This window comes from Mobula hypostoma, chromosome 5 (genome assembly GCF_963921235.1).
Source record: "Mobula hypostoma chromosome 5, sMobHyp1.1, whole genome shotgun sequence".
NCBI lineage: Eukaryota > Metazoa > Chordata > Chondrichthyes > Myliobatiformes > Myliobatidae > Mobula > Mobula hypostoma.
Window position 1 is genome coordinate 21,138,507 of NC_086101.1, and position 116,635 is coordinate 21,255,141.

Genomic DNA, 116,635 nt, shown 5'->3' on the forward strand with positions numbered 1-116,635 from the left:
CCTGACTGACTCTAGCCACACAGGAAGTGTGTCTGCCGAAACCAGCACCGTCTTCCAGCACAGTGAGATAACCGTAAGAGATTGTTACCAGGGTGTATGCATCTGCTGGGAGATGCACTGAAGCTCGGTGCAGCCAAAGCTAAGACTGTGGGAGGAATGCCACTGCCTAGGCTCCATCTGCTGCTGGACACCAAAAGGCTGAGTCTGGTTGGGAGGCATCTCTCGAAATGAAAGCATGCATAACCCTGGGTTGGTAGGGGAAGGGCACTTGAGTGTACTTGCTCGATATTAATAGCATTGAACAAATAACAATAAGTATGTAAAGAGCTCTGCACAGATTAATATATTTGTATATATTATTATGAACAAAAGGATATTATAAAAATAAAATCTGAAGAAAGTATGTTCCAAATGCCAAGCAGCCTCTGGGTGAAGAAGTTGATCAGTCTCATTGCCAATTCATTCTGTCCTTGGGTTGGCTGCGATAAGGCCAAGACAATCACCCACCTCTTTGTGGATTGTATATTTGCAAAGGAGGTCTGAAAATGATGTAATGGTCCTTGTTGCGATTCATCCGGAGCAGCAAGGTAACAGAAGTCTCTTTGAGCTATGGGTTGTTCTCAGGCAAACATCTGTACTTTAACCTCTCAGTTTATATTTTATATGGTTCGTTATTCTTATATTTGTTAATGCTGTTCTTTATGGTGCATGTCACACGAACATGTCACAGCAAATGCCTAATACATGCAAATAAAATTGATCCCTGATCCTTAGAATATAGAACATAGATTAGTACAGCACATTACAGGCCCTTTGACCCACAATGTTGTGCCGACCCTTAAACCCTGTCTCCCTTATAACACCCCCAACTTAAATTCCTCCATATACCTGTCTAGTAGTCTCTTAAATTTCACTGGTGTATCTGCCTCCACCACTGGCTCAGGCAGTGCATTCCACGCACCAACCACTCTCTGAGTGAAAACCTTCTTCTAATATCCCCCTTGAACTTCCCACCCCTTATCTTAAAGCCATGTCCTCTTGTATTGAGTAGTGGTGCCCTGGGAAAGAGGCGTTGGCTGTCCACTCTATCTGTTCCTCTAAATATCTTGTATACCGCTATCAAGTCTCCTCTCATCATCCTTCTCTCCAAAGAGTAAAGCCCTAGCTCCCTTAATCTCTGATTATAATGCATACTCTCTAAACCAGGCAGCATCCTGATAAATCTCCTCTGTACCCTTTCTGATGGTTCCACATCCTTCCTACAGAGAGGTGACAAGAAATGGACACAGTACTTCAAGTGTGGCCTAACCAGAATTTTATACAGCTGTATCATTACCCCGCGACTCTTAAACTCTATCCCTCAACTTATGAAATGTAACACTCCATAAGCTTTCTTAACTACCTTGTCTACCTGTGAGGCAACTTTCAGGGATCTGTGGACATGTACCCCCAGATCCCTCTGCTCTTCCACTCTCCCAAGTATCCTGCCATTTACTTTGTCCTCACCATCAACAAGTTCCCTCTCATTGGTGAATACCGAAGAGAAGTATTCATTGAGGACCTCGCTCACTTCCACAGCCTCCAGGCACATCTTCCCACCTTTATCTCTAATCGGTCCTACCTTCACTCCTGCCATCCCTTTGTTCTTCACATAATTGAAAAATGCCTTGGGGTTTTCCTTTATCCTACTCGCCAAGGCCTTCTCATGCCCCCTTCTTGCTCTCCTCAGCCCCTTCTTAAGCTCCTTTCTTGCTTCCCTATATTCCTCAATAGACCCATCTGATCCTTGCTTCCTAAACCTCATGTATGCTGCCTTCTTCCACCTGACTAGATTCTCCACCTTACTTGTCATCCATGGTTCCTTCACCCTACCATTCTTTATCTTCCTCACCGGGACAAATTCATCCCTAACATCCTGTAAGAGATCTCTAAACATCGACTACATGTCCATAGTACATTTCCTTGCAAAAACATCATCCCAATTCACACCCGCAAGTTCTAGCCTTATAGCCTCATAATTTGCCCTTCCCCAATTAAAAATTTTCCTATCCTCTCTGATTCTATCCTTTTCCATGATAATGTTAAAGGCCAGGGAGCAGTGGTCACTGTCCCCCAGATGCTCACCCGCTGAGAGGTCTGTGACATGATCTGGTTCATTACCGAGTACTAGATCTAGTATGGCATTCCCCCTAGTCGGCCTGTCAACATACTGTGACAGGAATCCGTCCTGGACACACTTAACAAACTCTGCCCCATCTAAACCATTGGAACTAATCAGGTGCCAATCAATATTAGGGAAGTTGTAAGACATTAACCCTCCTACTGTACTTCATTGGTTTTCACAAACTATGGTGTGTTTGAATTTGGAGAAAATTAGAAGTGCGGTTTATGACTCTTCCATTAAATTTGAAAAAACTTGGAGGCCATTCATTCAGCATTTTCATTTGATGTAATTTGATCATTTCCACTCTTGCTTTATCTCTCTGTACTGCTGGTTGAGAGGAATGAAGTCGTCGACACTAAGGTTTTCTTCTTTCCCATTTTTAAGTTGTTAGTACTGTCCAAGTCTTTTAGTTTAGTTGATTAATTCTGTTTTTTTGGGGGGGATGGGGTTTGCTTTTTTTTATTTTTTATTTTTTTCTTTTTCATGTTTTTTTTTCCCAGTTTTTTTTTTGCTTTGTATTATCCATTGTTAGTTTTATACGATTGGGAGCTTTGTTAATTTACACTGTTTGGTCTTGCAATTACCTTTTTAAGTGTAACAATATATCTCCTACTATTTGTATTATTGCTATGTTTTGTTTCTATGTTTTGAAATTAATAAAAAGATTGAAAAGGGAAGTTGAAGTTACCCATGATAACAAACCTGTTATTTTTGCACAATTCCAAAATCTGCCTCCCTGTCTGCTCCTCTGTATCTCTGCTGCTACCAGGGGGCCGATAGAATACTCCTAATAGAGTAACTGCTCCCTTCCTGTTCCTGACTTCCACCCATACTGACTCAATAGAGGATCCTGCTACATTACCCACTCTTTCTGTAGCTGTAATAGTATCCCTGACCAGTAGTGCCTCCCCTCCTCCCCTTTCTCCCCCCTCTATATCCATTTTAAAACACTGAAATCCAGGAATATTGAGAATCCATTCCTGCCCTGGTGCCAGCCAAGTCTCTGTAATGGCCACTACATCCTAATTCCATGTATGTATCCAAGCTCTCAGTTCATCACCTTTGTTCCTGATGCTTCTTGCATTGACGTACATGCACTTTAGCCCTTCTACCTTATGACCTTTACACCCTTTATTCTGCTTCTCTTTCCTAAAAGCCTCTTTATATGTTAGATCTGGCCTTACTCCATGCACTATACTTACAATTCTCGCATGACCTTTATCCTCCTCCACCTCACTATCTGCACTAACACTCTGGTTCCCCTCCCCCTGCAAATCTAGTTCAAACCCCTTGAATCCTTATGAATCCTTGATTTATAAAGACAGATATCAAATGATGCTGGAAGATCATCAGCTCGACACTTTGGTCTGCCTGAGGTTTGTTAGTCTTCCAACGCAGTGAGACGTCTGTACAGGAAGACTGCTGACTGTACATTGCAGGCTGCAGGAATACGTGCTCAAGGATTCATTGAAGGTTGCTACAGCCAGTGCAAAGGTCTCCTCGGGTCCAGGATACTGAGGGGAAGGGCTTCTCACACACCTGGGTGCAGTGTTCAAACAGGCCACACGAGTGGCATTAGAGTTTGAAAAAGTTTGTACTGACAATGACAATTCAAATATAAATAAAGCCCTGCACTAATCAATTTGTATTTTGTGTATATACCTGCATTTTCATGAAAATACTCCATCCTAGTCATCTCAGTGAATGTTTGCTGGACTGCACCCTTTCCTTGCATTCATGAACCGCGCAGAGTACTTCAGCGGTGGCCTAACCAGTGTTGTGATACTGTCACCTGGGTTCAGTTCCGCTGCTGTCTGTAAGGAATGTGTATGATCTCCCGGTGGCCATGTGGGTTTCTAAAGACATAAGTGTTGATAGTTTAATCAATCACACGGGTGTAATGGGTGCCGTGGGTCATTGGGTTGAAAGGAGTTTTGCTCTGCTATGTCTCTAAATAAATAAAATCCTCCTTGCCCTTATACTCTGCTAATGAATGGGAGTAGAGCAGGAATGGCCAACCTATGGCGCATGCGCCAAAAGTAGCACATTGAATGATTAGAAGTGGCGCATTGCACCCCAGTGATTATAATAAAAAAGTAAGCCTACTGATGCAAAAAAGTATTAACCAAAAACCGATTTGTAGAAAAAAAATCTATAACAGGAATTCAAGTAGCTTAGAGCTAGAAATAGTTTTACTGAGAATAAATCTAAAACTTCGCAATTATTTTTGGCGATTTTATTATTTCGTGCACATCTTTTGGTGATTGTTATCTTCTTTCACATTAAGCTGTTTTCAATTTTTAAAAAATGTTCAATGAGTCAAACTAGGAAAGAAGAGAAGGAGATGTTCAGACAAGGGAAAGCATTTTAACAAGTAATGCTGATATCAAAATACCCTACAGAGCACAAAAAGAGTGTTTCTTTTTGTGAGTGATAAGAGAAATTGAAGACAGCATTAACTTAGCAGACGCTTATCATGTTGCCACAAGAAGGTGTAGACTACAGAATTCAACAAATTCAAGAACATTCATCAAAAATGGTAAAGAAGGCAAAGTAGAACTGAGACCAGAGCGACAAGAAACTTTTCCGATGAATATGTTTGATTGAAACAATGCCTCTGTTTTCCTTGTATGATCTGCATTTATTTTTTTTCAGCTTCTGCAATTTTTCTTTTAATTTTCATTTGCTTATCAGTAAATGATTAGGTTTCCAGCAAATTTACAATGTCACTTAAGAAATCTGAATCAGTTTTAATAAAAATGGCATATGTCATGAAATTTGTCCTTTTGTGGCAGCAGTACAAAATAAAGAAATCTATGAATTACTGTAAGAAACATATATTAAACAAGTAGTGCAAAAAGAGAGCAAAAATACAGTGAAATAGTGTACATGGGTTCATTGTCCATTCAGAAATCTGATGGTGTAGAGAAGCAAGCTATTTTTAAACATTGAGTGTGTGCCTCCCTGATGATAAAAATTAGAAGAGGGCATGTCCTGGGTGATTGGGAGTCCTTAATGTTGGAAACCCCTTTTTAAGGCTTTGTCTTTCACAGATATCCTCAGTGCTGGGGTGGCAAGTGCCCATGATGCAGCTTACTGAGTTTCCAACCTTCTTCAGCTCCTGTGAAATGGCCCCTCCAAACCAGATGGTGACACAACCAGTTAGAATACTCTCCACTCTACATCTGTAGAAATTTGCTGGAGTCATCAGTGCCATACTAAATATCCTCAAATTCCCAATGAAAGATAGCTGTTGTTGTACCTTCTTTGCCAGTTAATTTGTTGTGATAGATCTTCAGAGATGTTAACACCCTTTCTACGCTGATGTCTGGATGAGGACTAGTGTGTGTTCCCTTGACTGCCCTTGCTGGAAGTCCACAATCAGTTCCTTGGTCTTACTGATGTTGAGTGGAAGGTTGTTGTTGCAACGCCACTTAACCAGCTAATCTATCTCACTCCTGCATGCCCCTTCATCGCTATCCAAATTTTGCCAACAATAGCTGCGTAATCGCCAAATTTATAGGTGGCTTTTTAGCTGTCTAGCTACACAGTCATGGGTGTGGACACAGCAGAGCAATGGGTTAAGCACACATCCTTGAGCTGTCCCAGTGTTGATTGTCAGTAAGGGGGAGATGTCATTTCTGATCCGTACAGACTGTGATCTGCCGATCCGTACTGACTGTGGTCGACCTAAGCGGATGATGCTTCTGGCTTCCTGCTGTTCTCAGACAAGCCACGAGATGGAGCAGCAGGCTGCTCTGGATGGAGTAGCTGTGGGCTGTGGGCTGCGGGCTGCGGGCTGCGGGCTGCGGGCTCCGTAGGGAACGTTCGAGTTGAGCGAGAAATGACCAGGAATCATCAACCCCTCATTCGGGCGAATAATCCAAAGAATCTAATCAAATAATCTGATTTCATTTTAACTCACACAGAGTTCATCTTTCAAAGTAAATTTGATACCACTCTGGAACTGCGACAGCTCAGCTCTCTCGCTCTCTCTCTCTCTCTCTCTCTCTCTCTCTGTCATTCGATCGGTGGACAGATGACAGTTTGCTTTCTCTCTCTCTCCACTCTCTCTCTCTCTCTATCTCTCTCTCTCTCTATCTATCTATCTATCTATCGCTATCTCTCTCTTGCACTCCTTCTCGTTCGATCAGGGAGGGGGGCTGATACTTTGCTGATCTTGTATATTATCTCAATACGGTAACATCCATATACCTATCCAAACTTTTCGTAATGTTGAAATCGAGTTCGGATGCACCACTTGTGCTGGCAGCTCACTTCACACTGTCACGACACTATGAATGAAGTTCCCCTTCATGTTCCCCTTAAACTTTTCATCTTCCCACTTAACCCATGACCTGAAGTTGCAGTCCTACACACTAGTTGAAAACGTCTGCTTGCATTAACCCTATCTATACCCCTCAAAATTTTAAGACCATAAGACCATAAGATATAGGAGCAGAAGTAGGCCATTCGGCACATCGAGTCTGCTCCGCCATTCAATCATCGGCTGATCCAATTGTAACCTCTCTAACTCCACCAGACTCCCGTTGTCTAAGGTGAATAGCCGTCGACCCCCGCCAAATAGTGTAAACGCTTGGTGCCGATACCGTGGGAGACCACCAAGTATCAGCAGCGAAAGCAATATCAAACAATAGACAAAGTGCGAGTAACGAAATATACTTCATAGCAATTCGTAAGGATGGGTTAGTAGAAACAACTAAAGGAAAAAGCGCCAAATAAGTAAATTTATCAGTCTTGTGCACATAATATTTTAACACGTTGGAGCTCACGCCTCCGATTCCATCCACAACGTCCTTCCGGGACTTCGGCCACCCTCCGAACCACCGAGGTGCGGTATTTGCCGCCCTGAAACCGCGGTCCGTTCCCACACGTCCGTCCTCTCCGCTCGCCTCCCGAAAAAAAGCCCGCGATCCTCAGCTCAGCACACACATACAAGATACAGAACATGACTTCCATTGGCTAGCAAACAAATACAATTTCCATTATCACTAACTATAACCCAAACATGCTGTCACAGAGAACCCCTTATTGGGGGATCAGAGGAAGAGAGTTTGAGAGCAACTTCAAATTCCTCAGTGTTCTCATTTCAGAGGATCTGCCCTGGGTGCAGCATGTTTGTGCAATTATCAAGAAAGCACAGTAATTCCTCTTCTTCCTTAGATGTTTGTGAAAATTTGGCAGGACGTTTAAATTTTGACCAACTTCTATAGATATGTGCATCACAGCCAGGTATGGAAACACCAATGCTCATGAATTGAATGGAAATGGAAAATCCTACAGAAAGTAGTGGTTCCAGCCCAGTCCATCATGGGCAAAGCCCTCAGCACCGTTGAAGTAAAGCAGCATCCATCATCAGTCCTGACGAAGGGTCTCGGCCTGAAACGTCGACTGCGCCTCTTCCTATAGATGCTGTTTAGCCTGCTGCGTTCACCAGCAACTTTGATGTATGTTGGTCCATCATCAGGGATTCCCACCACCCAGGACATGCTCCCTCCTCACAAGTTTCATCAGGAAGAAGGTATAAGAGTCTCAGGACTCACACCAACAGATTCAGGAAGTTATTCCTCCTCAACAATTACGCTCTTGAACCAGAGGAGATAACTTCATTCAACTTCACTAGTTCCATCAGTGAACTGTTCCCACGACCACTTTCAAGGACTCTTCAACTCATGTCCTCAGTAATTACATGCTTTTTTCATAATAAATTCACTTTGATCTTTGGAGAGGAAATTATACAATTTAGTCCTGTTCATATTGGGTGACATTGAGTAACTACATCCTCTTTATCAAAAGTATCCAACACCTGTTCATTGCTTAGTTTATTGACTGTTGTGGTAACGCAGCGATTGCTTATTTGAGCTGTTGAGATCCTTGTGGTGGTGGTACTTCTGGTGGCGTTAAGTAGAGAATGACAGAACATTGTCCCAGGATCAATGCAGATGTATGACTTGGTCAAAAAATTGTGCTGGTGACATTTCCACAACTTAGCTACTCTATCTTTCTAAGAAGCAGCTCAAGTTCAATTTTAATTATCATTCAATCATACATGAATACAGCCAAACACAACAACATTCCTCCGGGGCCAATGTACAAGTACAGTACCAACAGTCACACACAGCACGAGGTTCCGACTTCTCTGAGGCCTACGTACCCCCTCGTCTAACCTTTCCGCTTCGGACACTACAGGAAACTACGAGGCGAACCCTCCCCCGAGCGGTCGCACAAACCCCGCTGCACCTCAGAACCCTCTATCTCTGGTTCAGGCCCTACATCCTCTCCTTCAGCACCCTGCGGCACCATGGACGGCCCTTCACTAGCCCCTCTTACCCCATCTAACCCAGTGGGGGAAAGGCCAGGAGACTCTTCCTCCATCGCGGCAGTATCAGCGAACAGCAGAATGTACCAACCATCCCAGTCATCATTCTCTGAGTCAGTATCCCTCACAGGGGCTGGGCCCGGGCCCGTCTCTCCTGGGGTAGGCATGTCCTCCACCCTGCGGGCACGCAGAGTCCTGCTACTGGGTGCAGCCGCCTCGTCAGGCTCCCGCTCTACCTGCACATCTTACCCCAGGGGCAACTGGTGATTCTGATGGAGAATCTTGACAGGCCCCTTTCCATCCTTGGGCCACACCTGGAAAACCGGTAGGTTTGGCATCTGACTCTCCACCACATACTGCCCAGCGATCAGCCAATTTGTGCTTTCCCGGTAATCCCAGATTCTTGTTGAGGACTCGGTCTCCTGGCAGGAGTTGAGAGAACTTTACTTTCTGGTCATACCTCCTCTTATTTCCCCAATTCTGCCGGGCGGCCGCCTCCCCAGCCAACTCGTAAGTTCTTTTCAGTTCTTTCCTTATATCAGACACATACTTCAGGTAAGGTTTCGGTGACACCTCACCCGCATCAGTCCCGAAACAGAGGTCAATGGGCAACCTTGCCTCACGCCCAAACATAAGATAATAGGGCGAGTAACCTGTAACTTCGTTGCGTGTACAGTTGTAACAGTGAACCAGATGCCCGATATGTCAACTCCTACGATTCTTTTTGCTGATCTCCAGAGTCGCGACCATGTCTAGTAGCGTCCAATTAAACCTTTCCGGCTGGGGATCGCCCTGCGGATGATAGGGTGTGGTGCTCGGTTTCTCAACCCCCAGCATGCCCAGTAACTCATTGATGAGCTCACTCTCAAAGTCCTGTCCCTGGTCACTATGTCTCCGCTGAAGAAGGCCATGATGCACTTCTCCTATAGCACTTTTGCCACTGTAGTCACCTTCTGATCCTTGGTAGGAAAAGCTTGAGCATACCTGGTGTAGTGGTCTGTGATGACCAAGACATTCGCCATGTTGCTGGCATCAGGTTATATGGTCAGGAAATCCATACGCACCAGGTCCAAAGGCCCCGCACTCTGCAAGTGGGACAAAGGGGCAGCCTGCCGGGGCAGCGTCTTCCGTCGTATGCAACAAATGCAGGACTTGGAGTACTGCACTCTTCAACCTTCGTCCACATCTGGGGCCAGTAAAACTGATCCTTGAACAATCCATAGGACTTTTCCACCCCCAAATGTCCAGAGTCATCATGAAGGGACTTCAACACAACCTTCTGATACTTCTCCGGCAGGACTAACTGCCAACACCGAGGTCGGTCCGGGGGTGACGTTACTCGGTATAACATTCGGTTCTTCAACCTCAACCGAAGCCATTCTTTCAGTAACAGAGACACTGAACCCTGCTTAGCCTTCTCCGCCCGTGTCACATCCCCCTCTTACACAGCGTGCCAGACCAGGCCTATGTCTGGGTCATCTCACTGAGCAGCGGCCACTTCCCCAGGGCTTAGCCCCGGCAGTTTGGTGGTTTTCAGAGCAGTCATGTCACAGTTAAACTAGGGGGCACGGCATCATCGGATGCTTCCAATGAGCCCACTGCTCGATCAGGCCTCTCCTTCTCCTCAGCCTGCACGGTGATAGCAAACTGGCACATCGCCTTCACCCCAGATGCAGGAACACTCTCCCACTCCTCGTCCTTCCCCGGCTCCTCATGGCCCCGTCGGGACAGCACATCCGCGTCGACATTCCGGCTCCCCGGCCGGTACTTCAGGCTGAAATCATATACAGACAAGGCTGCCAGCCACCGATGGCCTGTGGCATCCAGTTTCACCGAGGTCAGGATGTAGGTGAGCGGGTTGTTGTCTGTCCTCACCTCAAACTTGGCCCCGTAGAGATAGTCACTCAGCTTATCCACCACCTCCCATTTAAACACCAGGAACTCCAACTTGTGAGTGGGATAGTTTCTCTCCGAAGGTGGCAAACTCCGGCTGACGAACGCTACAGCCCTCAGCCCAGCGCCCTGATCCTGATACAGAACGCCCCCTAGCCTCTCATGGCTGGCGTCAGTATGTAGCACATAGGGCAATTGGGGGGCCGCAAAAGCCAGCACTGGCGCCTGAGTCAGCATCTCCTTCAATGACTGAAAAGCCGCTTCACATTGGTCATCCCATCTCTGTCCGAAGGACTCTGACAGGTTCAAATATTCTCCAACCTCTCGTCCTTTCCTCCCTTTCCCACTCTGTCCCAGGGGAGGGTAGCCACGCAGAAACTGGTTCAAAGGATGATTCACCTTGGCAATGCCCTTCATGAACCTCCGATAGTACCCACAGAGCCCTAGGAACGAGGGCAGAGCACTCACGGTCTGGGGCCTCGGCCAGGTGGTCACCGCCTCGATCTTAGCCGGGTCTGTAACTACTCCATTCTGCGAGACAATGTGTTCAACATAGCTAACAGATATCTGGTAGAACTGACACTTGTCCAGGGAAAGTTTTAACCTTTCCTGCTTCGGCTGGTTGAGCACCTTCAGTAGCCTCACTTCGTGTTCTTCCAAGGTGGATCCAAATACTATGAGGTCATCCAAATATACTAGCACTTCGAGTAGGTTCCTATCCCCCACTGTCTTCTACATGACCCTCTGGAAGTTGGCAGGGCCCCCCGATATGCCCTGGGGCATCCTTTTGAACTGGTAAAATCCCAAAGGGCATATGAAGGTCGTCTTCTCCTTATCAGCCTCATTCATCAGAATCTGGTAATACCCACTCCTCAAATCCAACACGCTAAACCGCTTCGTCCTACTCAGACAGGGCAGCGCGTCGTCAACCCGGGGGACCGTGTACTGATCAGGGACCGTGCGCCTGTTCAGTGTTCTATAGTCCACACACATACGAACTTCTCAACCTTCTTCCGGGCCACTACGATAGGAGACGCATAAGGGTTTCGGGAGTCCGTAATGATCCAGCCTCCTTCAATTTACACAAATGCTGCCGCACGTCTTCCACATCTGCAGAAGCCAGTCGCCATGATCGTTCTCTAAACGGCGAATCATTAGCCACCCGTATGGTGTGGCGAGTGCTTCTGGAACAACCCACATCAAACTCGTCAAGGGAAAAAAAACATTTGTCATCGTCAACATCTTCTCCACCAGTCTCCGCTTCCAACCCTCTGGTACAGGTGATGCCCCAAAGTTAAAAGCTTCAGCGGTCAACTTGGACAAACAACAGGAATTCTGCAGATGCTGGAAATTCAAGCAACATACATCAAAGTTGCTGGTGAACGCAGCAGGCCAGGCAGCATCTATAGGAAGAGGCGCAGTCGACGTTTCAGGCCGAGACCCTTCGTCAGGACTAACTGAAGGAAGAGTGAGTAAGGGATTTGAAAGCTGGAGGGGGAGGGGGAGATGCAAAATGATAGGAGAAGACAGGAGGGGGAGGGATGGAGCCGAGAGCTGGACAGGTGATAGGCAGAAGGGGATACGAGAGGACCATGGGACAGGAGGTCCGGGAAGAAAGACGGGGGGGGGGTGACCCAGAGGATGGGCAAGAGGCATATTCAGAGGGACAGAGGGAGAAAAAGGAGAGCGAGAGAAAGAATGCGTGCATCAAAAAGAGTAACAGATGGGGTACGAGGGGGAGGTGGGGCCCAGCGGAAGCCAGAGAAGTCAATGTTCATGCCATCAGGTTGGAGGCTACCCAGACGGAATATAAGGTGTTGTTCCTCCAACCTGAGTGTGGCTTCATCTTTACAGCAGAGGAGGCCGTGGACAGACACGCCAGAATGGGAATGGGATGTGGAACCAAAACGTGTGGCCACTGGGAGATCCTGCTTTCTCTGGCGGACAGAGCGTAGATGTTCAGCAAAGCGGTCTCCCAGTCTGCGTCGGGTCTCACCAATATATAAAAGGCCACATCGGGAGCACCGGACGCAGTACATCACCCCAGTCGACTCACAGGTGAAGTGATGCCTCACCTGGAAGGACTGTTTGGGGCCCTGAATGGTGGTAAGGGAGGAAGTGTAAGGGCATGTGTAGCACTTGTTCCGCTTACACGGATAAGTGCCAGGAGGGAGATCAGTGGGGAGGGATGGGGGGGACGAATGGACAAGGGAGTTGTGTAGGGAGCGATCCCTGCGGAATGCAGAGAGAGGCGGGGAGGGAAAGATATGCTTAGTGGTGGGATCCCGTTGGAGGTGGCGGAAGTTACGGAGTTTTCCCACCACTAAGCATATCTTTCCCTCCCCGCCTCTCTCTGCATTCCGCAGGGATCGCTCCCTACACAACTCCCTTGTCCATTCGTCCCCCCCATCCCTCCCCACTGATCTCCCTCCTGGCACTTATCCGTGTAAGCGGAACAAGTGCTACACATGCCCTTACACTTCCTCCCTTACCACCATTCAGGGCCCCAAACAGTCCTTCCAGGTGAGGCATCACTTCACCTGTGAGTCGACTGGGGTGATGTACTGCGTCCGGTGCTCCCGATGTGGCCTTTTATATATTGGTGAGACCCGACGCAGACTGGGAGACCGCTTTGCTGAACATCTACGCTCTGTCCGCCAGAGAAAGCAGGATCTCCCAGTGGCCACACGTTTTGGTTCCACATCCCATTCCCATTCTGGCGTGTCTGTCCACGGCCTCCTCTGCTGTAAAGATGAAGCCACACTCAGGTTGGAGGAACAACACCTTATATTCCGTCTGGGTAGCCTCCAACCTGATGGCATGAACATTGACTTCTCTGGCTTCCGCTGGGCCCCACCTCCCCCTCGTACCCCATCTGTTACTCTTTTTGATGCACGCATTCTTTCTCTCGCTCTCCTTTTTCTCCCTCTGTCCCTCTGAATATGCCTCTTGCCCATCCTCTGGGTCACCCCCCCCCCCGTCTTTCTTCCCGGACCTCCTGTCCCATGGTCCTCTCGTATCCCCTTCTGCCTATCACCTGTCCAGCTCTCGGCTCCATCCCTCCCCCTCCTGTCTTCTCCTATCATTTTGCATCTCCCCCTCCCCCTCCAGCTTTCAAATCCCTTACTCACTCTTCCTTCAGTTAGTCCTGACGAAGGGTCTCGGCCTGAAACGTCGACTGCGCCTCTTCCTATAGATGCTGCCTGGCCTGCTGCGTTCACCAGCAACTTTGATGTATGTTGCGGTCAACTTGGGCCTTTTTCCCGGCAGCTCTCCCCCAACTGGCCTCACGGGGGCGCTAGGCATCACCGTCACCGGGAACAAATGCGCCAGAGGCATTCCTCGCTTAAAGGTGACCCCCCGTGCAGTAGTCTTCCTGACGATCACCACTCGCCTGTGTGCCTGTACCACCGAGGGCTTCTGCAACTCGGGTCTCACCAGCACCCCAGCAGGGAATCTCGACTCCCGCTCGAGATCTTCCGGGGTGTCCACTAAAAGGGCTTCACCATCAGGCACCCCCGGGAATGTAGGGATCCCCACCACTCTCGCTACTTCACCCGGCCGTAACACCCTGGGCTTCGACTGGGCACACCACACAGTGCCTCGTTCACATGCCGCGTCCAGTCCAGGGTGACCCCACACTTCCTCAAAAGCAGCTCGGAACACAGGGTGCACTGACAGGGTCTCCAAAAAGTCTTCACCCGCCTTTTCCTTACAGGCTCCTAGGAGTCTCCGCACAATAGGGGTGTTGGTCCCCAACAGAATTGACGCACCCCCAGTCTCACCGGGGTCTGGACAAAGCAGTACCAGAGCGTCATTAGCCTCAGACACCCCGCTTCATGAGCCACTTCAGCTTCCAGGAACTCCAGCTTCACGGACAAATAGCCATCGTACAGGTAATCACCATCACTGATACCCCAAATTTCCAGTGCACTGAAAGGTGTCAGGGGTAAATGCGCCAGATACTGATCGTAGAACGACAAGTACAGTAATGTGACTGCGACCCAGTGTCGAGTATGGCCTTTGCACCTATCCCCTCTATCCGTATCGACACGCTGGATTGGGGTCCCACCAATCCTTCTGGGTTAGGGTCTTTTCATCTCGAGGGTCCCGCAGCCCATTGTTGGGAACGTATTTTCGCAGAGACTCCAGTCCGTTCCCTCACTGAGGCTCTTCTAAGCTTCCCGACCCCCCTTCCTGCTGGGACACCCGTGGACTCTCCCTCCGAGGGGCTCCCTGCCGTTCACATTGCCGCCTGAACTGCCCCTCTTCCCCGCGGTTATAGCACACGCCTCACCTCGCGGGATCCCGGACTCCGCCTGGCCTCATTGCCGTCCGTCCCTTCAGGGAGGGGCCTTTTCCACGAGTCCCCTCCCGCGGAGGGACCCCACCTGCCGTGACGCCCTTATGTGTCTCCCACGTGGAAATGTCTCCCCCAGTCATTTCACCACAAGGAGCTACTACCGATGACTGTACCTTGTTAACGGAGCCCTCTTCTGCTTCCAATTCGTCCTCCTCCTCCCTTACCTCTCTGAGCAACTGAACAAAAGACGGGAGGGATGTGCTCTACGGGACTGCCGGAGGCTCGTAGCGATCACATCATGTTTCTGCGCTCCCCTGGCTACCTGGTCGATCCTTATCAGAATCCATCTCATTCCCCGAAATAACCCCCCGGCACCTCAAGCAATTTAGCCTATGCTCTAGCCGGAAAAGATATTCAGAAAGCTTTTCCCCTTTCTCCTGACGCAAATTCTGAATTCCTCCTAAAAGCTCCACCGCGTCCCCCATCAGCCCAAAAGCCTCCTCTAATGCTTCCAGGCACTCCTTCCAAGAAGCCAATGGCTGGTTAGCTTTCACCCCTTTTACCACCTCAGCTGCCACCCCTCTCAAACCTTCTCCCAATCTTTGCCGCTTCTCCTCCTCAGAACACTGCCACTCACCGAGCAACTGAGAGGCATGTTCTATCCAGGTCTCATAATCATCCTCCCCTTCGGGGATGGGGGTCTTCCCTGAGAAAATACTTAACATCTGACGTGGACCCACCGCCCTGTACACCAGGGAGATAATGGATGAGGCCAACTCAGAGCCCTCCCCCTTCCGTCCGTGGGGAATGAGAACTAATTACATTCTCCAAATCCGACCACTCCCTTCTTTCATTCTTCAAAAACGATTTGACCCGCTCTCTAAAATCTCCGCCCCCAGCGTTGGGCACTGCTCTGGTGTCTCTTTAGACCCTTCCTCCGTCGACGATACACGGCGGCAGTCCCAACTCCTTGACGTCAGCACCCGTCTGTATAAGCACAAAGGCTGAGTCCCCCGTTTTGCCAACCTTTCTGCTTACAATTTCAACCTTACCGATAGCTCTGACCGTACTCAAACATTGAATTAACACATCTTCTGAGGTACGCATATCTACCCCATTTAATACACAGGCATGATTAACCGGTACTTACTTGATGTCACACCACAGTTCAATCCTATCCGAGTCCATCTCTTCTAATTTAAACGGGCGACTTACACCGTATCCTACAGAATTTAGATCGTGCACAAGCAACCCACAATTGTAACCTCTCCAACCCCACCTGACTCCCGTTGTCTAGGGTGAATAGCCGTCGACCCCCACCAAACAGTCTAAACGCTTGGTGCAGAAACGGTGTGAGACCCCCCAAATATCAGCAGCAACACCAATATCAAACAATAGACAAAGTGCGATTAACAAAATACACTTCATAGCAATTCGTAATGATGGGTTAATAGAAACAACTAAAAGAAAAGGCGCCAAATAAGTAAATTTATCCATCTTGTGCACATAATATTTTAATACGTTGGAGCTCACGCCTCCGATTCCATCCACAGCGTCCTTCCGAGACTTCAGCCACCCTCCGAACCACCAAGGTCCGGTATTTGCTGCCCTGGAACCGCGGTCCGTTCCCACACGTCCGTCCTCCCCACTCTCCTCCCGAAAAAGCCCGCGATCCTCAGCTCAGCACACACATACGAGATAGCAGAACATGACTTCCATTGGCTAGAAAACGAATACAATTTCCATTATCACTAATTATAACCCAAATATGCTGCCACAGAGAACCCCTTACTCAGCTGTTAACAGTACGAGAAGCCATTTTATTATAACACTTCAGAGAAGCCGTTTTGTAATAAGCAATTAACAGTTAACAGTCCAGTTACTATTACTGAGAACCCTACACAATTCTTCCAGTCATCCCCACTCCTCTGCCTTCACCCCGTACCCTTTGATGCCCCGGCTAATCAAGAACCTATCTATCTCTGCCTTGAAAACACACAATGACTTGGCCTCCACAGCTGCTCATGGCAACAAATTCCACAGATTTACCACCCTCTGGCTAAAGTAATTTCTCTGCATCTCTGTTCTAAATGAATGTCCTTCAATTCTGACGTCGTGCCCTCTTGACCTAGACTCCCCTACCATGGGAAATAACTTTGCCATATCTAATCTGCTCAGGCCTTTAAACATTCAGAATGTTTCTATGAGATCCCCCACCCCCCTCATTCTCCTGAACTCCGGGGAATACAGCCCAAGACCTACCAGATGCTCCCCATACGGTAACCCTTTCATTCCTGGAATCATTCTCATGAATCTTCTCTGAACCCTCTCCAATGTCAGCATATCCTTTCTAAAATAAGGAGCCCACAACTGCACACAATACTTCAAGTGTGGTCTCACGAGTGCTTTATAGAGCCTCAACATCACATCCCTGCTCTTATATTCTATACCTCTAGCAATGAATGCCAACATTTCATTCACCTTCTGCACCACCAACTCAACCTGGAGGTTAACCTTTAGGATATCCTGCACAAAGACTCCCAAGTCCTTTTGCATCTCTGCATTTTTAATTCTCTCCCCATCTAAATAATAGTCTGTCCATTCATTTGCCACTTCCTTGCTCATTCCCCTAAACTATCTAAGTCTCTCTGCAGACTCTCTGTTTCCTCAACACTATCTGATCCTCCACCTATCTTTTTATCATTGGCAAATTTAGCCACAAATCCATTAATCTCATAGTCTAAATCAGTGACATTTTGTGTAACTATCAAATCTCCTCTCAATCTTCTAGATTCTATGGAATACCATCCTAACCTATTCAATCTTTCCTTGTAACTCAGGTCCTCCAGACCCAGCAACATTCTTGTAAATTTTGTCTGTACCCTTTCAACCTTGTTTACATGTTTCCTGAAGGTGCAAGACCAAAACGGCACATAATATTCCAAACTGGCTTCACCAATGTTTTATACGACTTCAACATAACATCCCATCTCCAGAGCACAATACTTTGATTTATGTTGATATCACTTTCAATGAATTATGGGCCTGTATTCCCAGATTCTTTTGTTCTATCGCACCCCTCAGTGCCTTACGAGCTACCCTCGTTGGTCCTACCAAAGTGCAAACCTCGCACTTGTCTGCATTAAATCCATCTGCCATTTTTCAACCCATTTTTCCAGCTGATGCAGACCCCTCTGCAAGCTATGATAGACCTCCTTGCAGTCCACTGCACCCCAAATCTGGGTGTCCTCCGCAAACTTGCATTTAACCACATTATCGTCCAGATCATTGATTTAAGTGCAAAACGACAGAAGACCCAACAACGATCCCTGTGGCACTCACTAGTCACAGGCTCCCAAGCAAAGAGCCGACTATCTACTACCCTCTCTGTCTTCTCCCACAGAGCCAATGTTTAATCCAATTTACCATCTCATCTTGAATTCCAAGCGACAGAACCTTCTTGACTAACCTTCCATGCGGGACATTGTCAATTGCCTGCAGGTGTTAAATTTAATAGATTTGTTTTTTCGATGGTACTCTGATGCCTTTGTACATTTATCATTTAGTCTGGGGCTTGTTAGCCTGGCATTGGGCCCTCATTACCTTGTACTCTTCTTTGACTTTTTGGGTTGACTAGTGCCTTATAAAGGCTCAGCATTATCTCCATGCTTATATATTCTATTCCCCTTAAAATTAGATTATTAGATTATGAGAACACTCAGTCCTCTTTTATTGTCATTTAGAAATGCATACATGCGTTAAGAAATGATACAATGTTTCTCCAGAGTGATATCACAGAAAACAGGACAGACCAAAGACTAACACTGAGAGAACCACATAATTATAACATATAGTTACAGCAGTGGAAAACAATACCATAATTTGATGAAGAACAGACCATGGGCACAGTAAAAAAAAGTCTCAAAGTCCCGAGTCGATCGACTCCCGAGTCCGCGGTAGCAGGCGGCAAAAGGGAGAAACTCCCTGCCATAAACCTCCAGGCACCGTCAGCTTGCCGATACCTTGGAGGCAGCCGACTACAGCTGACACTGAGTCCATCTGTCTGAAAACTCCGAGCTTCCAAGCAGCCTCTCTGATACAGCCTCCCAAGTGCCTTCGACCTCTCCCCGGCCGCTGAAACACGCAAAGCCGAGGATTTCGAGGCCTTCAGCTCCGGAGATTCCGGTAACCACACAGTAGCAGCGGCAGCAAAGCAGGCATTTCAGAAATTTTCTAGATGTTCCTCCGTGCTCTCACGTCTGTTTCCATCATATCAGAATTGCGCATGGTCCCCTACTTGACAGATAACAGATGTCATCACCGAAGTGGCCGCGCGCGCTTCCGCCGCGCCGCCATCTTCTCCCCTCTCCCAGGAGGTTATATTGTATTTGCATTCTTTACCACAGATTCAACCTGTAAACCTGTTAGCATTTTCTCTACAAAGCGTTTGGAATTAGTGTGGCTTTCGACAAAAGGTGCCTTGGTGATCCACCACAGAAAAAGTCCAGATACAACGCTAAGCTAGAAATTGTGATGTGTCTTAAGGTAGTATGGAAGTGGAACGGAATTGGTTTATGATTGTCATATGTACCAAGATACAGTAAAAAATTGTCTTGCATACTGTTCATACAGATCAGATCATTATACAATGCACAGAATAAGGTAAAACAATAACAGAGTGCAGAATAAAGTGAAATAGCTACAGAGGAAACACAGTGCAGGTAAATGATAAGGTGTGACAAGTTAAATTGTGAAGGCATGTGTCTGTCTTATTATACTGAGGATCCATTTAGTAGTCTTATAACAGCGAGATAGAAACTGTCCTCGAGCCTGGTGTATGAGCTTTTAGGTTTTCATGTCTCTTGCACAATGAGAGAGAGGAGAAGAGGGAACATCTGGGATGTGTGGCGTATCATTGATTCTGCTGACTGCTCTACAGAGGCAGTGAGAAGTGTAGACAGAGACCGTGGAGGGGAGGCTGGTTTGGTGAAAATGTGGAGAAACGACTACCAGTTGGTCATGTCATCCAAATGGCAAGTGTTAGGGATCTCAGGAATCACAGAATTCTATCAATGTATCAGAAAGCAATTCAAAGGAAAACTAGTCTTCAGTTTTTAATGATAATTGCAAACAGTAATCAGTGTGAAGTTAAAAGGATACCTTTGCGGGTAAAGAGTACTGTACTCTCTACAGAGCAGAGCCTGCTGGCTGGCCCACAGCTGGAGGTTGGCTGATCTACAGAAATGATTTACTTAGTTCAAATTAAATTTATTCTGTTCATATATGCCACCATATACAAACCAGATATTCATTTTCTTGCGGGCATACTCAGTAAATCCATAATAGAATAATAGAATAAAGTGGTGACCATACGGTGTTCTCATCTACGTCTACCAAACTTAAGGCGATGGTGTATGTTAATTCGCCTGGGTCAAACCCAGTAGCATGGGTTAAATTGTTTTGCACCATTCTGACCAAGTTACAACAAACATGGCCACAGGCGCAGCTATACCAACAGTTGGGATACTTTTGTACTCTGAGAGTTGGCATAACAGTTCTGGGTGCCAGTGGGATCTCTCTCCCCAGAAGGTTTGAGATTATCGGTGTGAATTGCTTTGTCCCACAAAGGTGTTTGAACATGCAGATATGTAACTTAGTGGAGGCATTGTCAGACTGAAAATATTGAAATAAATTATATCATTGTAAATCCTGAATTATATTCAATCAGCTAGAGTTACCTCTGATCTTATACCCTAAACGTGACATTAGGAGCCTTCCAGTTCTGTTGTCTCATACTTGCGTCTGCACTGACACCTCGTGGTCAATTTCAGAAAAGGAACAATGGCTGTACAGCGAATAGTGGCGTTCCTTCCAAATATGGTAAATATGCAGATGAGCACTTCCACTAAATTATCGCAAAGAAATTACAGCTGCTGTTCAATAAGAACTGAAAGAAAGAATCAAGTTCTCAGTTTTCTTCTTCGTAAAAATATAATGCAGAATTACAGGAAATGCATCAGGTTGTGCGTGGATCCCAGATACGTGGGCACAAAGTACTACTATGTGCCTAGGTTTTACCTGTCGCCCTGGCTACAAAGGATGGGTCTGGCCCCTTTCCCGCGCAACACCCCTGTCAGCTGGTCGTTGCCCCCTTACCTGTCCTTCGTAGAAAAATTCTTCAAGACCAACGCATTTGACCACAGGGCCATTAGACAGTGGTCGGCACGTAATGTACTGCAGGCACTGCAGGAGAAGGACGTGATGGACGCAGTGCGGTGGTTCCCTGAGCAGACTGTCCAGTTCATCTGGCAAAATGTCTCATCGCCAGATCTCACCAACAGGCACAAAGACCTAGCCTGGCTGGCGGTGAGAGGGGCCCTCCCAGTCAGATCCCTCCTGTATGCCCGGAACGGTTCCTCCACACCCCGTTGCCCAAGGGAGGACTGTAATGGGGTGGAGTCGGGGGCTCACCTCTTTGCACACTGTGGGTTCACGAAGAAGGTGTGGAAGAGAATGGAAGGGACAGTACTAAGATTCATGCCCAGCAGCTGCGTTACCGAGGACTCCGTGATCTACGGGCTGTTCCCGGGGCCGCACACGGAGACAAACATCCGGTGCTGCTGGCAGATCATCAGTTCGGTGAAAGATGCTCTTTGGTCGGCCCGCAACTTGATGGTCTGCCAGCAGATGGAGATGTCCGTGATTCAATGCTGCCGACTAGCACACTCTCGTCTGCAGGAGTACGTTCTGAGGGATGCACTCAAACTTGGTGCGGCCACGGCGAAGGCCCGGTGGGGAAGGACCACAGTTTAACGTTCATCACCCGTAGGAGGGGGAGAGGCTGGGTGGGGAGGAGACCTACCCTCATCAGCGGTGTGGACAGATAATCAACATGGTGCCCAAGGAGTGGGTGGAATTGTTAATTTGGGTAAGTATTAGAGCCATTGTCTGCCTTTATTGTTGAAAATTTTGATTGTTAATAAGTCTTAACTCTTGACCAAGGGTTGAGAGTAAACGCATGATTTACTGTAAACATCTTTCATTTGTAAATGAACAGAGAGTCAACGCAAATTTTTTATTGTTAATAACTGTATTGAATAAGGACATACAGTCAACGAATGGTTTTCTTTTCTTGTATGTAATTATTTTTATTTTGTAATATTTCTGAATAAAGTATTTTTGGAAAGAAAAAAAAAGACCGAGGTTCCAGGTCGGGGAGACGGTGATCGCGAAGGCTGTTCTCCCAGGACGAGGCCATCTCATCGTTCTTCTAAGAACATAGCGGTCTTTACAGTTCTCGGAGCGGAGAGATCCTTCGCTGAGAGAGGATCGGGCGGTGACGGCACTGCCGAACGCTCGGTGCCTGAGCAAGAAGAAGGATGGCTGGTAAGACCAGTACATCAGGAAGACCAGCGATTTAAAGGAGAGGGCTGAGGGCGGCATTGGATCGGAGATGAGAGCTGTAGCGTCCAAAGCATCAATGGTGCAGACTGAAGAATCCGGAGTAGTAGCGAAGAAGGCGGCTGGAAAGTCCAGCCAATCGGTGCAGAGTTGCGGAGACCAGTGAATCGGGGAAGAGAGCTGAAAAGAACCCCGATTCGGGGAAAAGAGCGGAAAAGAACCCCGATTCGGGGAAAAGAGCTGAACAGAACCCCGATACGGGGAAAAGAGCTGAACAGAACCCCGATTCCGGGAAAAGAGCGGAAAAGAACCCCGAGTCCGGGGAAAAGAGCGGAAAAGAACCCCGATACGGGGAAAAGAGCGGAAAAGAACCCCGATACGGGGAAAGAGCGGAAAAGAACCCCGATACGGGGAAAAGAGCTGAACAGAACCCCGATTCGGGGAAAAGAGCGGAAAAGAACCCCGATACGGGGAAAAGAGCCGAACAGAACCCCGATTCCGGGAAAAGAGCGGAAAAGAACCCCGAGTCCGGGGAAAAGAGCGGAAAAGAACCCCGATACGGGGAAAAGAGCGGAAAAGAACCCCGATACGGGGAAAAGAGCTGAACAGAACCCCGATTCCGGGAAAAGAGCGGAAAAGAACCCCGATTCCGGGGAAAAGAGCGGAAAAGAACCCCGATTCGGGGAAAAGAGCGGAAAAGAACCCCGATACGGGGAAAAGAGCTGAACAGAACCCAGATTCCGGGAAAAGAGCGGAAAAGAACCCCGATTCCGGGGAAAGAGCTGAGGAGATCCCCGATTCGGGGAAGAGAGCTGGGGAGACCAGTGGTATGAGGAAGAGCAGCGATTCGGGGAAGAGAGCTGCGGAGACCATCGAATCGGAGAAGAGAGCTGGGGAGTCCAGCGCACCGAGAAGGAAGTCGGGGGAGACAAGCCCTTCCGCTCGTGGAGCTGGTATCAAGAACACTGTGCGAATGACTGTCTAGGATCTGAAGGATGGCAACGGCTTCAATCGGATTACCTTCATTTATAAGGTGCTTTTCGACTGCTGCGGCGTTAAGGTAGATGATCTGTACTGTGTGCAGGATTTCCCGAGTTACTATGATGTCACCTTCCGGCGTGCCGAGGGGTGGCGGAAAATGCGCCAGTGCTTCCCCGAGAATGGGAGCGAGGCGCCGCTGTCGCTATTTAAAGTGCAACCTCTCTTTGCCGAGGGGTCGCAGGAGAGAACAGTTACGGTACACATGTTTAATCCCTATGTACCTGTCGTCGACGTTCTCACTTTCCTAGCACGTTATGTAGAGAGAGTGTGGGGGTGTGAGGACGTTGACGACATTCGGGGGGTTTGGACATCTAAACGGCAGGTCAGGGTTAAGTTAAGGACGGACACCAATGGCTGTGTCATCCACCCACCCTCAGTCTTTGCGATCGGAGGGAACCGGGGCTACCTGGTTTACGCCGGACAACAGAAACTGTGCCGAAACTGCGGCAAGGCAGGGCACATCGCGGCCCAGTGTAAGGCTGTGGTGTGCAGAAACTGTAAGGTGGAGGGTCACCTTACCAAAGACTGTACGGAGGCCAAATCCTGCAACCTCTGTGGGCAGGCGGGCCACCCTTATAGGACCTGTCCGACAAGGGTGGGCTCCTATGCACAGGTGGCCAGGGGTAGTGATGACATCGGGATAGCCCCAGCTGGAGTGGAGGTGCCCGCCGTCTCTGTAGAGGAGACGCAGGTTGCGATGGAGGGACAAGAGCCCACCCTGAGCTCCCCCTCCACCTTGCAGGACACCCAAGACCCCCCGCTTGATGAGGAGGAGTCAATGGAAGAGGGGAGGGCCGAGGGGGAAGAGGAAAAGTGGAGGGTGGTCACGAAACGAAAAAAGACCCTAAAGATGCCGCCAAAAAGACAAAGGGCGTAGAAATTGGAGAGCTCTAAAAAGAGAGAGGTTGAGCATCACTCGTCCTCTGAGCACCTGTCTTCCTCGGAGGAGGAGGGCGGTGGGGGTGGCCAGAAACCCCGATAGAGGAAGAGGCGGGTTAATCGGGCAGAGGAGAGTCAGGGGAAGAGTGAAGGTCTGCTAGCCACCCCCCAGTCGCAGGATGGGGGGATCAGCAGAGTCTCTCAGCTCCGGGAATCCGGGAGCAGTAATACTTCTGGTGGTCTGCAGCCAGATGGAGGGGCGCCCCCGGAGGTTCCATTTGGTGCCGAACCGGTGGCGCCCCTCCCTGGCGGGGAGTACCAGCAGTACCTGAACCCTCAGCAGGTGGAAGACTTCACCAAGACTGTGGGTATGAGGCCTCCAGACGGGGAAGAAGAGAAAGAGGATTTATAAAAAGGGGGTGATGGACCTTAAACTGGCGTCCTTAAACGTTGGCAGTGTGAAGAGTACTGGGTGTTGCGTCAGCGCGCTTCGGTACTTGAACACCGTGAACGCCGACGTGACCTTCCTGCAGGAGTGCGGTCTGCCGCACCTCAGGAGTTATCGACGGTGGTCACGGTGGTGGTCCCAGGGTTTGTCGGTGTGGTCGGGGGGCAACGATGGTCGCGCTTCAACGTGTACGCCTCCCCCGTGCGGAGCGAGCGGCTGGCCGTCTTAGAGCAGCTCCCAAAGCTGCTGGTGACGCCCCAGCCGGTCGTTCTGGCCGGAGACTTCAACTGCACCATTGATGCGGCTGGACAGTACCTCCAGACTCCTGAGGGAAACGGTGAAGACAGCCAAGCTGCGCGACGCCTGTGGCACCCCCACAGGTGGAGCACAGCCGCAAGCCACCTGGACACGATCGGACGGCTCAGCCCGCTCCCGGATCGACTTCCTCTTCCTGTCTGAGTCCCTCACGGTCAGGTCCACCGACGTCACGCCGGTGTTCTTCTCTGACCACTGCCTTCTGAGAGCCACCTGTCTCGTACGGGAGGACCAGAAGGCAGGCAGGGGGACGTGGAAGCTGAATGTTAAGCTGCTAACCCCAGAGAACATCGAGGAACTAGAGAAGGAGTACACAGGTGTCCGGAACCATCAATAGATGTATGTACACAGCTCTTTCCCGCCGTCTCCGTCTCCGAGAAAGCGTTCACCAGCAATTTTGGTGTGTGTTGCTATCTACACAGCTTGCTCTGTTACTTTCTTTTCCAATTCTTCTCGTTCCTTCCGGCTCAGTCGCAGACTTCCCTTACTACACCAGACCCTGATAGTTTCCCTCAAAACTCTTCATTTCACTTTAGCTACGGGCTCTTTATCGCCAGTGATTCTGTGGGGGCAGTTCCACAGTAGCAGCTGCAACTCTCAGTTGCACGGCTCTGGAAAAGTCTGTTGCACGAACTTCCTCCCTACCCTAGTGGATGAGGGTAGCGACTGCAACGACGATGAGGAATCTGAGTACAGCGCCATGGTAAAGCAATGTAAGAGTGATCGGGGACAGCGGGTAAGGGAGAATGAACGGCAGCCTCTGCGTTTGGCAGTGTGGGTCCTGAAGGCTGTCTTGCCCACCCAGTGCGAGTGTTACAGACACCTGCTCGGGATCATGCAGCTGGAGAGGAGGCTGTTAAATCCTTGTGGGAACCCAAAGTTTGAAGACAAACGAGGAGGAAGTTCCTCTGAAGGAACGGGAGCAGCCAGTGACGAGACGAAAAAAAAGCAGAGTGGGAATGGGAGGGGTTAAGAGGGGACCAGGAGGTTGGACTGAGTGACAACAGGGAGGGTGCTGGAGAGCAGTGGGGATCCTGTGAGTTTCCACTGGGATTCGAGCTGGATTCTTCCCTGGTGTGTGAATTAATCAGCAAAGAACTCTGCTGTGGCCATACCTACGTTTGGAGTGAGAAATGTCCCCAGTAGACATTACAAGAAGCTGAGAATAAATGAGTCTCTCCATTGATCTGAGACCGTGACCCTTGGTTCCAGATATCTCAGACAGGCAAAATGTCCTCCTTACCCAGCTTGTTGAACTCTCTAAGGATTTTATATGTTGCCATGTCATCTCCTCTCGATCCCCTGAGCTGCTAAATGGCTCAGCTTTAACGGTTAGCACAATGCTTTGCAGTCCCCTCTGTGAGATCGCGTTTCAATTCACGCTGCTGTCTGTAACGAGTTTGTACGTTCTCCTTGTGACCTCGTAGGTTTCCTCCGCGTGTTCCGGTTTCTTCGCAAGTCGCAATGACGCACGGGTTAGGGTTTGGATGTTGCGGACATGCTCTTTTAGAAACGGAACGCAGCGACATTTGCCGGCTGCCTTGAGAACAGTCCTCTCTGATGTGATTTAACAGAACGACGCATTTCACTGTAGGTGCCCATGTACCTGTGATAAATAAATCTCATCCTTAATCTTTATCTCTATAGTCTGCAATTCCTGTCTATACAATCTCATTTAGCAAGCCCACCATCCCTGGATCCCGTCTGTTCGTTGAGTTTCCTATGGAGATGAGATCTCCAAGACTGTGGGTAATTCCAGTTAGGCACCGTGATCCCACACTCCAATCTCCTTGCCAGATCGTCTCATAAACGATTTCCCTTCTGAAAATATTGTTATATGACTTCCAGTTTCTCTGGACAAGCCAGTCTGATCCCTTGCAGCATCGCCACCATTTAAAAAATATTCTACGTCGTTGCCAATGTGGTTGACCTCAGTATTTTCCAGACTATGCTCCTTTTGTCACTCACTCAAATGGCCCTTTTCCTCCCTGAAGTTTCTTTACATCCGCTGTCCCATTCATAATCCGTATCGGCTGAACCTACCTCCCCCACGCCCGCCTAAACCTGTTGTGCCAACTGGTTTTGCAAATGCATTCCAGAGAAAGGTTATTCCGCGGGATAGTAACCCTCTCCCACGCCCTACCCGGTCTAGAGAATCATTATTCATCGGGAGGGCAGCTCACCACCTTTCCCCCAATCTCACAGCCGCAGGTGGAAAAGCCGGAGCACCGCCGTCTCCGCCGTTTCTAGGCTGGCGAGAGGGTAGAGCGTCTCTCAGAAGTGTTCAAAGAAGCTACAGAGGTGCGACATGTCGCCGGCGTCGTAGAAGGCGAGCTGCCCCCTTTCGTATCCAGGAAGATCCAATCCGCTTGGGCTTGGTGTCGGCGCACAAGTAGGCGATGCCAGCCCATCCCGGGGATAATGCACCCCGTTGTTCCACAGCCTGACCGTCCAGAAGCCGTTATCGGGTGTCAACGCACGTCCTCCGTGCGCATGGCCGTCTCTTTGGGAGCGCCGACGATCCAGGCGGCCAAAAATTTCACGCCCCAGTAGTGGGTTCCGGAGGCGAAGTCATCCGTGGTCAGCGCGGCCGCGCAACAAGGTGAACCTCCGGCCGCTCTCGGGCATTTGCCGCAGCTTGATCCGCCTCTTCACCATAGTGAGGTCCTTGGACAGGATGAGGTAGGGGCTCGCCGTCTCCGGGTGCAGAGTCAGAGGCGCCGGAACTGTGTGGGGGAGAAAGGGAGGGTCAACGGAGGAGCGGCAGGGGGTGGAGCAAAGGGCGGAGGGCGAGGGGGCAAGGAGGGTGATGCAAGGGGAAGGAGAGGGCAAGAGGAGGAAGCGGGAGGTGAAGTAAGGGAGTGAGAGACGGGACAGGGAAAGGCCGGCAGGCCAGGGGGAGAATGGTGTGAATAAGATTGGGGTCTCCGTGCAGAAGCCGTGATGGGGTTACGATACGAGCATAACTGCGCACGTGAAGGATTCACGTGGAAGAGTGTGAGTGTGTGCTAGTAAAGGAGAGGACGCGTTTGACCGTATCTCAGTTGGACAGACGATATGGTTGAACAAATCGATTATTTATTATTATTAAAGGCTGTCACGAGCCTTGAGGGTTAAATAAAGACCATGTATACGCGGCAGTGTAGCTGCACACGTATGTGATCGTGTTTGTGTTTGTGTGGGGTGGGTGGAAGAGTGACACCATGTGACTAAATGGTGCACGTGTGTTTGGAAGTGAGAGATTGGCATGTATGTATATGTATTTGAGAAACTGTACCAACATAAGTGTCTGCACATGTAATATTAGTTAGTAGCCGGATACGTTTCTGGGTAATATTTTGTTAATGTTATAGTATGTGCATAAGTGTGAGTATCAATGTACGTAATGACGACCGCACACATTCAGACATAAAACTGCACTCACACAATCATTCAGTGAGCTACATCCGCTCCCGAACTTCAGCACGCTGCCGTCTGTACATGCACTCTGCTCCCGCTCACACCGTCACACTTTCATCTGTTCACACACACACACACACACACACACACACACGCACACTCACGCTTCCTGCTCGTCACATTCGCCTCACTGATTGAGCCAAACTGTTTCACTTCGATTTGGAAACACAGCTATGGCGAGCAATCTCACCTATTTGAACGATGTTGTTGATTTCCCACTTAAATCAAAATCGAGCACGATTAATGCTCCAAGTATTCACCTTTAGTGCGAGTAACTCCCCCCCCCCCACCCCAACCCTCCTGCCGCCCTTCCTCACATACACAAACCAATACATCAACGTTACAGCACCGAATCTCGCTCAAGGATTCCCTCTGCCTCCCACAGCACCCCCTCCCCTCTGTCCTCTGCCCCCGCAGGCCCCAGAGGTATTGACATTCTTCCTGAAGCTGGCATCTGTGCTCAATGACTGCACGGTGACCCCCCGTTCTGACCTCCAGACTGGGATCTGGTGTCTGCTGTCGGATTCTCCCAACCACCAACACACTAAACAAAGCTGGTCTGTGCCCAACACCCTGAGCGTCTCCTGCGACACTGGGCACTGGGCACGGTTACAATTACCTCAGAAGTCATAACAACGGACCTCGGGGATATGGCAGGGGATTGAGGTTGAGAGGGATAATAAATCAGTCATGACCGAATGTCGGGTTAGTCTCGATTGGTCGAATAGCCTAATTTTGCTCCTACGTCTTACTGTCCACAGTAAAACAACAACCTGGCATCGGATTGTCCGGATCTCCCGACAGTCCAGTTTCTGCATCACTCATTAGACTGAAATGTGAACCACGCTGCAGCGAACAGCTGGGATCTGGGTTGGGAGCCGGAACACCAGGGTCTAGAGAGCTTGGAAATTTCCTGTTCCCTTTAAACCGCTCAGGTTCACCGGGAGATATGTGAAGTTACATGAACAAAGCCGTGTTTTGGTATCAATGAGGGAGTTACATTCATTGGTCTGCAAAATTCGACTGTAAACTAGAGGGGAAAGCGGAAACTTCTCTGAATGAGGACTCACAAATCAAGAGGGACGCACGACCAGGGTTTAAATAGCACCGGACTAGAGGGGCTCGGGGAACATCCCTGATGACTATGGCAGAGTATGTCAACGAAACATCGGTTACAATTGATACCTGTACCCGGCTTGAAACCCAACAAGAGTTTCATCTGTCTCAGACAAACCTAATGCTTCAGCTAACCGGTCTGGATCAAACCCAGTAGCTATTGTTTAGAGTTGAATTGCTTAGCATCATTCTGACCACGTTCAAGGATGCTTTCAGACCAGACTGATATTGTCATTTAGTCCAGCGCATTCAACATGGTCACATGCATAGCTGACCTATTGACTGTTGGGATATTTATGCACTCAAAGAGTTGGCCTATCAATTTTTGGGTGCAAGTGGGATCTATTGTCTCCAGAAGATTTGAGATCATCCTTCCGCATTTTTTGTTCCAGAAAAGGTGCTTGAACATTCAAAGACGCCGAAGCTTAACTTAGTGGAGACATTGTCAGATTCACCATATTGAAATAAATTATGTCATTGTAAATCCTGAGTTGTATTCAATCAGCTACTGTTACCTCTGATCTTAAGGGTTATACCCGAAACGTGGCTATATGAGCCTTCCAGACTTTCTGCGTCTTCACTGACACCTTGTGGTCACTTTCAGAATAGCAACATACAACGATTCCATGTATGGCAAATATACAAATAAGCACATCCCACAAATCATCCCAAGGAAATTACAGTTGCTGCTGAAGAAGAACTGAAAGTAAGAATAAACGTCTACGTTTTCTTCTTAAAAAGATAACGCAGAATTACAGGAAATGGATCTCTTCAATTATGGTGTGTCACCTTAATTGAAAGGGGATTGTTTAAGATTGGATTGTCACGTGGAGGGTTGATTAGACATACTTACCTGGCAGGGAACCGTCGGTGATCAAGACGGCCGAGGTTCCAGGACGAGGCTATCCCATTGCACTTCGGGTGTGCTGACGCCTGCGATATCCCCAAATGCGGGATACTCGACTGCATAATTTGTGGTAGTGGGGGACTGCGTTCGCGCTCTCCCCTGAAAATGTCATCAAAGAAAGAATTAAAGCTCTGCTTCCGCTTCTAATAACTCAGTAGTCTGTAAACCTGCGAACTGATCATGTTGAATACCGAGACGGTTGGGGTGATATACTGCGTCCGGTGCTCCCGATGTGGTCTTCTATATATTGGCGAGCCCCGACGCAGACTGGGAGACCGCTTTGCTGAACACCTACGCTCTGTCCGCCAGAGAAAGCAGGATCTCCCAGTGGCCACACAGTTTAATTCCACATCCCATTCCCATTCTGACATGTCTATCCATGGCCTAAGCTGGTAGGGAATCGTCAGTGTTCTGTAGGGGGAACTTTCCAGGACTCGGCGATCCCGGCGCTTCTCGGCCTTTTGGCTGAGATGAGACCAGGCGTTCTTATTAGAGCGCGGCTATACCAAATGTTCTTATCGGAACACAGGACGAGGGCGGAGACGGATTCGCGCTGATGCAGTGCTGGAGCGCTGATTGGGTTTTGATGCGATTCCCAGCGCTCGGGCTACTGTCAAGATGAAGCCACACTCAGGTTGGAGGAACAACACCTAATATTCCGACTGGGTAGCCTCCAACCTGATGGCATGAACATCGGCTTCTCTAACCTCCGCTAATGACCCCCCCCCCCCCCGGTACCCCATCCGTTATTTATTTTTATACACACATTCTTTCTCTCACTCTCCTTTTTCTCCCTCTGTCCCTCTGACTATACCCCTTGCCCATTCTCTGGGTTCCCCCCCCCCCTTGTCTTTCTCCCTGGGCCTCCTGTCCCATGATCCTCTCATATCCCCTTTGCCAATCACCTGTCCAGCTCTTGGCTCCATCCCTCCCCCTCCTGTCTTCTCCTATCATTTTGGATCTCCCCCTCCTCCTCCAACTTTCAAATCTCTTACTAACTCTTCCTTCAGTTAGTCCTGACGAAGGGTCTCGGCCTGAAACGTCGACTGTACCTCTTCCTAGAGATGCTGCCTGGCCTGCTGCGTTCACCAGCAACTTTCATGTGTGTTGCTTGAATGTCCAGCATCTGCAGAATTCCTGCTGTCTACTTTTGCTGTGTTACTTTCTTTCTCCAGTTCTTCTCCTTCCTTCTGGCTCCTCGTTTCTCTCCGTGTTACTGCATAGTCGCAGACTTCCCTTACGACACACGACACCTGATAGTTTCCCTGAAAATTCTTCATTTCACTTTAGCTACGGGCTCTTTATCGCCAGTGATTCTGTGGGGGCAGTTCCACAGTAGCAGCTGCCACTCTCAGTTGCACGTTTCTGGAAAAGTGCTGTTGCACGAACTTCCGCCCTACCCTCGTGGATGAGGGTAGTGACTACAAGGACGATGAGGAATCTGCGCATAGCGCCATGGTAAAGCAATGTAAGAATGATCGGGGACAGTGGGTAAGGGAGAATGAACGGCAGCCTCTGCGTTTGGCAGTGTGGGTCCTGAAGGCTGTCTTGCCCACCCAGTGCGAGTGTTACAGACACCTGCTCGGGATCATGCAGCTGGAGAGGAGGCTGTTAAATCCTTCTGGGAACCCAAGGTTTGAAGACAATCGAGGAGGAAGTTCCTCTGAAGGAACGGGAGCAGCCAGTGACGAGATGGAAAAAAAAGCAGAGTGGGAATGGTAGGGGTTAAGAAGGGACCAGGAGGTTGGACTGAGTGACAACAGGGAGGGTGCTGGAGAGCAGTGGGGATCTTGTGAGTTTCCACTGGGATTCGAACTGGATTCTTCCATGGTGTGTGAATTAATCGGCAAAGAACTTTGCTGTGGCCATGCCTATGTTTGGAGGGAGAAATGTCACCAGTACACGTTACAAGAAGCTGAGAATAAATGAGTCCAACAGTGATGGAGAGGAATAGTCTCTCCATTGATCTGAGACCGTGACCCTTGGTTCCAGACTTCTCCGACAGGAGAAATGTCCTCCTTACCCAGCTTGTTGAACTCTGTAAGAATTTTAAACGTTTCCGTGTGATCTCCTTAGCTGCTAAATGGCTCAGCTTTGACGGTTAGCACAAAGCTTTGCAGTCCCCTCTGTGAGATCTCGTTTCAATTCCCTCTGCTGTCTGTAAGGAGTTTGTATGTTCTCCTTGAGACCTCGTAGGTTTACTCCGCGTGTTCCGGTTCCTTCTCACGTCGCAATGACGCACGGGTCAGTGTTGGGATGTTGTGGACATGCTCTTTTAGAAACGGAACGCAGCGACATTTGCCGGATGCCTTGAGAACAATCCTCTGTGGTGTGATTTAACAGAACGACGCATTTCACTGTAGGTGCCCATGTACCTGTGATAAATAAATCTCATCTTTAATCTTTATCTCTATAGAGTCTGCAATTCCTATCTATACAATCTCATTTAGCAAGCCCACCATCCCTGGATCCGGTCTCTTCGTTGAGTTCCCTATGGAGATGAGATCTCCAAGACTGTGGGTAATTCCAGTTAGGCACCGTGATCCCACACTCCAATCTCCTTGCCAGCTCGTCTAATGAACGATTTCCCCTCTGAAAATATTGTTATGTCACCTTCAGTTTCTCTGGACAAGCCAGTCTGATCCCTTTCAAAATCGCCACCATTTAAAAAATATTCTACGTCGTTGCCAATGAAGTTGACTTCAGTATTTTCCACACTATGCTCCTTTTGTCACTCACTTAAATGGCCCTTTTCCTCCCAGAAGTTTCTTTACATCCGCTGTCCCATTCATAATCCGTACCGGCTGAACCTCCCTCCCCCACGCCCGCCTAAACCTGTTGTACCAACTGGTTTTGCAAATGCATCCCAGAGAAAGGTTATTCCGCGGGATAGTAATCCTCTCCCATCCCCTATCCGGTCTAGAGAATCATTACTCATCGGGAGGGCAGCTCACCACCTTTCCCCCAATCTCACAGCCGCAGGTGGAAAAGCCGGAGGGCAGAGCGGACACTTGTTTGAATGAGGACACACGAATCAGGAGAGACGCACGACCCCGGGGTTTAAATAGCACCGGACTAGAGAGTCTCGGGGAACATCCCTGATGACTATGGCAGAGTGTGTCAACGAAACGTCGGTGATAATCGATACCCGTACTCGGCTGGAAGCCCAACAAGAGTTTAATTGTATTGTACGCAGGGAAGGCACTCGATCCTTTTTGACCATACGGTGCTTTCATCTGTCTCAGACAAACCTAATGCTTCAGCTAATTGGTCTGGATCTAATCCAGTAACTATTGCTTAGCATCATTCTGACCAAGTTCAAGGACGCTTGCAGTCCAGACTGATATTGTCACTGAGCGTAGCGCATCCAACATGGTCAGAGGCATAGTTGACATGTTGACTGTTGGGATATCTATGCACTCAGACAGTTGGTATCTATTGCTCCAGAAGGTTTGAGATCATCCCTCTGCTTTGCTTTGTCCCAGAAAAGGTGTTTGAACATTCAGAAATGCAGAAATGTAAATTAGTGGAGACATTGTCAGGCTCACCATATCGAAATAAATTATGTCATTGAAAATCCTGAGTTGTAATCTATCATCTGCTGTTACCTCTGATCTTAAGGTTTATACCTCTCTGACGGTGGTGTCTGAAAAGAGGATGCTGTCTAAGTTGCATGCCATCTTGGTCAATGTCTCCCATCCACTACATAATGTACTGGGTGGGCACAGGAGTACATTCGGCCAGAGACTCATTCCACCGAGATGCAGCACAGAGCGTCATAGGAAGTCATTCCTGCCTGTGGCCATCAAACTTTACAACTCCTCCCTTGGAGGGTCAGACACCCTGAGCCAATTGGCTGGTCCTGGATTTATTTCATAATTTAATGGCATAATTTACATATTACTATTTAACTATTTATGGTTCTATTACTATTTATTATTTATGATGCAACTGTAACGAAAAACAATTTCCTCCGGGATCAATAAAGTATGACTATGACTATGACTAAACGTGAATTTTTGAGCCTTCAGCCTCCGTCTCCTTTTTGCATCTGCAGTGACACCTCGTGGTCAATTTCAGAATAGCAACATACCCCGAATAGTGGCGCTTCCTCCATGTATGGCAAATATGCAAATGAGCATTTCCAGAAAATTATCGCACAAAAAATACAGCAGCTGCTCAGGAAGAACAGAAAGTAAGAATGAACCTACATTTTTGTCTTATTGAAAGGATAATGCAAAATTATCGAAAATGGATCTCCAAAACGTAGCGTTGCCTTTAAGTTAAAGAGGAACGTTTAAGATTGAATTGTCACGTGGAGGGCTGATCGGGCATACTTACCTGGCAGGGAACCGTCAGTGATCAAGACGGCCGAGGTTCCAGGACGAGGCTATCCCATTGCACTCCGGGTGTGCTGACGCCTGCGATATCCCCAAATGCGGGATACTCGACTGCATAGTTTGTGGTAGTGGGGGACTGCGTTCGCGCTCTCCCCTGAAAATGTCTTCAACAACAGAAATCGACTTCGCTTAGGCTGTAGTTAACTCAGCAATTCTGGAGCCGATTTTCCTGCTGCTTTTTACTGAATCATTTTCCTTCTCCAATTGTCCTCTTTCCTTCTGGCTTCTCAATCTATTCTGCAATCAGCTTCTCTGCTACTCAGAGCAATTTTGCTCTGACTCACCTTCTTCTGTCACTTCAAAGTTAAAACTAACATGTAAACACTAGGAAATCTGCAGATGCTGGAAATTCAGGCAACGCACTCAAAATACTGGTCAACGCAGCAGGCCAGGCAGCATCTATAGGAAGAGGTACAGGCGACGTTTCGGGCCGAGATCCTTCGTCAGGACTAACTGAAAGAAGAGCTAGTAAGATATTTGAAAGTAGGATGGGGAGGGGGAGATCCGAAATGATAGGAGAAGGCAGGAAGGGGACGGATAGAGTTAAGAGCTGGAAAGTTGATTGGCAAAAGGGATACCAGGCTGGAGAAGGGACAGGATCATGGGACGGGAGGCCGAGCGAGAAAGAAAGGGGGAGGGGAGCATTCGAGGAAGATATAGTGAGAGGGACGGGGGGAGAAAAAAGAGAGAGAAAGAAAGGGGATCTAATAAATAAATAAGGGATGGGGTACGAGGGGGAAGTGGGGCATTAGCGGAAGTTGGAGAAGTCAATGTTCATGCCATTAGGTTGGAGGCTACCCAGACGGAATATAAGGTGTTGTTCCTCCAACCTGAGTGTAGCTTCATCTTGACAGTAGAGGAGGCCGTGGATAGACATGTCAGAATGGGAATGGGATGTGGAATTAAAATGTGTGGCCACTGGGAGACCCTGCTTTCTCTGACGGACAGAGCGTATGTACACAGCACTGGGACTATTTCATTTAATTGAATTGTTCTTGCTTTCCATTCAATTCCTTGACAACTTTCATTCTTTGCTTTCCCGTTAACACAGTCGGTAGATGCGCAATCCCTGCTCTTTACCTTTGCAGAGTTTCATCGAGTGACGAATGCATGCTGACAATCCCGTTGCTGCTCAAAATGGAAAGTGGGATCCTGTTCACAACATGCGGATAGGGGTGGGGGGGTGGTGAGAGAGAAAATTGGGCGGCTTTAAGGCGTTTGGGGAACAAAGGAGAGGGGAAATAATAAAGTTCATCTTTGCAGCATCGCATTTTAATGCCGAGAGAGAACGGAGCCCGGCCTGTTTGAAGGGAGGGCAACGAACAATATCCCAGCTTGCTTTAACAATCCAGAAATCCAGCTTCAATTTCACCACAACAGCTGTGGAGTTTAACATGTCACCAATACTATGCTCAAAGGTGAAACATTAGTTGCGCTGACACCTTGTAGGAGAGTGTATGAATCGGCGGTTCAATATAGAGAAAGGCTTGCAGGCGATTCCATTTACCGTAAATATCATGAATAAAATATGGCTGCAAAAAAATCTCAGTTAATAATCTGGAAATTACAAACGTACATTCAGTTGATAAGCGTCTGTCACGATAGGTTTGTTCAGTCAATGAAGACAATAACCCCTAGATAGTTTAACTATGTCTTGGGAATGAAGTCTAATTTCGAAAAGTAATTACATTAACATCAAAAGGTGAAATTTGAAAATAGTTTTATTACAATAATGCCTGTAACATTATGCTGCCTTACACGAACATGCACCTTGCGCTTCGTATCAACCTGTTCATCGCCAGGCCAAGCAATTCGGGGGCCTGAGCGAATATTATTTTGTGACTGTATGTACTTGACGGTACTATATGTGCTGCGTGTGATTCTATTGACTGCGTTTTGCACCTTAAGGAGCAGCCAGGCTCCAAATGAAAAAAAGAAGCACGGAAAATGGTGGGGGTTAAGAGCGGGCCAGGAGGTTGGACTGAGTGACTACAGGGAGGGTGCTGGAGAGCAGTGGGGATCCTGTGACTTTCCACTGGGATTTGAACTGGATTCTTCCCTGGTGTGTGAATTAATGGGCAAAGAACTCTGCTGTGGCCATACCTACGTTTGGAGGGAGGAATGTCCCCACTACACGTTACAAGAAGCTGAGAATAAATGAGTCCAACGGTGATGGAGAGGAATAATCTCTCCATTGATCTGAGACCGTGACCTTTGGGGTTCTAGACTTCTCAGACAGGGAAAATGTCCTCCCTACCCAGCCTGTTGAACTCTGTAAGGATTTTATACGTTTCCATGCGATCTGCTGTCGTTGACCCGAGCTGTGAAAGGACGCACCTTTAACGGTCAGCACAATGCTTTACAGCCCCCTCTGTGAGATCGGGTTTCAATTCCCGCCGCTGCGTGTATGTTCTCCTTCTGACCGCGTAGGTTTCCTCCGAGTACTCCGGTTTACTCGCACGTCGCAAAGACTTACGGGTTAGGGTTAGGGTTAATATGTTGCGGTCACGCTCTGTTAGCGACATTTGCCGGCTGGCCAGAGAACAATTCTCCCTGATCTGATTTGACGCAAACGACGCATTTCACTGCATGTGTCGATGTACTTGTGACAAGTAAACCTCATCTTTAATCTTTATCTCTGTAGAGTCTGCAGTCCCTGTCTATACAATCTTCACTTAGCAAACCCACCATCCCTGGATCCGGTCTCTTCGCTGCGTTCCCTCTCTGGAGATGAGATCCCCAAGAATCTAGGTAACTCCAGTAAGGCACCGTGATCACACACTCAAATCTCCTTGCTATCTCGACGAATAGTCGATTTCCCCTTTGAAATTCCAATAGACAATAGACAATAGACAATAGGTGCAGGAGTAGGCCATTCGGCCCTTCAACCCAGCACCGCCATTCACTGTGATCATGGCTGATCATCCACAATCAATATCCAGTTCCTGCCTTATCCCCATAACCTTTGATTCCGCTATCTTTAAGAGCTCTATCCATCTCTGTTTTTGAAAGCATCCGGAGACTTGGCCTCCACAGCCTTTTGGGGCAGAGCATTCCATATATCAACAACTCTCTGGGTGAAAATGTTTTTCCTCAACTCCGTTCCAAATGGCCTACTCCTTATTCTTAAACTGTGGCCCCTGGTTCTGGACTCACCCAACAGCGGGAACATGCTTCCTGCCTCCAGTGTGTCCAATCCCTTAATAATCTTATATGTTTCAATAAGATCCCCTCTCAGCCTTCTAAATTCCAGAGTTATACAAGCCCAGTCGCTCCAATCTTTCGACATATGACAGTCCCGCCATCCCGGGAATTAACCTTGTGCACTCCCTCAATAGCAAGAATGCCCTTCCTCAAATTTGGAGACCAAAACTGCACACAATACTCCAGGTGTGGTCTCACCAGGGCCCTGTACAGCTGCAGAAGGACCTCTTTGCTCTTAATCTCCATTCCCCTTGTTATGAAGGCCAGCATGCCATTAGCTTTCTTCACTGCCTGCTGTACTTGCATGATTGCTTTCAGCGACTGATGTACAAGAACTCCTAGATTCCTCTGCACAAACGCATTTTCGTCCGTTAAAACATGTTCTGCTTCTATGCCAATGTGGTTGACTATAGTACATTCCACCCTAAGTTTCTTTTGTCATTCACTCAGCTGACCCTCTTCTCCCTGAAGTTTCTATACATCCGCTTCCCCATTCATAACCCCTCCGGCTGAACCTCCCTCCCCCACCCCCAACGCCAAGCCTGTTGTGCCAATCGGTTTTGCATACTCATCCCAGAGAAAGGTTACTCCGCGGGACAGCAATCCCTCCCCTTCCCATCCTCACTAGCCGGGCCGAAGAATCATTATTCCTCGGGATGGCAGCTCACCGCCTTTCCCCCAATCTCACAGCCGCAGGTGGAAAAGCCGGAGCACCTCAGTCTCCGCCGTTTCCAAGCTGGAGAGAGGGAAGACAAAGGGGTAGAGCCTCTCTGAGAAGCGTTCGAAGAAGGTACAGAGATGCGACATGTCGCCGGCGTCGTAGAAGGAGAGCTGCCCCCTTTCGTAGTCCAGGAAGATCCCGATCCGCTCGGGCTTGGCGTTGGCGCACGAGTGGGCCGATGCCAGCCCATGCCGGGGACAATGCACCTTGTCATTCCACAGTCTGACGGTCCAGAAGCCGTTATCGGGTGTCAACAGCACGTCTTCGGTGCGCTCCGCTGTCTCTTTGGCGGCGCCGACGATCCAGGCGGCCGAAGCCTCCACGTCCACTTCCCAGTAGTGGGTCCCCGAGGCGAAACCCTCCGTGGTCAGCGCGGCCGCGCAGAAGGTGAACCTCCGGCCGCTCTCGGGCACCTGCCGCAGCTTGATCCGCCTCTTCACCATAGTGTGGTCCTTGGACAGGATGAGAGAGGGGCTCGCCGTCTCCGGGTCCAGAGTCAGAGGCGCCGGAACTGGGTGGGGGAGAAGGGGAGGGTCAACGAGGGAGCAACAGGGGGTAGAGCAAAGGGCAGAGGTGTGGGGGCAAGGAGAATGATGCAAGGGGAAGGAGGGACAAGAGGAGGAAGGGAGAGGTGAATTAAGAGAGAGGGACGTGACAGGGGAACTCCAGCAAGGGGAGGGGAGGGATGGGAATGGTGGGAGTAAGACTGGGGTTCCTGAGCTTTAACAGTGAGGGAGTTCCGAGGAGAGACGGGAAGGCGATCTGAAATCTACCGGGGAGAATAGAGGCGGACAGCTGAGAGGTGATACAGGCCGTCGGAGGAAGACGGTCATGGGAGAGTGGTTGGGTCGGTAATGGGTAATTCTCAGCGGAGTGCGAGAGGGGAATATGTGGGATTTTCGGACGGGGTGGTGTCAGGGGAGGGTAGGATTGGTAGGAATGGGGCGTTGGCGAAGTAGTGGGCCGGGGAAGGGGCGGTAGGTGTGGTGATGGGTGGTATCGGAGTGAACGGGGGAAGTGTCTCCTGAGGGTTTGCTGTGGTAGGGAAGTTGGTGGCGGTAAGGGTAGGGTTAGGTAGGAAAGGGGGCGAGGTATTCATCGGGTGAGGCAGCGGGGTGCCGGAGGACAGGGTTTGAATGTTGGAGGCAGAACAAGTGAGGGGTGCCGATGAACAGGATTTCGGAGTGAGGAGGCGAGAGAATTTTAGAATACTGATCGGCCGGCAGATCCGGTGGAATCAGAGATCCCAATGGCGAGAATAGGATTCCGGGGAGTTGTGGGTCTCCAAAGAGGTGCCACGGGAAGGGGAGCTGGAGGATGCGGCGTAAAATAGGAGGGGAGGTTATCTTGGGGTAGTGCTGATGTATGGGGGTATCCGGGATCGGCCCAGGTGAGCGGATGATGAGTGTCGGTCTCAGGGAACGGGAGGGGTGTCAGGACCACGGCCTCGGGACCTCACCTGGGCTGACGACGTTAAACATCTGTTTCCACGCCGCGTACTGCAACGGGCCACGGAACTCACCGATGCTCATCTCGGGCGGCTGGAGCACCGGCTCCCGGTGCAGGTCGCTCCTGAAACGGCAGTGGTCGTCGTCAGAAGCACGGTCGCGCGCGCGGAGCTCGTTGTGATCGTGCACGCGCGGGTGGCCACGTGTGCAACAAAGGTTCTGCATTTGAGAGTGCGAGCGTGAAGCATTATGTGTGTGTGAGTGTGATTGAGATTATGTGTGTTACATGTGGGCGGCTGTGCACGTGCTATTGTTTCCCCTAAGTGTCAGTAAAAACATGCGTGAAGGTGCAAGATTGTGTTCACGTGGAAGAGCACCACTGTGAGTGTGTGTTAGTATAGGAGAGGGCGCGTTTGACCGTATATGTGTTTGGGAGGGGACATGGTTGAACAAGTCGACAGAAGAGGGTTAAATAAATGTCATGTTTTCGAGATAGTGTTGGTGCACACGTGTGTGATCGTATTTGTGTGTGCGGTGGGAGAGTGACAAAATGTGAATGTACATGATGCACATGTGTGTGAAAACGAGTGAATGGCATGTACCTGAGAAACTGTGCCAAAATATGCGTCTGCCGATGTTATATTAGTTTGTGGCTTGATACGTTTCTGGGTAATATTTTGTTATAGTATGTGTATAAGTGTGAGTGTCTATGTGCGTGATGACGAGAGCACGCACTCAGATTTAAAACTGCACTCACACAATCATTCAGTGAGTTAACTCCCCTCTCAAACTTCAGCACGCTACCATCTGTACATATAGACTTGCCCCCACCCCGTATGCTCCCGTGCACACGCTATCATTCTCTCATATGTTCACACACGTATACATGTATACACACGCACACACACACAGACCCACGCACACACACGCACACACACACACACACACGCACACACACACACGCACGCACACACGCGCGCGCACACACGCGCACACACACACACACGCGCGCACACACGCGCGCACACACACGCACACACGCACACACACACACACACACACACACACACACACACACACCCACACACACACACACGCACGCACACACACACACGCACACACACACACGCGCGCGCGCGCGCGCGTACGCTTCCTGCTTGTCACATTCGCCTCGCTGATTGAGCCAAACTGCTCCGCTTTGATTTGGAAACACAGCTACGGCGAGGAAACTCACCTTTGAATGATGCTCTTGATTTCCTAAAGAAATCAAAACCAAGCACAATTAATGATCCAAGTGTTCAGCTTTAGTGCGAAGTCACGCCCACCCCCTCCTGCCGCCCTTCCCCGCACACCCATACAAACACACCGTAGCCCGGGAGGAGTGCGGAGGCGATTCTCTTATTCTTCTGCAAACACTTACTCTCTCTGACATGAACATCATCTTTCATTCATTTAGCACCTACCTACACTTGGGGGTGGGGGTTGTGGGGAGTTTAACAGCAGCCGATGAGCCTACCGTCATGTCCCTGAGGAAGCTTTTCACTCAAACAACAGGAATTCTGCAGATGCTGGAAATTCAAGCAACATACATCAAAGTTGCTGGTGAACGCAGCAGGCCAGGCAGCATCTATAGGAAGAGGCGCAGTCGACGTTTCAGGCCGAGACCCTTCGTCAGGACTAACTGAAGGAAGAGTGAGTAAGGGATTTGAAAGCTGGAGGGGGAGGGGGAGATGCAAAATGATAGGAGAAGACAGGAGGGGGAGGGATGGAGCCGAGAGCTGGACAGGTGATAGGCAGAAGGGGATACGAGAGGATCATGGGACAGGAGGTCCGGGAAGAAAGACGGGGGGGGGAGTGACCCAGAGGATGGGCAAGAGGTATATTCAGAGGGACAGAGGGAGAAAAAGGAGAGTGAGAGAAAGAATGTGTGCATAAAAAAGAGTAACAGATGGGGTACGAGGGGGAGGTGGGGCCTAGCGGAAGTTAGAGAAGTCAATGTTCATGCCATCAGGTTGGAGGCTACCCATACGGAATATAAGGTGTTGTTCCTCCAACCTGAGTGTGGCTTCATCTTTACAGTAGAGGAGGCCGTGGATAGACATGTCAGAATGGGAATGGGATGTGGAATTAAAATGTGTGGCCACTGGGAGATCCTGCTTTCTCTGGCGGACAGAGCGTAGATGTTCAGCAAAGCGGTCTCCCAGTCTGCGTCGGGTCTCACCAATATATAAAAGGCCACATCGGGAGCACCGGACGCAGTATATCACCCCAGTCGACTCACAGGTGAAGTGATGCCTCACCTGGAAGGACTGTTTGGGGCCCTGAATGGTGGTAAGGGAGGAAGTGTAAGGGCATGTGTAGCACTTGTTCCGCTTACACGGATAAGTGCCAGGAGGGAGATCAGTGGGGAGGGATGGGGGGGACGAATGGACAAGGGAGTTGTGTAGGGAGCGATCCCTGCGGAATGCAGAGAGAGGGAGGGAGGGAAAGATATGCTTAGTGGTGGGATCCCGTTGGAGGTGGCGGAAGTTACGGAGAATAATATGTTGGACCCGGAGGCTGGTGGGGTGGTAGGTGAGGACCAGGGGAACCCTATTCCTAATGGGGTGGTGGGAGGATGGAGTGAGAGCAGATGTACGTGAAATGGGGGAGATGCGTTTAAGAGCAGAGTTGATAGTGGAGGAAGGGAAGCCCCTTTCTTTAAAAAATGAAGACATCTCCCTCATCCTAGAATGAAAAGCCTCATCCTGAGAGCAGATGCGGCGGAGACGGAGGAATTTCGAGAAGGGGATGGCGTTTTTGCAAGAGACAGGGTGAGAAGAGGAATAGTCCAGATAGCTGTGAGAGTCAGTAGGCTTATAGTAGACATCAGTGGATAAACTGTCTCCAGAGATAGAGACAGAAAGATCTAGAAAGGGGAGGGAGGTGTCGGAAATGGACCAGGTAAACTTGAGGGCAGGGTGAAAGTTGGAGGCAAAGTTAATAAAGTCAACGAGCTCAGCATGTGTGCAGGAAGCAGCGCCAATGCAGTCGTCGATGTAGCGAAGGAAAAGTGGGGGACAGATACCAGAATAGGCACGGAACATAGATTGTTCCACAAACCCAACAAAAAGGCAGGCATAGCTAGGACCCATACGGGTGCCCATAGCTACACCTTTAGTTTGGAGGAAATGGGAGGAGCAAAAGGAGAAATTATTAAGAGTAAGGACTAATTCTGCTAGACGGAGCAGAGTGGTGGTAGAGGGGAACTGATTAGGTCTGGAATCCAAAAAGAAGCGTAGAGCTTTGAGACCTTCCTGATGGGGGATGGAAGTATATAGGGACTGGACATCCATGGTGAAAATAAAGCGGTGGGGGCCAGGGAACTTAAAATCATCGAAAAGTTTAAGAGCGTGAGAAGTGTCGCGAAGCTTTTCACTCTTTAGCACCACCCACCCCTTTCTAACAGCCTTGAAAGCAAGAGTAGAGACTCCTTGGTCAAACTAGACAGGGTGCTGGTGAGACCGTACCCTGAGTGTCCAGTGAGGATGGCTCTGGGCCCGCACTCGCTTTGAAACCTACCGAATATCGAAAGGCCTAGATAGAGTGGACGTGGACAGGATGTTCCCAATAGTGCGAAAGGGGACACAACCTCAGAATTTAAGGACGTCCCATCAGAACAGAAATGAACAAGAATTTCTTTAGCCAAGAGTGGTAAATCCGTTGACTCAGACAGCTGTGGAAGACAAGTCAGTGGATATATTTAAAGCAGAGTTGGATAGGTACTTAATTAGTAAGGACATCAAAGGTTATGGGTAGAAGGCAGGAGAATGGCATTGAGAAGGAAAATAAATCAACCTTGATTAAATGGAGCAGCAGATTAGATGGGACAAATAGCATAATTCTGCTCCAATGTCTTATGGTCTGACCTCCACAGGAGAGGAAGGATTTACCTCTGATGAGTAGAATGGTGGCAAAAGTTCAGCAGGTTGATGACTGGGGCAGGGAATGGTCCTCTGAGAGAAATTAAAGCAGACTAGGACCATACTCACTCGAAAAGTTTGCAGTAAACTCTTTCCCCCGTACTTTCTTCCTGCTCTCTACAATCTACCCTGCTCCAATCAGGAAGAAGGTAAAGCCGCCTCAGGACTCACGCCAACAGGTTCCGGAGCAGTTACTACCCCTCAACCATCAGGTTCCTGAACCAAAGAGATTTCACTCAACTTCAATTGACCCATCATTGAAATGTTCCCACAGGCAATGGATTCACTTACAGGGTCTCTTCGTCTCATGTTCTCGATACTTACTGCTTATTTATTTATGATTAAAATGTTTCTTTCTTTTTGTATTTGCACAGTTTGTTAATTTTTACACACTGGTTGAATGCCTGTGTTGGTGCAGACTTTCATTGTTAATATTGTTATTATTCTATTATGGATTTATTGAGTAAGCCCACAAGAAAATGAATCTCAGGGCTGTATATGGAGGCATATATGTACTTTGAAAATAAATTTACTTCAAGCTTTTAAATCTACAAAGCCCTTGCAGGGCTTTTCAGGTAGATGCAGGGAGAACGTTTCTGCTAGTTGGGGTATTTAAAGCCAGAGTTCACAATCTCAAAGTAATGCCGTGGATGGGGTGTCAGACATTCAGGACAGCCAAGAAGAAATGTCTTGACATTGTGACTGGAGATTATTTGGAAATTTCTACCAAGAGTTTCAGTCACTGAATACATTCAGTAAACATCTTGATAGATTTCCAGATATTATGAGGTTTGTGCAGGGAAATAGCACTGCCGTAGGTAAGTGGTGGACTTATTAGATCACAAACAAGAGAAAACCTGCAGATGCCAGAAATCAAAGCAACAACACACAGAAAACGCTGCAGGAATTCAGCAAGCCAAGCCTATAGCGTAGATGGAAAAAAGTACAGTCGATGCTTCAGACTGAGGCCCTTCAGCAGGACTGGAGAAGAAAAAGATGAGGAGTAGAGTTAAAAGTTGTGGGGAGGGGAGGGAAAAACACAAGGTGATAGATTGGGAGGGGGAGGGGAGGGGTGAAGCAAAGAGCTGGGATAGTTGATTGGTGAAAGAGATTCGGGGCTGGAGAAGGGGGAGTGCTATAGGAGAGGAAAGAAGGAGATGGAGCTGATTTTATGGACAGATCGGCCATGATCTTATTGAATGGTGTGGCAGGTTCGATGGGCCGGATGGCCTACTCCTGCTCCTATTTCTTATATTCTTATATTCTTATTAAGGCATTGGACAAAAGAAAGGGGGGAAGGAGCACCAGAGGGAGATGATGGGCAGGCAAGGAGATAAGGAGAAAGAGGGAACAGGGGATGGGGACTGATGGGGGGGGGGCCATTACCAGAAGTTTGATAAATCGATGTTCATTTCATCAGGTTGGAGGCTAACCAGATGGTATTGCTGTTCCAACCTGGGTGTGGCCTCATCGCACCACTATAGGAGGCTACGGATAGACATATTGGAATGGGAATGGATTTTAAATGGGTGACCAGTGCGAGATCCTGCTTTTTCTGGCACACGGAACGTAGGTGCGCGGTGAAGCTGTCTCCCAATCTACGTCGGGTCTCACTGATATACAGGAGGCCACATCAGGAACACTGGACACAGTATATGACCCCATCAGACTCCCAGGTGAAGTCTTGCCTCACCTGGAAGGACTGCTGGGGCTCTGAATGGAGGAGGTGTAGGAACAGCTGTAGTACTTGTTCTGCGTGCAAGAGGAAGATCAGTGGGGAGGAGGAAATGGACAAGGCAGTCGCTTAGGGAGTGATCCCGGCAGAAAGCAGAGAGTTGTGGGGAGGAGGGAAAGATGTGCTTGGTGGTGGGATCCCATTGGAGATCCGCTGGACGTGGAGGCTGGTGGGGTGGCAGGTGAGGACAAGACAACCCTATCCCTGATAGGGTCACAGGAGGAAGGAGTGAGAGCAGGTGTGTGTGAAATGGAAGAGGGCAGTTGAAGGCAGTGCTGATGGTGGAGGAAGGGAAGTCCCTTTCTTTGAAGAAGGAGGAATCTCCTTCATTATAGAAGGAAAAGCCTCATCCTGAGAGCAGATACAGCAGAGGTGGAGGAATTAAGAAAAGGGGATGATGATTGAGAGAAGTGGGCCTCACCTTTGTTCCCTGCACCCACACCTCTGAGAGTTCTGCGCCTGCCATGATGCTGAGCTCTTCTTCCGCCACCGAGCCTGTCTCTTTGGCAAGGACTCTCCATCCCGCACCGATGACCCCTTCGCCCATCTTCAAACCTCCTTCTGTTCCTGGACACCCCGCCCTGGTCTCTGCCTCTCCTGGACCTTTTCATTGCCAACTACCAATGGGACATCAACTGTCTCAACCTCAGCACTCCTCTCACCCAAACTCACCCCTTCCGAATGTTCTGCTCTCCACTCCCTCCGCACTAATCCTAACCTCACCATCAAGCCGCAGATAAGGCGGGGGAGGGGTGCTGTAGTAGTCTGGTGTTCTGACCTCTACCTCGCTGAGGCCCAATGCCTACTCTCAATCACCCCCTATTAATTACACCTCTGTTAGAAGGCCGTGGAAGAAAGAAAAGGGTACAGTGGGCACAGCTTCTGCCTAACAGCTCCAGTGACCTGGGTTCAGTATGGATCTTGGCGGCTGTCTGTGTGGAGTTTGCCTGTTTCTCCATGTGACCGTATGGTCCTAGAACAGGAACACGTCCTTCAGCCCACGATGTCTGGCCTGAACACGCTGCTCAATTTCCTCTGCATGCCAGTGCATATTCTTCCAGCTTCTGCATGCTGGGGGGCGTATGATCGTAATCCATTCCCTTCACTAAAGTGCATTAAACATCTCTTTTGCATCTGCTCCCACCATGGCTACTGGCAGCTCATTCCAGACACCCACACTCTCGTGTTGAAAATTTGCCTTACTTATCCCTCATAAACGTTCCTCCTCTCATTTTTAATTATGCCCTTTGCCCTGGAGAAAAATAATATACTCTGACTATCTGCCCTATCTACATCACGCACAATTTTATAAACTTCCAACCATTTTCCCTGGGTGCTCTGGTTTCTTCCCACTTCCGAAACATATATGGCATCCATCACAAAGGACCCTCACCCTCTTGGACATGCCTCTTCTCATTATTATCATGGAGGAGGAAGCACAGGAGCCTGAAGACTCATATTCAATGATTCAGGAACAGCTTCTTCCTCTCCATCATTCTGGCTCCTTCTCTTCTGCACTATTTACTTACCTAGTTTCGTAACTTACAGTAATTTCTATGTCTTGAACTACACTGCTGCCACAAAAGACATGTCAGTTATAATTAGCCAGATTTCGATGTTGATTCTGGTTTGGGTCAGCAGCTTAAGTGGTTGCTGTAAATTGTTGGCTCTTTGTCAGTGAGGATCAGAATCTGAAGGAAAAGTGTAATTGGCATGAATGGGTGCTTGATGGTTAACACATATTAGATGGGCACGTGGCCAAGTGGTTAAGGCATTGGACTAGCGACCGGAAGGTCATGAGTTCAAGCCCCAGCCGGGGGAATGTGTTGTGTCCTTGAGCAAGGCACTTAATCACACATTGCTCTGCGACGACACTGGTGCCAAGCCCTTGGACAATATTGGTCTCATGGAGAGGGGAGACTTGCAGCATGGGCAGCTGCTGGTCTTCCATACAACCTTGCCCAGGCCTGCTGCCTGGAGAGTGAAGACTTTCCAGGCGCAGATCCGTGGTCTCGCAAGACTAACGGATGCCTTTACTAGATGGGCCAAATGGCCAGTTCCCAAGTGGTGTAATCTATGAAGACCCTAATTAACTTCATTCAATCTCCTCCCCTCTAAATATACATGCTAGCCATTCCCTCTGGATCAGGGAATCCCAATCTTTCTATGCCATGGACCAATACCATTAAGCAAGGGGTTCATGGAAACCACTGCTCGGGATCTCCCTGCATGAATTGTGTCTCACCGTCAGGAGCCTATCTCGGTCCTCGGTGTTGATCAGCGAACGTATCTCTGCAATGAGCTTCTCGATGGAGGTGGTCCTCTTGGAGACCAGTGTGAGGTTCCCCTCCAGAGACTGAACCAGTTCCTGGGACTCCTTGGTCAGCCGCTCACTCAGCTTCGTCTCCTGCTCCCACAGGAATTGGTGCATCTTGGAGAATTGTGCTTCGATGTTCTCTTGGAGGTTCTTTGCCAATTCCTGAGTGGGAAAGAGGCAGGACGAATTAATAAACGCAACACACACAAAAGGCTGGAGGAACTCAGCAGGCCAGGCATCATCTATGAACAAGAGATGTTTTCATAGATGAAAAGTAGACATTTCAGGCCAAAACCCTTCAACAGAACTGGAGAAAAAAAGATGAGGAGACAGAGTTAAAAGGTCGGGGGGGGGGGCTGGGCGAGGAAGAAACACAAGGTGATGGGTGGAACTGGGAGGGGGAGGAGTGAAGTAAAGGACAGGGAAGTTGAGCGATGAAAGATATACAGGGCTGGAGAAGGGGGAGGGAATCTAATAGGAATCTCTCTCTCTCTTATCTCTCAGAGACTGTCTGACTAAACGTTGTCAAATATTGCTCCACCGCCAGGTGGCAGCAGGACCATCTTTGCCTGAGAAGCAGGGAGTTGATTGTCGAGATAACAGACCCGGACTTAATCCTCAAACCCCAAGCAGAGTGCAAAGGTCCCGGTCCCAGAAAAGACTCCCAAACCCCGGCTGAGAGCAGGGTCCCAGTCTAGGTACTGGTCCATAACCTCGAGCTGAGTCTAAGACTCCCCGCCCGGGAACTGATTCTCGAATCCTGTCTGAACGCACCGGTCCCAGTCCTCGGGCTGGAGTAACTACCCACGTTTCAGCGGAAAGGTCTCAGTGCCACAAATGACCTTCCATAACTCCTCCTCCCCTCTCGCACGGCTCTCAGAGGAGACATTGTCCCGCTCCAACTCCCCCCATGAACCCATGCACCAGCGGCCGGCGGAGAACTGGAGACGAAACTTCAACCATTGATCGACGCCATCACTCGTTGGCGCGCCGTGGGATCGTGTTGTGCACTAAAATAAGAAAGGCTGCCCGGCCTCCCACAGAACCACGGTGCGGAAAAACTCTGCGGCTTAAAGGGCCGGCGATCCTACAGAAGTGAAACCTTTACCCAATATCTTGCAGATGTTTTCCCGCTGAATGCGCTCCTCCTTCGCTCGGAGTCTCCGGTAGCCTGCTGACCACATCCCACCCATCCACCCTCACCCTTCCCTCTCCAGCTTCCCGCGGTCCATCACTAGTGATATACTCCACAGGGATCCCAAGCCAATCCCCCAGTGACGTCCCCTTCCCGCGGCATAGCAGCCAAACACTTCCCTCAGTTCCAGGCCGTTAAACTCGGGGATGTGCGGCCACGAGAGGAGGCACGGCGGGCGTCCCGTCACAGCTAACCTGTGGGAGAAGGTGGATGCGAAGGGGGAGGAGAGGCTGACAACAGCATCCAGTGCTCGCTGCTTCTGGGGCAGGAATCTGCCAGCACTGCCAAAACGTCCTTTCGGTGGAGGCGGTCCGCGGGAGACCCGGCAGGGCTCATATGAAGGGGAGATCAGCCAGGGGCCCGCGAGAGTTAGGTCGGGGAGGTGGGGGGGCGAGTGGAGATTGTGGGTGTACTATTATAGTGTAGGGCGGTGAGCAGGAGTCTGGGTGGGGGAGCTCCAGTGTGGGATAGAGATTGGGGAGGGGAGATGATAGGATTGAGATAGATATATGGGATCCAATGCGAGACTGTGAGCAGTGGTGCGGGGGTGGAAATGGGGCGATCCGGTTCAAGGATCACGGGGCAGGCAGGGTGAGTGGCTGGGATCCAGTGCAGGGCAGTAATCACGGGTTACTTGGGGGAGGGATGGGATCCAATGCACTGATTGGTGGGGACCAGTGGTGTCCCTGATGGGATATCCTGAGCTCCACTCCCCCATGACAGGTAATGTTCTCACCTGCGTCTCAGAGATCCGGGAGCCCTGGCTGCACTCCACCATCCGGTACTCCAACAGTCTCTTCTCCAGGAAAGCAGCCGAGTTCTCCAGCTTTGCCTTTGAGAAAGCACATTGTCGGGTCAGTACGTGGGCATGGCAGGATTCCATCTGAAGGCAAGGGCTGGCCAAGGACCTGGGTTCCCACGATCTCACAGGGAGAGAGAGAAGGTCATACAGTCCTTGGGCAAGCTCCTCGAACCAGCTAGAGCAGATCTGGCCAGGACCCTGGTTTCACCAACCTGTCTTTGCTTCACATCGACCCTATGCCCTAGAATGTGATGGAGGAGTTCTGCCTGGGCCCATTGGAACCTCTTCAACATTTAAAACTATTTGATCTGTTTACACCTCAATATTGTGCAAAAGAACGTAAAGAACAGGACCAGGAGTAGGCCTTTCGGCCCCTCAAACATTGCTATGCCATTCAGCGAGATCATGGCTGACAATGTGCATCATTCCCCATGTCCCCTGATTACCTTAATCTCCAGAAAATGTCTGTCTTGAACATGCTTGGTGACTGAACAGTGAATTCCTAAAGTCGCTCTGCCCTCTGTATGAAGGTATTTATGTTACCTCTATACTGAATGCTCAGCCATTTATATTCAGTGTGCTTTGGTCCTTGACTGCTCAGCTAGGGAAGCCAGCTTCCTTGTTTCATCCTGAGAATTTTCTATGTTTCAATGTTATTTCCTCTCCTGCAGAATGCAAGCAAGTGTAGCACGAAGACAAAGAAATCTGCAGATACTGGAAGTCCAAAGTAACACACACAAAATTTTGGAGGAACTCAGCAGGTCAGGAAACGTCTATGGAAAAGAGTAAACAGTTGACTTTTCAGGCCGAGACCGTTCATAAGGACTGAAACGTCACCCGTTTACTTTTTTCTGTAGATGCTGCCTCACCTGCTGAGTTCCTCCAGCATTTTGTGTGTGTTGCAAGAAAGTGTAGGCTCAGTTTCCTCAAAGAGCAACCCCACCCCCTTCATCCCAGAACCAACCTTCCTCTATCCATCCTTCGATAGGGATCTGAGCCCTTTTCACAACACATCTGGTGCACTCTCATTAGTCTCTGGGCATTGCAATAGGACATTTTTATGTTCAAATCCTCTCGTAATTAAGCCTGATTTACTTAATTCCTTTAAAAAGTATAATTACTCTTTGTAACTGAATATTGACCTTGAACAGTTGAATGGGAACACCCCTGGTTCTCTGAACGCCCAACACATCACCAGTTAAAAAATATTCCACTTTGCTTTTAGCAAAATGCATGCATTCACACTTCTTCACGTTGCCTTCCGTATGTCAGGTCCTTGCCCATTCATTGAACCTGTCCATATCCCACTGAAACACTTCTGCATCCCTCTGATGGGCTCTCACTGCCACCTAGCTTCGAATTATCAGCAAACTTGGAGATAGTACACTTGGCCCTCCAATCCTGTTCATTGATGTTGATTATGAACCAAATCCACTGCCCACCACTCCCTACTTTCCCCTGTCCAATGTATCTGACTCCTCTGTTTTCTCTCCATTAACCGATCCTCAATACATACCAGTATTTAACTCCATCTCTCAGGCTGCTCAATAATATCTTGTGTGGTACTTGACTGAAAACTTTCTGATACTCCAAAAATCCATGCCAACTTGTTCCCCCTTACCTATTCTGCCAGTCACTACCCCAAAACACTGAAACAGGTTTGTCAAGCTTAATGTCCCATTCATAACTGCGTGTTGACCATGTTCAAACCTGTAATTTTCCACTATTCCCAGCATGATTTTTATTTCTTCTTCTATGAAGGCAGAAGCTAAATATTTGTTTTGACCCCTCACATTTCCTTATTTGAGTCTGTAATTTCTCCAGCATGTGCAAGGGACTCAATTCCATTTTGCTGTGCATTCCCCTTTTTGCACATTATACATTCTCTGTGACTTTAACACAGTATTCTGCATACCTTGGTACAAGTAACAATAGCAAACCAATTCACTAATTTACCATAGAAATAGTTGCAGTCTGTATCTATGCTTCTTCCTACTTGTTCTTAGATTCTGCCTTCCATTTCCTTACCAATGTCTCCATTCTCTTTTCACAAAATTCTACATCTTGGGCTTCTTTTGTAGTATTATAAACCTTTTTGTTTGTTCTAATCCCATCTTCTCTTCTTAGCCAAGGTTGGACCATGTTATTATTCAACCCCTATTTTCATTGTCGAATTACTGGGTGAATGAGTAGTCTTTGGGGTACTGTAAGTCTTTGTCTTTATTGATGCTTTGCTGAACGCTTGAGTGCTCTGTGGAGGGTGTAGATGCTTTTTTTGCTGGTGGGGGGGTTGTCACTTTATTGCTGCTTATGAGTTGGAGGGGGCAGCTGGGGGGTGGCCTTGGGGTTCTAACATTTAACTGTCATTCATTCTTTGGGACACTCCTCTGTTTTCGTGGATGCTTACAAAGAAAAAGAATTTCAGGGTGTACATTGTGTACATTTCTCCACCTATTGATAAACTACAGAATCAGAGTCTTTGCCAGCCATCAGGTACCCACCTATACCAGCCCCATTTTCCAGCACTTGATACAAACCTTCAATGCTGTGGTGATTCAAATGCCAATCACGATGATTCTTCAGTGTTGCGAGATCCAATGCATCCACCATCCAGAGGGGCAATCTGTTCCATTCAGTGAAAACAACTCTTCTTCAGACCCCCTCCCCTACCCTAACCTAGTCTACTTTTAGACCCTTCACCTAGGAAGAAAATCTTCTGATTATCTTATTTATATATTTATTGAGGTACAGCACGGAATGCACCCCCCCCCCTTGCCTAGTCATGAGACAATTTACAATGACTTATTAACCTACCAACCAGTACATCTCTGGACTGTAGGACTGTGGGGAGAACCCACTTCAACACAGGGAGAAGGTACAAACCCCTTACAGGCAGCAGCAGGAATTGAACCTGGGTCACTGGTACTGTAAAGCATTGTGCTAACCATGACTCTATCCTCCAGTCACAAATTCCCATTGCATCCTCAGCCCCGATAAAATTAAACTCAGCCTGTCTTGTTAAACAGCCATTAAAAAAAAAGACTGCAGATGTTGGCATTCTGACACAAAAACAAAAACAGAAAAGGCGGGAAGCTCTCAGCAGATCAGGCAGCATCCCTGGAAGAGGAAACAGAGTTACCATTCCAGGTCAAGGGCCCTTTGCCAGAACTTTCCATTGACTTGAAATGTTAACTCTGTTTCTCCTTCCACAGATGCTCTCTCCTGTTTGTAGCATTTTCTATTTTAGTTCAACCCTGGACAGGGTTGAGTAAAACACTGGAAATAACTCTGTCACTGTTAGAGACTATGTTGAGGTTTATTGGCATTGAAATGGGCTAGCATAGAAGCTGTAGGCTTAGAATCATTCAGTCAGAGTCCAACAACACAGAAAGAGGCCCTTCAGCATATCATGGCTGTGCTGACCATCAGGTTAGTCATTAGCATAACACTTTACAGCACAGCTGTAAGATCGGGGTTCAATTCCCACCACTGTCTGTAAGGAGTTTATTTATGTTCTTCCCCTGACCGCGTGGGTTGCGAGCATGCTATCCTGTCACCAGAAGCTCACCCTCGAAGCAAACAATCTATTTCACTTTATGTTTTGATGTACGACTGAAGCTAATCTTTAAAGATCTCTTAGGGCCCATGTAGACTAATCCTGCATACCAGCAGTTGGTTTGTAGCCTTCTACACCTTGGCTATTCAAGTACATGCAGAGACATTTCTCAAATGCTGTGAGAGTTTCTGTATCCACCAGCCCCTCAGATTCCAACCCCTTTTGGGTGCAAGAATTCCTTTAGGATCCTTTCTTTACCTTACTATCTGCTATAGTTTTGACACCTCTGTAATGGGAAGAAGTTTCTTACCACCTACCCCCTCACAATATTGTGTCTGTCAATCAGGCCCACCCCCATCAATCTGAGGAAAACTAATGCAGTCTATCTAATCCTTCATTGCAGATGAAACCATCCATCCCATGAGCACCATCGTGAATCTCCACCATCTCTCTCCTGTACGGTCACACCTTCAGCCTAGGGAGGGTAAGTACCTGCGCTCAGAGCCACGACTGAACCATAGCAGTCACTACCAAGCATCTGGGTGGAATTTAGTCTGATCTGTGAGCCGCACCTGAGAACACACACCGAGACAGACATCAGGAGCTGCTGGAAGCCATCACCTCAGTGAAGGGTGTCTTTTGGCCTGCCCGACACCTATTGGTCTCCCAGCACAGTGAGATGTCCATGAGGGAGTGCTGCTAACTAGCACATTCCAGACTATCGGCTACACACTGAGGGATACACTGTAGCTCAGAGCAGCTCATGCAAAGCAAAGCAAAGGCACAGTTGGGGGGTGGGGGGAGGTGAAGGACCACAGTCTAGAGTACTTCTGCCTCTGATCACTGATGGGCTGGACCTGGAGTAGAAACCTCTCAAACATTTGGTTTGTATGATCCCAGGAGGCTGTGCGAGCAGCAATGGTGCCTTATATGGTTCATGGAATGTACTCATCCAGTACACTGTTAGTGTATAGACTGTGCTATGAATATACTGTGTTCTTTGTACTTGCACATACTTGTTTTTAAAGAATGAGGTTCATTTTTGAATTAGAATAGAGATTGGCGGGGTGGGGGAGGGGTGGTGAGTGAGCTGGACTCTGGTCCACTTTTGCTCTCGGTGGGAGGCACCGGAACCTGCAGGAGTTTGCTCAGACAGAACAATGTCACTCAGAATGCTTCTAGCAGTGACTGTTTATCAGTAACAAAGGCACTTAACCAAGGAGTAACTCGCTCTGAGATGTCTCGAGATACCAAGAGATACGTACCTTTGTTCTCACAGTCCAGCACGCAGAGAGGAAGTGGCTTACTCTTATCATATGTTTTAGTAAAGCTCCCCACAGTCTGACCATTTCCGCCATTCCTCTGCCTCAGTCTGGTTCTCACCCGCTCAGCTGGGGGATGGGAGGGAGTCCAAGTCGATCAGCTCACAGACAAGGAGCCTGAGATATCCTACTGAGCTGCCCGTGCTTGCTGGGACCTACCCATGCACTCCAACCCAATCCATCCCCCCATGTACACCGAACAGTTCAGTGAAACCAGCCCATTAGGACCATCAGGACTGGGAACAGGAGGCCAGTTAGCCGTCTCGAATATGCGCTACCTTCCAGTGTGACTGTGGTGGACCTGATGTTCTGCAAGTCCACTCCTCTGCTCTCTCACCACCACCCTCAGTTCCTCTGGACAAGAAACCACTCTATCTCTGCCTGAAGTACAGCCAGGGAAACAGGGGTCTCTGCTCCCAAATCTCTCCATGCCAAGGAGTTCCAAAGACTCAGAACACCCAGAGACAAGGAATTCACCCACCCTTTATCCTCTGTTATTCTGGGACTGTGCCCTCTGGCTCGGGACTCTCCCAGAGAGGAAATATCCTCCGGGCATCTACCCTGTCCAGTTCCCAACAATCTTCCATGTTGCCGTCACCTCTCCAGTGAGCAGATTCTCAACTGTTTAGTTCTCTTCATTGGGAAATCCCTTGGGTCACAGGACCATCCCAGTGAACCTCCTCTGAATCACCTCTCACAAAATAGTTATTTGTTAAAAAGAGAACTCAGAAGCATTTTTGGTCCAGTAAAACAAAAACAATTGATCACCCTCAGATTCCGTGATGCTGGACTAGTAGATCTTCCAGACTATTGGATATCAATATCCTATTATGCTATAAATTCACTCCATTTTTAATATGTAATGCTACAGTATAAAATATTTTCCAGTGAAACTGGTCAATTCAAATGAAATTTGGGAAATGGTGATGGCAAACCATCAGCATTTCTGAACGCTGGGATACCAAACAATTTGATATCATTAAAGTCATTGACAGCGGCCCCAAAAATTTAGCTGGCTGTCAAAATCATGAAACAACCAGAGTGACTGAATATCATTGACCATAAGCCCATAAGACATAGGAGCAGAATTTCAGCCAATTGAGTTTGCTCCACCATTCCATCATGGCTGATTTACTATCCTTCACAGCCCATTCTCCTGCCTTCTCCCCAATAACTTTTGACGCCCTTACTAATCAAGAAGTATCAACCTCCACTTTAAATATACCCAATGACTGAGCCTCTAGAGCCATCTGAGGCAATGAATTCCACAGATACACCAGCCTCTGGTTAAAGAAATTCCTCCTCACCTCTGTTCTAAAAGGACATCCTTTGATTCAGATCCTAGACTGTAATCTTTCAAATAATCGATGCCCTGGTGATTTTATGAACCTCCGTAAGGTTATCCTTCAGAATCCCTTGCTCCATGATAAGTAGTCTCAGCCCATCCAATCCATCCATAAGACCCTAAGATACAGGAGCAGAATTTGGCCCATCGAGTCTGCTCCTCCATTTCACCATGGCTGATGCTTTTCCCTCTCAGCCCCAGTCTCCTGCCTTCACCCCATATCTCTTCATTCCCTGACTAATCAAGAATCTATTAACCTCTGGCTTAAATATATTCAATGACTTGGCCTCCACAGCCGCCTGTGGCAATGAATTCCACACATTCACTACTCTCTGGCTAAAAGAAATTCCTCATAATCTCCATTCTAAATGGACATCCCTCTATTCTGAGGATGTGTCTGGTCAGTCTCTCCCACCATAGGAAACATCCTCTTCACATCCACTCTTTTGAAGGCTTTCAAAATTCGATAGGTTTCGATGAGGTCACCCCTCACTCTTCTGAATTCCAGTGAGTACGGGCCCAGAGCTATCAAGCACTTCATATGATAAGCCTTTCAATCGTGGAATCATTTTCATAAACCTCCTTTGAACCTTCTCCAATGTCAGCACTTCCTTTCTTAGATAAGGAGTCCCATGCTGCTCACAATACTCCAAGTGTGTTTTAAAGCCTCAACATTACATCCTTGCATTTATATTCTAGTCCTCTTGAAATGAATGCTAACATTGCATTTGCCTTCCTCACCATAGATTCAATGTGCAAATTAACCTTTAAGGAAACCTGCACAAGGACTCCCAAGTACCTCAGATTTTGAATTTTCTCTCCATTTAGAAAATTGTCTATTTTTTTATTTCTTCTACTGGTGCATTTCCTGACACTGTATTCCACCTGCCATTTCTTTGCCTATTCTCCTAATCGTCAAAGTTCTTCTGTAGCCTCTCTACTTCCTCAAAACCACCTGCTCTTCCACCTATCTTCATATTGTCTGCAACCTTTGCTAAAAAGCCACCAATTCCGTCAACTGTCATCGACATATAACACAAAAAGAAGTGGTCCCAACACAGTACCCTGTGGAAGTCACCAGCAGCCAACCAGAAAAGGAGCCCTTCATTTCTACTCGTTTCCTCCTGCCAACCAGACACTGCTTTATCCAGGCTGGTATCTTTCCTGTAATACCATTGGACACTTAACTTGTTAAGCAGCCTCATGTGTGGCAACTTGTGAAAGGCCTTCTGAATATCCAAGTACAAATCAACGAATTCTCCTTTCTCTATCCTGCCTGTTATTTCTTCAAAAAATTCCAGTGGATTTGTCAGGTAAGATTTTACCTAGAGGAACCCATGCTGACCACAGCCTATCTTATCATGTGCCTCCAAGTACCCTGAGATCTCCTCCTTAATAATTGACTCCAACATCTTCCCAACCACTGAGGTCAGACTAACTGTAGTTTCCTTTCTTCTGCCTTTCTCCCTTCTTGAAGCGTGGAGTGGCATTTACAGTTTTCCATTCCTCTGGAACCATTCCAGAGCCGAGTGATTCATGAAAGATCATTACTAATGCTCCACAGTCTCTTTAGCCACCTCCTTCAAAAACTCTGGGGTGTACACCATCTGGACCAGGTGATTTATCAACCTTCAGAAATTTCAGTTTCCCCAAGAACCCTCTCCCTAGTAATGGCAATGTTAGGCACTTCAGCCCCCCTGACAATCTCAAACTTCTGGCATACTGCTAGTGTCTTTCACAGTGAAGACAGATGCAAATTACTTCCTCAGTTCGTCCACCATTTCCTTGTCCCCCGTTACTAACTTTCTAGTGGTTTGATATACACTCTTGGCTCTCTTTTACACTTTATGTATCTGAAGAAACTTTTGGTATCCTCTTTAAGATTATTGGTTAGCTTACCTTCATATTCCATCTTTCCTTCCTTAATAACCTTTTTAGTTGGTTTATAAAAGTTTCCCAATCCTCTAACTGCCCATTAATTTTTTGCTCTATTATATGCCCTCTCTTTGGCTTTTATGTCCTCGTATCTCAATCCCTTGAGTCCCAGAAATATCCTTGTGAATCTTTCTGGCACTCTCTCTAACTTATTGCTTGATTTTTATATATTTTTCTTTATCCTCTTTTGTATTTGCACATTTGTTGTCTGTCCCTACTGTGCAGTCTTTCAATGATCCTATTGTGTTTCTTGAATTTACTGTGTATGCCCACAAGGAAACAAAGCTCGGAGTTGTATATGGTGACATATATGTACTTTGATAATGGATTTACTTTGAACTTTGAAGTTAATCACATCCTTTTTGTTATGGTGACCTGGTGCCCTCTCTAACTTAAGTATATCCTTCTTATATCATGGTAACCAGAACTGCAAGCAATATTCCAGATGTGGTTTTACCAAACCTCCTACACAGCTGTAACATGATACCCGACTCTTGTGCTCAGTGCCCTGTCCAATCAAGGCAACCATCCACCCCTTTTTCTACCTGTGCTGACGCTTTCAGTGTTGTACCCCAAAGTCTCTCTGTTCTACAGTCCTCACCTGGGCCCTGCATTTCTTTCAGTGGAGGATGGTGAATCAGTGGAAATCATTGCCATTGACGGCTGTGGAGGTCAAGTCATTAGGCACATATAAAGCGGAGCTTGATAGATTTCTGGTAAATTAGGGCATCAAGGGCAGGGAAATGCCATTGAGAGGGATAATAAATGGCCCATGATGGAATGGGGGGAGCAGACCCGAAGGGCCGAATGGCCTAATTCTGTTCCTATATCTTATGGTCTATTTAACGTCCCAAAGTGCATCACTTGGTACTTTTGCTCACATTCTGATGTTTGCAAGCGATCAAAACATTTCAGATTAATCAAGTTGTTAAAAAGTTTTTAAAGTAAGCGAATTAGAACACATCCTTCAAAGACATTTAAATAATCTCAAACTCTCGCAGGCCTCTTGGGGTTTGTTTCGTTCCGTCTTGGTCGTTCCTCGCCCCTGTGTCAAATACAATCACTGAACGTGGATCAGTCCAGCCAGCAGGATCAGCAAGTGCCTTCCCGGAGTAACCATCAGGGACACAGGAAGCTGTTCCATCGGTCCTGGATGTCCGAGTCGGAAAATCGGGAACTGCCTGCGGGGATACCGCCAGAGGTGTGAAATTGTTGCTCCGGTGCAGGCTTTTACTGGAGTCCTCAGCAGTTCTGATTCGAACTGCCATCACGTCCCCGGAAAATCCAGTCATACCGGATCCTACCGGACAGGAGGAGGCCATTCGGTCTCTGTGCTGGCCCTTCGAAAGAAATTAGCCCCGCTCTCTTTAGGTGAGCACATTAATAATCGCCTGAAAAATTCAAGTAATCTGAAGTCCTTTACAGAAGAAAACAAAACTTGAAATTGTTTTGTTTCACTGACTGACCCGGTGGGTGGGGGATTATGGATTAATTTAGTCTGAGTCTGGGAAATTACAAACCACTCCAGAACAAATGTGGGAAAGGAGAATAATAAAGTGGAAAGTTAATTTTCGGTAGCAAATTATACCTTGTGTGTCGGTAAAGGGTAGAACATAGAGCTAAACCACAGTACTGGACCTTCGGCCCACAATGTTGTGCTACCATTTTAACCTACTCCAACTCTTAGAAACATAGAAAATAGGTGCAGGAGTAGGCCATTCGGCCCTTCGAGCCTGCACCGCCATTCAGTACGATCATGGCTGATCATCCAACTCAGAACCCTGTACCTGCCTTCTCTCCATACCCCCTGATCCCTTTAGCCACAAGGGCCATATCTAACTCCCTCTTAAATATAGCCAATGAACTGGCCTCAACTGTTTCCTGTGGCAGAGAATTCCACAGATTCACCACTCTCTGTGTGAAGAAGTTTTTCCTCATCTCGGTCCTAAAAGACTTCCCCTTTATCCTCAAACTGTGACCCCTCGTTCTGGACTTCCCCAACATTAGGAACAATCTTCCTGCATCTAGCCTGTCCACTCCCTTTAGAATTTTATATGTTTCAATCAGATCTCCCCTCTATCTTCTAAATTCCAGAGAGTATAAGCCTAGTCGATCCAGTCTTTCATCATATGAAAGTCCTGCCATCCCAGGAATCAATCTGGTGAACCTTCTTTGTACTCCCTCTATGGCAAGGATGTCTTTCCTCAGATTAGGGGACCAAAACTGCACACAATACTCCAGGTGTGGTCTCACCAAGGCCTTGTACAACTGCAGTAGTACCTCCCTGCTCCTGTACTCAAATCCTCTTGCTATGAATGCCAGCATACCATTCGCCTTTTTCACCGCCTGCTGTACCTGCATGCCCACTTTCAATGACTGGTGTACAATGACACCCAGGTCTCATTGCACCTCCCCTTTTCCTAATCGGCCACCATTCAGATAATAATCTGTTTTCCTGTTCTTGCCACCAAAGTGGGTAACCTCACATTTATCCACATTAAATTGCATCTGCCATGAATTTACCCACTCACCTAACATATCCAAGTCACCCTGCATCCTCTTAGCATCCTCCTCACAGCTAACACTGCCGCCAGCTTTGTGTCATCCGCAAACTTGGAGATGCTGCATTTAATTCACTCGTCGAAGTCATTAATATATATTTTAAACAAGTGGGGTCCAAGCACTGAGCCTTGCGGTACCCCACTAACCACTGCCTACCATTATGAAAAGGTCCCGTTTATTCCCACTCTTTGCTTCCTGTCTGCCAACCAATTCCCTATCCACATCAATAACATTCCCCCAATACCGTATGCTTCAAGTTTGCACACTAATCTGCTGTGTGGGACATTGTCAAAAGCCTTTTGAAAATCCAAATATACCACATCCACTGGTTCTCCCCTCTCCACTCTACTAGTTACATCCTCAAAAAATTCTATGAGGTTTGTCAGACATGATTTTCCTTTCACAAATCCATGCTGACTTTGTCCAGTGATTTCACCGCTTTCCAAATGTGCTGTTATCACATCTTTGATAACTGACTCTAGCATTTTCCACACCACTGATGTCAGGCTAACCAGTCTGTAATTCCCCGGTTTCTCTCTCCCTCCTTTTTTAAAAAGCAGGGTTACATTAGCCACCCTCCAATCCTCAGGAACTAATCCAAGATCTAAAGAGTTTTGAAAAATTATCACTAATGCATCCACTATTTCTTGGGCTACTTCCTTAAGCACTCTGGGATGCAGACCATCTGGCCCTGGGGATTTATCTGCCTTTAATCCCTTCAATTTACCTAACACCACTTCCCTACTAACATGTATTTCCCTCAGTTCCTCCATCTCACTAGACCCTTGGTCCCCTACTATTTCTGGAAGATTATTTATGTCCTCCTTAGTGAAGACAGAACCAAAGTAGTTATTCAATTGGTCTGTCATGTCCTTGTTCCCCATGATCAATTCACCTGTTTCTGACTGTAAGGGACCTACATTTCCTCCCACATAGCCCTCCATTTTTCTATCATCCATGTACCTATCTACAAATCTCTTAAATGTCTTTGACGTAGCTACAGCGAACACCTCCTCTGGCAGGGCAATCCACACACCCAGAGCTCAGTGTATAGAAAACTTACCTTTGACATCTGCCTTATACTTTCCTCCAGTCACCTTCAAATGATGGCCCCTCATATTAACAATTTCTGCCCATTGACTGTCAGTCTACACGTGTATAATCCTGTACCTCTACTTCTTTTACACCAGTACGGGGAGATTCAAATGGACCATGCTCAGGTAAATGGGTCAGTATCGACTGGGTGGGCCGAAGGGCCGGTTTTGGTGCTCTCTGATACAGAAGCCAGAGAGCAAACAGAGGAACATATAGAACGGTCAGTCAGAGTTGGAACTCACTGGGGTGGGATGGGATAGGCGTTGGCGGTGGGCAGAGTGTGAGATCCGTTTAAAACAGAGTAGGTGACCGAACTGCAGGGGAGTGGGGCCAATTGGACTTGAGCTGGAGCATCCGCAGTGGGCCAAATGGCCTCCCACGGAGACTTAGAGAGGCCCTTCAGCCCAACGCATCTGCTCTGATCACCGAGCACCCTCCTGCCCTTATTGTGGGGTCACCCAGCAGGAAGCAGGCTCTTCAGCCCCAATGAATGTGCACTGACCTCGAGCTCTGCACTTGGTTCTCCCCCACACTGCCCCCCATTCTAGGATTAAAATGGCCCCTTCCAGCAAGGAAAGTTACAGCTACTGTGTGCACATCTTCCCCTTTGTGTGATTTCTCTTTTCAGATATATTTGTCACATCCTCTGCTTATCGCTAAGCTCTTGGATGTTGCTGTATTTCCTCCCTCCCCTGCAGTGGGGCAGTACGGTCACATAGTATTTTTTTTTAATTAAGTGCAATCGTGAACAATAGCCAGATCAGAAATGCTGATCAAGTCGACTAGTTCCCAAAGAGAACTCTGACAGGCCAATCAGATGGTTCACTGCTGCTCAGCGACAGAACACAAAACAGGCACAAGGGCAGCTGGCCCCTGTACCCCAGGAACACACCTGACCGGTGCGGCGGAGGTATGTGCTATGAGTGACCTGATCTGAAAGCATTTAACGTAACGCTATTACAGTCCCAGCAACTCAGGTTCAATGCCAGCGCTGTCTATAAGGAATTTTGTACACTTGACCACATGAGTTTCCTCCGGGTGCTCCGGTTTCCTCCCACACCTTAAACACCTGCAGATAACTTGGTGACATGGGTGTAATTGGGTGGCCCAGGCTCATTGGGCCAGAGGGCCCATTACACTGCCATATCTCTAAATAAAATATAAAGAAAATAATCTGATGCGAAAGATCGACTGTTTATTCCCCTCCATAAATGCTGCCTGACTTGCTGATTTTGTGTGTGTTGCTCTAGGTTTCCAGCATCTACAGAATTTCTTGTGTTGATACCTGAATCACTCAGGAGGTCAGTCAGCATCTGCAGAGAGAGAAGTAATGAATGTGAACGTTCATCAGAAGCCCGTTTTTAATCTCCCATCCACGGTTTTCTGTGAATTTTGTTCTTAAAACTTCGCCGCTGCCCTAATTTATCCCATAACAGTGTGGTCGGTGGTGCTGTAGGAAACCTGGCCAAGACACAGTGAGATTCCTGAGGACCCTGCTGGATCTCCAGACCAAAAAATGGCAAGTGCTGGATAGAGGTCAGCACCTCCTGTGTTAGGGAGGAGTGAGGGTTTACTCTTCTTTCCGGGAAGGTTGATTTGATAAGAACCTAGAGTAGGTTAGAACAGGAATAAGCCCTTTGGCCCATGATATTGTGGCAATCTAAAAATTAACTACCTAACTGAACTAATCCCTTCCTCCTACACAATGTCCATACCCCTCCATCTTCTGGACGTTCATGTGCCCCTTGCTTATATACATACCTCTACCATTACCCTGGAGGTACATTCCAGGCAACCACCACTACCTGTGTAAACAAAATACTTGTCCCACACATCTCCTTTGAACTTGCCCCCTCCCCCGACCTTAAATGAATGCCCTCTAGTATTAGATATTTGGATGCTGGCTGTCTATCTATGCTTCTCATAATCTTACAAACCTCTGTCAGGATTCCCCTCAGTGTCCACCACACCAGAGAAAACAACCCAAGCTTGTTCCACCTCTCCTTATAACTTATTCTATCCAATCCAGGCTGCATACCGCTAAACCTCTTTGACACCCTCTCCAGAGCCTCCACATGCGTCCGATAATAGGGCAACCAGAATTAAATGTAATACTGCAGGTGCAGCCTAACCTGTTGCTGGAATGAGTGTCCAGGGAGATCCCTGCTCTGAAAGTCAGGAGATCCTTTCATGTCCAAACACAGGGAAAGGGGTGTTCACCAGATATTTTCCCTTATGATAGAAAACAGGGCCATTCAGCCCATTGACTTGCTGCTGACTCTGATCAATCCTATCAGTTGCATTCTCCCCTTAGCTTCCTGTATGTGTTGCTGATCCTCTCAACCCCTTGGAACAACTTACACAACCCATACTTCCTTGTAACTGATAAGGAAACTATTCGGCCCACTGAGTCTATGCTGGCTCTCGGTAAAAGCCCAATCCCCTACTTACATCCTGCCAAGCTATTTCCCCATCAAGTGTTCCCTGATTTCTCTTCCACCCACCCACATGCTAGGGGAAATTTGCAGTGGCCAATTAACCCAGCAACCAGAAGGTCAAGCAGCATCTGTAGAGGGGAATAAGCAGTCGATGGAGTCGCCTTGATGAGTTGCTCCAGCATTTTGTGTGCATTGCACAAGATTTCCAGCATCTGCAGGATCTCTTGTGCCCTCAATTCACCACCCAGCATGCCTTTAGGATGTGGGTGGAAACGAGCACCCAGGGGAAACCTCTGGTATGTCGAATGCCGGGTGAACAAGTAGTCTTTGGGATATCTGCAAGTCTGTGTCTTTGCTGTTGCTTTGCTCACGTTAGAGTGCTCTGTAGCGCAGTGGCATATCTAAGGTACGGCAGGTATGGCACGTGCCCTGGGTGCCACTTGAAGGGGGAGCCACTGAGCAGTTTCTATTAAAGTAAGACAGGCCATCCTCGGATAGTGAAAAAAGAATTTTCTTCAGATGAATGATCTGTCTTTGATTATCATGGTGAGAAGCGCTAGGATGGCCTTATTTCAGAGCACTGTGTAAGAAGACCATGAACCCTTTCTTCATGAAGAAGAAGGAAAGTGGAGCTGAAGGACGGAAGAGACGAAAGTTGGAGGCGGAGGAAGCCAAGAAGTCAAGCAAGTTCTTCATGCCCTTCTTTGAAAAGCCCGGAGCAAGTAGTTCAACACATTCCATGGAGTTGCCTGCACCTGCTACGTTTGTTAGAATCTGAAGGTGGATCAAGTACAAATGTGTCACAAGTCGAGGAGGGAGTCAAGTCAGATAAATCTGAGTATGACGAGATTAAGAGTGAGGCAGCCACAGAGAATGTGGACATGACAGGAGGGGAAGACGATGGTGGTGATGATAATGTTCAGTTTATTGACGAGATTTTACCTGATGAGATTGAACCTGACGACACTGAACCTAGTGAACTGGACGGTGTCAAAGAGCCTCGAACTGTCATACCAGAAGTGATTGGACAGCATGATATTGGACTTCTGAAGTCGACAAGGATACTGGAAAAGCAATTCTGCCTGACACGTTGAGAACAGAAATAATAAAGCTGGGTTCGAAGTATTTCCAGAACAGGGAGGGGCCTTTTCTACCAACAAATAACCACTCAATGAACAAAACTGGGTTCAAGAGGAAATTAGGACATGGTCGTGGTGAGGAAGTGACTCACTCATGGCTGGTCTATTCCCCTTCTAAAAAGTCTGCATTTTGTACCTGTTGTCTTCTTTATTTCTGGTCAGACCATCAATCCTCATTGGAGCAGAAAAGTGGATTCAACCAGTGGAAAGCACCTGAAAGGATTAGTGTTCATGAAAATGCCAAGAATCATCGGGAATGCTTCACGCAGTGGAAAGAAATGGAAAGAAATTTAGCTGGAAACAGAGGAGTTATTGACGTGGTATTTCAGTCACAGATTGAGAAGGAAAAGCAGAAGTGGTGTGATATCTTGACGAGAATCCTTCACTGCATAAAATTCCTTGTGACTCAGAACCTGGCTTTGCGAGGACACAGGGACTCATTTCAGCTAGACGATGACTCCAATCTGGGAAACTTCCTTGGCTTACTGAAACTAATGGCCATCTTTGACCCTGTCATAAAAGGACACCTCATGCAAAAATGCTATTCCCTATTCCTAGTTCCTCCGTCTCTGCCGTATCTGCTCCCAGGATGAGGCTTTCCATTCCAGGACATCTCAAATGTTCTCTTCCTTTAAGGATCGTTGGTTCCCTTCTGCTATCATCAAAGATACCCTCACCCGCATCTCCTCCATTTCCCGCACTTCGTCCCTCACCCCATCCTCCCGTCACCACAACAGGGACAGAGTTCCCCTTGTCCTCACCTACCACCCCACCAGCCTCTGGATCCAGCACATTATCCTCTGCAACTTCCGCCTCCTTCAACAGGACCCCACCACTAAGCACATCTTTCCCTCTCCACCCTTCTCCGCCTTCCGCAGGGATCGTTCCCTCCGTGATACCCTGGTCCACACATCCCTCCCCATGGATCTCCCACCCGGCACTTAACCCTGTAAGCGCAAGTGCTACACCTGTCCCTACACCTCCTCTCTTGCCACCATTCAGGGCCCCAAACAGTTCTTCCAGGTGAGGCAACACTGCACTTGTGAGACTGTTGGCGTCATCTATTGCATCCGGTGCTCCCGGTGCGGCCTACCCTACATCGGTGAAACCCAACACAGATTGGGGGACCACTTCGTCGAGCACCTCCGCTCCGTCCGCCACAACAAACAGGATCTCCCGGTAGCCACCCACTTCACCTCTGCTTCACATTCCCATTCGGATATGTCCGTACATGGCCTCCTCTATTGCCATGATGAGGCCAAACTCAGGTTGGAGGAGCAACACCTCATATACCGTCTGGGTAGTCTCCAGCCCCTTGGCATGAACATTGAATTCTCCAACTTCCGGTAATTCCCTCCCCCTCCCTTCCCCCATCCCAGTTTCACTCTGCCCTCTCCCCCAGCTGCCTATCACCTCCCTCATGGTCCCGCCTCCTTCTACTACCCATTGTGTTTTCCCCTATTCCTTCTTCACCTTTCCTGCCTATCACCTCCCTGCCTCCCCTCCCCCACCCCTTGATCTTTCCCCTTACTGGTTTTTCACCTGGAACCTACCAGCCTTCTCCTTCCGACCCTCCCCTCATCTTCTTTACAGGGCCCCTGCCCCCTCCCTCTTCAGTCCTGCCAAAGGGTCTCGGCCCGAAACGTTGACTTATCGTTTCCACGGATACTGCCCAACCTGCTGAGTTCCTCCAGCGTGTTGTGCGTGATGCTTTGACCCCAGCATCTGCAGAGTATTTTGTGTTTAGAACACCTCACTCATTTGAAAAGTCATCCTGGATCCACATCTGATCTTCCACCAGGTGTCCAGAACGAATTCATCCACATGACGGCATCCACTGTTCGCCAGAGTTTACTGAGAAGCATTCGTAAAGCCAAGTACTATGGTCTCATGTTCGACTCAACTCCTGATCAGGCACACCATGAGCAGATGTCAGAAGTAGTGAAGTATGTGGAAGTTGATTTTGAGAGGAAAACAGTCCGTGTTAGAGTCCTTCCTTGGTTTTATCCAGATAAGCCAGAAGGATGCTGAGAGCTTGGTTGAAGACATCTTGAAACAGCTAGAGAAGGACGAAATGGAGCTACAAGTTTGTTGGTCATAGTGCTATGACAATGCTGCTGTGATGGCTGGACACAGAAGTGGTGTTCATCAAAGAATAAGTGAGAAAAACAACCTGGCAGTATTTGTGAATTGCGACAGTCACTCACTGAACTTGATGGGTGTACTTGCAGCCAAGCAGGATACAATGATGATCATGTTTTTTGGAACCATGAAGCTCTCTATGTGTTTTTCTCTCGTTCAAAATAACACTGGGAAAAACTCAAAAACGCCGTGCCTGTGGTTGTTAAGTCAGAGTCGGAAACCAGGTGGAGTGCAAGGACAGAAGCAGTGAAGCTCATCAACAAGTACCTTGAGGAGATGCTTCAAGTTCTCCAGGACATTATAGACAATGAAAACGAGACCAGTGAAACAAGAAGTGATGCAAGTCAGCTGGACAACCGCATGTTGAGTTACTATTTTCTGATTTTGCTAGGATTTTGGAACAAAGTACTCATTCGCATCGACCGTATTCAAAAGAGGCTGCAGGATCCGAGAATGAACCTCCACGATGTGCCCTGGATTTGAAAGCCCTCCGAGATCATTTTTATGATGAAAGAGAAGTGTTGGACAGTAAGTCACTCGAAGAAGGAGTTGGTCTCTGTGAAGAATAGAATATTGAAGTTGAAAGACATCAGAGATGAAAGAAACGAATGGCTGATGAGAACTCGAGAGATGCTGGGTTAACAGCTAAGGAGGAAATGGAAAGAGCCATGAAGGGAACACTCGACAGTCTTCACAGAGAAATGGAAGAAAGATTTGCTCCTTTTCATGACACTGATCCCAAGTTTGGGTTCCTTCTTGATGTCGAGGGACTGTGTTACGGCACCAACAGTAACGACCTAAAGAAGAAGTGCGAAAATTTGGGTGAATTGTGCAGCTCTGATGTCGATGGACAGCAGCAATATGAAGAAATTTTGGATTGCAGAATGTTTGTATCAAGGCAGGTCAACATGAAAATATCAAGACCTGAAGAACTTCTTGAATTTATTGTTCAGTATGGAGATGAGAGCATCTTCCCCAATCTTCGCATTGCTGTTCAGATAATGCTAACCATCGCAGTTTCCATCGCCAGCTGTGAGGGATCATTCAGCAAGTTAAATCTAATACTTTCATATTTGAGAGCCTCCATGGGTCAAGGCAGACTCTGTGATTTTGCTCTGCTAAGTGTAGAAAGAGAAGAAACCGAAAAAACTGACTTTGGTCACATCATAGAGCAATTTGCATCAGTGAAAGCAAGGAAGGTGCAGTAATAATTTTCATGTAGTGCCACAATTTGTTAATTAAAAGATTAACAAGCTTGACTTGTATTTTTGAGCTAATATTATGGTAAAGTTATCTAAAAGATGGGTGTCAGATGTTTGGACAGGGGCGCAAATTCAGTGCTTGCCATAGGCGCTATTTTCCGTAGATACGCCTCTGCAGTGGCAGATGCTTGTTTTTTTGGCAGCGGAGGGAGGGGGGGATTGTTGCTCGCTGCCACTTACGCACGAGAGGAAGGGGTGCTGGGGGTCTTTGGGGTTTTAACATTTAACTGTCATTCATTCTTTAGGGACACGCCTCTGTTTTCGTGGACGGTTGCGAAGAAAAAGCATTTTAGGATGTATATTGTATACATTTCTCTGACATTAAAATGTACCTACTGAATCCTTTGCAATTCAGCCTGTGGTGCACTGCTCAACTTAAAGTGTCTATCTGGAGTGGGATGAGAACGAACAGCCATCTGAACCGTCCCTGGCAACCACGACTGAGGCACAGCTGTCAGGAAAGGAACTGAGAACCGGAAATGCTACCCAAAAACTTCCTCCAACTGAGATTCCTTTTGCTCTGACATCAGCAAATGTCTGATACGCCCAGCAGGATGCACAACAGCTGTCGACTTTTTCTGGATTGGGGAAGAGTTGAGAGTGGAATTAACGTTCTGTTGCAATGGCGGAGAGAAGGAGAGGGATGGTGCCAACATGGTCACCAGCAGGATCAAGAACAGAGAGTTCCCTTCAGCAATTCGGTTCTTGAACCAGCTGAGAAAACCATAATCACTACAGTTTAGCAGCACGCTGACTTTGATCACTTTGCACTAACATGGGGATTTTTAGAATTCTAATTATGTCCTTTCTCATAAAAATTGTGGTTAATTCATTTTTTTTTGTGAATGATAATTATACAATGTCTGTAATGCCGATGCAGACAAGTTTATCAATGTCATGCATGTACTTGTACATATTCCACTTTGAATTTGAATGAGAGAAGGGCAGGAGAGGATAAAGGATGCAGGAGGAATTAACTTCATCTCATGCTCTCCATATTTATTGTTTAATTATTTATTATTATTATTTTCTCTCTTTTGTACTTGCACAGTTTTTGCACATTGGTTGTTCGTCTGCCCTGTTGGGTGTGGTCTTTCATTGACTCTTTTATTGTTCTTGGACTTACAGAGTGTTACCGCAAGAAAACAAATCGCAGGCTGACAGATGTGGACTTTGATAATAAATTTACTTTGGACTTTGAACTTCTCCCAAGAGAAAAGTCAAGCAATCAGTGTAATGGGAGACCATGTTCTCGTCACCCCTTTTGGATGTGGTCAAAAACGCCCTGTACGTTCATCGTCAGTCCTGTCAGAGCTCTGGGCTCTGGAATCTGTGGGTCTGGACACAGGCAAGAATGAGCTACAGCTACTATTTGGAGAAGAAGATCAAAGAGATTAAATGTTCAAAGGTGAGCTTTACATGTTAGATGTACATTGAGACATTCTGTAAAATGCATTGCTCTATGTCAATGACCAATGTTCTCTGAGGATTGTACTGGGGAGAGACTGCAGGCTTCACCGTGATTCTGGCACCAGTGTAGCATGCGCACAGCTCACGAACATTAACCATACGTTAGGGAGACTGGAGAATGAGGAGGAAACCCCTGCAGCCATGGGGAGAACATACAAACTCCCCGTGACTGCGGCAGGAATCAAACTCTGATTAAAGATTGCTAGCATTGTGATGGCATTACAGTCTCCATGAGGCTACGAAACCTAGATCCATTTTTGCTCACCGTAGACACCCCTGACCTGCTGAGTGCTTCCAGCATTCTGCATAGGTCTTCTGCAATTCCCTAATTTATGGAAGGTACATCTTCCTGGAAAATGTTACATTAAATAGTCTTTCATAAATCAGAATGGCGCAGTGCAAGGGTGCACAATATACCTACTGTGTCACAGGGTGACTACACAAAAAAAATCACTAGCTTTGAGATCCTGAGCTCATGAAAAGTGCTACGCAATAATCCTTGCCGTATACTGCATCGATTTCATTGCAAGTATTTATTTCTCTGCTGCTATATTTTTTCTCATCTCATTGATTCCACTCGCAATGGCAAACAAATATGCAAGGTGCAAGAAAAGGCTATTCAGCCCCTCAAGCTTGCCCCACTGCCCTGTCTGATAATGGCTGATCTGCCCCAGGCCTCGGCTCCTCTTCACCGCCTGTTCCTGGTTAATTCGGAAACCAGCCAGAACTGGTAACTGGAGTTACTGTCAGTGGTCTCATAACTTACGTCTACTCTTCTTTCAGAAGTTTGCAAGGAGCCAGAAGATAACAGGTGAGATGCTGTGCTAAAGGAGCCAGCCAGCACTAAATGGGTACTATGGTCTTCCGTGTTGTAGCCACTCCACAATTCCACAGTCCTACCTGGGACTGTAAGCTAAAGCACAACAGCTTCTGCAGATCAGGAGATCCAGAATAACACGCAGAAAATGCCGGAGGAACTTAGCAGGTCAGGCAGCATCTGTGAACAGTCGATGTCTCAGGCCGAGACCTTTCATAAGGACTGGAGGAGGGGAAGAAGCCAGAATCAGAATGTTGCTGGGGGGGGGTGTGAAAATACATGCTGGAAGGTGATTGGTGAAGGAGCACATGACTGAACGTTCAGAGAGCAGCAGAGATCTCAGAGGGTCTTCCAGTCCTGATGCAGAGCCTCAGCCTGAAGCGTTGACTATCCCTCTCCATAGAAGCTACCTAACCTGCTGAGTTCCTCAGCACTGTGTGTGTGTTCCTGTGGGAATGTAATCTGAAGTTTCAGCAGAGCCTCTTCTACCACACACTTGAGTGTCTACAGTATATGGACTGCGAGAAAGGCAATTTGCAGAAGCAAAAGCAAGAGCGTTAGTATGGCTTAACGTTCAACTGAAATACCACAGGAATAAATATACTCGTTTATTTTTGACTTGATGAAAGGTCTGAGACGATGTGTTTGGAGAGGTCGTGCTCTTCTCCATTCAAAGGGTTTTGCTCTAAATTTGTAAGCTATCACAGACACTCAGCTGAAGCAGATATCCTGAAGCTCGATTCGTAACAAAAGAACATTATAGTTATTGAGTTTAAATAACTTGTTAACAGAACAGGTGGTACTTTTTGTAACTTGAGTATGTGGGGAGCTGATGGAAAGCATTGTACTGCATGGTGGTCCTATCTAGAACATAGAACAGTACAGCACAGGAAAGGCTCTGTAGTGAGTGGTGATAAGCTGAACTAATTAAATTAGTAATTAGACGTCGAACTAAGCCAATCCCTTGTGGCTACACACTGTCCGTACTCCTTCATTTTTGCACATTCATGCGTCTTTGTAAGACCCCTTAAATATCTCTGTAGCATCTGCCTCCACCACCATCCCTGGCAGCACGTTCAAGGCACCACTCGGCCTACACAAAAATCCTTGCCCCATCTACCACACTCGCCTTAAATGCATGCCCTGTCGTGTTAGACATGTTGACCTTGGATACCAGCTGCCCACTCTATCTATGCCTCTGATGATCTTATAAATCTCTGTCTCTATCCCCTTAGCCACTGGCATACCAGAGAAAGCGACGCAAGTTTGTCCAACTTCTTCTTACAGCTCATCACCTCTAATCCAAGCTTCCTCATTGAGCTTTAATAGGGCATCCAGGTTGGAATGCAATACTCCACGTCTTCCTGAACCTGATCGATATAAAGCTTGATGATACAAAGAAAACTTGATCTGCATGTCTTCTTTAATTATTCCCCCCCCCCCTTACCTTAAGGCTGTGCCCTCTAGAATTTGACATTTGTCTCCATAAATGCCTCTCATAATCTGACAGGTTCTCCCCTCGGGCTTCAAAGCTGCAGAGAGTTGTAGAGTGAGCCAGCTCCATTGTGGGTGCGATGGACTTCTTCTATCAAGGACATCTTCAAAAGGTGATGTCTCAAAAAAGCGACGTCCATCATTAAGGTCGCTCACCACCTGGGAAATGCCTTCTTCTCATTTTACTATCAGGAAGGTGGTACAGGAGCCTGAAAGGACATTGTAGGAACTGCTTCTTCTCCTCTGCCATCAGATTTATGAACAGCTCATGAACCCGTGAACAGCACCTCACAATTTTGCTGTCTTTACATTATATTTATGTATATCTTAATGTAACTTACAGTATTTCATATATTGCATTGTATTGCTGCTGCAAAACAACAAATCTCATGACATATCAGTGTTGAGAAACCTGCTTCTCATTTCAGAGAAAAATGTCAATAATTTGTCCAACCTCTAATCCAGGAAACATCCTGGTAAGTCTCTTCTGCCCCCTCTCCAAAGCCCACAATTCATTTCATAGTCATAGTCATACTTTATTGATCCCGGGGGAAACTGGTTTTCATTACAGTTGCACCATAAATAATAAATGGTAATAAAACCATAAATAATTAAATAGTAATATGTAAATTATACCAGGAAATAAGTCCAGGACCAGCCTATTGGCCACAAAAATAATAAAGTTTGATGGCCACAGGCAGGAATGACTCCCTATGACGCTCTGTGCTGCATCTTGGTGGAAATGGCGTAAGCAGAACTCAGTGCAATACTCTTGTGTGATATCAACCAAAAGTGTCCGCAGCCTGAGGTGGTGAGTTGGAGTCTGAGTTTTGGACACTGGAACACAACTGGGAAACTTCCCCCACCTGCTGGGCACTGGTTAGTCGTATTGGGTTATTATTGTCACACATACCAAGATACAGAGAAAAGGTTGTCATGCATTCTGTTCATACAGATCAAATCATTACACAGTGCATTGAGGTAGAACAAGCCTTGGGAGAGGGCAGAAGGGAGAATGTCCATGGTGGATGGGGTCTTTGATTATGCTGGATTCTTCACTGAGGCAGCAAGAAGCATTGAGACAGCACCCATAAAGGGAATACTGGTTTATGTGGTGTGATGGGTGAGCCACAGTTGGCAGGACGAACCCTCGTTCCACTCGCAGACTGAGTTCAAGGGGCAGTTAGCCCAGATGTAGGCACAGTGCTGGTACATGACCCAGTCTGTGAATTGAGGAATGGGGCCCATGACTCAATGAGGGAGCTACATACCAGGCTGCAGTGTCACAGGGAGCAGTGCCTCTTGCTCGGCAAGCAGGGTGGCAGAAGAGGAGGAGCCAATGCCTCACGGTCCTGGCAACGCTGGTTCGATCCCAGCCTCTGGGTGTGGAGTCTGCACATTCTCCCTGTGACCACTGGGACTTCCCTCCAGTTGCTCCAGTTCCCTCTGAGATGTTAGTCAGTCGGTTGATTGGCTGCTGTAAATTGTCCCTTAGCATCTAGATTGTTTGGGGGTCAGTTAATGGGAATATGGGGAGAATGAAATGGGATTAACATAAAAACAGATACTTGATGCTCAACAAGGACTCAATAAGCTGAAGGGCTCACTTTCATGTTCAACACCCCTATGGAGCTTTGACTAAATGTGGTACAGATCAGAATCGGGTAGACAATATATTGTGAAAATTTACAGCAGCAGTACAGTGCGAGACATAAAAAGACTGCTATAAACACAAGATTCTGCAGATGCTGGAACTACAGGATAACACACATAAAATGCTGGAAGAACTCTGCAGGTCAGGCAGCATCAATGGAAAGGAATAAAGAGTCGACGTTTTGGTCTGAAACCCTTGAGACAGGAGTCCTGATGAAGGGTCTCAGCCCAAAACATCGACTCTTTATTCCTTTGCATTGATACTGCCTGACCTGCTGAGTTCTTCCAGCACTTTGAGTGTCTAAAGAGTTACTGTAAGTTACAATAAGAAATTTTTTAAAAAAGTGTGATTTCCAGCAACTGCAGAATCTCGTGCGTTTGTGATCTGCAAAATAGTAAAGCAGTGTTCGTGGGTTAACGGGCATTCCAGAATCCGATAGCAGAGGGGAAGAAGCTGTTACTAAAAAGTTAAGTGTGTGTCCTCAGGCTCCTGTATTTCCTCCCTGATGGTAGCAGTGAGAGAAAGGCACGCCCTGTATGGTGGGGTCCTTAATCACGGGTGCTCCTTATTGATGCATCGCCTTTTCAATAACTCCTCAATGGTAAAATATAGTCATCAGTTAAAGGATTTCCTGTGCTGGGCATTGCTTGTCATGTATTTCCTGTTGGTCTTCCAGTTCCACCACAGCAGACCAGTCCTGGTTTCTCGCCTTCCCTCCAGCTGCATCAAACCTTGCACGTTGTCCAGTCCCACTGATCCCTCCTCCCACTCCTCACTGTCTCTTGCACCTGCTCTGAAGCGAAAGGCCATTCAACCCATCCTGTCTGTGCCAGCTCCCGGAAGGGCAATTCCAACCACCCCAATCACTGACCAATACCCCTGCAACTTATTTCCCCTAAAGGCTCCCACTCAACTCCCACCCTGATTCTCCTCCCTCCCATGATTAGCAGTGGCTGATTAACCTACGCCCTGGTCACTGCTGATGTCACACAGTGGTCAGGGCTGATCCTGTACTGATAGGATATCTCTTCTAAAATTCAGCCTCATTGTTCAGAAGCATAGACATAGAAAACCTACAGCACAATACAGGCCCTTCGACCCACAAAGTTGTGCCAAACATGTCCTTACCTTAGAAATCACCAGGCTTACCCATAGCCCTCTATTTTTCTAAGCTCCATGTACCTATCCAAAAGTCTCCGAAAAGACACTGTCGTATCCGCCTCCACCACCATTGCTGGCAGCCCATTCCATTCCCTCACCACTCTCCGAGTAAAAAACTTACCTGACATCTCCTCTGTACCTACTCCCTAGCATCTTAAACCTGTGTCCTCTTGTGGAAACTGTTTCACACCTGGGAAAAAGCCTCTGACTATCCACACGATCAATGCCTCTCATCATCTTATACACCTCTATCAGGTCACCTCTCATCCTCTTTTCTAAGAGGCAGTGGCTCTCACATTCCCACCTGTCCTCGTGCTGAGCAGAGAGTTGTAGACACAGCTCTAAACAAAAATCAGCCTCAGAAACCAGCCTCCCCTCCATGGACTCTTGTCTACACTTCTCACTGCCTTGGTAAGGCAGCCAGCATAGTCAAGGTCCCCACCCACCCTGTGACATTTTCACTTCTCTCCTCTTCCATTGGGCAGAAAATACAAAAGCCTGAAAGCACATACCACTATGCTCAAGGACAACTCCTTCCCACTCTTAAAAGACTATTAAATATTTCCCTAGTATGATAGGTTGGAGTCTTGACCTCACAATCTACCTTGCACCTTATTGTCCACCTGGATTGCATTTTCTCTGTCCTTGTTACACTTCATCCTGCATTCTGCTATTGTTTTAGCTTTGTGCTACCTCAATACACCGTGTAATGATCTGATCGGCGTGAGCCCGTGTGCAAGGCAAGTTTTTCACCGTACCTCTGTGCATGCGTACCCTCACAATCGATTCAATTCGCCACCCAGGACATGGCCTCCTCTCATTGTACTGTCAGGAAGGAGGTACAGAAGCCTGAAGGCTCGCATACAGTGATTCAGGAACAGCTCCTTCCCCTCCGCCATCTGTTCTCTAAATGAACACTACCTCACTACTTACTATTTCCACTTTCGCACGACTTACTTAATTTAACTATTCAATATACATAAACTTACCGTAATTACACTTTTTTTCTTGTTTGTATTGCATGGTATTGTTGCCACAAAGTTAACAAATTTCACCAACATATGCCAGTGATATTAAACCTGATGCCCATGTCACAATGATAAACCAACATCAAGTCCATGTAGCAAAATTATCTTTGTTGGCCTGTCCCTTCCTCACCTCCTTCTTTGTGCCATTTCTCCATAGCTCACAATTCCCCGATCTTTCCAATACTCATCCCTTTTCTTTTTGAACTTTCACAAAGGTTTACCTTCCACACCGCACTGGGGCAGACAGTTCCAGAGATTCACTACCTTCACCTCAGCTTTAAATGAAAATCTACGAACCTTGTCCCCCCACCCCCCAACCCGCCCCCGTTTGAACCACTTTCACTGTGGACACATCTTGCTTTCTTCCTTCTCAAGCCCCATTTGGATCTTATGCAACTGAATAAGTTCGCTCCTCATCTGATAAAACTCCAAAAAATACAGGTCTGATTTTGTTGGCCACTTGTGACAATACCTGCCCTCTAACCTCTTCCAGTGTGTGCACACGATCACCTGGATCCCTCTGCACTTCATGTATTTGCAATAATCTCTCCTTTTAGAAATAAGCTGCCTTTAGATATCCGTGTGTCCATGAGCCTAACAGGCAGGAGGCCCACAGGTGGCCTGTCTTGGGGTTAAAGGACAGGGGCTGGGTGGGAGGGAGGAAAGGGGTTTCTTTTGTTGCTGCTGTTCTGCTGAACATTGTGGGTCTGCTATGTTGGCGCCCAAACCTGTGGCGACACTTGTGAGCTTTCCCCCAGCGCAGCATTAGATTGTGTTGGTTCTTCGTGCAAGCGGTTTCATTTCTGTTGGTTTCTATGATAAATAAAATCCCAATATGAATACGGATTCCTCTTGTCAAAGGGCAGGGCCCCGGGATTTCAGAGTCCAAATGTCCTCAGCTCTGCATGCCCTCTCATCTAGTTTCGTGTCGTTCGGCAAACGTGGGCACTTTACAGCTGGTCACTGTTAACAGACAGGAAATCCCCACACCTCTGTCTCCATGGCAACAGCCACAGGGGGTACACCACTGTCTCCATACGCATACCACACCGCTTCGGGAAAAGATCACCAACACTGAGTTCTCAGTCTGGAGCTCCCTCCCGAACAATACCATGAAGGCCACTTGGCCCCTTTCTTTCCCCCTCACTACCTCCACCTTCTTAGGCACAGTCAGGGACGTGGATCAAATACGAGCCTTGCCAGTGACCCCCATGTCCCTGACAACAAACAAAAGCACAAGCTCCTTCTGGTTCCGGAGTAACCCCGAAGCTTTGGCAAGCTACCTCTGAGATCCAAGTCTCCCTACCTGGCAGAAGGTGTAGGCTTCCTCCGGAGGCATTAGGGATTTCCTTCCATCCGGATCCTGTGCCAGGCAGCTGGGACACACCAGTGCAAGATCCTTGCGGCAGAAGAGCATTGGCTGTGCCCAGTGGGAAGGGCACCTCTGTCCAGTCACCGCAGGTTCCGGGTCCAGTCGCAGGACACCCAGGCTGGTCACCAAGGTGGCCAGCAGCTGATTAGTCTTCAGCTCCCTCCTGGGGAACGTCTGGCCACACTGAGGGCACAGGACGGTGTCCTCCTGGCCGGCCCACAGCCCCAGGACGCAGGGTCTGCAGAAGTTGTGTCCGCAGTCCAGGGTCACGGGCTCAATGTAGGTCTGCATGCAGACACCACAGCACAAGGTCTGGCTCAATCTTTCAGCCATTTGCCCCTCTTGCTGCAGCTCCTCTTCAATTTAACCACACCGCACTCGTCCAGGACTGTATTTTTAGATGCTTCACTTCCTGCTTTCAGTATTACAGTTCAACGGGGTGCTCAGTGATACAGCGCGCAAAGGGAACCCTCTGGGCCAATCAGTTATCAAGTGTTTCAGCTGAGGGCAGTAAGCTGGGGAACAAAATGCACATCTGGCCAAAGCACCCAGCACACGGAGGATCCTTCAGTACTATCCCGTCACACACTCCTAGGGCAAGGACAGCACAGAGTGAAGCTCCCTCCACACTGTCCCGTCACACACTCCCAGGGCAGGGACAGCACAGATTAAACACAGAGTGAAGCTCCGTCCACACTGTCCCATCACACACTCCCAGGGCAGGGACTGCATGGGATAGACACAGAGTGAAGCTCCCTCCACACTGTCCCATCACACACTCCCAGGGCAAGGACAGCACAGATTAAACACAGAGTGAAGCTCCCTCCACACTGTCCCATCACATATTCCCAGGGCAGGGACTGCATGGATTGGACACAGAGTGAAGCTCCCTCCACACTGTCCCTCACACACTCCCTGGGCAGAGACAGCACAGATTAAACACAGAGTGAAGCTCCCTCCACACTGTCCCATCACACACTCCCAGGGCAGGGACTGCATGGGTTAGACACAGAGTGAAGCTCCCTCCACACTGTCCCATCACACACTCCCAGGGCAGGGACTGCACAGGTTAAACACAAAGTGAAGCTTCCTCCACACTGTCCCGTCACACACTCCCAGGGCAAGGACAGCACAGGTTAAACACAGAGTGAAGCTCCCTCCACACTGTCCCATCACACACTCCCAGGGCAGGGACTTCATGGATTGGACACAGAGTGAAGCTCTCTCCACACTGTCCCGTCACACACTCCCAGGGCAAGGACTGCATGGATTGGACACAGAGTGAAGCTACCTCCACACTGTCCCGTCACACACTCCCAGGGCAGGGACTGCATGGATTGGACACAGAGTGAAGCTCCCTCCACACTGTCCCTCACGCACTCCCTGGGCAGAGACGGTACGGGTTAGACACAGAGTGAAGTTCCTTCTGCACTTTCCTGTCACACTGTCCCTGGATAGAGACAACATGGGTTAGAAATGAAGAACAGTGTATGATAAGATACAAGGAGGTAAGATTATAAGATTAACTTTATTTTTCACATTGTAACATACAGCAAAATACATTGTTTGCATCACATGAAATCAGTGAGGATTTACTGGCAGCCCTCAAGTGTCACCATGCTTCTGACATCAATGTGGCCTGCCCACAACTCACTGTTCCCTGACTGTACATCTTTGGACTGTGGGAGGAAACCAGAACACTCAGAGGAAACTCACATGGTCATAAATTCCCTCCACACCGGGGGTTCCCAACCACATTTTTATGCTTTGGAGCCTCACCATTAACCAAGGCGTCCATGGACCACAGTTTGGGAACCCCTGCTCTATACAGTCCCATTACCCTCTGCTGGGGCAGGGAGAGGCACAGACTGAAGTTCCTTTCTCACTGCCTCATCACACACTCTCAGAGCAGGGACAGCATGGGCTGAACAAAGAGTGAAGTTCCTTCTACACCGTCCCACCACACTCTCCCGGAACAGGGACAGCACTTCCTCCCTCTCTGCCGAGGATGTATGGTTCCTTAAGGTTGTTACAGCCGGGAGTGGTAGTGGGGACAAGCTCCCACTGCCTATTAAATGATCACAATGGTGTACGACCCAATAGCCTCTGACAACCAAGTCCAGCTCCTGACCTTCACATGTGGCTTAGCTACTAAGACAGTGGAGCCATTTCTACTGACAGGAGAAGGGGTAAAGGTGTCTTAAAGCCAGTGGCTTCGGGCAGATGGGGCTTGTTAGCTGTGGTTGGCAGCAGATCTAAGAGAAGGAAAACTCGGATCTCAAACCTCCGCTGGCTTGCGGCCATACCCACTTATGGGGAAGGCTTCAGGAGTAAACCCCAGGGAAAAGTCTGGAGCTGGAGTCCCTAAGGCAGTCCTGTGTTGAGCTCAATGCTGACTGACAACTCCTGTGATGCTACTGGTGCCAAACCGTATTGGTCTCTGCTGTTCCTTTGGGTTCATCAGATGCGTGGAGAGGGGGAGTTTGCTACATGGGCAACAGCTTGCTCTCCATATTGTACTGCCCAGGCTTGCATATCTAGACAGCTAAGACGCAACGTCCATGGTTGACCATGACCAATAGAGACCTCATCTCATTTCGCGTCATCTCCTAAGGCATGTCCATGTCCCAGTGTCCCTGGAGAGAGTGAGAGAGTGTCTGTTGGTACATTGGAGGCCTTCTAGGACCAGTAGGTCCTCAGGGGCTGGTGTGCATCCTGGATATGGAAGGTAATGGTTTAACGTTATGTTTACATTTAATGTAGTAAAATGGAACCTCGAGAGTCCACCTAAACCAAGAGCAAGTTTGGATGAATCTAAGCATACTCTGAATCCTTTGAATCATTGGGATGTGGGAGGACATAGGAGCAGAATTAGGCTATTCGGTTCACTGTCCACTCTGCCATTCCATCATGGCTGATCGATTGTCCCTCTCAGCTCTATTCTCCTGCCTTCCCCCCTTACTAATCAACAAACCTTTCAACCTCAGCAGTAAACACATCCATTGAAAAGCAGTGAGGAAACTGGTGTCATGAATCTTGTTGTTATGAAGCGGCAGTAGGTTCCAATACATAATAATACAATTTGTAAATTACTGTAAGTATATATATATATATATTAAAAAGTTAAATTAACTAAGTCGTGCAAAAAGAGAAAAAGTAGTGAGGTAGTATTCGTGGGTTAATGGGTCATCGTGCCCGACGCCGGCCCCCTAGGCCTGAATCGACGTAGTAGTAGTAGTTCATGGGTTCAATGTCCATTCAGAAGTCAGGTGGCAGAGGGGAAAGAAGCTGTTCCTGGATTGTTGAGTGTGTGCTTTCAGGCTTCATTGGCTTGAAGGTTCTGCATTGCACAAATCTTATGATATTTTGAAATAAAAAGTAAAATTACAAACCAAGACATTTGATGGAAATTCATTTGTGGGAAACAATATTTTGAACTGGGAGAATTTCCACTTGCAAAAGGAGTTGTCAGTGTACAGAGCCAATAGCACAGGCCTGTGAGACTAAATACCCGTAGAGAGAGCACTGATAGTCACATAGGCCGCTGCTCCTCTGTTACCCAGGCTCTCCTGCCTTCCTCTATGGATCTTAAATAGAAGCATTACAGCAGCTAGAAGCACATGTAAAGGCACAGTGAAGGAGTAAGAATGGTGATGGATTGATTCTCTTCAGGCAAGGCAGAGACTTCAGCTAAGATAGAGGTATAGCTTGATTTAAGAGTTAAATATATCACTTTATTTATTTAAAATAGACTTGTTCTGTAACTCTCTTCCCATTTTAGCTAATAGTGGTGAAGTTGAATGAATAAGAGTGTTTTATATTTTCTGGATGTCCTGGTTGTCTTTGTGAAGTGGATTGTACGTCTGAGGTACCATTCTGCTTGGGAAATGCGGTACTCAGTTAAAGCCACAGAAAGGATTGGATAATGCACAGGAAAGACCCTATCAAAGGAATGCTTAAGGTCTTGGTTGAACAGTATCGGAAGCTGAGTTGTATTCAGGGCTCGTTCCTTGTTATTCACTGTCTTCTCACCAGAGGGCAGCAGTGAGAAAGTAGGGAGTTGAGATGGGGGTGGAGCTTCAGGCGTTGGCTTTATTAACCGTTAAATATTCAGTACTAAACTAACTCTAGGTACTGTAGTGCTGATCTGAGAAGCATCTCGCCGACGCTGTCTCCGCAAAATCCTCCAAATTCCCTGAAAAGACAACGAATCCAATGTCAATGCCCCCCCCGCCGCCAACATCCCACGACTGAACGTCTATAGATGGGCCGTGGAAACCATTCTGGCTGGTTGGACCACGGCCTGGAATTCAAACTACAATGTACACAGGAACACAAGAGGCTACAGAGAGCACTGGTTCACTGATGCTATCTCAGGCAGGCGACCCCCACTATCCCAGGCCATGCCCTCTTCTCGACGCTGACATCAGGCAGGAGGTACGGGAGAGTGAAGGTTCACTCCTCAAGGTTCAGTAATAGCTTCTTCCCCGAACACTACCTCAGGCTGTTTCATTTTTTTCTCTCTCAATTTGCTCTACAGTCGTTATTCCATAGTCCCCGTAGGATGGCGGCGTGCTCAGACGCAGTGGCCCCTTGGGGTCCAAACAAAGGTGCATTTGTTCATCCTGTACATCTTTTTTTCACAATCGCAAATCACTGCTGGATACTAAGAACATCAAGTATTGCAGATATCCCACCAGCAAGTTGCTCGATAACTATGGAGCTGGACTTACTGCTTATCATCGTTGTGTTGTTGCCCGGACTTGTTGCGTACCGTTGCGCCGAGACGGTGTGCGATCCAACAAAGGTAGCGTTTTTGAGATGTTTTTATTGGGACTGCAAGACCCTGTTGGCCATTGGTAATGTAGAATACTGTACTGCAAAACCAGTTCATTGGTGAGACGGCGGAGCTGCGTTGCCTCAGTTGTGATGAGGACCAGGCTTCGGCCGCGAGGTCACCCTGGATGCAGCCGCTCAGGGGGAGAGCAGGGGCCTTTGCTGGGTTGGGGTCTGGTCCCTCCTGTCGGTGCTGCTCTCTGGTATTCGCTCGGTGCTGCACTCCAGTGTTCACTCAGTGCAAGGACAAACCGGACCGAAAAAAGGCGACACTTCACCTGTGAGTTTGCTGGTGTGATATACCGTGTCCGGTTCTCCCGATGTAGCCTTCTATATATTGGTGAGACCCGACGCAGATTGGGAGACTGCTTCGTTGAACAACTATGCTCTGTCCGCCAGAGAAAGCAGGATCTCCTAGTGGCCACACATTTTAATTCAACGTCCCATTCCCATTCCGATATGTCAATCCATGGCCTCCTCTACTGTCGAGATGAAGCCACGCTCAGGTTGGAGGAACAGCACCTTATATTCCGTCTGGGTAGCCTCCAACCTGATGGCATGAACATCGACTGCTCTAACTTCTGTTAATGCCCCTCCTCCCCTTCTTACCCCATCCCTAATTAATTTATTTATTTACTTATAATTTATTTTCCTCTCTTTCCTTTTCACAATAACTCCTTGCCTGTTCTCCATCTTCCTCTGGTGCTTTCCTCCTTTTTTCTTCCTAGGCCTTCTGTCCCATGATCCTTTCCCTTCTCCAGCCTTGTATCCCTTTTGCCAATCAACTTCCCAGCTCTTGGCTCCATCCCTCCCCCTCCTGTCTTCTCCTATCATTTTGGGTCTCCGCCTCCCCCTCCCACTTACAAATCTCTTACTATCTCTTATTTCCGTTAGTCCTGACGAAGGGTCCCAACCCGAAACGTGGACTGTACTTCTTCCTATAGATGCTGCCTGACCTGCTGCGTTCCACCAGCATTTTGTGTGTGTTGCAAGAAAATCTACAGTTTTGCCACTCAGAGACTTGTGCTGTATAATTTTTTCTTTGTGATGGTATGTGTTTCTGAAATTGTAATCATGTGTGCTATTTGCACTGTGCTGTGTGCTGTTGGTAATTCGTTTTGCACCTTGGCCCTAGGGGAACACTTTTTTGTTTGCCTATATTCATGTATGTTTGAATTATAATTATACCTGAGCTTGAACTCGGTTTGCTCATTTTTGTGCGTTTAAGTTGTGTATAATTTATGTTAATTAAAGTTTATGTTAATTTATGTTTTTTCATGTATGTAATTGACTTCTTTGCTGCTGTAAAGGCTAATTTTCATAACATTTACATTCTGTGCTTCTAGTCCTATGACAATAAACTTGAACCTGTACTGAAGCCTTTGCTGTAGTTGACTCCATTGAGTGGGACACATCATTCTGTGTAATATCAGAGTCCCGAGATGATGTCTTGTTCTAGTCTGAACCAACCTGCAGTGAAAAAGCCTGCCTATACCCCTTATAATTTTGTTTACCTCTATAAGATCTCCCCTCATTGTTCCGCACTTTGGGAAATGAACTCCTAACCTATTCAACCTTTCCCAATAATTCAGTGTCCTCGAGGAGCACTCTATAGTCAGGGGAGCAGACAGAGGATTTTGTTGATGTGGGAAGGACACCCACATGGTTTGTTGCCTCCCGGGTGCCAGGGTCCAGGATGTCTCTGACCGGGTGCACGACATCCTGGTACGAGAGGGAAAGCAACCAGAAGTTGTGATACATGTTGTTACCAATGACATAGGCAGGAAGAGGGATGAGGTCCTGAAGTGTGAGTTTCGGGAACTAGGCAGAAGACTAAAGTACAGGGCTTCAAGGGTGGTGTTCTCAGGATTGCTGAAAGTGCTACGTGATAGTGATGATAAGAATTGGAGGACCTGGCAGTTGAATGCGTGGCTGAGGAGATGGTGCAGGGGGCAGGGTTTTAGATTTTTGGATCATTGGGATCTCTTCTGGGGAAGGTGGGACCTGTACAGATTGGATGGGTTGTACCTGAACTCGAGGGGGAGCAATATCCTTGCAGGTAGGTTTGCTAGCATGGTTCAGGAGGGTTTAAACTAACTTGCAAGGGGGATGGGACCCGAAGCGATAGAGCAGTGGAAGAAGTGCATGGCCAGATCTAACATGTAGAGAGGCTTTGAGGAAAGAGAAGCAGAATAAAGGGTGTAAAGGTAGTAAGGTAGAAGGGCTAAAGTGCGTGTACTTCAATGCAAGAAGCATCAGGAACAAAGGTGATGAACTGACAGCTTCAATACATACATGGAATTATGATGTCGTGGCCATTACAGAGACTTCGCTGGCACCAGGGCAGGAATGGATTCTCAATGTTCCTGGATTTCAGTGCTTTAAAAGGGATGGGGGCAGGGGGAAGGGGAGGAGAGGTGGCATTACTGGTCAGGGATACTATTACAGCTACAGAAAGGGTGGGTAATGTAGCAGGATCCTCTTTTGTCTCAGTACGGGTGGAAGTCAGGAACAGGAAGGGAGAAGTATTCTATAAGCCCCCTGGTAGCAGCAGAGATACAAGGAGCAGATTGGGAGGCAGATTTTGGAAAGGTGCAAAAATAACAGGGTTGTTGTCATGGGTGACTTTAACTTCCGTGATATTGATTAGCACCTGATTAGTTTCAAGGATTTAGATGGGGCAGAGTTTGCTAAGTGTGTCCAGGTCAGATTCCTGTCGCAGTATGTTGACAGGCCGACTTGTGGGAATGCCATACTAGATCGAGTACTAGGTAATGAACCCGGTCAGGTCACAGATCTCTCAGTGGGTGAGCATCTGGGGGACAGTGACCACCACTCCCTGGCCTTTAGCATTATCATGGAAAAGGATAGACTCACAGATGACAGGAAAATTTTAATTGGGGAAGGGCAAATTATGAGATAAAATTTTTGGTTAGGCCACACTTGGAGTACTGTGTCCAGTTCTGGTTGCCTCACTATAGGAAGGATGTGGAAGCATTGAAAAGGGTGAAGAGGAGATTTACCAGGATGCTGCCTGGTTTAGAGAGGGTGCATTATGATCAGAGATTAAGGGAGCTAGGGCTTTACTCTCTGGAGAGAAGGTGCATGTGAGGAGACATGATAGAGGTATACAAGATATTATGAGGAATAGATAGAGTGGATAGCCAGCGCCTCTTCCCCAGGGCACCACTGCTCAATACAAGAGGACATGGCTTTAAGGTAAGGGGTGGGAAGGGGGATATTAGAGGAAGGTTTTTTACTCAGAGGGTGGTTGGTGCATGGAATGCACTGCCTGAGTCAATGGTGGAAGCAGATACACTAGTGAAATTTAAGAGACTACTAGACAGGTATATGGAGGAATTTAAGGTGGGGGGTTATATGGGAGGCAGGGTTTGAGGGTCGGCACAACATTGTGGGCTGAAGGGCCTGTACTGTGCTGTACTATTCTATGTTCTAAGAAACGTAACCTCCACACTGACTGCTGGGAATCTCTAGCCCATGGCGGCAGTTAGTGGAAAGGAAATGCTTAAGATGGCACAGGGAATTTCTTGGCCAGGCACTGGGAATGTGCAGACTCCCTGCATAAGTGGCTGAAGCAGCCTCCCCACTGACTCAGGGAATCTTTGACCCACTGCTGCTGTTCTTGGAGAAGGAATGTTTGGGATGGAATTGATAACCCCAAGGCTAAGCATTAGAAATGTGCAGATATGTAATTGTGACACTATTGCAGCTCGGGCCATCAGAATTCTGAGTTGAATTCCGGCCATCCTCTGTCAGAGAGTTTGTACTTTCTTCTCGTGTGTTTGTGTGTTTGGGTTTCCTCTGTTTGCTCTGGTTTCCTCCCACAGTCCAAAGCTGTACTGGTTGGTAGGTTAGTTGGTGATTGTGAATTGTCCTTTGGTGAGGCTAGGGTTAAATCGGGGTTGCTGGGTGTCGTGGCTCGGGGGTCCAGAAGGGCCAGTTCCACGCTGTATCTCAATAAAATAAAAGAAAAGAAGTCAAATAAAATAATATTGGAGGTCATTTGGCCCATTCTCTCTGTACCAGCTCACAGATGCTAGTCCTTCTCTTATTTTATTTAACAATACGGTAGACACGGCCCTCTGGCCCTTCAAGCCACAGCAACCCACAACCCCGATTAACCCTAACCTAATCATGGGACAATTTTACCATGATCAATTAAAGTCTTTGGACTGTGGGAGGAAACCAGAGCTATGTATGCTCCTCATAATCTGGGCAAAACCCACGCATTCCACAGGACACAGAATGGTGCTGGAATTCAGCTCCAAACGATCTAAGCTGTAATAGTGTCATGCTGACTGCTATGTTACTGTAGCCACAGTTATTTATCCTCCCTCACATCCATTAAACTCATTGCAGGTTCTATCTCTCACCTACACCCTGGGGGGCAACCTAATAGCCAATTAACCTGCCAATCTGCTCGTGCTTGGGATGTGGGAGCACCTGAGGGAGCCCAATGTGTTCACAGAGGGAATGTGAGGAGTCTACGCTGACAGCAGCCGATGCCAGGATTGAACCTGGGTCACTGGTGCTGTGAGGCAGCATCTCTACCAACTGTGGCACGAGTCACCCCCTGTGCCTGTGGGTTCGATGTTAACACTGGTCACCAGAGGACTCATCAATGAAGAGTGGTTGGAAGTCTCCCAAGGGTATTTGGACAGGGACAGAGAAGGCATGGAGAGAGAGATGGGTGTAATACAGGCAAATGGGATTGGTGTAGATATATAGACATCAGGGGCAGGGTGAGGTAGTCCAAAGGGTCCATTTCCATGAGTCACCACACTTTAGGAAGGACTAGTGATAGTGTGAAAAAGGTTCACAGGAAGGTTACAAGGATTGGAGAGCTTGAGTTATTAGAGGTAGGACCTACTTGGTTTGTTTATTCTGAGCATAGCAGGCTGAGGGATGACATGACAGAAGTGTATAAAATTATGAGGGGCATTAATAGCTAGTGTTTGTTTCCCATGGTACAGTTATCTAAAAATACAGGGCATAAATTAAAGGAAAGAGGATTAATGCAGATTGGAGGAAAATACTTTACACGTAAAGGGTAGCTTGTATCTTGAGTAAACAGTCAATAGGAGGAGGGGTGGAGGCAAGAACGCTAGTAACATTTAGGGCAACACACTTAAAAGTTGCTGGTGGAACGCAGCAGGCCAGGCAGCATCTATAGGAAGAGGTACAGTCGATGTTTCGTGCCGAGACCCTTCGTCAGGACTGACTGAAAGAAGAGATAGTAAGAGATTTGAAAGTGGGAGGGGGAGGGGGAGATCTGAAATGATAGGAGAAGACAGGAGGGGGAGGGATGAAGCCAAGAGCTGGACAACTGATTGGCAAAAGGGATGTGAAAGGATCATGGGACGAGAGGTCTAGGGAGAAAGAAAGGGGGAGGGGGGAAGCCCAGAGGATGAGCAAGGAGTTTAGTGAGAGGGACAGAGGGAGAAAAAGAGAGAGAAAAAAAATAATATATACATAATAGTAATAAATAACGGATGGGGTACGAAGAGGAGGTGGAGCATTAACGGAAATTAGAGAAGTCGATGTTCATGCCATCAGGTTGGAGGCTACCCAGACGGAATATAAGGTGTTGTTCCTCCAACCTGAGTGTGGCTTCATCTTGACAGTAGAGGAGGCCATGGATAGACATATCAGAATGGGAATGGGACGTGGAATAAAAATGTGTGGCCACTGGGAGATACTGCTTTCTCTGGCGGACAGAGCGTAGGTGTTCAGCGAAACGGTCTCCCAGCCTGCATCGGGTCTCGCCAATATATAGAAGGCCGCACCGGACGCAGTATATCACCCCAGCCGACTCAGTGAAGTGTCACTTCACCTGGAAGGACTGTTTGGGGCCCTGAATGGTGGTGAGGGAGGAAGTGTAAGGGCATGTGTAGCACCTGTTCTGCTTACAAGGATAAGTGCCGGGAGGAAGATCGGTGGGAACATCTAAGGGACTCCTTGGCAGGTACTTGAATGGGTGGGACATGGAGGGATATCGAATTAATGCAGCAAGTTGCATTGAGAATGGATAGATATGACAGTCAGCACAGATGTGGTGGGCCGAAGGGCCTGGTTATACACTGGTCAACTCTATAACTGTGAGAATGTGCTAGCTCAGTGCTCCATCAGAGAAGAAGACCAAACAGGTCAGTAAAACAAAGGCCAGGATTCTGACTCTGAGTCATCCGTTCAAATCCCACCACTGCAGATTCAATGGATTACAAATCAGGCTTCAGAAGTGTCTCCAGTGGCAATGATGAAACCGTTGGAAGACTGAAGGCACCACGGCTCTGAGAAAAGGAATCTGACATGGTAACTTGTTCTGGTCTGACCCTTCCAGGGACACATTGACCCTGGTGAGCTCTTCACTCAGGCTCGATGGGGACTGGGCAGAATCTTAGATCCTTCTGCCATTGCAAGGGAAAGCTGAATGGGGAGATCACCTGGAGAGTTTACATGGAAGTAGTAAGTTTATCGAACACTGATCGGGCAAAAAATAGATTGAGACGTCCCTCGTGTGACCAATGCAGCACCAAGTGCTGCCATACCACACCATCAAACACATTTTCCCAACGCACTGTGTTCTGCATCCGCATGTTTACAATGAGGTAGACTTTTGCAAATATAATGATCACCTGTTTCCTGTGACTGAAGAAATACAATTTCCGGAGTATGAAGCCAATAGACTGCAGATGTGGTGAATTTATTGTTTTCAAAAAATTTATATTTTTAGCTCATATCTTTTTTTAGGTCATATCATTTTTGGATTTGGCAGTTGCCGAGGGAGATATGATTCCCCGGGGTCTCAGCACTGTGTTTGTAACGTGACTGTTGTTTATGTTTGTGCATGTCCACACCTGCGTGTTCATGTGTGTCTGTGTACTCTATACATGTTAATGGTAGAAGACTGGCTAACTGGCCAGAGGCAAAGTGTGGGAATAAAGGGGGCCACTTATGGCTGGCTGCCACAGGTTGGTTTTGGGACTGACTCTTTTTATACTATATGTCAGTAATTTGGATGATTTGGGGGTAAGGTATTGGTGTGGGTGGAGAATTGGTTAGCAGACAGGAAGCAAAGAGTGGGAATAAACGGGACCATTTCAGAATGGCAGGCGGTGACTAGTGGGATACCGCAAGGCTCAGTGCTGGGACCCCAGTTGTTTACAATATATATTAATGACTTGGATGAGGGAATTAAATGCAGCATCTCCAAGTTTGCGGATGACACGAAGCTGGGCAGCAGTGTTAGCTGTGAGGAGGATGCTAAGAGGATGCAGAGTGACTTGGATAGGTTGGGTGAGTGGGCAAATTCATGGCAGATGCAATTTAATGTGGATAAATGTGAAGTTATCCACTTTGGTGGCAAAAATAGGAAAACAGATTATTATCTGAATGGTGGCCGATTAGGAAAAGGGGAGGTGCAACGAGACCTGGGTGTCATTATACACCAGTCATTGAAAGTGGGCATGCAGGTACAGCAGGCGGTGAAAAAGGCGAATGGTATGCTGGCATTTATAGCGAGAGGATTCGAGTACAGGAGCAGGGAGGTACTACTGCAGTTGTACAGGGCCTTGGTGAGACCACACCTGGAGTATTGTGTGCAGTTTTGGTCCCCTAATCTGAGGAAAGACATCCTTGCCATAGAGGGAGTACAAAGAAGGTTCTCCAGATTGATTCCTGGGATGGCAGGACTTTCATATGAAGAAAGACTGGATGAACTGGGCTTGTACTCGTTGGAATTTAGAAGATTGAGGGGGGATCTGATTGAAACGTATAAGATCCTAAAGGGATTGGACAGGCTAGATGCAGGAAGATTGTTCCCGATGTTGGGGAAGTCCAGAACGAGGGGCCACAGTTTGAGGATAGAGGGGAAGCCTTTTAGGACCGAGATTAGGAAAAACTTCTTCACACAGAGAGTGGTGAATCTGTGGAATTCTCTGCCACAGGAAACAGTTGAGGCCAGTTCATTGGCTATATTTAAGAGGGAGTTAGATATGGCCCTTGTGGCTATGGGGATCAGGGGGTATGGAGGGAAGGCTGGGGCGGGGTTCTGAGTTGGATGATCAGCCATGATCATAATAAATGGCGGTGCAGGCTCGAAGGGCCGAATGGCCTACTCCTGCACCTATCTTCTATGTTTCTATGATGGAATAGATGGCTTTGTGGCCAAATGTGCAGATGATACGAAGGTAGGTGGAGGGTCAGGTAATGTTGAGGAAGCAGGGAGTGCAGATGGACTTAAACAGATGGGGAGAATGTGCAAAGAAGTAGCAGATGGAATGTCGGTTAGGAAAGCGTATGGTCATGAACTTTGGTAGAAGGAACAAAGTCGTAGACTATTTTCTGAATGGGGAGAACATTCAACACTCAGAGGTGCTAAGGGACTTGGGAATCCTCGTGTGGGATTCCCTAAAGGTTAACTTGCAGATTGAGTCAGTGGTGAGGAAGGCAAATGCACGTTAGCATTCATTGCTAGAGGACTAGAGTACAAAAGCAAGGGCGTAATGCTGAGGTGCTTGGGGTATTGTGACAGTTTTGTGCCCCTCATCTAAGAAAAGATGTGCTGCATTGCAGCAGGTCCAGAGGAGGTTCGTGAGAATGATCTTGGCAATGAAAGGGTTAGCGTATGAGGAGCATTTGATGGCTGTAGGCCTGTGTTTGTTGGAGTTTAGAAGAATGAAGGGAGATCTTATTGAAACCTATCAAACATTGAAAGACCGAGATACACTGAAATTGGAGAGGATGCTTCCTGTAGTGGGAGAGTCTAGGATCAGAGGGCACAGCCTCAGAACAGAGCACGGTTCCCAACCCTTTTTATGCCATGTGCCAATACCATTAAGCAAGAGGTTCTTGGGCGTCAGATTGGGAACCCCTGGGGTAGAGGGACGTTCATTTAGAACAGAGATGATAAGGAGTTTCTTTAGTCACATGGTTGTGAATTTGGGGAATTCATTGCCACAGACAGCTGTGGAGGCCAAGTTGTTGGGTATATTTAAAGCAGAGTTTGTTAGATTCTTGATTAGTCAGGGCATCAAGGGCTGCAAGGAGAAGGCTGGAGAATGGAATAGAGAGAGATAATACATCAGCAATGGTGGTGTTCTCGATGGGCTGAGTGGCCTAATTCTGCTCCTATGTCATATGCTTGGATCTTGCGATTTACCTCTGTATTTACATGCATATGTCTGTGATTCACCTTTGCTTATAAGTATGTAAATATCTGTTTATAGAGTTAAATCTGTAATCATTCATTGATTATTGTGTTGTGCGTGTGGTGTGTCTCTACATATTCAGGGATGCATTTGTATGTGTGACTGTCTCACTATGTGCATGACTCTACTTGTGCAATATGACTATGTGTGTCTTTGTGTATGTCTGTAGTTGATGGCTTCAGAGTAATGTGCCTTTGTGACTGTCTACCTTTCTAATACATGTGGGTCAGTTAGCTGGTCATTGTAACTTGTCCTGTGATTAGGTTGGAGTTAGTTGGGCATGTTGGGGTTGCTGGGTGGCAAAGCTCGAAGGACTAGCAGAGGCTGTATCACTAAATAGATAAATCAGTGTGGGGCAAGTGTCGCTCTTTAATCTGTGTCTCATTGTGTGCCTGTGAATGGCTATGGATGCGACTGTCGTTTCTTTGTGGAGTAGTGGAGGTTGTTCGGCCCATTGAGTCAACGCCTGATCACAAAACAGTCCAATTCTCCCTACATTTCCATCACTATGATTAGGAATGCTTACAACTCCATGCCTAGAGCGCATTTTGTGAAATTTGATCACTTAGCTGCCCTCCTCCTTCCTGCATACAGGCTGAGGCTAAAGTTCAAGGCTCCAGAGGTCATGAAAACGTGTGGAGAATATACTGGTTGGTTGCATCACGGCCTGGTATGGAGACACCAATGCCCTTGGACAGAAAAGCCAACAAGGAGTTGTGGATACAGCCCAATCTGTCACGAGTAAAGCCTTCCCCACCATGGAGCACCTCTGCACGGTGAGCTATCACAGCAAAGTAGCATCCCTCATTAAGGGCTCCCATTATCCAGGCCATGCTGCCATCGGGTAGGAGGTACAGGAGCCTCAGGGCCCACAACACCAGGTTCAGGAACAGTTGATACCCTTACAACCATCAGGCTCGTGAACCAGAGGGAATAACTTCACTCAACTTCACTTGCCCCATCAAGACTCTTCATCTCATGTTCTTGAAAATTATTGCTTATTTTTCTATTATTATTGTTATCATTTTTTTTCTCATCCGTCCTGTTGGGATCAGTCTTTCATTGATTCTATTGTATTTACTGTGATTCCCCACAAGAAAATGAATCTACGGGCTGCTTAAGGTGACATGTCTGCACTTCGATAATAAATTTACTTTGAACTTTAAACACGTGTACTAGGGGTAATCTACAGTGGGCAATTAACCCAACAGTCTGTGTGTCTTTTGGACAGAGGAAGAGACCAGAGCATCAGGTGGAAATCCATGTGGTTGCTGGGAGAATATGCAAACTCCACACAGACCGCTCTGGAGGCCAAGGCTGAACAGTGTGCAACTTATAAAGAGGCTTTGCAAATAGATATTTCATATCCACCTGGATGTGGGTATGTGTATTAATGTGAGTGTGTGTCTATGAGTGCACACATGTATGACTGTCCTTTTGTAATCTGTGTGCACCTGCCTGTGGCTTCTTGTATACATAGATAGTGTGTTTGTGTATGTATGTGTGTCTTTGTATTTGTGCATATGTCTATTGTGTCTGTGCATCTAAGTTTCAGTGTGTAGTGAGCTGTATATCCACGTGCCTGTTTGAATGTGTGTCTATGGACTGAAGGGGTTACTGTAGTTAGCATTTGATTGCTGATATAATTAGCTCGGCACGAACTGTGGACTGAAGGGCCTGTTTCAATGCTTCCTGTGTTCGATGTTTGTGTACGGGTTCGTGTGTCTTGTCTGTGTTTCCATGTTTGTGTATTTTCATGCATCTGCGGATTCAATGTGTCTCTGTATACAGTACTTCATTCAGTGTGTGTGTGTGTCTGTCTGTCTTTGTAAGTGTACGTATCTGTGTAAATATGTGTCTGTGCTTATGTATGTGTATGTTCATGTGTATGTCTGTGTTTGTCAGTTTCTGTGCTTATATGTGTGTCTCTCTGCCTCTGCGTTGTGCGTATGTGTATTTTTGTGAGTTTGTGTGTGTACGTGTCTTTATCTGTCTGTGTGTCCACACGCCTGTAACCTACAGAGCGGGCGGGAGGGACGCCCGAGGAAACAGCCGAGCCCCGGCTCCGCCTGTAGCAAGAGAGGGAGGGAGAGAGGGAAGGAAGGAGGGGGCAGGGAGAGAAAACAAGACTGCAGACAGGCAGCCAGGAGGTGGAATGAATTACCCAGCACTTAGTGCCAACCAGCAGCCGAGAGCCTTGACAATTAGAGCAATTACGACAATTAAAGCAGCTAATTAAAAACCAATTACACCAGTAAAGTGTGGTGATTATAGGATTTTAAATGATAATAGAGATGGAAATTAGATTAATTACATATTCATAGGAGCCAAATTAGAACAGGGTATCCTCCCTGGCGCTCGCCCTCCGAATATAAATCTAAATGGTTTTAATCAGCCACTTGTCGGCACTTACAGCGCGGAGAGGGAGGACCGATCGAATCTTATTTAACTGTAATGAGACTGACAGATTGTGATGGTGTCGCTCAAAGGGCTGGCAACTTCACAGGAGAGCCCGCCTCCCGCTTAAAGGGGAAGTCCGCCTCTCCCATTAAAGGGATGGGTTGTTTTTATTTGCCGACTGTTTTTTTTTGTATACGGCTGCATTCGGCCAAGCTAGCGTTATACATTTAAAACGAGCTGGTGTTATAACGCCGAGAGGTTGTTTGATCAAAGTTTTCACGTTTTAATTTTTTAAAAATATTTATTTTATTTAAAGATACAGTACGGTAATAGACCCTTCTGGCACATTGAGATTAGCCGCCCGGCAACCCCCGATTTAGTCACCAGACAATTTACAATGGCCAATTAACCTACCCAGTAAGACTGTGGGAAGAAACCGGAGTACCCGGGGGAGAGAACAGGTATTCCATGGGGACACCAGATTGAACTCCGAGCTTCGACGCGCTACTGCTACCCGACCAGGGGCGCCCAAAAATCACTTCAAGAGCTCAGCACCGCAATATTGGACGTAAGAAGGCGCCTTCTTGACCCGCTGCAGTCCTTTCATATATAAAAAATAAACTTCATAATAAAAATGCAAAAGAATAAAGACAATCCAAACATCTTACGTGATCAACACATTCAGTAAAGTTAACAATTTTTTTGAATCCTAGACCCCCCCCCACCCCGTGATACACTAATACACTATTTGAATGCTTGAGGGGCTTGCCCGCCGCCCCAGCCCCTCCATGTATGGTTGTGGAAGGCTGCTGGACAGAGGTCCATCGATATAGATCCCTTGCATTGGCTGCACAGTGCAATCCCATAGAATGTCCACCTGCAGCCTGGAATGTCCCTTCCGGGTGTCCCGCTGTGCTGGGAGCCCAGCAAATTTCGAGCAGACCAAAGGCACACTGCGGCAAGTTGATGGCCGTCCAGCAGCACTTGGCGACTGCCTTGGAGTGTGCCCCTGGGAACTGGGGGAGATCAGAGCGAGTCTTCTGGTGAAGGTGCTGCCACGGTGCTGTAGGCAAGAGAGTTCTGGCGTTCAGATCTTGCAACGATATACATCCAACTCAAGATGGTGGGTGACTTGGAAGTCCCTGTGACTGCTGCTCCTGACTCTCCTGCTGTTGGGTTTGCTGTTTATGTTCTTGACCTGCAGGAAGGGAGAAACACAGTGTAAATTTGCCAATGATATTAAGTTTTGGTGGGAGAGTCATGCTGCATATAAAGAGGCCCTTCAGCCCAACTGAACATTGTGGGCATGCTATATTAAGACAACACCTACAGGCTGCCCCCAGCACATCCTCAGCTTTGTTGTTTTTTCATTGAAATGACTCATTTCACTGTATGTTTCAGTCTGAACTTGACCATGCTGACAAAATTGCCTCTGCTTGGGCTCAAAACCTTTTGTATCCATACACCTGTCTCAGTGGGTTGAGTGAGTGGGTGGGTAAATTGTGAGGTCATGCACTGTGAATAACGGGGTCTAAAGGCAGATTATTATTGGAGAGGGATTTCAGATTAGTGAAGTATAGAATAAAATTCGGACCCAGCTGGTTCTCTCTTGTCCTTCAAGAAAGGAAATTTGCCATCCTGATCTGGTCCAGGTTGTCCATGACTCCAGTTCCACTTTACATCCTAGAATTTCCTTTCCCCTCTGGGTCAATTTCTCCATTTGCAGATAATTCTCGATGAGATTCCTGAGTTTATCTTCTGTGATCTTCTCTCTCTTTCTCACTGTAGCACTTCAGACATGTCAGCGGAAATATTAACCACATTATCTGTTTCCGTTTCTCTCCTAATCTCAAATCCCCACCCCTCACCAAGATCAACAAGGCATCTCCATTGTCTGGAGTGACATTGTTTGAGGAGACAATAGTGAGACGACGTCTGCATTTTTCCCATTTATCATCACCTTCCTCTTCCTAGTAATAGTCTCATTTTCAATCCAGATGGCTAATTTTCCATTAATCCTGAATGCTTTCATCGTGTTTAAAAGCCTGAGAAGTGAAATGTGGTTTTAAATATCTCCTCGAGAGACTGAAATATGGATCTGAAGACTGTCCGGATTTCTAAGGCGTCTCCAAGGTTAAAACTCACAAGGTGCAACAATCTGAGTGTGAGCATCCTCGGATATAGTACCTGAACAAACCAACCTAATGGCGGGACATCTGGGTGGTGAGGGTCGAAGGGCAGAATGTCCAGCCAGTGAGGTTCTAAGGGCGGACTTTCTGCGCAGTAAGATTGTAAGGATCTAATGTCTGGGTAGTAAGATGTACCGTGGAGAGCATTCTAACTGGCTGCATCGTCGTCTGGTATTGGGGGGGGGGGGGTGCTACTGCACAGGATCAAAGCTAGCTGCAAGGAGTTGTAAAATAAGTCAGCTCCATCATGGGCACAAGCCTCTGTAGTATCCAGGACATCTTCAAGGAGCAGTGCCTCAGAAAAGCAGTGCCCATCATTGTGGTGTCCCACCACCCAGGACATGCCCTCTTTGCATTGTTACCATCAGGAAGGAAGTACAGGAGCCAGAAGACACATACTCACTGAATCGGGACCAGCTTCTTCCCCCCTGTCATCAGTTTTCTGAATGGACATTGAAACCATGAACACTACCTCACTTCTTTTCATTTCAAATTTTCGTACTAACTTGATTTAACAAATTTCACAACATTGGCCAATGATATTAAACCTGGTTCTGATTCTGATTCTGAGGATGGAATGTCCAAACAGTGAGATTCTAAGAATGGAATATTCAAGTAGGGGGATTCTAAGGATGGAGTATCCAGCAAATGAGATTCTAAAGATGGAATGGTTCAAACACTAAGACTTCCATCCCAAGTAATAGAATATCAGGGATGACATTCTGCTCTCTAATCTCCTCAACTAACTACTGATTCTCTATCATACATTACTAGTTTTCTTATCTAGGATTCTATCTAGTCTTCTTTCTGGTTTGATCCCTCTGTTAGATCCCTAAATCTCTACTAGTGTTTCCTCTTTCTTGATTGACAATCCTAATGGTGTGCTTTGAGGATGTCATCAGGAGAATAGAAACATAGAAAACCGACAGCACAATACAGGCCCTTCGGCCCACAATGCTGTGCCGAAAATGTACTTACTTTAGAAATTACCGAGGGTTACCCATAGCCCTCTATTTTTCTAAGCTCTATGTACCTATCTAGGAGTCTCTTAAAATATCCTATCGTTTCCGCCTCCACCACCGTCACTGGCAGCCCATTCCATGCACTCACCACTTTCAGTGTAAAAAACTTACCCCGACATCTCCTCTGTACCTACTTCCCAGCACCTTAATACTGTGCCCGCTCGTGATAGCCATTTCAGCCCTGGGGAAAAACCTCTGACTATCCACATGATCAATGCCTCTCATCATCTTATACACCTCTATCAGGTCACCTCTCATCCTCCGCTGCTCCAAGGAGAAAAGACCGAGTTCACTGAACCTATTCTCATAGGCATGCTCCCCAATCCAGGCAACATCCTTGTAAATCTCCTCTGCACACTTTCTATGGTTTCCACGTCCTTCCATTAGTGAGGTGACCAGAACTGAACACAGTACTCCAAGTGGGGTCTGAACAGGGTCCGAAATAGCTAAAAACATTACCTCTCGGCTCTTAAAGTCAATCCCACAGTTGATAAAGGTCAATGCACCGTATGCCTTCTTAACCACAGAGTCAACCCGTGCAGCAGCTTTGAATGTCCTATGGACTCGGACCCCAAGATCCCTCTGATCCTCCACACTGCCAAGAGTTTTACCATTAATACTATATTCTGCCAGCATATTTGACCTACCAAAATGAATCATCTCACACGTAGAAACCATAGAAAAACTACAGCACAGAAACAGGCCTTTTGGCCCTTCTTGGCTGTACCGAACCATTTTCTGCCTAGTCTCACCGACCTGCACATGGACCATATCCCTCCATACACCTCCCATCCATGTATCTGTCCAATTTATTCTTAAATGTTAAAAAAGAACCCGCATTTACCACCTCATCTGGCAGCTCATTTCATACTCCCACCAGTCTCTGTGTGAAGAAGCCCCCCCTAATGTTCCCTTTGAACTTTTCCCCCCTCACCCTTAACCCACGTCCTCTGGTTTTTTTCTCCCCTTGCCTCAATGGAAAAAGCCTGCTTGCATTCACTCTATCTATACCATATATCATAATTTTATATACCTCCTCTCATTCTTCTACGCTCCAGGGAATAAAGTCCTAACCTATTCAACCTTTCTCTGTAACTGAGTTTCTCAAGTTCTAGCAACATCCTTGTAAACCTTCTCTGCACTCTTTCAACCTTATTTATAGCCTTCCTGTAATTTGGTGACCAAAACTGAACAGAATACTCCAGATTCGGCCTCACCAATGCCTTATACAACCTCATCATAACATTCCAGCTCTTATACTCAATACTTTGATTAATAAAGGCCAATGTACCAAAAGATCTCTTTATGACCCTATCTACCTGTGACACCACTTTTAGGGAATTTTGTATCTGTATTCCCAGATCCCTCTATTCTACTGCACTCCTCAGTGCCTTACCATTAACCCTGTATGTTCTACCTTGGTTTGTCCTTCCAACAAACCAACTTATCTGGGTTGAACTCCGTCTGCCACTTCTCAGCCCAGTTTTGCATCCTATCAATGTCCCGCTGTAAGCTCTGCTAGCCCTCCACACTATCCACAACACCCCAACATTTGTGTCATAAGCAAATTTACTAACCCATCCCTCCACTTCCTCATCCAGTTCATTTATAAAAATCACAAAGAGAAGGGGTCCCAGAACAGATCCCTGAGGCACTCCACTGGTCACCGACCTCCATGCAGAATATGACCCGTCTGCAACCACTCTTTGCCTTCTGTGGGCAAGCCAATTCTGGATCCACAAAGCAATGTCCTCTTGGATCCCATGCCTCCTTACTTTCTCAATAAGCCTTGCATGGAGTACCTTATCAAATGCCTTGCTAAAATCCATATACACTGTATCTATTGCTCTACCTTCATCAACATGTTTCATCACAACCTTCATCAATGTGCTTAGTTACATGTATATATTACAAAGATATGGTACTTCCAGAAAGACTTCAGTAAGCTGTTATATCACAGATTGTTGAATAAAATTAAAGCATGTGATATTAGGGGAAATATACTGAGATGAATAGAGTACTGGATAATAAGCAGAAAACAGAGGGTCAGCATAAATGGGGTATCTTTGGTCTGACAGTGCGCTGCAAGGTTTGATGCTGGGACCCCTGTTGTACACAATCATTTCAACTACAGTATTTGCATTTGGGGACCAAGTGCAGTATATCTGAGTTTGCAGGTGAAACAACATAGGCTGTAAGAAGGATACATCTGGGCTTCAGGGGGATGTAGGCAGCTTGAGTGAAGAGATGAGGACCTGGAATAAGACCATAACACCAAAGATGGAACACAACATGGAAAATATGAGGCCATCCACTTCAGTGGAAAAAAAATGAAAGAGAACATTACTTAAATGCCAAGAAATTGGAAGAGGTTGCTTTTCGGAGGGACCTGTGTCTCCTCTGCATATTCATAGGCAAGAAAATGGAGAGGTCTTTAAAGATTAGCTTTATTTGTCTCACATACAGCGAAATGCATCATTTGCATCAAATCAATCAGCAAGGATTGTGCTAAGGAGCGCACAAGTTTTGACACTTTTCCGGCGCCAACAACTCACCTGTTTATTGCATGCCCACAACTCACCAACCCTAACGGGGGAGGAAACCGGAGCATCCCAAGGAGATTCCACGGGGCCATGGGGAGAACATATAAACTCCATACAGAGAGAGGAACTCGAGCCCTGTATAGAACTATACTAGGCACTACACTAGTGTGCTGCCCTTTGAGAGGGTATTGCAACTGAACTGGGTCCTGGTGTGACAGAATCTGGGCTATTGTGCGAGGGTCTAGTCTCTCTAACCTGGGGAAGGATGCACCTGGAATGATGGTTCACCACAACTTTCTTCTGACATTTGACAGGTTAGAATTGTGTTTTGAGCCCGAGGTCACAGTGTCAGAATAAGGTGTTGAACATTCTGGATGGAGAAGAGAAGGAACTTTCTATCCCAGAAGGTATTGAAATACAGTGGCTGAATGTATTTAAGAACCAGATTGTTATGTTTTTGCATTTTAAGAGAATGAAGAGAACAAGCTGTCACGATTTGTCTGAATGGTGCAGCAGACATGATAGGCCAACTGTCTTCCTTCTCCTATTCCTTATGCTCATAAGGATGACGTGTTCATAATAATGACATAGGTGGTCATTTGAGGATTGGTTAGTCAATTCCATACAGCTCAGTAGCCGTACGTGTTTAAGGACAGACGCCCCTGAGGATGCAGTGCATGAGCTGCCAGCTCCAGTCACTGTGTTCCCCTAAACGGCAATGGAGAAAAGGCAGGAAGGTGGAGGTGAGTCCATGGTCAGATCAGCCATGACCTTATTGAATGGCGGAGCAGGTTCAACAGGCCAGATGGCCTACCCCTGCTCCTATTTCATCTGGTCTTATGTTCTAAGTAGCATCCCATGACAATTTCACCACTCCATATACTTGCCTTCCCACCACCAACAGCCCCCCACCTCCACTCCCAGCCAACAAGTGATCAACGACACTAGGTTCCATGGAACCTAGGGATAGACTAGCAGCTCTTTGGGGTGGGACTAATTAGGAGGATTCAGCTAGATATTCCATTCTGTGTGTTTGAGAGAATTGCTGAGCCCAGTGGTGGATTGCATAGATAGGTAGATACTTCATTGATCCCGAAGGAAATTACAGTGTCACAATAGCATTACAAGTGCACAGATATGCAAGTATTAGAAGAGAAGTAAGAGGGAATAAGAAAATAAGTTACCTCAAACACTCTAACAGGAGGGGGGTCATCACTCCCCCAGCTATAGGTTGACTGATTATAGAGCCTAATGGTCGAGGGTAAGAATGATCTCATATAGCATTCTTTGGAGCAGCACAGTTGTCCTAGTCTATGGCTAAAGTTGTTCCTCTGCTCAGCCAAGGTAGCATGCAGAAGATGAGAAACATTGTTGAGAATTGCCAGGATTTTCCGTGGGGTCCTTTGTTCTACCACAGCCTCCAATTTGACTCCTGTAACAGAGCCGGCCTTTCTAATCAATTTATGGAGCCTGTTGACATCATCCGCGTTGACTTCATTGCCCCAGCACACCAGCACATAGAAGATTGTACTGTCGACAACAGACTGGCAGAGCATGTGAAGGAGAGGCCTACGTACTCCAAAGGACCTCAGTCTCCTCAGGAATTAGAGGTGTTTCTGGTCCTTCTTGTACACAGCCTCTGTGTTGGTGCTCCACTCAAGTCTGTCATCCAGATGCACCCCCAGGTACTTGTGGTTCTTCACTACATCCATGTCCTCACCAGCAATAGTAACAGGCAGCCATGCAGGCTTATAATCTTCCTAAAGTCCATCACCATCTCCTTCATCCTACTGATGTTCAGCTGCAAATGATTCAGCTTGCACCATTTGACAAAGTCCTCCACCAGGGCCCTGTATTCATCCTCCCACTCTTGCTTTACACACCCAACTATTGCTGAGTCATCAAGAGAATTTCTGAAGAAGACATGACTCATTGTTGTATCTTAAATCCAAGCTACACAGGGTAAACAGGAAAGCAGCCACACAGCTCTGAAGCATGAGAGCAGAAAAGAAATTGAACAATAAAGCATTACTTCTTTAAAAATTCTTTCTGCTTGCTTTGATTTTTAAAAATTTGTTAATTACGCTTTAATGTGTTCTCAGTTGACTTTAAAATTAATTTTGAAAGGTTTAAGTAACTTAATACTTTTAAAATTTATTCTGAGTGTTTATTACACAGTGAAAGATGGACTACATTGATGACTGGAAAGCTGGGGACTAGGGTGTGTCAAAGGTTTGCCTCACTTCACTGCCCAGATCAATACATCCTTCAAACCTCACCCAATGGACATCCCAACTTAGAATCTCAGCACTCAGACACCCTGTCCTCTGAATCTTACTGCCCTGACATTTCAATCGTAGAACCTCACCAACCAGACAGACTGTCCTTAGAAACTCTCTGCTTGGACATTCTATTCATGGATTCTCACCAGTCGGACATTCCACCTCATTCCCAAAGTCTCTCGAGACCCTGCAGCTAGTCTGAACCTGGCCTCGTTGTACACGTGGGCTGTTACAATGGCGTTCCTGATTTTGAGAAGGCCAGCTTGAAGAATAGGGACCAGTGTTTTATTTTGTGGGTGTGTGTGTATATATATATATATATATACACACACACTCAGTGTGTTTCTTTCTATATGTGGGTATGTATATGACTGTTATATTAATTAAATCAGAGAAGGCCACTTGACTCATCGAATCCATGTTGACTATAAGAACAATCCCATTCCTCTAATTATTTACCAGTATCCTCTTCCTTCTTGAATTCCCATCAAATACACGTGCTTATACGGAGGACATACAAACTCCACACAGACAGCACCCAGGGTCAGGATTAAACTCGCCTTCCTGGAGCTGTGATGTGTGAGGGGACATGTCTCCATTGCCACCAGTGACAGACTGTGTAAATCTCTGTGCAATTGTATCTTTTGTTTCTGTGGGTGTGAGTATATGTGAGTAGAAACATAGAAAACACAATACAGGCCCTTTGGCCCACAATGTTGTGCCGAACATGTCCCTACCTTAGAACTACCTAGGCTTACCCACAGCCCTCTATTTTTCTAAGTTCCATGTAGACATCCAGGAGTCTCTTAAAAGACCTATTGTTTCCGCCTCCACCGCTGCCGCCGGCAGCCCATTCCACGCACTCACCACGCTCTGCGTAAAAAACTAACTTACCCCTGACATTTCCTCTGTACCCACTTCCAAGTTATCAACTTGCCAAACACTGAAGTAAGACTCACTGGCCTATAATTTCCTGGGCTATCTCTACTCCCTTTCTTGAATAAGGGAACAACATCCGCAACCCTCCAATCCTCCAGAACCTCTCCCGTCCTCATTGATGATACAAAGATCATTGCCAGAGGCTCAGCAATCTCCTCCCTCGCTTCCCACAGTAGACTGGGGTGCATCCCATCCAGTTGCGGTGACTTATCCAACTTGATGCCTTCCAAAAGTTCCAGCACATCCTCTTTCTTAATATCTATATGTTCAAGCTTTCCAGTCCACTGCAAGTCATCCCTACAATCACCAAGATCCTTTTCCGTAGTGAATACTGAAGCAAAGTATTCTTTAGGGACCTCTGCCATCTCCGCCGGTTCCATACACACTTTTCCACTGTCACACTTGATTGGTCCTATTCTCTCGTGTCTTATCCTCTTGTTCTTCACCTAGTCCACAGTGAAGATGGATACAAAATACCCATTAAGTTCATCTGGGCCGGCTGGTGGCGCAGTAACATCAGCGCCGGACTTCGGAGCGAAGTTTCCTGAGTTCGAACCCAGTCGCGCTGCTCTCGGGCACGCTTTCCATCCACGCCGGGTTGAGTGTCGAACTCGCAACTCGGCCTCGTTAAAAAAAAGACTGCGCTGTGAGAAGGACATGGGGGGACCACTTCCAGAATCTTTCCTCCAAGACAACCACTTGAAAAGTGGTCGCGGAGGCTCTGGCAGAGTCATTTCTGTCTTCTCATAACTACCTCACCAACATCATTTCCAGTGGTCCAATATCAACTCTCACCTCCCTTTTACTCTTTAGATAACTGAAAAATTTTAGTTCCTGCTTTATATTATTGGCTAGTTTACCCTTGCATTTAATCTTTTTCCTTCTTATAGCTTTTATAGTTAATAAACCAACACCAACTCCAATTTCAATATGTGTACTAGAGGGCATAAGTTCAAAGTGAGAGGGGAAAAGTTTAAAGGAGAGTTAGAGCATAAGGCTATTTGCAAGGTTGATTTTTTTTTACATAGAAAATGGTAGGTGCCTGGAACACACTGCCAGGGGAAGTGGCACTCATTCCCATCCCCCAGCCACCCACTTTCCCCCTCACCTGGTCTCACCTATCACCTGCAGGCTTGGACTCTTTTCCCCTCAACCCTACCATCTTACTCTGCCTCTTGCCTTTCAAGTCCTCATGAAGGGTCTTGGTCTGAAACCTCGACTGTACATTCTTTTCCGTAGATACTGCCTGGCCTGCTGAATTCCTCCAGCATTCTGTGTGTTAGATCAGTCAGTGCTACTGCTACTGGGACCTGGGGAACCGGGTTCAATCCTGATCTCTGTTGCCTTCTGCACAGAGGTCTCTCCGTGACTGTGCGGGTTTCCATCTCCTTTCCCTGGTGCTCCGGTCTCCTTCCACATCCCTAATTGTCGTGCAGCTCGCTAAGTTAACAGTACACTAAATTGCTCCCACCAGAGTGTAGGTCAGCAGAAGAGTCTTGGGGTGGAGGGGGGCACGGGGACCTGGAAATGTGGGATAAGTATACAGGACAAATGTGTGGAATGTGAACTGGTATATACTCAGTGGGCCATACAGCCTCCTTCTAGGCTTGGGATGAAGACTGAGTTGGATTATTGCAATATGGATGGTGCAGATATAAAATGGTGTGTTTATTCTATTCTCCATCGGCAGGGGACCTACCACTTGTGTTTTTGACATACGCCCCGTGGCTAAGGAGTATTGCAACCAGGAGATGGCAACCTTGGTCTTCCTGAAACAGGGGAATTAACTTCCGTGCTAAAGTTTAGTCATCGTGCCTGGTCATTGGTTCCTGCCTGGTGCGGAGCTTTGTCTCCGCCCAGCCATGGCAGGAAGTCAGGGAGTCCGTCATCTCCACAGGGCCTTGGGCAAACCCGTCCCAGAGTTCTGGCTGCGGGGCTCAAACCTTGGAGTTGAGGGTTCAATCCATCCCACAGACAGTGCTTCCCAGCATGGGGCAGAAGGGCTCTGAGCAGTCGGCAGGTGCAGAGCTCCTACCTAGCAAACACTCCCTGAACCACCTCTGGGTGTTCTGAAGGAGATGCAAGGATCCTGCAGCAGGATAGGGCACAGGAGCATTGGCAGGGGGTGGGGGAACAACATCAGTCAGCAGACTGGCGACTGGCACCTGTTTGGAATATTGATGGCTAAATGCTGCCTAGGCCACCTCTGAGGTCCCTACTTTTTGAGGAATGCTTCAGACAGGAGAGTCCGCTCATAGGAAGGCCTGGGACATAGCTTAGCACACTCCATAGTGAGGCACCCCAATTCTTTGGCATCGTTGACAGTGTGGCACTCCCACAGTGTTGCCCTCCCACAGTGTGGCACCCCTGTCAGTGGGTGTCACTCCAAAAATACCACACTGAAACCCTGTTTCTCTGATGGGGTGTTTAGACAGACGGAGGGTGGGTAGTGAGAGTGACCCAGTGAACTTGCTAAAGTGGTGTTTGGGTAGAGCAGGCACATCTTGTGACCTATTAGTTGACTGGTTGGCTTGCCTGTAACTAGTTGATTTGTTCTTTGACTCCGGATGCAGATCCAACCTCTCCTCACAGGACAAACCACCCGCATTTCCCCCCTCTGCCTTCTCCAGGTCTCAGACTTTATCTCAGACCTTCAGCAGCTGCAGTATCTTTGCTCCTCTGACTTTCGCTGCATTTTCAGCGCAAACCTGCGCCACCTCCTCTCTGTCTGGGCCTCCGCTCCCAGAACACGGGAAGAATGTAAAAGTGAGATTTATGTGAACTCTTTTATATAGAGCCCTACGCTGTCCTTTTGAAGAGATTCCCAATAAACAGAAAGGAGGCCAGGCATGTCCAATGACATATTAATGACTGCAGCAGACAGCCGCTTTACTCTGTTTGACTGGGAAATATATACTGCTCATAAATGTACAGTAATGGCAACCCTGGGATCTGTAAAAAGGGACTCCGCTCTTCACAACACAGTTGTGAAGTTCATTGTCATGTTCAGCTCTTTTCTGGGACATGATAGACTGGGATCTCACATCAGACCCAGTTCCTCCAGTGTGTTGTGAGTGTTGCTTAGACCCAGAGGCATTCCAGGCTGGCTGAGTGAGGGTAGGGGGAGGGGTGCTGTGAATGTGGCGACTGTGTTAACACAGTACATTTAAAGGAGCTTTCCTTACCCGGCATTTCCTCAGGATTGAGAATGAATTGTTTCCTTCCCTTGTTAGTTGCTGCTTGTGGGATCTCCTGACTCATCCACAGGCATTGGGGTAGAGGGGAGCCAAGTGTGCCCAGGCAATCAGATGGTCATAGTGGCATCAGAAACAGGTCCTTTGACCCAACTCGTCCTTGCCGTTCAAGGTACTGTTTAATTTAGTCTCATTAGCCCATGTTTGCCCCATAAACATCAGGCGTTCCTACTTGTGTATTTATCCAAATGTCTTAGAAATATTGCAATTGCTCACTTCCTCCGTCAACTAGTTCCAATAGCTCACTACCCCCTGTGTGAAGCAGTTGCCCCCTCAGGCGCCCTTTTAAATCTCACTCTTCTTGCGTTTAAACCTATGCCCTCGAATTACCCCTCAAGGATTAGAAATGGAGTTAGCTTATTATTGTCACTTGTACCAAGGCACAAGGAACAACTTTTGTTGCATACTGTTCATACAGATCAAATCATTACATAGTGCATTGAGATATAACAATAACAAATGCAGACAGAGTGCAGTGCAGGCAGACTATAAGGTGCAAGGTCATAACAAGGTAGAATGAGAGATCAAGAGTCTGAGCCAGGTATATGTGGTTTCAGGGTTTTGTATCTTCTTCCCAGTGGGAGGGAGGAGAAGAGAGAATGCCCGGGTGGGTAGTGTCTTTGATTGTGCTGGTTGCTTTACTGAGGTAGTGAGATGTGTAGACAGAGTCTTTGGTGGGGGAGGCTGGTTTCGGTGATCAATGTGGCCGTCGGTGTGTGGAGCCACACAAGATACAAGCGGTCTTCAATGAATATTTCTCACCTGTACTTACTGTGGCAGGAGGACAGGGAAGCCAGTGAGTTCAGGGAAGAGATTGTCCTAAAATGTATCAACAATAAAAGAGAGGATGTGTTGGCAGTCTTGAAGTTTGTGGTGCAGTGTATATCCTCTGTGGCTTCCAGCGCCATCCTTCGCGCTTTAACAGGGCCAAGATATCGCAGACTTCCCTGTGAAATATTGTTCATGCCCATGGGAGCACCAAGAGGGAGGTCAAATGTAGGTGATGTCCTATATATCCTCAGCAAAGAGGGAGGGAGAGGCAGAAGAAGGCAGTCATGGGCTTCAGACTTCTGGAAAGGCTGGAAAAGCAGTGAGGCTGCACCCGATACATCCTCAGCTTCTCAGGATGAATTAGGGAGGGGCAATAAATGCTAGCCTTGTTGGGGAAGAGTAGATCCAGAAAAATGACTCACTAAAGCATTTAAAACAAAGTCAAAACCAAAGCATTGCTCAGCAAGACAGGCAAAATCTATGAAGGGGAACAAATGGTTAATGTTTCGGGTTAGCATGTCGTCCTGATAAAGGGTCTCAGGCCGAAACATTGAAGGAGAACAAACAGTCATAGATGCTGCCTGACTTGCTGGGTTCCTCCAGCTTCTTGTGTGTGTTGCTTAAGATTTCCAGCATCTGCAGAATCTCATGATGTGTACTTGCTGTTTTTTTACAATAAAGTGAAACCATTAATATAACCAAATCCAGCAACCAGAAATGCCAGTATAAGGAGGAGTCATGTATGTGCAACAGGAATGGACTTTGTGTGAGAGTACACTGCTAGATACCCGCTCACTGGGCCTGAGGTCTATTGGAAGCAATTCTGGTTGTCCCAGTACATGAAGGATGTTGGATCTTTGGGAAAAGTGCAGAACAGGATCACTAGGAAGCTGCCTGGATTAGAGAGTATGAGCTCTAAAGAGAGTTTGGACAAACTGGGGGCTGTTTTCTCTGGAGCGACAGAGGCTGAGGGGAGGCTTGTTAAAATTTTATTAGATTATAAAAGGCATAGGGTGGTGGGGTGGAGATATGTTTCTACCAAGAGAGGTATAATGTGGTCCTTCCCTCTGCTAGCCTGCAGGTCACTCTGGACAAGGTGTGGCACCTGCTTAGCCCCCTGATCAGGAAAACATGAAGCCGTTGGAGCAGGTGGTGGATAATTGTTTGAGTTGCTGGTGCATATCACAAATCCCAGTTATGTAACCACTGATGCCAGGCAGACAATCTCTGAAGAGCATTGCTGACAGCTGGGGTCACCTGTCTTGTAAATACACTGCCCAGAAGAAGGTAACAGCAAAAATTTGTACAAAAATTTGCCAAGACCAATCAGGGGTGTCAGAGCATGGCCTATGACAGAGTGGTGTTGACTGGAATGGGCTGCCAGGGGTGGTGGGAGGGGTATTAATGAAGCTGTTGAACAGACACATTAATGTGCAGGGAATGGAGGGATGGACCATGTTCAGGCAGAAGAGATTTAGTTTAATTCGGCATTGTGTTCTTTGCAGACTTCAGATCAGTCCATGAATGCTCCCTTGTTATTCTACTTTTTCACTAATTATTTTTACAACTTTATTGTAATTTTATATCTTTCTCTGTAAAGCTGCAAAACAACGTTATACAAGACAGTGATAAGGAATCTGTTCTGTTCTATGTTCTATCTTTTGCGAAGACTGCAGTCAAACACAGCACAATGCAGCTGGAGATTGGGGACATGTCAGATGACAGGAGTATGTTGAATGTCTCTGACCGCCAACAGCATTTTGAAACAGTGAAGGGGTCTGGGACCCTTCTGGACATCAGAAGGACATTAGGGAGGTCTGGTCAGGCCTTGGATTCCTGGTTAAGGCCTAAACATCTGGAATGAAGCCTCTCCACCGGCCTGAGGTTGGATTGCCAGGCCTAAGGGTTACTCACCAGGCTGATGGACTAGCTGTCCTGGTGACCACAAATCTCTAATAAGGACAGGCTCTTCCTGATGATTGACACAAAGGAGGAATTGAGGCCTAGAGCATATCGACCATGATTATTCTTGCACAGAGGGCCAGGCTTGAGGGGCTGAGGATGCTTCTAACATCCTCGGGTTCTCCTTCGTATCCCAACTGATACCTATCTGGCACCGATGACGAGGTGGCATCCTGACGGAACTGGCCAGATGAACCTCCTCCAAACACTACTTTACCCTCATCCTAAGGGGACCAGAACTGCAAGAACACACTGCTGTGATGTCATGCATCCACCCGAGTCAAGCCTCAAGTCCCACCTGGCCATTGAGCCTCCACCCAGGGGAGGATGATGAATGGTTTGGTGAGGGCTTGGTGCTCAGAAAGAAGACTGTCCGTCCATAAAACTGGTTTCTTCTTGTTTATAACATGAAAGTCATCCAGCTTGAAAACAGGCCCTTCGGCCCACTGGTTCCATGCTGACCATCAACCACCCATTTACACTACTGTTCATTAATTCCATTTTCTCTACTCTCTCCACATCCTCACAAACTCCCTCATAGCAACAACATTGCATTCTGCATTCCCTTTTCTTTAACTGCCTCAGTGTCATTGTGTACAGCATGATCTGTCATAGTCATACTTTATTGATCCCGGGGGAAATTGGTTTTCGTTACAGTTGCACCATAAATAATGAATAGTAATAGAACCATAAATAGTTAAATAGTAATATGTAAATTATGCCAGTAAATTATGAAATAAGTCCAGGACCAGCCTATTGGCTCAGGGTGTCTGACCCTCCAAGGGGGGAGTTGTAAAGTTTGATGGCCACAGGCAGGAATGACTTCCTATGACGCTCTGTGTTGCATCTTGGTGGAATGAGTCTCTGGCTGAAAGTACTCCTGTGCCCACCCAGTACATTATGTAGTGGATGGGAGACATTGACCAAGATGGCATGCAACTTAGACAGCATCCTCTTTTCAGACACCACCGTGAGAGAGTCCAGTTCCATCCCCACAACATCACTGGCCTTACGAATGAGTTTGTTGATTCTGTTGGTGTCTGCTACCCTCAGCCTGCTGCCCCAGCACACAACAGCAAACATGATAGCACTGGCCACCACAGACTCGTAGAACATCCTCAGCATCGTCCGACAGATGTTAAAGGACCTCAGTCTCCTCAGGAAATAGAGACGGCTCTGACCCTTCTTGTAGACAGCCTCAGTGTTCTTTGACAGGTCCAGTTTATTGTCAATTCGTATCCCCAGGTATTTGTAATCCTTCACCATGTCCACACTGACCCCCTGGATGGAAGCAGGGGTCACCGGTACCTTAGCTCTCCTCAGGTCTACCTCCAGCTCCTTAGTCTTTTTCACATTAAGCTGCAGATAATTCTGCTCACACCATGTGACAAAGTTTCCTACCGTAGCCCTGTACTCAGCCTCGGTCACCAAACAAAAGCTTTCCCCTGCCAACAAAAAAATAAAATTAGACACCCCATTCACCTACAGACAACAGACAATGCAGAATGACCAACTCCCACATTTTTGATTGTGGGAGGAGATTAGAGCATGGATCAGGACTGAACTTGGGTCTCTGGCACTGCAAAGTAGTGGCTCTACAAGCTGTGACACTCTGCCTCTCCACTCTCAGTAGCCAAAAACCTACAGGGTCTAACATGGGTAACAATAGAGTTAGTGAAACATATTATTTGAACAATTGGCCTCCTCTAATAAGAATGTTACAAATTAAAATCCTAATTTAAAAAGTAGGGCAGTAACATGACCCAAGCCCTGGTTTAGATGAAGAAAAATGATTTCGAACCAGTGCAAGAGATATTCTTTCAAAGACTGGCACTTTGTGCTTTAAAAGTATCAGAAATGAATTAGCCCCTACCCTTCTGACCATTACTCTCTCAAAGGTCAGGTTGCAAGGTCACAGTGAAAATGCTAAGTGGGGCCCCAAAGGTAGAGCGAGGGAAAGGCAGGGAGATTTCCAGACAAGGCCTGCTTTTGGAATCATTTTCGAAAATCAGGGTCAAAGATGGATTTGCCACCTTCGCATCTTCATTTGGATAATCTGTCATTAGCTTAACCTGAGCTAAATGACTGTACCCGAATCTGTGGGTAAGTCCCTGCACCCACTGTAAACCCACACCAGCTTCAGGCTGTGACAGTAGTCCTGCTTTCTCTGGTTGTTAATGAGACATCGTTCTTCTCCCCACACCTCTTCTTCCCTACGATGCTACAGTGTGACTCAGGGATGAAGAAACACAAGAAAGTTCTAGAAGGTTCAGCCAGTGCATAAACATTTCTCCAGCAATGGCCGAAGCTACCACAGTTTTCAGCTATCAGTGCGCTCCTTTCTCTTCCTCAAGTGTTGACCCATGGGCTTGGAGGGTGAAGCTTTTGTTTCAGCATAGCTGAAATGCTGCCTCGTTTCTTCTTATCTGATTCCCGTGCCAATTTAATCCCCCCAATTCACTGGCTGTCTCACAACCTCCCGCTTTGCTTCACTCAATGCAATTTTGTCTTCCATTTTCACCCTGCCTCTGCCTCCCGCTCAGTTTCTATGGAAACCAGGCCTTCGTTCCCACACCGGTGACTAGGCCAAAGGCTCCTCTGCTCCTGGGGTCGCTTCCAATTATCTGGACCTGCAGGGCACTGAGCAACACAATCCACTCAAAATTTATGAGCTGTTGGCTCATTGCCAGGAATTTCCAGCTGTTCTGAGTTTAACCTTGATCCCTGAACACTGCAAGATCACCTCACCTCCAACAAGGGCAATGGCTCCTGGCTTCAATCAAGGCTCCCGGCTTCAATCAAGGCTCCCGTTCCCTGCCGTAACACTGCGCTGGTACCGGATGCGGAGCTTTAAACTGCAGTTTTATCCATTGCCAGAATGTGGATGGAAGTGGCAAGGCCAGCATTTTTTCACCCGTCCCTAACTGCCCCTTGAGAAGGCTGGGGTGAGCAGACACAGTCTTTCTAGTGAAGGCATCCCACTGTCAGGGATCAAATTCCAGGATTTAGACTCAGCGACAATGATGGAATAGCGATTTATTTTCAGGTCACAATGGTGCACGGTTTGTAGGTGGCAGTGTTCTCCTGCATCTGCCACCTTCATCGTTCTTGAGGGGCCGTATTCACCCCCCATCTCATCGCACGGATACAAGAGATTCCAGATGCGGAGACCCAGAGCAAGACAAACTGACGATCCATTGTATTACCTCCATCTCCATCTCCAACCCCATTTCCATTTATCATCTATTACATTCATTTCCTCTCCAAAAAGACTACAACCTTGTTGAGGTTTGGAGGCTTGTATGCCTCAATGAACCAGATAGGTTGGCCGGAGTCAGGTTCTTTATGCTTTGTCTTTCAAAAGGTCACCCAGGCCTTTTGGTCAAGGGAGCCAAGTCTGGGGTTCAGCTCAAGGCTAACAATCCTGACTGGTAAAACAAAATTGTTATTGCAAACAGTAATAAAGAATCCTTCTACATCTGTGTACGATGGTATTTTTGAGTCTACACCTGGGACTTGCATGACTGACAGTAGTGAGAATTGAGCTACTGACATGATGAAGGAAGCCCTGAACACGGCCGGAGATGGAGCATCTTCATTGCCGCCCTAAATGCCAGCGAAGTAATGGGCAGTAAGTTCACTCATTTCCATAGATGCCGCATGACCTGCTGAGTTCCTCCAACATTTTGTAGGTGCTCCTCATGGTCAACCCCACCTTTAATCCTTTCTGCCACTTACCCGCACACTATGGGGGCAGTTTTCAGCAGTCAATTAACCCACCAACCAGTAGATGTGGGAAGAAACTAGAGCACAGGGATTGGGGGTGGGGGTGGGGAAGAAATCACAGGGTCATTTCCACACACAGACAGCACCTATGATTGGACCATTTTCAGGTCTCTGGAGCTGAAGTCTGAGCCAGCTTGGTGGGATTCGAATTGGTATTCCTGGATCAAGGATACTGCTTGTACCAAAACCTCAAAAAGTGTGGTGAAATATGGGGGGTCAGTGTGGACATGGTGGAGGATTACAAATACCTGGGGATACGAATTGACAATAAACTGGACTGGTCAAAGAACACTGAGGCTGTCTACAAGAAGGGTCAGAGCCGTCTCTATTTCCTGAGAAGACTGAGCTCCTTTAACATCTGTCGGACGATGCTGAGGATGTTCTACGAGTCTGTGGTGGCCAGTGCTATCATGTTTGCTGTTGTGTGCTGGGGAAGCAGGCTGAGGGTAGCAGACACCAACAGAATCAACAAACTCATTCGTAAGGCCAGTGATGCTGTGGGGATGGAACTGGACTTTCTGACGGTGGTGTCTGAAAAGAGGATGCTGTCTAAGTTGCATGCCATCTTGGACAATGTCTCCCATCCATTACATAACATACTGGTTGGGCACAGGAGTACATTCAGCCAGAGACTCATTCCACCGAGATGCAACACTGAGCATCATAGGAAGTCATTCCTGCCTGTGGCCATCAAACTTTACAACTCCTCCCTTGGAGGGTCAGATACCGTGAGCCAATAGGCTGATCCTGGACTTATTTCCATCTGGCATAATTTACATATCATTATTTAATTATTTATTGTTTTATATTGCTATATTTATACTCCAGTTGGTGAAACTGTAACAAAACCCAATTTCCCTCGGGATCAATAAAGTTTGTCTATCTATTTAAATAAGATTCCCCTCTCCCTTAACACCCATGGCAGTCGAAAGGTCCCCAACCTCAAACAAACATAACCTGGCCCAGGAGTAAAGGGCTCATAGCCTCCGACTGCAGCACAGGTGGGGGTGGGTCAAGGTAGAAAGAAAGGTATAGAGTTAGGGAACTGTGAGAGGTTATTGAGAAGATCGACGTGCTCTGGACAAGATTACAGTGATAGCGTGAGGGCTAACGGCAGAAGGGAGGAGGCTAGAGGCAGATGAAAGGGTGGGAGGATAGGTTAGGAGGGAAAAGCAGGAGTCAGATCAGATGAGGGAGGGAGCAAGCAGAGATGTCAAGGGTCAACATAGAGACAGTGTTAAAGAGGGGAGATTTGAATGGAGAGGAAATTGGGACAATGTGAGGGTGGATGGATGATAACGAAAGGGGTAAGGGAAAACAAGTGGGAACTGCAGGCAATGAGAGAGGAGAGCAGGCATTAGTAGAGGAGGGTGGGAAGAGCTGTGGGACATTGAAGATCGGGACAGGTCACAATGTAGTCAATTGGTCGGTGAAATAGCCACTGTGGAATGTAAGGGTAGGGTAAAGTCTGAGTGGGGGAGGAAGAGTGGGAAACTATGGGTGTGTGGGGCAAAAGGGGTGGTAGGGAATGGGATTTCCCTGAGAACTGGCATTGACTCAAACGGCCAAATGGCTTTCTTTTATGCTTACAGAAATGACTTCCCTTCACTCTCTGGTCAGGACGGGAGCACCTGATTGAAAATCTTTCACTGTAACCTTGTGCGGTGTCCCAGGAAGTAAACCCACACTTGGCTATCCAGGAAGGAGAGAAACTCCTTAACAAAACACGGGAAGAAGGTTTGCGTGGAACAATAAAGTTTATTGAAAGCAATCATGGTTACTTAGCAGCACAGAATGGCAGCATAACACTGGAGGAGACATTCCTGGTCTCGGCAAACCCCTTTACAAAACATCATCTCAAAACAAAAACGAAGCCAAACTGATTTTTGGCAAAACTCTTGCTCAAGGCCCCTTGACACCATCAGACCTCGGCCCACAAGCCAGAGACTGGTGTTGGGGGCAGGGCCTGTGGAGAGCGAGGGGGTGGGGGTGTTGGTAGTCTGGCTAGGGGTTGGAGAAGGCAGAGTAAGGGTGGACGAATGCCACAGACCTCTCTCTACCCCTGATGCCAGGATTTGTCTTGCATCACAGGTACCCCACTTCTGTCTCTCTGCCAAGGACCATTCAAGCCAAAAAAACCCAAACCATAGCCCATTCCCCATCACAGCCATTTTTTTTTCCTTTCCCTCTTTTTCTTAACAAAAAAATGTGCACATTCGTAAAGCGTAACAGAAAATACATTGAAACAGTTGGAAAAGAAATATCAACTAAACATAATAGAAATTCAAAATCAGAAACCATTAGGAATTTCAAATCTAACCTGATAGGGACCCTGAGTTGAGGCAATGTTCAAACTTGGGCCTCTTCCCATCCAATCAGGGGCACTTAGCCATTTTATGCTGTTTCAGGATTGGCAAGGGGAAATCTCGTAACTCACAACTCCATATCCCCACCCCAGCAGGTTTACCTTCTTTAGGCTGGGAAGGAAAGGCACGAGTCCCGGGATGGCACGGGGAGCTCCCATGGGGTGTGACCAGTATTTTAAGTTGGCCATTTTACCAGTTGCAGCTCCCTTTGCCATTTGCTTGGCTTGGACTGGAATTGCTGTGGAACAGATATGTTTGGGACAGGTGTGGGAACTAAGTCTCGAGTGTGGGGAACTAACACTGGGCATTCTTCCCCTTCTGTATTTCTTGGGAACCATCTCAATGGTGTACAATGATGTACAACTTGCAGCACTTACTCCCTCCTCTCCAGCCCACCCAAGTATCAAGAGCCACATGTTCACAATGGGCTTTCTCCATGGACACACAGAAGCCAACAGGAAATGCCATGGAGGATGCACACCCCCCCCCTCCCACTCAAATGGAACAATGGCATAGTCACTCCAGTAATGGCTTTCCAGGGATAGTTGGCTGCTGCTACTGTGGTGCATTTAGAAACCCTGGTTCTCTGGTAACCCCAAAGACAATTCCACCTGTGGCCTACCCTCCTGTGAGGGTGGAAGAAGAACACAGCAGGAGGCCACACGAAACCTAAAGGGGCGGAAGCAACACTCACTCAGCCTAGGCCACAGCCTTTTCTAGCACCACTTGTCAGGATGGAGTGAAAGCAGGGGATGGGGAATGACATTTTCCCCAAAACAGATGCACAAGAGATCAAACAAAAAAACCTCAAATCGATCTTTTATTTTGATCTCCATCCCCTCTCCCCTTTGAGCTCAGAAACCCTCCAAGTAAGATTTGAAAAACTTGATAAAAAACTGGTCTCTGATTCACAGATTTTAATAGGTAACAATCAGCCTGCCGCTGCCTATATCCCAGGATGCGTGAAAACTGTGACAAAATTATCTTTTTTTTTTGTCAGTGCCTTCAACTTAAAATCATTACACACTGCAATTTTGTGCTGACTTCAAAAACCACTTTACAAAGAAAAGAAAAATAAACAAAAGATGTTCTAGTGTGAATGTCAGAGGTAGTATGTGAGCACTCTAAAACTGGTAAAACATGTAGTAATTCTATTGGTTTATATGAGCTTGCATGAGGTAATAAAGCCGTTTTTTATTTTTTTTTGATTGGC

The 116,635-nt window shown here is 47.4% G+C and overlaps 1 protein-coding gene, 1 long non-coding RNA gene and 2 other non-coding genes across 5 annotated transcripts; 3 read left to right on the forward strand and 1 right to left on the reverse strand.

The window, feature by feature from the left end:
* The first annotated feature begins 30,204 nt into the window (after positions 1 to 30,204).
* Positions 30,205 to 30,368, forward strand: LOC134347384 (U1 spliceosomal RNA). The gene has a single exon (XR_010018140.1). It is a non-coding gene; the product is annotated as a U1 spliceosomal RNA (small nuclear RNA).
* A 4,231-nt stretch (positions 30,369 to 34,599) lies between these two features.
* Positions 34,600 to 34,763, forward strand: LOC134347379 (U1 spliceosomal RNA). The gene has a single exon (XR_010018135.1). It is a non-coding gene; the product is annotated as a U1 spliceosomal RNA (small nuclear RNA).
* Positions 34,764 to 38,424: 3,661 nt separating this feature from the next.
* On the reverse strand, positions 38,425 to 78,175 carry LOC134346666 (zinc-binding protein A33-like). Its single transcript, XM_063048160.1, has 6 exons — positions 77,777 to 78,175; positions 49,985 to 50,080; positions 47,982 to 48,215; positions 41,274 to 41,296; positions 40,051 to 40,163; positions 38,425 to 39,102 (listed from the first exon to the last, which is right to left on the reverse strand). Exons 1-6 carry the CDS (start codon positions 78,173 to 78,175, stop codon positions 38,555 to 38,557), a joined length of 1,413 nt encoding a protein of 470 aa, XP_062904230.1. The 3' UTR covers positions 38,425 to 38,554.
* LOC134346675 (uncharacterized) lies at positions 59,374 to 114,770 on the forward strand. Of its 2 annotated transcripts, none has more exons than XR_010017985.1 (3): positions 59,374 to 59,579; positions 69,975 to 70,254; positions 114,649 to 114,770. It is a non-coding gene; the product is annotated as an uncharacterized LOC134346675 (long non-coding RNA). The 2 variants fall into 2 exon arrangements; XR_010017986.1 differs by lacking the exon at positions 114,649 to 114,770 and adding an exon at positions 92,503 to 92,669.
* Positions 114,771 to 116,635: the final 1,865 nt, after the last annotated feature.

Excerpts from the sequence above, each read along its gene's own strand:
- LOC134346666 (XM_063048160.1), bottom strand. The coding sequence starts at position 78,175 with ATGGCTGAAAGATTGAGCCAGACCTTGTGCTGTGGTGTCTGCATGCAG. Across the intron at positions 50,081-77,776 it reads AAGCCTACACCTTCTGCCAG|GCAAAGCTGGAGAACTCGGC; the intron begins GTAGGGAGACTT and ends GCTTTCTCAAAG. Across the intron at positions 41,297-47,981 it reads ACCGAGATAGGCTCCTGACG|GAAATCAAGAGCATCATTCA; the intron begins GTGAGACACAAT and ends TGATTTCTTTAG.